The following is a 140106-nucleotide window of genomic DNA, read 5'->3' as shown; positions in this document are numbered from 1 at the left end:
TTCTTTCGCAGTAAATCCTTTTTTAAATCTGACAACGCAGTTGGATTAGCAAGATTTTATGCTTTCGAAACATGTGAGACACTTGTATTTTCATGAATGTTTAATATGACTATTTATTTAGCGATCACCGTATGTTGTCGAATTTAATCCCGCTAACGGGTTCGGTGCAAGGTTAACTAGGAAGTCGGGGTACCAAGGAAAATATTCAGATTACAAAGTTATAATATCCCAATATAACCTTTCAGATATTCATATCTGATCCATAGTCTTCTGATTAATGAATAATTTACTTTACCTCATGTTAGTCTCATTCTAAACGTTGTAAATTGTTGGTTATCTGCACGAACCCAGTCTTCACTATGAGTCATCCATACATCAATTGTCTTAAATAATTTATTTATAACTAACTAAGTAATTCACAGAACTGCATAAACAAACAGTAAATATGGTTACAAGAAATGATAGGAGAATGTGCCCTAGTGGGCTAAGGGCTTGTTAGACAAAAAGGGAAGTGGGGGTCGACTGAGAAGTCACTACAGATTTGATAATTATAACAATTGAAATGCTAATCCTTAACATATGAACGCTCACTCATTCGGGAACAATTGCAATCAATATATATATTTACGCTCAGTGTGTCGTCTTGATCGCTGTTGAAAAGTTGTTTCTTTTGTAGAATTGTCCGTCTCTCTCCCACTCTCTGTTGTGGTTAGACCCTAACTGGGCTCAGGGGCGGTTCTCGAATTTAGTTCAACTCAAAAGGGAATTGGAGTTCCCTTCATTAAACAGTCTAAAATCACATTGTAAAATTGTGTAAACAGTATCATATTAATTCATTCATCTTATACAACAATTAGATGTAAATGGCTATTATATAAACAGCGTTATGGTAATGTGGCCACACCATCTCCCATGAGCTTCCCCAAGTTGTAACAAACGGACCAGTTAGTAGCTGGATTCTTCACCGATCTTTTATACCTTCTCTGGAACATGATATTTGTTGGGACCTCAAGTTCTGTGAGGTGGAAGAAATTCCTTTGTTCTCTATGAAAATTCACTCTGTCTCTTATACTGTGTGGCCATAAGGCAGGGAATTTACGACCTCTCTCTGACCAGTCTGGTTACAGAGAGAGGGGGATGGTGTTCGCTGTACCCAAAGAGGGCAACGTCATGACACTTGACTGCCCTTGAAGGGAAGTTAGGAACTAATATACACAGGTAGTTAGAAAAGTAAATGCTTGTGTTTTCAAACAGAAATTTGCATCCTGTAACACAAACTCCAAAAGGTTCTGGGACACTGTAAAGTCCATGGAGAATAAGAGCACCTTCTCCAAGCTGCCAACTGCAATGAGGCTAGGAAACACTGTCACCACCGATAAATCTACGATAATCGCTCATTTCAATAAGCATTTTTCTACGGCTGGCCATGCTTTCCACCTGGCTATCCCTACCCCTGTCAACAGCTCTGAACCCCCCACAGCAACTTGCCCAAGCCTCCCCCATTTCTCCTTCACCCAAATCCAGATAGCTGATGTTCTGAAAGAGCTGCAAAATCTGGACACCTACATATCAGCCGGGCTAGACAATCTGGACCCTCTCTTTCTAAAATTATCCACCGCAATTGTTGCAACCCCAATTACTAGCCTGTTCAACCTCGCTTTCATATTGTCTGAGATCCCCAAAGATTGGAAAGCTGCCACAGTCATCCCCCTCTTCAAATGGGGAGACACTCTAGACCCAAACTGTTACAGGCCTATATCCATCCTGCCCTGCCTTTCTAAAGTCTTTGAAAGCCAAGTTAACAAACAGATCACCAACCATTTAGAATCCTACCGTACCTTCTCCGCTATGCAATCCGGTTTCAGAGCTGGTCATGGGTGCACCTCAGCCATGCTCAAGGTCCAAAACAATATCATAACCTCCATCGATAAAAAACAACACTTTGCAGCCATCGTAATCGCCCTGGCCAAGGCTTTCAACTCAATCACTGCATTCTTATTGGCAGACTCAACAGCTCAACAGGTTCACCAACTACTCTCCGATAGAGTTCAGTGTGTCAAATCGGAGGGGCTTTTGTTCGAACCTTTGGCAGTCTCTAGTCTCTATGGGGGTGCCACAGTGTTCAGTTTTCGGGCTGACTCTTTTCTCTGTATACATCAATTCTGTTGCTCTTGCTGCTGGTGATCTGCTGACATCTGCTACACAGATGACACCATTCTATATACTTCCGGCCCTTCTTTGGACACTGTGTTAACAAACCTCCAGACAAGCTTCAATGCCATAGAACACTCCTTCCGTGGCCTCCAACTGCTCTTAAATGCAAGTAAAACTAAATGCATGCTCTTCAACCGATCGCTGCCCGCACCCGCCTGCCCGCCCATCTAGCATCACTACTCTGGACGGTTCTGACTTGGAATATGTGGACAACCTAGGTGTCTGGTTAGACGGTAAACTCTCTTTCTAGACTCACATTAAGCATCTCCAATCCAAAATTAAATCTAGAATCGGCTTCCTATTTCGCAACAAAACATCCTTCACTCATGCTGCCAAACATATCCTCGTAAAACTGACTATCCTACCGATCCTTGACTTCAGCGATGTCATTTATAAAATAGCCTCCAATATTCTACTCAGCAAAATTGGATGTAGTCTATCACAGTGCCATCAGTTTTGGCCCCATATACTACCCACCGCTGTGACCTGTATGCTCTCGTTGGCTGGCCCTCGCTTCATATTCATTGCAAAACCCACTGGCTCCAGGTCATATATAAATCTTTGCTAGGTAAAGCTCCGCCTTATCTCAGCTCACTGGTCACCATAGCAGCACACACCCGCAAGCACATGCTCCAGCAGGTATATTTAACTGGTCATCCCCAAAGCCAATTCTTCTTTTGACCACCTTTCCGTCCAATTCTCTGCTGCCAGTGACTGGAACAAATTGCAAAAATCACTGAAGCTGGAGTCTTATATCTCCCTCACTAACTTTAAGCACCAGCTGTCAGAGTAGCTTACCGATCATTGCACCTGTACACAGCCCATCTGTAAATAGCCCATCCAACTACCTCATCCCCATATTGTTATTTATTTTTTTGCTCCTTTGCACCAGTATCTCTACTTAACTTACACATTCATCTTCTGCACATCTATCACTCCAGTGTTTAATTGCTAAATTGTAATTATTTCACCACTATGACCTATTTATTGCCTTACCTCCCTAATCTTACTACTTTTACACACACTGTATATACATTTTTATTCTGTGTTATTGACTGTAAGTTTGTTTACTCCATGTGTAACTCTGTGTTGTTTGTGTCGCACTGCTTTGCTTTATCTTGGCCAGGTCGCAGTTGTAAATGAGAACTTGTTCTCATCTGGCCTACCTGGTTAAATAAAGGTGACTTTTTATATATATATGGGTTGTATTTACAATGGTGTTTGTTCTTCACTGGTTGCCCTTTTCTTGTGGCTACAGGTCACAAATATTGCTGCTGTGATGGCATACATATTTTATGTGGTATGTCACCCAGCAGATATGGGAATTTATCAAAATTGGGTTTATTTTCAAATTCTTTGTGGATCTGTGTAATCTGAGGGAAATATATGTCTCTAATATGGTCATACATTTGGCAGGAGGTTAGGAAGTGCAGCTCAGTTTCCATCTCATTTTGTGGGCAGTGTGCACATAGCCTGTCTTCTCTTGAGAGCCAGGTTTGCCTACGTCGGCCTTTCTCAATAGCAAGGCTATGCTCACTGAGTCTGTACATAGTGAAAGTTTTCGGGTCAGTATTCGGGTCAGTTTTTGGGTCAGTCACAGTGGTCAGGTATTCTGCGACTGTGTACTCTCTGTTCAGGGCCAAATAGCATTCTAGTTTGCTCTGTTTTTTTGTTAATTCTTTCCAATGTGTCAAGTATTTATCTTTTTGTTTTCTCATGATTTGGTTGGGTCTAATTGTGTTGCTGTCCTGGGGCTCTGTGGGGTCTGTTTGTGTTTGCAAACAGAGCCCCAGGACCAGCTTGCTTAGGGTACTCTCCTCCAGGTTCATCTCTCTGTAGGTGATGGCTTTGTTATGGAAAATGTGGGAATCGCTTCCTATTAGGTGGTTGTAGAATTTAACGTCTCTTTTCTGGATTTTGATCGTTAGAGCGGTCGGCCTAATTCTGCTCTGCATGCATTATTTTTTATTTTTTACGTTGCACACAGAGGATATTTTTGCAGAAGTCTGCATGCAGAGGGGCCCAGGTCTGGCAGAATCTGTGCAGAAGATCTAAATAATGTTGTAGGCCCTCCTTGGTTGGTGACAGAAACACCAGATCATCAGAAAACAGTAGACATTTGACTTCAGATTCTAGTAGGGTGAGGCCGGGTGCTGCAGTCTGTTCTAGTGCCCTCGCCAATTTGTTGATATATACAGTGCCTTGCGAAAGTATTTGAACCCTTGAACTTTGCGACCTTTTGCCACATTTCAGGCTTCAAACATAAAGATATAAAACTGTTTTTTTGTGAAGAATCAACAACAAGTGGGACACAATCATGAAGTGGAACGACTTTTATTGGATATTTCAAACTTTTTTAACAAATCGAAAACTGAAAAATTGGGCGTGCAAAATTATTCAGCCCCTTTACTTTTTTTACTTTACCTTTTCTCTTTCCAGACCAGTTGCTTCAGTCTGAATAAGTACCTACAGGGTCCGCTGGGCCGGTACCTGCTCAATGTCTCCACGGCAGCAGAGCTGTGCAGCCAGAGGCTGTGCGGTTCCCAAGGACGCTGCCTGCGCAGACACCCTGACACTAACGCCTACCTGCACCTCAGCCCCCTCACCCACAACATAGTCAGCCTGGAAAATGGCAAATTCAAGGTTCAAACTCTAGGTCAGCTTGGGGAAGAGGAGATAATGGGCTTTCAGAGAGAGTTTCAGTGCCAGTGCTATAGTGGCTACCAGGGAGAGGGTTGTGGCCAGAGAGACCCCCTACAACAGAGAGGTATCGCACCTTCAGTCATGGGGACATGGGTTCACTGTCTGCTCCTGCTACTCCTCACACTCCTGCTCTGACTGATTGCATACATACATAGTTCATACAGCTACATTTAAAATGATTTAATGTGTATTGGTATACACATGACATTATCTACACACTTCCACAAAATGCACAAACATTATATACATACACTGGGACAAATGCAAATGTATTCACTGGGGCCCAGGATGCTGTAAAGTTGGTGAATCTATGATTAGATGGTGGAACACTGTGGAACACGTACGTAGAGTTATGGTTGTTTGTGTGTTTTGATTTTCTTGATACATTGGAGGGCTCGCTGGAAATAACTTTGTTTACATTGCTCTCTCGCTCTTTCTCAGTCCCAACAATATATACAGTGCCTTGCGAAAGTATTCGGCCCCCTTGAACTTTGCGACCTTTTGCCACATTTCAGGCTGCAAACATAAAGATATAAAACTGTATTTTTTTGTGAAGAATCAACAACAAGTGGGACACAATCATGAAGTGGAACGACATTTATTGGATATTTCAAACTTTTTTAACAAATCAAAAACTGAAAAATTGGGCGTGCAAAATTATTCAGCCCCTTTACTTTCAGTGCAGCAAACTCTCTCCAGAAGTTCAGTGAGGATCTCTGAATGATCCAATGTTGACCTAAATGACTAATGATGATAAATACAATCCACCTGTGTGTAATCAAGTCTCCGTATAAATGCACCTGCACTGTGATAGTCTCAGAGGTCCGTTAAAAGCGCAGAGAGCATCATGAAGAACAAGGAACACACCAGGCAGGTCCGAGATACTGTTGTGAAGAAGTTTAAAGCCGGATTTGGATACAAAAAGATTTCCCAAGCTTTAAACATCCCAAGGAGCACTGTGCAAGCGATAATATTGAAATGGAAGGAGTATCAGACCACTGCAAATCTACCAAGACCTGGCCGTCCCTCTAAACTTTCAGCTCATACAAGGAGAAGACTGATCAGAGATGCAGCCAAGAGGCCCATGATCACTCTGGATGAACTGCAGAGATCTACAGCTGAGGTGGGAGACTCTGTCCATAGGACAACAATCAGTTGTATATTGCACAAATCTGGCCTTTATGGAAGAGTGGCAAGAAGAAAGCCATTTCTTAAAGATATCCATAAAAAGTGTCGTTTAAAGTTTGCCACAAGCCACCTGGGAGACACACCAAACATGTGGAAGAAGGTGCTCTGGTCAGATGAAACCAAAATCGAACTTTTTGGCAACAATGCAAGACGTTATGTTTGGCGTAAAAGCAACACAGCTCATCACCCTGAACACACCATCCCCACTGTCAAACATGGTGGTGGCAGCATCATGGTTTGGGCCTGCTTTTCTTCAGCAGGGACAGGGAAGATGGTTAAAATTGATGGGAAGATGGATGGAGCCAAATACAGGACCATTCTGGAAGAAAACCTGATGGAGTCTGCAAAAGACCTGAGACTGGGACGGAGATTTGTCTTCCAACAAGACAATGATCCAAAACATAAAGCAAAATCTACAATGGAATGGTTCAAAAATAAACATATCCAGGTGTTAGAATGGCCAAGTCAAAGTCCAGACCTGAATCCAATCGAGAATCTGTGGAAAGAACTGAAAACTGCTGTTCACAAATGCTCTCCATCCAACCTCACTGAGCTCGAGCTGTTTTGCAAGGAGGAATGGGAAAAAATTTCAGTCTCTCGATGTGCAAAACTGATAGAGACATACCCCAAGCGACTTACAGCTGTAATCGCAGCAAAAGGTGGCGCTACAAAGTATTAACTTAAGGGGGCTGAATAATTTTGCACGCCCAATTTTTAATTTTTTGATTTGTTAAAAAAGTTTGAAATATCCAATAAATGTCGTTCCACTTCATGATTGTGTCCCACTTGTTGTTGATTCTTCACAAAAAAATACAGTTTTATATCTTTATGTTTGAAGCCTGAAATGTGGCAAAAGGTCGCAAAGTTCAAGGGGGCCGAATACTTTCGCAAGGTACTGTATGTTAAAGAGGGGGGGGCTTAAGCTGCATCCCTGTCTCACCCCACGGCCCTGTGTGAAGAAATGTGTGTGTTTTTTGCCAATTTTAACTGCACACTTGTTTCTGTACATGTTTTTCCCCCAACACCACTTTCCATCAATTTGAATAGCAGACCCTCACGCCACATTGAGTCAAAGGCTTTTTTGAAATCAACAAAGCATGAGAAGACTTTGCCTTTGTTTTGGTTTGTTTGTTTGTCAATTAGGGTGTGCAGAGTGCTGTAATTTGGTAAAAGGCCAATTTGACATTTGCTCAGTACACTGTTTTCACTGAGTAAATGTACGAGTCTCTCTCTCTCTGTATCTCTCTCTCAGAGGATAAAAGATAGAAAAACATTGGATATTAATGGTGATAGAAACAGGGTGAGTCTGGAGAGCAGAAGGTTGAAAGGAGGTGAACAACTAATAATGAGGAGAGCAGAGCGAAAGAAAGTGGAGCATCAAGGCAAGAGAGAAGGGGAGAATAAAGAAAGTGGAGCATCAAGGGGAGAGAGAAGGGGAGAATAAAGAAAGTGGAGAATCAAGGGGAGAGAGAAGGGGAGAATAAAGAAAGTGGAGAATCGAGGCGAGAGAGAAGGGGAGAATAAAGAAAGTGGAGCATCGAGGCGAGAGAGAAGGGGAGAATAAAGAAAGTGGAGAATCGAGGCGAGAGAGAAGGGGAGAATAAAGAAAGTGGAGCATCGAGGCGAGAGAGAAGGGGAGAATAAAGAAAGTGGAGCATCGAGGCGAGAGAGAAGGGGAGAATAAAGAAAGTGGATCATCGAGGCGAGAGAGAAGGGGAGGATAAAGAGATGTTGAGAGAGATTTTGCGGGGTGATAGAGTTAGGGAGTTTCAAAATGAGAGGGGAAAAAGGAGAAGGGAGGTGCAGAAAAAGAGAGGGGAAAGAGCGGGTTGAAGGGTTAGGTGTGAAGTTGGGAGTCTATGTGACAGTATTAAAGCCACAGGAGCAGCAGAGGAAAGCTGTTAGTGGGAGCGCACCGTCTCTTAATCGATTGTGAACAGTGCTACAGAGCAGAACCAATCGCAAGGGCTCCCAGAGACTTCTCTGGGTTAGAGTACTTACACGCTGTCTGCTGCCCGATCAGAGAAAGTAGAGAAGGAGAAGAGAGTGAAAGAAACAGAGGCAGAAAAAACAAAGAGATGAAGAGAAAGTGAGAGAGGAGAGATAGAGGGAGAGGAGAGAAAGAGGGAGTTGGAGAAGATTCAGGTTCAGCTATTCTAATTGAGTGACCTTGACTTGAGATAGCTGGTTGGGCTTCTTAGCTCAGACTGTGTGTGTGTATGTGTGCGTGTGTGCGTGCATTCAGTCTGTTTGTGTGTGGTTTTTTGTTTAGTCGGCATTAGATTAGTCCAACTCAGAGATGTTGACCTCTAAGAAAGATCACGTCACACTGTCTAAAACAGAAATGGTCTATGTCCTTCAGAAAGTTCATGAAACTGAGTTTTAAACAAAAAAATAATAAGTTAAAGGAACGATCTGAAACCTATTGAGGCTATAATTGGTTTGACAACCAATATGCTACTCGTGACAAGCGGCCTGGCTAGCAGCCAGACAGACAGCTATCCAACAGACAGCTGCAGAGCAGCGCCATCAAAACAAAAGCCCAATCTCATCCTGACACATATCATTTGCATTCCTCCATCTGTCTCTTCTCTCTTTCATGCTACTTTCTGCACTGAATAACAATATAAACGTAACATGTAAAGCGTTGGTCCCATGTTTCATGAGCTGAAATAAAAGATCCCTAAAATGTTCCATACGCACAAAAAAAAACATATTTCTCTCAAATTTTCTGCACAAATTTGTTTAGTGAGCGCTTCGCAGTAAGATCTTTGAAATTGTTGCATGATACATTTTGATTTTTGTTCAGTATAGTTAAACCCAACATGGAGGTGGTTGTTCCTGACCGTGTAAAGTTGTGCTGCCTGCGACACTGGGGGGAGAAATCCCATTAGTCTTGCTTGACTGGGTTTACCTGTTAGAACCATCGCATAGTAATTAAGAGCGGGAAATAAATTATGGAGTGCCAGATTAAGACATCAGACTCTTGGTTGATATAAGGAGAGAAAGCAAAGCTAGAGAGAGAGACAGAGAGACAGAGAGAGAGAGATCTCCACAGGAGGATAGAAGAGGGGCTGAATATCCCCCACTGGCAATGTGATATTGTCGTCATTTTAGACAGGGTGTAGATGTCATCAAGTAATACCATGTGTTGGTATACTGTCACACACACTTAAATGAACATGATAGTGAATGTAGAAAGCAATAGAACCGCAGTAAGCCTACAGTACCATAATAAGCTCGCTCAGACAACTTGAGATGACACAGGATAAACCCTACCTCTTTGTATTAGTGTGCAGGGTGTTTTGCATGGAATGCCACGCTATGCCGATCCTTCCACAAGGATCTGAAGTGCCATAAAAAAGGGTCTAATCACAGCTTCAAGTGTGAGTGCGGTTCTGGTCAAGGGCATGCGGTCAATAAGCAGAACTGCCCCTTTAAACGGCAGTCGGTTGTCTAGGAAACAGGTACAGAAATCAGGGATTTGGAAGATGGCTGAGTAGAGCAGCCTGGGAGGCAGCATTATGCAGGGTTAGTGCTATCCGGGGTCCTCGAGACGTCCCTACCCGAAACTCTAGCCTTAACCTCTACCTTAATCATCTTACATGTCAACTTTAATGGGTGACGTTAGAGCTCCCGGATAGCAAGGACCCATTTAACAGCAGCCTCTTGAAACAACAGCAAGGAGACATAATGTCACACAGTCACACACAGGAGCCACAACATAACACTCTCTAGCAGAAACACTGCAGCAGTCATAACCAAATTAGACCGTTTTAGAGATGTTCATGGTCCACATGAGGATACTTCAGTGAATCAGCTGAGTTCTGTGAATTTCAAATGTTCAGTGGTATCTGTTGTTTTCAAGTTGTTGTGTAATATTGCATACTAGTGTGTTTAAAAATGTTTGATCTCTAAACATACATTGAAAGTCAAATCTCCACTGGAATTATGAGGATAACAGCTAAAACATATTTCTAGCACTTGATCAGGTACACTACCGTTCAGAAGTTTGGGGTCACTTAGAAATGTCCTTGTTTTTGAAAGAAAAGCAAATGCTTTGTCCATTAAAATAACATCAAATTGATCAGAAATACAGTGTGGACACTGTTAATGTTGTAAATGACTATTGTAGCTGGAAACGACTGATCTTTTATGGAATATCTAAATAGGCGTACAGAGGCCCAATCACTCCTGTGTTCCAATGGCATGTTTTGTTAGCTAATACAAGTTTATAATTTTAAAAGCGTTGGGGTGGGGTCGATGCCAGCTGCCCAGCATAGGGCAACCAGTCATCAGCCTCTATATTCTGTCTCTGTTCTCATTCAGTTAAGCATGTACTAACGCTTAGAAGAAGAGAAAGAATAGCCGACTGTGACCTGAAGCCCCATAGGACAGTGCTGTCCGTAGTAGGGTAGTGTTTGGCCCGGGGGCTTTCCTTGGCTCATCGAGCTCTAGCGACTCCTTGTGGCAGGGTACGGCGAAGAGCCAATGTTGTAATTCGGTGAGATAATGGGTCAATTTGGTGAGAACATGCCTGATCTTGGTAGCTAAGCAGGGTCAGGGCTGGTTGGTACTTGGATGGGAGACTGCCTGGAATACCAGGTGCTGTAATTTGTAAAAAAGAGGAAGATTATTTCATTGTTCAGTGCATAGAGGTTTTCGGAAGTGCTTAGAGGTTTTCGGAAGTGCTTAGAGGTTTTCGGAAGTGCTTTCATCGGTCTATGGTTGCAAATTTCTGTTAACTTTCCTAAAATTCCCAGATTTTCCAGAAATCCTGGTTAAAAGATTCCGGATTCAAGAGGTAAAAAGCAGAAAGACCTGATTCCTACCAGGATTTCTGGAAAACCAGGGTTTTTGGGAAAGTTACCGACATTTTACCGACACAGGAATCCTTTCCTGGAGGCCTTTATTTTGGCTGGCATCCATTCTGACCTTTCAACATGCTGACAAAGACAACATTTCAAAGTATTTACTGCATTGTCCACAATAAAAAAGAGACTCAATAACCATATATGAGCTCTAAACGTGTGAACTCTCAATGTTTACATTTTAGCAGGCGCTTTTATCCAGAGAGACTTAGAGTAGATTGTGGATATATTTTTCATACAGTTCTTCCATACTGGTCCCCCATGGGAATTGAACCCACAACGCTTACGTTGCAAATGCCATGCCCTTACCAACTGAGCCACACAAATGCCATGCCCTACCAACTGAGCCACACAAATGCCATGCCCTTACCAACTGAGCCACACAAATGCCATGCCCTACCAACTGAGCCACACAAATGCCATGCCCTACCAACTGAGCCACACAAATGCCATGCCCCTACCAACTGAGCCACACAAATGCCATGCCCTACCAACTGAGCCACACAAATGCCATGCCCTACCAACTGAGCCACACAAATGCCATGCCCTACCAACTGAGCCACACAAATGCCATGCCCTACCAACTGAGCCACACAAATGCCATGCCCTTACCAACTGAGCCACACAAATGCCATGCCCTACCAACTGAGCCACACAAATGCCATGCCCTTACCAACTGAGCCACACAAATGCCATGCCCTTACCAACTGAGCCACACAAATGCCATGCCCTACCAACTGAGCCACACAAATGCCATGCCCTTACCAACTGAGCCACACAAATGCCATGCCCTACCAACTGAGCCACACAAATGCCATGCCCTTACCAACTGAGCCACACAAATGCCATGCCCTTACCAACTGAGCCACACAAATGCCATGCCCTACCAACTGAGCCACACAAATGCCATGCCCTACCAACTGAGCCACACAAATGCCATGCCCTACCAACTGAGCCACACAAATGCCATGCCCTACCAACTGAGCCACACAAATGCCATGCCCTACCAACTGAGCCACACAAATGCCATGCCCTACCAACTGAGCCACACAAATGCCATGCCCTACCAACTGAGCCACACAAATGCCATGCCCTACCAACTGAGCCACACAAATGCCATGCCCTTACCAACTGAGCCACACAAATGCCATGCCCTACCAACTGAGCCACACAAATGCCATGCCCTTACCAACTGAGCCACACAAATGCCATGCCCTTACCAACTGAGCCACACAAATGCCATGCCCTTACCAACTGAGCCACACAAATGCCATGCCCTACCAACTGAGCCACACAAATGCCATGCCCTACCAACTGAGCCACACAAATGCCATGCCCTTACCAACTGAGCCACACAAATGCCATGCCCTACCAACTGAGCCACACAAATGCCATGCCCTACCAACTGAGCCACACAAATGCCATGCCCTTACCAACTGAGCCACACAAATGCCATGCCCTACCAACTGAGCCACACAAATGCCATGCACTACCAACTGAGCCACACAAATGCCATGCCCTACCAACTGAGCCACACAAATGCCATGCCCTACCAACTGAGCCACACAAATGCCATGCCCTACCAACTGAGCCACACAAATGCCATGCCCTACCAACTGAGCCACACAAATGCCATGCCCTACCAACTGAGCTACACAAATGCCATGCCCTACCAACTGAGCCACACAAATGCCATGCCCTACCAACTGAGCCACACAAATGCCATGCCCTACCAACTGAGCCACACAAATGCCATGCCCTACCAACTGAGCCACACAAATGCCATGCCCTACCAACTGAGCCACACAAATGCCATGCCCTACCAACTGAGCCACACAAATGCCATGCCCTACCAACTGAGCCACACAAATGCCATGCCCTACCAACTGAGCCACACAAATGCCATGCCCTACCAACTGAGCCACACAAATGCCATGCCCTACCAACTGAGCCACACAAATGCCATGCCCTACCAACTGAGCCACACAAATGCCATGCCCTACCAACTGAGCCACACAAATGCCATGCCCTACCAACTGAGCCACACAAATGCCATGCCCTACCAACTGAGCTACACAAATGCCATGCCCTACCAACTGAGCCACACAAATGCCATGCCCTTACCAACTGAGCTACACAAATGCCATGCCCTACCAACTGAGCCACACAAATGCCATGCCCTACAAACTGAGCCACACAAATGCCATGCCCTACCAACTGAGCTACACAAATGCCATGCCCTACCAACTGAGCCACACAAATGCCATGCCCTACCAACTGAGCTACACAAATGCCATGCCCTACCAACTGAGCTACACAAATGCCATGCCCTTACCAACTGAGCCACACAAATGCCATGCCCTACAAACTGAGCCACACAAATGCCATGCCCTACCAACTGAGCTACACAAATGCCATGCCCTACCAACTGAGCCACACAAATGCCATGCCCTACAAACTGAGCCACACAAATGCCATGCCTTACCAACTGAGCCACACAAATGCCCTGCCCTACAAACTGAGCCACACAAATGCCATGCCCTACCAACTGAGCTACACAAATGCCATGCCCTACAAACTGAGCCACACAAATGCCATGCCCTACCAACTGAGCTACACAAATGCCATGCCCTACCAACTGAGCCACACAAATGCCATGCCCTACCAACTGAGCCACACAAATGCCATGCCCTACCAACTGAGCCACACAAATGCCATGCCCTACCAACTGAGCCACACAAATGTGTAAGGTCACCATAAGATAACATGTTGAAGTATTGTAGGGTTTATTGGTATATGAAATATGAAGTGGTGAATACATCACACAGACATGACAAGCAACCAAAATGGCTGGGAAAATGCAAGTAGGGACCTCGCCCAGGCAGCACGACTGAGAGAGACTATCCACATGCAGTAAAATATTGAGAATATCAGCGCCCAGTTTCACCTGTTGAGTTACATTAACTACTACTGCCCCCTAGTGTGTAAAAGGGAGTGGACTGAGACGTATACCTGCATGAATGGTGTACCTCAAGGAAGAATATGGACAGAGAATCCCCCATCCTCCCCTTCCCTCCTCTATTCTCTCCATCCTCCATCCCTACTCCCCATCCTCCTCTAACCCTCCTCTATTCTCTCCATCCACCATCCCTACTCCATCCTCCATCCCTACTCCCCATCCTCCTCTAACCCTCCTCTATTCTCTCCATCCACCCTCCCTACTCCATCCTCCATCCCTACTCCCCATCCTCCTCTAACCCTCCTCTATTCTCTCCATCCACCATCCCTACTCCATCCTCCATCCCTACTCCCCATCCTCCTCTAACACTCATCTATTCTCTCCATCCACCAACCCTACTCCCATCCCTCCTCTATCCTCTCCATCCTCCATCCCTACTCCATCCACCATCCCTACTCCCCATCCTCCTCTATCCCCCTCTAACCCTCTTCTATTCTCTGCATCCACCATCCCTACTCCCCATCCTACTCTATCCTCCTCTAACCATCCTCTATTCTCTCCATCCACCATCCCTACTCCCCATCCTCCTCTATCCTCCTCTATTCTCTCCATCCACCTTCCCTCCTCCCCATCCTCCTCCATCATCCTCTATTCTCTCCATCCTCCATACCTATTTCCCATCCTCCTCCATCCCTCCTCTATTCTCTCCATCCTCCATCCCTACTCCCCACCCTCCTCCATCCTCCTCTAACCCTCCTATTCTCTCCATCCTCCATCCCTACTCCCATCCTCCTCTAACCCTCCTATTCTCTCCATCCTCCATCCCTACTCCCATCCTCCTCTAACCCTCCTATTCTCTCCATCCTCCATCCCTACTCCCATCCTCCTCTAACCCTCCTATTCTCTCCATCCTCCATCCCTACTCCCATCCCCCTCTATTCTCTCCATCCTCCATCCCTACTCCCATCCTCCTCCAACCCTCTATTCTCTCCATCCTCCATCCCTACTCCCCACCCTCCTACTCCAACCCTCTATTCTCTCCATCCTCCATCCCTACTCCCATCCTCCTCCATCCTCCTCTAACCCTCCTCTATTCTCTCCATCCTCCATCCCTACTCCATCCTCCATCCCTACTCTGTCCTCCTCCAACCCGCTATTCTCTACATCCTCTCCATCCTCCTCCAACCATCCTCTATTCTCTCCATCCTCCATCCCTACTCCATCCTCCATCCTTACTCCCATCCTCCTCCATCCTCCTCTAAACCTCCTCTATTCTCTCCATCCTCCATCCCTACTCCATTCTCCATCCCTACTCCGTCCTCCTCCAACCCTCCTCTATTCTCTCCATCCTCTCCATCCCTCTCCATCCTCCTCCAACCCTCCTCTATTCTCTCCATCCTCCATCCCTCGTCCTCTATCCCCACCATCTTCCCCCAGCCTGATGCTGTGTGTGGAGAGACGCAGATACACTGGGACAGATTAGATCCTTGTAACTTTACAGAGTGGTGTGTGGTGTGGACGGCCTGCCGTAGCGCTGGTGTTGCTGAACTGTGAAGGGGAGATAGCCCGCGGGCATGACTCCGACGGGGACCTTTCAAATCCAATCGCATCGCCGTGGTCCCCGTCCCAGCTCTGCCTCACTATCAGAGCAGATAACGTTCTCTAGTAAAGGTTACAAAATGTAACCGTGACATTTCTGTTGAGGCCGAACAACAGGCATTCCTGGGATTCCTGTACAAAGACTGAATTTATATAAGGATGTGTATTCATGTCTATAGTGTGTGGGTGAGTGGGAGGGGAGAGGTGGTGTGTGTGTGTTTAATTAAAGTGAATTACTGAGAAAAGTTTATTCTATGCTCAAAAAATGAATTTTTCTCTAAGAGTCATGTTTAGTGGGGCTTTGAGTTAATTAAAAGCACAAGGCAAGCTACATCTCCAAGAATTAAATAAAAAATATGATAAGAAGATGGACACAATTTGACTGAATTGTGGATTTAAAAAAATATGGGTATAGAAATATGCAAATTACATTATTCTAATCTCTCTCTCTCTCCCTGTCTCTCCCTGTCTCTCTCTCTCTCTCTCTTCCTCTCGTTGTCTCTCTGTCACTTCTTTAAAAGACATAGCAAAAGACACAGTTCTTTAAAAGACATAGCATACGTATTATAGGAGAGAGTAGAGATGTTACAGAACTGTTTGCTGTCTGTTGTAAACTTTGGTCAAATTTTTCTTAGACTAGGTTCTCAGGTCCCCAGGGCCTAGGCAAGGCCACTAAGTGTCAGGATGTAGTTCATTTGAAATCAGCTCCAAGCACGGTATGTGCTAAGGCCCTCCAACACATGGGATCGCTATTGCTCTATCTTCTGCTAACGCAACATTTGTCAGGTTGATATTAATGTTCAGAGACTGTTTGAAAAAGGAACACAAAACACTTGGCAATGGCAGCCATCGTGATTGGAAAGCGAGGTAGCTGCAGTGATCCCTTCCCTTTTACAATGGCAGCCATCGTGGTTGGAAAGCGAGGTAGCTGCAGTGATCCTTTCAACTTTTACAATGGCAGCCATCGTGGTTGGAAAGCGAGGTAGCTGCAGTGATCCCTTCCCTTTTACAATGGCAGCCATCGTGGTTGGAAAGCGAGGTAGCTGCAGTGATCCCTTCCCTTTTGCACTGGCAGTCATCGTGGTTGGAAAGCGAGGTAGCTGCAGTGATCCCTTCCCTTTTGCACTGGCAGTCATTGTGGTTGGAAAGCGAGGTAGCTGCAGTGATCCCTTCCCTTTTGCACTGGCAGCCATCGTGGTTGGAAAGCGAGGTAGCTGCAGTGATCCCTTCCCTTTTACAATGGCAGCCATCGTGGTTGGAAAGCGAGGTAGCTGCAGTGATCCCTTCCCTTTTACAATGGCAGCCATCGTGGTTGGAAAGCGAGGTAGCTGCAGTGATCCCTTCCCTTTTACAATGGCAGTCATCGTGGTTGGAAAGCGAGGTAGCTGCAGTGATCCCTTCCCTTTTACACTGGCAGTCATCGTGGTTGGAAAGCGAGGTAGCTGCAGTGATCCCTTCCCTTTTACACTGGCAGTCATCGTGGTTGGAAAGCGAGGTAGCTGCAGTGATCCCTTCCCTTTTACACTGGCAGCCATCGTGGTTGGAAAGCGAGGTAGCTGCAGTGATCCCTTCCCTTTTGCACTGGCAGCCATCGTGGTTGGAAAGCGAGGTAGCTGCAGTGATCCCTTCCCTTTTACAATGGCAATCATCGTGGTTGGAAAGCGAGGTAGCTGCAGTGATCCCTTCCCTTTTACACTGGCAGCCATCGTGGTTGGAAAGCGAGGTAGCTGCAGTGATCCCTTCCCTTTTACAATGGCAGTCATCGTGGTTGGAAAGCGAGGTAGCTGCAGTGATCCCTTCCCTTTTGCACTGGCAGTCATCGTGGTTGGAAAGCGAGGTAGCTGCAGTGATCCCTTCCCTTTTACAATGGCAGTCATCGTTGTTCGAAAGCGAGGTAGCTGCAGTGATCCCTTCCCTTTTACAATGGCAGCCATCGTGGTTGGAAAGCGAGGTAGCTGCAGTGATCCCTTCCCTTTTACACTGGCAGCCATCGTGGTTGGAAAGCGAGGTAGCTGCAGTGATCCCTTCCCTTTTACAATGGCAGCCATCGTGGTTGGAAAGCGAGGTAGCTGCAGTGATCCCTTCCCTTTTACACTGGCAGCCATCGTGGTTGGAAAGCGAGGTAGCTGCAGTGATCCCTTCCCTTTTACACTGGCAGCCATCGTGGTTGGAAAGCGAGGTAGCTGCAGTGATCCCTTCCCTTTTACACTGGCAGCCATCGTGGTTGGAAAGCGAGGTAGCTGCAGTGATCCCTTCCCTTTTGCACTGGCAGCCATCGTGGTTGGAAAGCGAGGTAGCTGCAGTGATCCCTTCAACTTTTGCAATGGCAGCCATCTTACAGTCGTTTACATATGATTGTGTGCATACAATTGTATGAGATGAGTGGTATTTTAAGGTGTCACTAGAGACTGATGATAAGATATTTTCTTCCTATTTTGTAGCAAATTACATGTAGTTATTCTTATTCTTCACTGGTTCCCATCTACAATCCAATCAGCATTTCCCCACTGTGAGGTGACCAGCATGTCAGTTTTCTCCTTCATTGTGCCACTACCGAGAGCCTCCTCTCATAACAAAAGCATCTCTCTTCGGAGATCCACTTCATTACCCAGACTAATATGGAGAAAACATTTTATTCAAATGAGTTTAGATCAAAATTCAGTAAAATGAAAATTCTGAAATGGATTATCTGCTTACAAAAATAAATCACATTTAAATGAATTACATAATAAATTACTTATCTGAAAAGTGCAAGTTTCCCTCATTGGCTGAAGGTCCATGGGGTTAACCTTGGTGTGTGTGTGTTTGTGTGTGGTGGTGTTCACCGAGCTCTAATGGGGTCTGGCAGGGGTGGAGGGGTTGAGAACAGAGCTGCTCATCGGTGGAGAAGTCACATGTGACAGTCTGTCAGGTCACCTCTCATCAGGACACATACTGCAGAGACAGCAAATCTTCAACTCACACGCACACACACACACACACTCACATACACAGGTAGGCGCACAAACCCATGTGCACACACCTGCACGCGCAGAGATACACACTCCTCTCATGTCATACCCCTGAGAGAGAGTTTATACAAGGTTATTCATTTATCTTCCATGAATAAAGAAAGTGAATATCTTGAAACAGTCTGCATTCAGGCATTGCGTTGATATGACATGCACAACAGCCAGATAGAGTCTGTCTGCCACTCAGAGGGAGAAATGGCCATTCAGTGAAGTGAGTGCAATCAGAGCCCCATCTCAGAGAAATAGGACATTGTGACCTCTATCACCACGCCCCCCCCCCCCCCCCCTCTCTCTCTCTCTATGTCCTGATGTCATTTTCTTACATTTGATGGATATATTATTATTGAAGTGTCAGAGAACATTTTGTGTGACAGTCTGCACAAACACCTCAGCCTCCATCAAGCATCTGTTGTGTCCGTGTACCTAGAAACAGGAGAGCTCATGAGTTTTATTTCTGTGAAACGGTCACAAAGAGTGCATTGGCCTTCTGTGCTACTGTGTAAATATACAGTACCAGTCAAAAGTTTGGACACATCTACTCATTCAAGGGTTTTTCTTTATTTTTAATATTTTTCTACATTGTAGAATAATAGTGAAGACATCAAAACTATGAAATAACACATATGGAATCATGTAGTAACAACAAAAGTGTAATTACATGTAGGTGTGATGGTACGGGGGTACTTTGCTGGTGACACTGTCAGTGATTTATTTAGAATGCAAGGCACACTTACCCACCATGTCTACCACAGCATTCTGCAGCGATATGCCATCCCATCTGGTTTGTGCTTAGTGGGACTATCGTTTGTTTTTCAACAGGACAATGACCCAACACACCTCCAGGCTGTGTAAGGGCTATTTGACCAATAAGGAGAGTGATGGAGTGCTGCATCAGATGACCTGGCCTCCACAATCACCCATCCTCAACCCAAATGAGATAGTTTGGGATGAGTTGGACCGCAGAGTGAAGGAAAAGCAGCCAACAAGTGCTCAGCATAGGTGGGAACTCCTTCAAGACTGTTGGAAAAGCATTCCAGGTGAAGCTGGTTGAGAGAAGGCAAATGTCATCAAGGCAAAGGGTGGCTACTTTGAATAATCTCAAATATAAAATATATTTTGATTTGTTTAACACTTTTTTGGTTACTACATCATTCCATATGTGTTATTTTCTAGTTTTCTTCACAATGTAGAAAATAGTAAAAATAAAGAAAAACCCTGAAATGAGTAGGTGTGTCAACTTTTGACTGGTACTGTAATTTTGGAAGACATTAGTCAAATATATTCAGAGCCAGTGTGGTCACAGTTGGTATACAACCACATCAAACAGGTTCTGATTTCATTGTACTGTGTACCATGTGTATCCTGTGCATATGACAAATAAACTTGACTTGATTCCCACTCCCCTACCACAGTGAAAAATCAATGAACAAAAACATAGACTTGCTCACACATATAAGGGACAACACATCCTTACACAGATACAGAAGAACATCAGACCTCTATGAAGCCTGATCAGTCTTGACTCTTTTGAAGGACACTGACAGAGAGTGTGACGAACCACTTATTATACCAAGAGCCACCGAGACAATCTCTAGACCGAGCGGCAGGGGAGGGGAGGGGGAGGCGTGACCACAGAGGGGTGACAGAGCGAGACACCAAAATGAACAAATGTGGAGATTAGAGGATAGAGAGATGGAGAGTGAGGGCCCAGCTCACTGGAACTGACAGACAGGGGTTAGTTAGTGGGAGAGAGGGCCAATTGTTTGGAGAGTTGTGTTTCTAGCAGGAGCCAGATAACGCTCACAGTGGCCTCTCATTATAGCTGATCTACCTGAAGGCTACAGGTCAGCTCTATTCAGTATTGGAGTATGGGAAAAGGAGAAAATATAACAGCTACAGTTGCATTCAAATTGTTATTATGACTGTTGTAACATTAAGATGTTCTCATCTTTTTACTTATCATTGCGTAATTACACAATGTCATGTGTAATTCAAGTCAATGCAGGCCAAAACCACAGTTTTGATGATTCTAAAAGGCTCCTATATATTCCTAGTTTCCATATATGGGAATAATAGTGTGTGGAAACAGCAGCCTTTGATTATCTTTCTCATTTCCCCCCCAATCCAATCTGCTGTGATAAAGAGGGAAGTGGGAAAGAGCAAGCCCATCCTCCAGGGAGAAAGCCAAATTACAGCCAACCACACCACATTGAAACAGCAGCTATCAGAAGAGAAAGGGTCTTACATGCTGCGTGAAAATCAATCAAGGGCATCAGGGTCACCACATGTTCCTAAGAAGACACCGAGACAGTGTCTGTCAGTGTCTGTTAGTTCAATAATGTGGATAAGCACTCATATTTTGAGCTCTTCAAAACTGAGGCATGAAATTATCCATACATTTTTGTGGGCCAATTATCTTTTGCAAAGAGCCACTTAATCCACTCTGAGCTGTGGTGACCAGTAGTAGCTACATATAAAGCCTTGGGTAAGCTCTTGTTTCAGTTTAATTATTACATACCACCACCTGGTGGTCACAGACCTGCAGTAGGAAACCCAGGGAATCCTGTCAGAGCTCAGCATGCTGCTCCTCTGCTAACAGCTCACACACAAGTATAGAAATAACCATGTTCTTTCTAAATGAGAGTGTGGGTACAAGGCATCCATAATAAGTCCACTGTGGTGTGAGGTTGGGATATCACATGCAGCTGTGCTAAAATGGTTGAAGCCCACTTCCTATTGTGATTTTTTTAGTACAGATATGCCAGTGAAATCATTTATTGAATGTAAAATTCAAAAACATTTCAGTTGAAGTATCTGGTAGACAATACATTCACCCATACAGTATCAATCATGAGTACATTACATCACATTTCTAATGAGTCACATATGCGCCCACGGGGTTCTAGTCCATTTCTGAGTACATTTGTGGTGCTCAAGAATCACTTTGCCATTAGCTAACAGCTGAAACTGTCAAGCACCACTCCAGTTGGTGTGGATCTCCTTAGCTCTAATAGCTTTAAAAACTTAAAAGTCCCGAAATGAAGCATTATTTTAAAGCTAGAATCCTTAGTTGCTACATCCATTGTTGGACTAATGAATGATATATACCCATTGATTCTTGAAGAATATAACGTGTAAATGCATCGTGAGCTTAGCTCAACTCGCATACCCCATCAGAACTCAAAATATGTTGTTTTACTCCAATGTTGGTAAACAGTGTAAACACTGTATAGCATCAAAAACATGGTTAAAACTATCATTTTGATTTTATGGATGGTCAGTCCGTGCATCCATAGCTCTGTCTATAAATTTGAGAATGGTTACACTTCTAAAAGGCCCATCCCTCAGCTTAATACCGAAACAGAGGCGGAATGACCCCTTTGTTATTGTTTCAACTAAGGATTCAAGCTTAACCACTGATTTTCTGTGACGTGTTTGAAACCAATAGGAATAATCCCAGGTCATAAACTGTAATTTAACAAGATTACATTTCTACTTTTGTAAAATGTCTGGAAACTATTTTCTAAAGAGACATGTGCTTAAATGTCAATGTCAACTATGGTTTATTCCTAGCTTTCTCAGTGATCTACAAATAAACTATTCATAATATCATATCACTTCATCCCTCACTAGTAAACTCATCCAACTGGTAACATGTAACCCACCTATTTGGAGTGGTCAGAGGCAGATTGGTGTTGAGCAGGGGGAGTCTGAATGAGGGTCACGAATGCAACAACGCTGGGTATAATTGTTATACTTCTATACTCTATTGGCTCAGGACTGGGTATAATGTGTCCCATAAGAGTGAGTACAGTAATCAGAGTGGGCTAACGTAATGTAATGTAGAGTAACGTAATGTAACCGATGCTCCTTTAAACACAAGGGGATTGTCTCGATCAGAATTACAGGGGCTTGGAGCAGTGTTTACCTCCCCAGCCAGGATAGCATTGGCACTGGAAGTGGGTCTGTATGTACACAGCCTCACGTGGCTTCAGTTGGCCCAGCACCCTGTAGCGTTGCCCTCCCTCTGGCCTCTTCTCAGGCACCACAGTCCAGGCACTGGGGTCCAGGTGGAGGTAGGCACGGGAGACTTTGTCTTTCCTCTGGCATCGGCCCTGAGAGGAGCACACCGTCCTGCTACACAGAGTAGCTGCTGTGGTCACATTCACCAAGTAACGGCCCAGGGTTTCATCCAGGTAGTCTTTGATTGCCTCACAATTCGCCTGGAAAACAGGAAATGACAAATAATCATTATTTGTGTGTGTTTGCATATGCAGGTAATGGACCAAATTGGAAGTTGTAATGTACCTTAGATTTGGAGTAGGCATTGTCTCCCCACAGTACGATCCCTGCAGATCCTAAAGCAGCACTCTCTCCAATCGTGTGGACAAGGACCTCCTAACAAAGTAGCAATCAGGGGTCAGTATGTATCACGTACCATAACAGTCTTAGACTCATACTATTGCACTGATAGACAATAGGGATTGGCAGTACAGAACAGCATACTGAACAAGGGGGTACCTGCCTGAGAGAGGAACTCCAGAGAGTAAGTGTAGACAATGCGGGCGTACGGAAACACAGGGGGGACCATGGGGGTTACCTGCGCGCCCACTCTCATGGCTTCCATGACACGGTGGTGTGTGTAGAGGAGGATGCCGTTGCCAAGACCACGCATCCCAAGATCCAGGTAGATATCTGGGTAGAGGGCAGAGGAGACGTTCCACAGCCAGAACAGATCATCATTCCTCTTCAACTCTATCTGAGGACACTCCCCTGTGTAGTTATATGTTGTGTTTTTGTAGTAGTTATAGCAGGAGGGGAAGCCATAAAAGCCCCACATCCCCTTGGGTCTCTCCTGCTCCCCCAACCTTAGGGTGCCCTCCATGAACGCCCGTGCTGCATCCTCAAACTCCTTGCGGGCCACCACCTCCACCTGAGCAGGGCTCCAGTCTGGGTGCTTGGACCTCACTAGGGCCCTGGACCCCTCCCAGTAAACCTTCATGCCTTCCCAGTTGCGCTCCCAGAGTGGTCTCCAGCTCTCCCAGTCCACCACAGCCAGCCCTTGGAAGTCTCTGTCAGGCATGTAGGTCCGGAGGTCCTCAGAGGTAGCCCTCAGGTGCTCCAGCAGGCTGGAATTCTGTGGCACCCCGCCGTTAACTGCCTCTCCTTGGTTGTATCTTGGGTACAGACCCAGTTTAGTATTGTAGAAGATGGTGATGTTGTCACCCATGAAGCTCTGGTTCTGATTGCTCACTATGTTGAACACTCCCAGGTCCAGATCCACCCCATAGCGGCTCTTACACTGGGCTGTAGGGGCATTCCACACAGTGAGGAAGGGCAGCTGGGACAGTGTGGGGAGTGCTCCTGCTTCATGCTCACTGCTAAGAACAATACTGGCCACATTCACACAAAGAATCAGCGCCCCAGGGAAAATACACTTTATACCTGCAGAGAGAAAACACAACTTTTATACCATATTTTGCCAAATTGAAATAAAAGCAGTGTGCCTGAGTGACACAGTCAGTACATACTGATTCAAGTTCTACAGTCTGCTATTTTACTGTGAGGAAGTAAGTCACATGACTTGGAGTGTGCTAAGGGAATCTAATGAGGGAATCTAATGAAAATATGCGCTGCATACACATTACTTAGCTAAGTCAAAATCACACAATAACAGCTCCTTATTAGTCTACTTACCCATATCATCGGTTTCGTGGGCAAATAGTTGGTTTATACAAGTCAACTGACTATAGAGAAAAGTGTATGCTATCGCATGATCTGCTGATAGCCAACTTCTCTTTTCAAAGTAAGAAAGAGGAAGGAAAACGGTCTGGAGAAACAAGTAGGTGCGCTGGATTTAGGTCGTCCGCTATGCCTGGGGTTCGGACTTTGTTCTTTTTATTGCACAAAGTGCAAATTCGGATCACCATTTGTGCCACGCGAACTAAATGCAGTGCATCTTGAAAAACCAGAGATTTTCCAAGCACCAATCAAAAGAGGACGAGGCAGAACGTTTTCTCATACAGTCGACATTCGTTAAAGATACATGAACAAATGTATTTCGCTCTGAATCACCTTTGTGAATCGAATTGCGAGTTTGAAATATCAAGCCAATGTATGCTTAGTTTACTGTAGCCCAGTGGTTTTCAACCTGTGGTCCGCGGGGGTGCTGCAGGTGGTTTGCGAAATTGTTTAGATTAATTTTTTAATATATATTTTTTCTTCCAGACATAATAACAGTTGGGAGTATTAATGGTATTATAAGCAATTTCACGATGCAAATGGTTTATAATAATAATAATTACTATTATTATTATAAACAATTATTATTATTATTATAAACAATTATAATTATTATAGTTTATAATAGTTTATAATATTATAATAATTATTATTATATTATTATGTGCTACATTTACTGCTAAAAATTGATAACATTTGACCACCAAAATATTTTTTGTTTAGCAAATTCTGCGACTCCACCAATGGTGGTCCTCGAGAGCTTTTTACAGTGATTTGGTGGTCCCCGGAACAGGACAGGTTGGGAACCACTATAGCCCATTCATCTCGTGAAAATAGTGTATTATATAAATGAGTATTACTCTCAGAATGGGCCTACAGAATGCACTGTCTTTACTATTTTTATTTAACCTTTATTTAACTAAGCAAGTCAGTTAAGAACAAATTCTTATTTACAATGATGGCCTATCCCGGCCAAACCCGGACGATGCTAGACCAATTGTGTGCCGCCCTATGGGACTCCAAATCACAGCCGGATGTGATGCAGGCTGGATTCGAACCAGTGCCTTAGACCGCTGCACCACTCTGGATAATTAATTAATGAATTAGATAATTAAAATAAACAGGCTCTGTGCATTAACATTTTAACAGACCTGGCTATCTGCAATGTGTCTAAACACACAGGCCTATAAAACTTCAGGATCTGTTGCTGAAGACTTCAAAGGAACCAAAATAATTTTGGCTAGAGGAAACCTATAATTATGGTAGAGGAGGGCTGTTAAATCAAATATGGTGTTGTGGCCTAGGCTACAGTAAGGCAATGCTTCAGACAAAGTTTTATTTGACCCCAAAATCGGGAGGGTAGCCTATTACCCACTAATTTGGATGTAAAAAAAAAAAACTTTTTTAAAAGATATATAGATCAGTGGAGAATTGCCCTCAGAATTCTATAAACATGCAGGGTCTTTCCATAATGTTAGGTCATGTGTCAGCTTCCTGGAAACGTGTATTGCTGAAAAGAACATTTGGCTGGCAGCACCAGACAATTATAGGGGGGAAGGGGTTGTGCCAGACAAATCCAATCTCAAAAGTAGCCTGTATTTAAGGTCTAGGCCAGGGGTATCCAACTCTTACCCTACGAGGTCCGGAGCCTGCTGGTTTTCTGTTCTGCCTGATAATTAATTGCACACACCTGGTGTCCCAGGTCTAAATCAGTCCCTGATTAGAGAGTAACAATGAAAAAAATGCAGTGGAACTGGTATCGAGGTCCAGAGTTGAGTTTGAAGGGTCTAGGCCTATAGCCCATATGTGTACATTGTGATTTTTGGATCCACCAGAAACAAAGCAGAGAGAGTGACCAGAGAGACCAGAGAGAGTGACCAGAGAGACCAGAGAGACCAGAGAGACCAGAGAGAGTGACCAGAGAGACCAGAGAGACCAGAGAGACCAGAGAGAGAGACCAGAGAGAGTGACCAGAGAGACCAGAGAGACCAGAGAGACCAGAGAGAGTGACCAGAGAGAGTGACCAGAGAGAGTGACCAGAGAGAGTGACCAGAGAGAGTGACCAGAGAGACCAGAGAGAGTGACCAGAGAGAGTGACCAGAGAGACCAGAGAGAGTGACCAGAGAGACCAGAGAGACCAGAGAGAGTGACCAGAGAGACCAGAGAGACCAGAGAGACCAGAGAGAGTGACCAGAGAGACCAGAGAGACCAGAGAGACCAGAGAGAGTGACCAGAGAGAGTGACCAGAGAGACCAGAGAGACCAGAGAGACCAGAGAGAGTGACCAGAGAGACCAGAGAGACCAGAGAGACCAGAGAGAGTGACCAGAGAGACCAGAGAGACCAGAGAGAGTGACCAGAGAGACCAGAGAGAGTGACCAGAGAGACCAGAGAGAGTGACCAGAGAGAGTGACCAGAGAGAGTGACCAGAGAGACCAGAGAGAGTGACCAGAGAGACCAGAGAGACCAGAGAGAGTGACCAGAGAGACCAGAGAGACCAGAGAGAGTGACCAGAGAGACCAGAGAGACCAGAGAGAGTGACCAGAGAGACCAGAGAGAGTGACCAGAGAGACCAGAGAGACCAGAGAGACCAGAGAGAGTGACCAGAGAGACCAGAGAGACCAGGGAGACCAGAGAGAGTGACCAGAGAGACCAGAGAGAGTGACCAGAGAGAGTGACCAGAGAGACCAGAGAGACCAGAGAGACCAGAGAGAGTGACCAGAGAGACCAGAGAGAGTGACCAGAGAGACCAGAGAGACCAGAGAGACCAGAGAGAGTGACCAGAGAGACCAGAGAGACCAGAGAGAGTGACCAGAGAGACCAGAGAGAGTGACCAGAGAGACCAGAGAGACCAGAGAGAGTGACCAGAGAGACCAGAGAGACCAGAGAGACCAGAGAGACCAGAGAGAGTGACCAGAGAGACCAGAGAGACCAGAGAGACCAGAGAGAGTGACCAGAGAGACCAGAGAGAGAGACCAGAGAGAGTGACCAGAGAGACCAGAGAGACCAGAGAGAGTGACCAGAGAGACCAGAGAGAGTGACCAGAGAGACCAGAGAGACCAGAGAGACCAGAGAGAGTGACCAGAGAGACCAGAGAGACCAGAGAGACCAGAGAGAGTGACCAGAGAGAGTGACCAGAGAGACCAGAGAGAGTGACCAGAGAGAGTGACCAGAGAGACCAGAGAGAGTGACCAGAGAGAGTGACCAGAGAGAGTGACCAGAGAGAGTGACCAGAGAGACCAGAGAGAGTGACCAGAGAGAGTGACCAGAGAGACCAGAGAGACCAGAGAGAGTGACCAGAGAGACCAGAGAGACCAGAGAGAGTGACCAGAGAGACCAGAGAGAGTGACCAGAGAGAGTGACCAGAGAGACCAGAGAGAGTGACCAGAGAGACCAGAGAGAGTGACCAGAGAGAGTGACCAGAGAGACCAGAGAGAGTGACCAGAGAGAGTGACCAGAGAGACCAGAGAGAGTGACCAGAGAGACCAGAGAGAGTGACCAGAGAGACCAGAGAGAGTGACCAGAGAGAGTGACCAGAGAGACCAGAGAGAGTGACCAGAGAGACCAGAGAGACCAGAGAGACCAGAGAGTGACCAGAGAGACCAGAGAGAGTGACCAGAGAGAGTGACCAGAGAGAGTGACCAGAGAGAGTGACCAGAGAGAGTGACCAGAGAGACCAGAGAGACCAGAGAGAGTGACCAGAGAGACCAGAGAGAGTGACCAGAGAGACCAGAGAGAGTGACCAGAGAGACCAGAGAGAGTGACCAGAGAGACCAGAGAGAGTGACCAGAGAGAGTGACCAGAGAGAGTGACCAGAGAGTGACCAGCAAGAGTGATGCATCTGCAAGATTTGTATTGGATGTTGTTAAGGCTTTGATTTATTTTGAAAGATTGAAACACATTACACAGTAAAATAGATGCACAATTCTGGAGAGAAAATAGTAGTCTTGTTTTTGTCATAACATTTGTCATAAAATAACAAAAGCTTTTTTCTTGTGTGAAAATACATTCATATAAATATGAACTTTTAACTAAAGATAAAAATGTCAAAGGTCAGGCACTAAGTACAATTTTGTGCTATTAAAAAAATCAAGTGCATCTGTCCCATTTTGGCACACACACATAACACAAACCTGCACATACATCATAAACTGAAAACTACCACACAAACTGGGATCATGAGAAAATTACAACTTAAAAGGGGAGGGGTTGTAGAAAGGAAAGGGGAGGGGGGTGGGAAGAATAGGCAGGCATGAGAGAGATACAGGGCCTTGCGAAAGTATTCGGCCCCCTTGAACTTTGCGACCTTTTGCCACATTTCAGGCTTCAAACAAAGATATGAAACTGTATTTTTTTTGTGAAGAATCAACAACAAGTGGGACACAATCATGAAGTGGAACGACATTTATTGGATATTTCAAACTTTTTTAACAAATCAAAAACTGAAAAATTGGGCGTGCAAAATTATTCAGCCCCCTTAAGTTAATACTTAATAGCACCACCTTTTGCTGCGATTACAGCTGTAAGTCGCTTGGGGTATGTCTCTATCAGTTTTGCACATCGAGAGACTGAAATTTTTTCCCATTCCTCCTTGCAAAACAGCTCGAGCTCAGTGAGGTTGGATGGAGAGCATTTGTGAACAGCAGTTTTCAGTTCTTTCCACAGATTCTTGATTGGATTCAGGTCTGGACTTTGACTTGGCCATTCTAACACCTGGATGTGTTTATTTTTGAACCATTCCATTGTAGATTTTGCTTTATGTTTTGGATCATTGTCTTGTTGGAAGACAAATCTCCATCCCAGTCTCAGGTCTTTTGCAGACTCCATCAGGTCTTCCAGAATGGTCCTGTATTTGGCTCCATCCATCTTCCCATCAATTTTAACCATCTTCCCTGTCCCTGCTGAAGAAAAGCAGGCCCAAACCATGATGCTGCCACCACCATGTTTGACAGTGGGGATGGTGTGTTCAGCTGTGTTGCTTTTACGCCAAACATAACGTTTTGCATTGTTGCCAAAAAGTTCGATTTTGGTTTCATCTGACCAGAGCACCTTCTTCCACATGTTTGGTGTGTCTCCCAGGTGGCTTGTGGCAAACTTTAAACAACACTTTTTTATGGATATCTTTAAGAAATGGCTTTCTTCTTGCCACTCTTCCATAAAGGCCAGATTTGTGCAATATACGACTTTTGTTGTCCTATGGACAGAGTCTCCCACCTCAGCTGTAGATCTCTGCAGTTCATCCAGAGTGATCATGGGCCTCTTGGCTGCATCTCTGATCAGTCTTCTCCTTGTATGAGCTGAAAGTTTAGAGGGACGGCCAGGTCTTGGTAGATTTGCAGTGGTCTGATACTCCTTCCATTTCAATATTATCGCTTGCACAGTGCTCCTTGGGATGTTTAAAGCTTGGGAAATCTTTTTGTATCCAAATCCGGCTTTAAACTTCTTCACAACAGTATCTCGGACCTGCCTGGTGTGTTCCTTGTTCTTCATGATGCTCTCTGCGCTTTTAACGGACCTCTGACACTATCACAGTGCAGGTGCATTTATACGGAGATTTGATTACACACAGGTGGATTGTATTTATCATCATTAGTCATTTAGGTCAACATTGGATCATTCAGAGATCCTCACTGAACTTCTGGAGAGAGTTTGCTGCACTGAAAGTAAAGGGGCTGAATAATTTTGCACGCCCAATTTTTCAGTTTTTGATTTGTTAAAAAAGTTTGAAATATCCAATAAATGTCGTTCCACTTCATGATTGTGTCCCACTTGTTGTTGATTCTTCACAAAAAAATACAGTTTTATATCTTTATGTTTGAAGCCTGAAATGTGGCAAAAGGTCGCAAAGTTCAAGGGGGCCGAATACTTTCGCAAGGCACTGTATATATTGTTGGGACTGAGAAAGAGCGAGAGAGCAATGTAAACAAAGTTATTTCCAGCGAGCCCTCCAATGTATCAAAAAAATCAAAACACACAAACAACCATAACTCTACGTACGTGTTCCACAGTGTTCCACCATCTAATCATAGATTCACCAACTTTACAGCATCCTGGGCCCCAGTGAATACATTTGCATTTGTCCCAGTGTATGTATATAATGTTTGTGCATTTTGTGGAAGTGTGTAGATAATGTCATGTGTATACCAATACACATTAAATCATTTTAAATGTAGCTGTATGAACTATGTATGTATGCAATCAGTCAGAGCAGGAGTGTGAGGAGTAGCAGGAGCAGACAGTGAACCCATGTCCCCATGACTGAAGGTGCGATACCTCTCTGTTGTAGGGGGTCTCTCTGGCCACAACCCTCTCCCTGGTAGCCACTATAGCACTGGCACTGAAACTCTCTCTGAAAGCCCATTATCTCCTCTTCCCCAAGCTGACCTAGAGTTTGAACCTTGAATTTGCCATTTTCCAGGCTGACTATGTTGTGGGTGAGGGGGCTGAGGTGCAGGTAGGCGTTAGTGTCAGGGTGTCTGCGCAGGCAGCGTCCTTGGGAACCGCACAGCCTCTGGCTGCACAGCTCTGCTGCCGTGGAGACATTGAGCAGGTACCGGCCCAGCGGACCCTGTAGGTACTCATTCAGACTGAAGCAACTGGTCTGGAAAGAGAAAAACACACACAGAGTTGAAAGATTGATGTTGTTCCTGCGTCTCTCCAATTTAAATGAAGCTTACAGTCCACTACAAACCATTTCACATCATAATAACAAAAAGCATAGGAAGAGGGGCTGCTACAAAAACACAACTCATAATCAGCTGATCATCAAGTGTGTGACATGATTGACTATGATATTGTGACAAGCAGTCAGAGGTCCTGTGATTTGGTCATTCAATGATTCGTAGCGATGTCATTGTGTGGACACTTGCCTTGCTGCCTGCATAAGCATGGTCTCCCCAGAGGATGATGCCTGCGGCCCCAAGAGCCACACTCTCCCCGATGGTGGAGACCAGGTCCGTCTGCAGAGAGATGAAATCATTACAAATCTTGACTATAGGAGTACAGATTTGTCACAAAAAGCACACCGTGCACAGTCATCACAAATCAGCCAGTGGAAATAGAACCAGAATTAACCACATGCACTTAGTATTGTTGAGCGTGAGAGGGGGCGAGAGGTAACTGGACCCTATAGACCTTGTGTATGACCACCTCTTATCTGCTCATGCCCCCTAAGGAAATGGACTATGGAGTGTTAGCGAGTAACATGTCCAACACCCATCCTGCTCACACACATACAAAAGAGTGGTAGTATTGGAGTGACTGCTGATAGCGCAGGAAAGGGTTGCAGGCACAGATAAGGACAGAGAGAAATCTGTCTGTGAATCAGGGTCAATCAAACCAGCACACACAGACACACCACACAAAAGAGCAGTTAGAAATCACACCCATTGATTAAATAGATTTTAAAGAGGGAGTATTCAGAAAAAATATGAAACGGTTTCAAACTAAAACTCATTGAATCCTCAAAATATTAACTGAATCGGAATCATCATTCAAATCCCGATGAAGATTCTATTAGGGTAGGATTAGGGTAGGTTTATAGGCTGTAGATATTGGTTAACAGAAACTATTCTTCCAACTCCTTGACTACTTTCTCACTGAATTGAGCTGGAATATGATATGCAGGATGGATTTCCTGTCCAATGGTAAACAGTCTGATCAAAAGGTCTAGGTAGGTGGCCTGGGGTGGCCTATCTGTCTAAGCCACTGCCTCTGGAGGACATGTATGATGTTCTGCAGCCAGCATGGATTTGAATCTGTTCCAGTGCTCTTTCAGCAACCTCTCTCTCATACCTTTCACCTCCATCTGTCTCAACCCAATAAACATACAAAGACTTTTAAAAAAAACTATATTATTTAAAGGTCTAGGTAGGATAAGTGCTCCTGGTTAGTACTATGTGACTGTCAGTGAAACAGCCCCTCACCTCTGTCAGCAGGTCCAATACGTTGGCGTAGGTGGGCCGGGCATACACAAAGACAGGACGTGCCAGCCCGTCTCCCCCTGATGCCAGACGCATCCCCTCCTTCACCCGGTTCCGGACAAACTGGCGCCCAGAGGGCGAAGAACGTAGCACTGTGCTCATGTAGACGGAAGGGAAGAGGGCTGTACTCTCAGTCCACAGCCATTTGAGCATTTCATTCCGGGCCACCTCCACGTCAGGGCAGCGGCCTGTGTAGTTCTCCAGAGTGATCCTGTAGTCGTGGTTATAGCAGTCTGGGAATAGGTAGAACCCCCACAGCTGGTTGGGCCGCAGGCTCTTGGCCAGCCTCAGGGTCTCCAGCATGAACTTCCGGGCCGACATCTCAAACTCCTGCTGGGCCACCTTAGCCACACGCTCTGCGGGCCAAGCTAGGTTCTTCTCAGCCACCAGCTGGCGTGACTGTCTGCGGTACACATCCTTGAAGTCCCAGTTGCGGATCCACAGTGGTCTCCATTCCTCCCAGTCAATAACTGCCAGTCCCTTGGCCCCTGGTTCACGTATGTAATTCTGAATGCCCTCCGGCATCTTCTCCAGATGCTGAGTGAGACTGGCAATCTGCGGGAGCCCACCGTTCATGGCTGTACCATCAGGCTCATCATAGTAGGGGTACAACCCTAAGCGGTCCTTGTAAAATATGGTGAGGTTCTGGCGGACAAAGCCCTCGTTGGGCGACGCCACAATCTGGAACTGCTCCAGCTGAAAATGGATACCGTGCCGCGGGCCGCAGTCCTCCGTCGGGGCATTCCAGGCCAGGACCAGAGGCTTTTGGGGATACAGTGGCCATCTTGTGGGCTTCAGTTCCTCAGCACAGAAGCAGCAGTCCCATAGAAGAGTCACCAACAACAATACTTTCCAATCAGGCAGTACAGTCCAGTACAACATGACTTTTGTGGGGAATGAATATCTTTTCACTCTGCTCTCCTGTCCTGTAAAGATAAATTACATTAACTTATTTGAAATGTAAATTGAAGTGAACATCACAAATTATATTTGGGATTTCTAATCAATAGATTCAGATTTGCTACCAACTGTAATTACTTGGGTACCTCCATGACCATAAAAGTTGAAATAGAGGGCTGACTTTCCCCACAGGTTCAAGACATACACTGGGTTTATGAATAAAGGGGATAATATGGTGTGAACAGTTCAGCTGGTTTAATTCATTGTATTCCGCGTGAAAGCCTCTATGAATAATGCATGAAGATCAAGCAGCCTACTGTATATGACAAGCCTAGAAACAATACTACTTTTCATGAAGATGATGAATTTAATATTTAGTGAAAGTTTTAGGTTACTGAAAGTAATCCGTTTGTTGGGAAACAGTATTTAGCAGCAGTGGACTTGAAAAAGCAGTAGACGCTTGTCTCGGGAAACACACCCTTACATTTTTGCTGTGGGTGTACAACACCCACCTTTTACCCATGAGGAAGTTTTAATTAGTGGAAAAGAAAATAGAAAAACATACTTTACAGAAACGAGGAAGCATTCCCAAAAGATGGAGTCCTGCTATATTCCAAGCCACGTTTGTCTTTCCTCAAGATAAGTTGGAGAAAAGTGAATGAAACAAACTTTAAGTGATCCCTGCAATAATAGGTAAAAACACTGGTACTTCATTTATGTCACTGGCGTGTATTATTACTGTACTTTACAACTTGAAACGACAGTGAGTGTACCGTAAACCTAGTACTGTTGTCCGTTCAGTTGCACGAAACGCCTACTCTAGACTAGCGGGAGACTGGACCACTTCAGGATGTTCCATTCAGCATGAAAAGGGGGGAGTGGCGAACTAAACCGTACAATTATGATATTTGTACTATAGGCGTGTCAAGTGGTTCTTAATATATTGTATGACACCAACAAAATTGAACTAACCTAGGTTTAATATCTTATATTTATATTTCTTTCCAGTTAATATTTCTTTCCCGTTTTTAATTGAAAATAGTTCCTTTAATTTGTCAATTGAACACTCAGAATGAGTCAGTCCAAAACGTTTCCAATTTGGTCATTGAAAACAGATGCAATACACATGACCAAAAGTACGTGGACACCTGCTTGTCGAACATCTCATTCCAAAATCATGTGCATTAATATGGAGTTGGTCCCCCCTTTGCTGCTATAACAGCCTCCACTCTTCTGGGAAGGTTTTCCACTCGATGTTGCGGGGACTTGCTTCCATTCAGCCACAAGAGCATTAAAGAGGTCTGGCTCGCAGTCTGCGTTACAGTTCATCCCAAAGGTGTTTGATTGGGTTGATGTCAGGGCTCTGTGCAGGCCAGTCAAGTTCTTCCACACCGATCTTGACAATCTATTTCTGTATGGACTTTGTTTGTTTTATGTGCACGGGGCATCGTCATGCTGAAACAGGAAAGGGCCTTTCTCAAACAGTTGCCACAAAGTTGGAAGCACAGAATCGTCTAGAATGTCATTGTATGCTGTGGCATTAAGATTTTCCTTCACTGGAACTTAAAGAGCCTGAACCATGAAAAACACCCCCAGACCATTATTCCTCCTCCACCAAACTTTACAGTTGGCACTATGCATTGGGGCAGGTAGCGTTTTCCTGGCATCCACCAAACCCAGATTCGTCCTTCAGACTGCCGGATGGTGAAGCATGATTTATCACTCCAGAGAATGTGTTTCCACTGCTCCAGAGTCCAATGGAGGCGAGCTTTACACCACTCCAGCCGACACTTGGCATTGTGCATGGTGATCTTAGGCTTGTGTGAGGCTGCTATGCCATGGAAACCCATTTCATGAAGCTCCCAACTAACAGTTAGTGTGCAAACGTTGCTTCCAGAGGCAATTTGGAACTCAGGGGAGAGTGTACTCGGCATCCCCGTTCTGTGAGATTGTGGCCTACGACTTTGCAACTGACCTGTTGTTGCGTCTACGCGTTTCCACATCACAATAACAGCACTTAACAGTTGACCCGGGCAGCTCAAGCAGGGCAGAAATTTGATGAACTGACTTGTTGGAAGGGTGTCATCCTATGACAGTATCATGTTGAAAGTCACTGAGCCATTTTACTGCCAATATTTACCTATGAATATTGCATGGCTGTGTGCTCGATTTTACACACCTGTCAGCAACGGGTGTGGCCGAAATAGCCAAATCAACTAATTTGAAGGGATGTCCACATAATTTTGTATATATAGTGTATATTGTTGCATCATCTAGATTTAATAGCTGTTGACGGCATAGAATAGGGGTCCCAATTACATTCAGTCATGGGCCGGTTTTCCCTTGAAAGGATTGTCGGGGGGTTGAACATTGTTATAAATCATTTGTACTGCAAATTAACCACAAGAATCCCAAACAGATTATTTGACAAAACATAACTTCAAACCTTGTTTACATTGGGATACGATCACATATGCCTCACTTTTTTATGCGTGGGAATACTTCGTAACAGATGTCCTAAATAAAAACCACTGAGCCGATTTCCTCGTGATTTTACAGTATTTAATATCCAACAACAAAAATTACCTGCGGCCCGCCTATTGAGGAAGCCTGGAATAGACCCTCCCAACATACTGAGAATGCCATGCCTATAGTTTGAGTTCTCAGTTTAATACATTTTAGTCATTTAACAGACTCTCTTATCCAGAGTGACTTACAGTAGTGAGTGCATCCATTTTTGTACTGGTCTCCCATGGGAATCGAAGCCACAACCCTGGCGTTGCAAAAGCCACACTCTACCAATTGAGCCACACAGGACCATTTGAGTTCATATACAGTTTTTGGCCAAACAGTTAAATGACAAGCATACAATTGCAACCAATGTTTTAACTTCATGTTCATTACATATTCATAAACTATCTATACACTTATAATTGACAGTTTAAACCCCTTAATAAATAATTGTAAGTAGGCTACACCATAATATAAAGTGTTACAGAATAACCCATAGTTCATGTAAGCAAGCATGGTATATCTCTAGGACTAGTAGCATTTAAACTCTGTCTGGACACAGACATCTGGCATGCAGATGTTCCGCTTGAGGCAGATGAGATGGCCATTGGCAGTGGCTCAAATGAACCAACCAAGTACCACACGCTGTCATGTTGCCAAGATCATGGAAAGATTTAGAGCAGGCTGGGGTTGAAAGCTTTTAAATGAATAGTTAGAAGCAAAGTCCAACAAAACATATGCCTAAAGGGTGCATGTAACGTGGAGGATCTGAGAGCACATGATAGACAAAAAACCCTGGAAGTGAGGTGAGGTCTCATCCTGTGGGGGGTCACTCAGTTGATGCTGTTCCGCTGTTTGTTCTCCAAGCTCTGCTGACTCACCTGCTTGTATGCGTGTGAATGAGACAAAGAGAGAGTGAGGGACGAGAAGGGATGGGCAGTTTCCCTCCATCCTGCGTGCTTCCCTTTGACCCTTGACTCCTGGACATTACATCATCAGCCTTCAGGCACCTCCAGGAAGTGATAACAATGTGGGGAACTGGAAACACACTCTGTCACCTTCATCATACACAAGCACTTTAAAAATCAGAGGGACCATAGGACTGTATAATAGCCTGGAACTCAAACAGGTTACATTTTGAACTTTGTAGATCATGTGGGAAATGGCTTTATAAAATTAATTTTTATCTTTGAGATGTATGAAAATATATTTTGACACCAACAACCCATGAATTCACATACTTTACATAAACTATGGCATTTGAAAGTATGCCAGGTTGAGGTCTCCCTTGGGAAAGTGGTCTTCTGAACTCCATGGGACTTTCTGATTAAATAAATAAAAATGTCATGATGCAACTGAAATGTACATATTTACACCCTCACACACCTTTTTCCATCACACCATGTAAATTGCTTACAGTATGCTATTTGGATGTATTACTCTTCTTGCTAAATCCATCAGTATGACTAAAACACGCTTTAGGAATTTATGATCATAAACAAGCCTCACCCATTCGAGAGTAACCCATCTCAGAGGAAGTTGCTCTACAGAACATCAAAGGAAGGAATGAAGGAGGAATTACATCAGTCTGACCCCTGGCCCTGAAACACACCCAACCACATTCCATACAATTACAGGGGCCAGAGATGGCCATTATGCCCATAGCCAGCCGTATGCTACAAGAGAGCAAACAACACTGAAACAGACAATATGTCATGATCATGAACCATTAGATACTGTACAAATTATCATTAGAATATTTTCCCCCAAACCTTCAATATGTATATAAAGTACTTCACTTTATCATAAACAGCTAGACATATGTCATGATCTTAAATTATTCAAAGTCAATTGGCATAAAAGATGACTGGCCCAAAAACGTTACAGAATCAAACCTATGATGAGACCCACCTGTACAAGAGCACTGCCCCCTGGTGCCAAAACTGAAATACAGCAGAGAGAAAAAAAATATTCACCAACAGCTTCCCAGGATTATGATAACGAGAAAGAGAAGGACTAGTAAATTGAGCCAATCAGTCTTTAAATTGCAGAATACAAAACCATTGATATTGTGACCACATTGTTGTGGAACAAAACTCTGAACCATATGTGGACTTCATAAAAACAGGGGATGCCTCAGTCTTTTAGCCTGGTAAACCATTTATTCAAGTATTTCCAACTCAGACAGATTATTTTTTTATTTACATTAAAAGTTCACTAGCGCAGGTCTTGGCTCCAATCACAGGGGCAGACATAGATATGATCAAATTGAAAATGGTCAACATGTACTGTGGGAATTCATAAACCTTCCCTTATCTTGAGCTACCTTTCTCTCCCACACACACACTTCTCTACATGTCACAAAAGGCAGTACTTTTACTCTATCCTCCATCTTTCACCAAAACATCTATCCGCCTCCCCTTTCTCTCCGCAACATAGCTTCAGTGGTCTGTCCACAGCTGTAGTCAGACATCTCATCCATCTTCTCAGAGGAACACCATCGTTCAAGATGGAGCAGTCGTAGTGCGGGGCAGCCTTTGACTGACATCTTTTCCACATTAGACCAGCCCAATGTGATTCACACCTCACAGAGGATGACAGGAAAATCTACATGGATCCGGGGATGGTTCAGCTTCACAATTCCCTACAAAAAGATAACAATACCCACAAGAGTAATTATAAACAAGAACAAGAACCATGGGTAACTGGGAACCTTTCCAAAACAGAGTCTGGGACTCTCAAGTGATCATCCAATCAGCGTACCTGAGGTATGAGGTTCTTCTGAATCCTCTTCAGCTTGGACCTCTTCCGGCCATTTTTTGTCACCAAAGTCTCTTCATAGAACTCATGAGCCAGGTCCCCATCCTCATCATAGTAAAGAGAGCTATCAACACGCACACACACACACACACACAAAAAAAAACAGGTATTGGAAAGCATTTCACTAAGGATCACATATCATATAGGCTACATATTGCATTTAGCAAACATTACCTCCTCCTTGTGAAAATAAATGGGGTTGCTTTTCTGGTCCCTTTGAGGCGGGTCAAAGACTGGTCTTCTTGCCCCTCACTGCCTGAATCACCTCCAGCTCCTGAACCAGCAAATGGCCAAGCACCTTTCACCTTGGACCCACTGCCTCCCATCTTCAGTGATGGGACATTATCCCCTGTGAAACCCCCTAGGCAACGAGTATATGAGCTGTACAGACAGTCAGTTGTCTCCTGGTTTGGATCTGAAAACAAGAACAGTTATGCCATAGGCACTGCTGATAAAACACACAAGCTGTTGCGATAGCTAGCCTGATGTTACCACATAGGCCAAACAATAGTTAGCTAGCAAGTTAAATACCTAGGTTAGCTTGCTAACTAGTTGGCATTCAAACGGTCAACTTAACATTAGCTAGTTATAGTAGTTAGCGAACGACGTTGACCAGCTTGGCCAAGATGGCTAGCTAACGTAACACTGTTCAAATTACAGTTAATAGCAAACTAAGTTATCTTAATATAGTAAATTAATTAAGCTTTTAAAATGCATCAACCAAAGCTAGATAACTATCTCAGCGGCTGTTTGCTACGCTAGCCTAGTAACTTAACAATTAGCAAGGTAAGCTGACGTTAGCTAGCGGTGTATTATGGTGACAGCACTTACAGTAACATATTCATTATTTTAGCTGTGACTTCTATTCGTCCTTGGAATAAGGTAGTGTTGATCAAATACACTGTTGTTGTTAAATAGCTAAAATGGCTGGCTAGCTAGTACAGATCTCAAAAAACAATCACGCCATACGTCACGTATGGTCTAAACGATCGAAAGAACCGCACCGTTGGTCAGCTGAGCTTGCGCATGAGTGACATAAACAATGTACCTCTAGCCAGTACAGAGAGGATGTAGGTAGATGTTTGCACAATATCCTTTACTAACTCTGTACACCATCACAAGGAAATAATAGTAACATTATCTTTGTCAAAGTTTGCAGTCCAAACACTTAAGACACACCCTATCCCCTCAGTTTTCAAATTAAGTGGACACTTGATGACGTTTCATGACGTTTGACAAGTAGACATTTGCAGGGCAAGGGAGGCAGGAATTGTGTTGCATCTTTTTTGGCATTGTATTCATGTAAGAAAACTGTGGCAAGACATCAGTAGATTTATAATTGAACACATTTATGAAGATCTTACAATATTGTGGAGAGATGTACTGCTTGAATTCTTTACCTACGATAGAAATAAGCTGAAACATTTATGTAATTAATTTCATTATTCTTTTGGCCAAATTTCATATTGACAAATGTACATTTACAAACAAAAAAAACACATTCTAACCTTACAAAAATAAATTGAACTGTATTTTAAGACAATTAAATACTCTACTAACAAAAAGCTGTTAGAATAAGGAGTGTATGTATGTCCCTTAAGATCCTTGTATAATGTGATATTGTACCCCCTAGCCCCATTGTCCATTGTATATTATGTATATATACTTGTGTTCCCACATGTACTTCCTGTATTAATTTGTTGTTAATAAAATAAATACATTAAAAAGGAGGCAGGAATTATTTTTTTAATGGAAATTCGTCATTCGTTCATCCCGCGATGATTGTGTTTTCAGCCACAGGTACTTGTGGGTGCTTTATATGCGCAACAGTCAATTATGATTGCGTGTCTACTTATATTAAATATATCATTATTGATATACGCCTACTGTATGATAGCTAGCTAACTAACTAACGTTAGCCTGCCTAGCTGGAACTTCTGAGGAAGGGAAATGTTTTTATCTACAATTTTCAAAAGATAACCAAACATATTTGCTTTTAACGAGACGTGTTTGTGCCGTCATGTGCATTAGTAGCACAATTTCAAACTTATTTGCATTCGTTTTTACTTACTTATATGTTGCCTTCTCCATTGATGTTGTTTTTAAGTTTTCGCTGACTTTTTTTAGCGGATGTACAATCGTCGCGAATTGAATTATGGGGAGTTTCAGACCCCGGAATTAACATAATTATACACTCGCAAAATTCAATGAAAACGATGCCTGAGGTCCTTACGTTGCAAACTTCCCTTGCTTGGCTAATCATTTGGACCACCCGCCAAGATGGCGACGGAGTATCCCCCAAGGGCATAAGGCGAGGGTAAGTGGAAGAGTGTCTTTTAAGTATTTGGACCGCAAACCATATACTCGCAACTAGCCATAACTGCCAAGTGAGGATAGCATTATTTAGTAAACGAATATCATCCCAATGGAATACCCCCATCACCAAGAGACAGTGAAGGATATCTTATTTAATGTGAACAGTGCTAATTTATTATTGTTTTGTAAAAAATATATTGACACTGGACATGTAAAAACTTTTTTTTTTTGAATAATTGACAGTCAAGGTATTATTTCAAGCAATATAGACATGTACTGATAATATGAATCCAATTCTCAACTCTATTATTCTGTTGTTTTAGGTTTAAAATCTCATAAAGAACATGAAAAGATATACAAACAAACAAACATTCCATAAAAATCATCAGCTTCCAGTTCAAAGTGTTTGGAGGATGAGATTCCCCTATCATTTAAATCAACCTGGGGATTGTTCTCTCAATTGACATTCACAGTGCACCCAACACATGGGGCACTCCCACTCAGTTTCATAAAGGGACAGCAAAAAGAGTAACATCCATCACAGTACGGATGTGCAAGAGGTATGTGGCAGACATTGGGGTCAAATGGAAACCTGGGGTACCTACCTGGCCCATAATGTCCATTGCTTGTTATTCTGACTAGCATTTGGGTCTGGAGATACTGAGGCAGACAGCACCTGAATATGTTCAACATTTGTCTTAGCTAGTAGGTTGGCTACCCTCTTATTGCTTGGCATTAAGGGATTTAAACAGCTTTTTGATATGGCTTACCCCACTCAGGTGTCTCAAAATTATCTTTGATCGTTACCCCAAAGCTATAAATGATATAATCTATGGACCCTACTGCCAGCAAGAATAATGTGATAAACGCTACGAACCAGGTAGCTCACCCAGGATAGTGAAATGGCGCCCCCATAATGAGAGGCAGTACTGGACAAAGCCAGTCTCTCATCAGCCACAGTTTCATATACTGTTTCTCAACTCTCATTATCAACAGACTCTCTCCAGCTGTACGGCACTTCTGATAGCTCTCACATTCACACGCGCTTGCCCTCTTGCTCTCATGCGCCCTCTCGCTCTCATTCGTTCTTTCACTCTCCTCCTTTGAGGGAGGTGTCCACTTGTGTTCTCTGGGATCTTTGGATGCAGTGATGACTGGTCATCTTGTGATGGTTGTCAGTCAGAGGTGCAGGTTGTCCCATAGGCGACATGTTTCTCAGCCAGGGGTAGAACCACTAGCGGAGGAACCACCAGGGATGGAAGCAGCAGCTTGGGCCTCCTGCATTCTGGTGCGGGCCAGAGCGTAGCGCTGCAAAATCTGCTTGACATGCTCCTCCTCCTCACGCTGTAACATGCGGACAAAGTTCTTGAGCTCTGGCATAGAGAAGGCATCCCACTGGACAGAGAAAGGAGGGAGACAGAGCATTAGTGTATGCTGCACAATGTGAAATGGCCATGTTGGTTTGAGAATGAATGCCCAATGCATGCTCAATACTCACGTTGACCTCTCCAGTCTCATTCTCTTTCAATACCAAACTGAGGGCTTTCTCATTGGGTCCAGCACACAGACGCAGTTCGAGTGGACGCTCGTCATCAGGCAGCTTACGTAGGAACACTGAGAGAAATCCAGGAGGACAATATAATTAATCAACTGTATTGCACCTCGTTGTATTTATCTACTGTATGTGATGTCAATGCAGAACAAAGAACAGACCTGTGCTGCCACAAAACCGGTCACAGAGGTAGGCTTACCTTGGTCATGACGCTCGGTGCGCTCAAACAGGGCAAACTTTCCAGGGTTGTCCACCACAGTGAACTTCTTTAGCAAGGCTTCGATGACCTCACGAGCGCATGTCCGGGAGCTGATGTGTAGGTGTTTAGATGTATCCTTGGGCAGGTAGAAAGAGGTGCAACGTTTTACTCCCCCATTCTTCTTGCCCGCACCATCCTGTGTTGCAGTACCCTTTCTTGGTGGGGGAACTGACACAGGTCGTACCAGCTTGAACTGGACCTTTATGAAGCCAGTGAAGGAGCCATCTTTGTTCTGTTGAAGAGAATGAAGAAATGTTGGCATAAAATGTAACATTAACACACATTATCAACATGTTATTGCATAGTAGACATTACATTGTTGGGGTAATTCTGCAGTATTGTAACTGAGCAATTACTGAATTACTAGATTTATTACAATGTTACTACAATGGTATACTAGATTTATTACAATGTTACTACAATGGTATAAGGGCAACTTGTTAGTACTCACCAGGTTCATAAAGAGGTTGCTGTTGATTTGAGCATTGTACTCCTTCACCTTCTGCTGGATCTCTGTGCCTGACAGCTCCTGCTGCTTCCCACATTTGACCTGCTCATCCTGACCAGAGAGATAGAAAAGGGAGTCAATATTTCAATAAGCCATTTATTGGCTACACTTTAATTGTCGAAGCAGCTATAAAAGCCCTCTTTCCATTTTGCTTTCTCTCTCATCTTCCTAAAGACAAAAAGGGTTATCTTGGGAGTCTTTTGTGTTCTACCACTTTAAGCCAAGTTTAAATGTGTTGCATCTAAAATGATGCCTGTAAGAAATGTGTTATGTGGGCCTAATGGGGGCAAACTAACACCCCACAACATTTCATATTGAAAAAAACTCAAATTGATTAGAGGGACAGTTAAGGAGGCACGACATATCGACCAATTGAACTAAACATTTAGTTAAGAAAATCAGCCCAAATGAAAATTCCCAGAGGTGGACAAGCTGGGTTTTTTCCCGCAGTAGCTGAGAGGAAGGAAGCACTAGACTGGTGTAAGTCAAAATGGTATTGAATGAGAAACAGCATTACTGCTTTTTCAGGACTTGTTGCTGCTGTATAATGAAGAGTTGGTAAATGTGCTAAATAGCAACCTATGCTTCACAGTGCTAACTTCCTGTAAGCTCCACTCCTTCCTTCACAAATGACCACCGGTTGCATCAGATTCCAAACTTCCTGTCAAGTGTCAACGTAGCCATAGCTTACAATAGGGAAGTAGTGGAGCACAATGATGTCAGCGCTGACCAATCCTAGTTCCTGAACTCCTATCTCTGAAGAGGGAGGCACCATGGGGGAACGTGCAGCTGTTTGTAATGTCTGCAACGGCTTTGAGCTGCATTCTTTAATGCTGTGTTCATGTAAAAAAAAATATCCCCCGCCCGCTTGAGATGTCTGGTATGGACACACGGTATCCACCACATGTATGCACTTCCGGTGTCTAGTGGTGCGTTCTTGCTTCCTGTGTGAGGATGTTATTCAGGACATATGATGCACAAAACGTAGGCGCATCAATTAGGCCAGTATTTCCCAACCCTAGTCCTCAGGTACCCCAACAGTACACATTTTTACTGTAACTCTGGACAAGCACACCTGATTCAACTTGTCAACTAATCATCAAACCCTCAATTAGCTGAGTGAGGTGTGTTTGTCAAAGGCTACAACAAAACTCTGTATTGTTGGAGGCACTTGGGGACCAGGATTGGGAAACACTGAATTAGGGGACCAACAGTAGCTGTTTTTCGTGGAGGGGGGAGGGATGATCCATAGATCAATAGCCATTAATCTCCATGGCTCGTGCTACCATCAGTACCCAACATGAGTTCTCCTCTGGGGCAAAATCACAAGAAAAATAACTAAATCAGTAGGAAAATCACAGGGACAAATAAATAACTCTTTAGGAATGGTGCCATTCAAAACTATATTGCTCTTGTGTTGTTTATCCCACTAATCATGTTCCTAATGCGGAGAGTTAGCTGATGTTTACACATTGGAGAAATGAATGGCCACAGCTGCCCAGAATTCATGGCACACAAAACTACATAAAGCAATGTCAAGCTGTGAAAAAAAGATCAATAAACCAGATCAATAACCTACATGCTAATGCAGATTGAAAGGCTGCTGAGTTAATGTCCTACAGTTAATTATTAAATAGGCAATCACAAAATGAGAGCCAACTCATTCTACTAAGGAGTCACTAATGTTCACGGTGACGTTATCACTTTGTACTGTACTCTGTATAATAACATTCAAGATGATGTGGAAATATTAGTTAATCAGACATGATTATATTTTGCCATTACTCATTCAAACCCTGCGGATATATGTGTGCAGGCTTGTATGCAGACTTGTGTGTGCAAGCTTTGTAAGTGTAATGTTTGTTCAGATGTGAGAGTAGAACACTGAACAGTAGGATACATGACTAGTGTGTTTGTGTTCCGAAACTTAACTAGAGGTACAGTATCATGGGTACGTCACTTAACATTAATTTGTGAGTGGTTCTCAGCATCAGGGTGTAAGAGTCATCATTGTAATATAGATGTTAAGCAAGCCAAACTGCTTGCTTAACCCGGAAGCCAGCAGCACCAATGTGTCGGAGGAAACACAGTACAGCTGGCGACCGTAGTCAGCGTGCATGTGCCCGGCCCGCCACAAGGAGTCGCTAGAGCGCAATTGGACAAGGACATCCCGGCCAGGCAAACCCTCCCCTAACCCGGACGGCGCTGGGCCAATTGTCCGGCTCATGGTCTCCTGGTCGCGGCCGGCTGTGACACAGCCTGGGATTGAACACGGGTCTGTAGTGAAATGTTTTACACGTGTTTTATATGAGAGATACAGCAGATCCCAATTATTATTATTTTTAAAGGAGCCATGGTAGAGTTACTCGGGGTACTACAGCAATCACGCTATTAGTGAATAATGCAGCGGTCTAAGGCACTGCATCTCAGTGCTAGAGGCATCACTACAGACCCTGGTTCAATTCCAGGCTGTCTCACAACCGGCCGTGATTGGGAGTCCCACAGGGCGGCACACAATTGGCCCAGTGTCGTTTGGGTTTGGCCGGGGTAACCCGTCATTGTAAATAAGAACTTTCCTAGTTAAATAAAGGTGAAAATAAAAAATTAAATTAAACAGAAATATTCTAAATGGAAACAGCTTGGTAGGCAATTGACATAGTCCTGTCTGCCTGATAAAATTATAATTCTTACCTTCTCTTTCTTGGATTTGCAAATGAATGATGTGCGAGCAGTAAAGTACTGCTCGAACTCAGAATCCGAGTCCCCACTGCAGTATCCGCTACTGGTGGAGCTGCCCCACGTCTTCCCGAAGGATGGGCTCTTATCCGAACCACTGACCGCGTCTTGCATGATCAAAATGTTGCAATGTAACGTTAGACTCTGGAACGATATTGCGATTAGACTTCGCTACAATTTCTCAAATTGTATCTAATTCTGCTTTGATTGGAGCACTAATAGGCGTAGTTTCCCGTTTAATAAAACAATTTATATCTTAAAATGTATCCCGCTGTAATAAACATGTAGTAACTACAGCAACTTGAGATTCACAGATAGTGTGTAGCGTATTCAGACTGCTAGTATAGTTAGTATCTCCCTATAAACTTCAACAACGTTCTAAAGCACGTTTTTGTCGGTTTCCTGTTCAATCTGGCCACGTTTCGGTTTCTCAAGACGAGCAGAGAACAGGATGCGGGACCAGCCCCCGCCTTTCCATCTCTCTCCCCGGACCGCGGAGGCCCCACCCAGGCAGTTGAGATTAGAAAATACACAAAACCAGCGCAAACGGCCATGATTGGGCGCTGAGGGAAAATTAGAACTCCCATGACATCATACCCCTCCCCCCTTTTCCTGTCTGCCAATAATAAATGCGACGTGAGACGATGAAAATCATGTGAGGATTCAGATGATAGCAGAGCATAGGGGATTCACATAACATGACAATTGCATGACATATGTAGGCCTAGGATTCTACAGAGAACAGCACCACTTTAGAGAAAAATAAATATATCAGATAAGACTAGCTCCCAAGTGGCGCAGCAATCTAAGGCACTGCAGACCCTGGTTCGATTCCAGGCTGTATCACAATCGGCCGTGATTGGGAGTCCCATAGGGCGGTGCAAAATTGGCCCAGCGTCGTCCGGGTTTGGCCGGGGTAGGCCGTCATTGTAAATAATAATTTGTTCTTAATTAACTGACTTGCCTAGTTAAATAAAGGTTAATTAAAAATACAAATCAAATACATATAAATGATTGATGCCCATAGATAGGGTACTGTAGCCAAAGGGAATTGTGAGAGAGAGGACCTGAACTGAAAGAACCTGACACAGGGGGATCATGGAATAGAAAGAAAAATGAATAGAAAGAAAAGAAGACTAGGGTGATTGATTACAGAGAGTGTGCAGACACCATGTCACCACAAAGAGTATGGCCTGAATAGTGGATAGGTGGTGGTCATGACACACGACATGGCCGGTGAATGAGAGGTTGAGTAGAGAAAACAAATGAAATGACACGCATACATCAGATCATGAGGTTCTTACCACATTTGTATCAGTCTCTACAGCACATGTTTGTTCAACTGTGGAGCCACGATCCAAACTGCAATCTAATTGGATGAGAGGTCGACATCGATAGTGACATGTGAATCCGCAATCTGTGAGAAAAGATAAGTGATTAATCAAAGTTGTGCCTTCTCCACAGATGTAAGGAAATGTCAGCTATGAAAAGAAGTGTTGAGCACTGGCACGGAAACTTCCATTTACTCAATTTAGGACATCAATTCCCTCCAGTTTTGGGACATTTTGAGATTCTAATTTATCTGCTGTCCTCCACTGGCCACATGGAGTCATTACACGTTTGACATAACTAGTCACAGACTAAAAAATATTACTTCAATTTGGTCACTAACTAATCAAACAGGACATGATCAGACAAGTATTGCTAGACAGTAGAGGGATTATTTGACAAATAAACATGTGTTGTCATGAGATTTTACCAGTATATTCCCCATACATAAACAGGTGTATTCATGAGATGTTACCAGTATATTCCCCATACACTTCAGACACAGGCTACACTTCTCAATTCTCTCTCCACACATGTAATGGCCACACATAACATAACCGGTTTCAGCCAGAGGAAAGGAAGTTCATAGTGTAAACTTTGAAGATTATGCATGTACCTACACAGACATAAAAAAACACTAGATCCATCTTAATGCCCTGAGGAATAGACTGCCGCCAACAGCTGACAGAATTTGGGAGTTTTCCAAGTACTCCAGAGCTAAAACAGGGTTTTAGCGAGCGGTTTGGTTCTCAGCTGCTAGGAACGGTAATGTCCCTCTTTGCAGAAACTCCTCATTAAAGCCTGTTCAGGCTTAATGAATACTGAGTCCTGTGAATAGAGCCCATCTTACAAAAAGCCCATTTAGTCCATCTGAGAAACAATGACTTAAAGCTATATGGCCTAGCATATACATAAACAAACACATACAGTATATCCTATGCACACACAAACAGGCTATATAATACTGTAGGACCCTGGTTTGCACGGGCGGAAATCAACTCTGCCTCTTTACCATGCTTTCTATGTCTACGGACTAGAGGGTCGAGGGTTTGCGCCACACTCCTTGCCCGTTTCATTATATTGGTGTCAGAAGTGAGATAACCTTGAAACACATACTCATAGGCTAGCCATAGTTAAACCCTATAACACTCACGCACATAGGCCTACATAACACAGGAGGCTGCTGAGGGGAGGACTGCTCATAATAATGTCTGGATTGGAGTGAATTAAATGGTATCAACCACCATTTCATTCACTCCATGGAAACCATGTGTTTGATACCATTCCATTAATTCCGTTCCAGCCATTACTATGAGCCCGTCCTCCCCAATTAAGGTGCCACCGGTTGCCTGTGACATACATGTATGCAGACATACAATCCTAATCATTATCATGCAAGTCAATCCTGTGCAGCAGCAGAAGGCAGACTCACTGGCACAGCGCAGGCTCTGTTTGTACAGTCCCCAGATGAAGTCTCCACACAGGTCACACCAGGTGGGCTGGGCATGGCTGCAGGGCTGGAAGTCATGTCCCTCTCCCCTCTCATCTGTGAGCCGTGGGTCCAGGCTATCCCCCAGCAGTCGGATGATGCCCACCCGGCTGAGCAGCTCTGGGACCTTCCCTGGGCTGATCCGCAGGGCATTGGCCCGCTCCAGGCGAGGTGGTGAGCGAGGCACCTCGCAGCAGGTCAGCTCTATCCGGTCATTGTCATGCAGCCTCAACTCACGGAGCTCAATGAACTCACCCCAAGACATTCTGTTAGTCACAGCTTCAGTTCCTTCTTCACTCATAGGCAATCATCACACCTGTGACTAAAAACAATAATACACAATCCAGCATCACCAATCATGAAGCACCAACTCATGGACAGGACATTGGCCTACAGTAGTACATTGTTGCTAGCCTTCAAATGTGGGGAGAACTTCCCATACAGCTATGCTTCCCTTACTATAGAAACCACGGCTTGAACTAAATAAAATAGCCTACTGAGTATGAATGAAGTCATTGTTCCTCGACATAAAATGATCTGTGTTAGTACTTTAATATAATTTGCCATTTGCTGCATCAATAAAGTGGTCTAATCGGCAATAATAATAAAAAAATAGCGTTTTAAGGCTATTTTATAATTGTCCTGTTCTTTATTGTTTTAATAACGGAGTACGTTGCCGTCTATTAGTAAATACCAAGATAACTAGTTATATTAATTTGCATACGATCAAATGTCAGATTATATAATCGAATAAATCGCCAACATTCTGCTTCAAACATGTCGTGAATAATAATTGTAAATCAGGCCTACATGCAGCCGTTTAGCATCACAGATGAAGATGTATGAGGGAGGAGGGGGTAGCCTAGAAACACAAGAAGCAAGGGACCGACTCGAGCCTATTTCACATAATTCATAAAATTTGCTATAGACTTGTTTTGAAAGTTTAACAATTTACCAAATCCGGGATCCACCCCGCAGCGGCCGATGCCTCGCCCCTGATGTTCTTCTATCGTACCAAGTTTCCATATAAGTTATTACGAATAACGGAGCAGAGGTGGGCAGTTTCGCGTCTGGTCTGGAAACAATGTATTATTGGCTAACGGAAATACCCCAATTCGGAAAAAAAATCGAGATTATCAGCAGCGCGTTTACTTTATAACGACCCCATCGCCCTATTCGGACACCCCAACATGTGACGCAATAACAAGACAAGAAAATTAGAGAAAGACGAGAAAGTGAAGAGCAGACTACTGTTCTTGACATCCGGAATGTTTTCACATAGGGGGTGCTTCTGAGTCTTGAACAGTAGAGCGGGCGCGGAAGATGTGTGTGTGTGTGTGTGTGTGTAAATCCCCCAGCCCTCCATCGCCATTGAACACTGTGTATCTGTATGCTATTTTATTAGTGACATTCAAATAAAAACTACATTAAGGATAATAATTTACTAATCATCCATTGACAGTATATGTTATATGTTTGTTTGTCAGTTAACTTGTGAACTTCACAGGCACACCCTTTTTTACTGTTCAAGACGTGCAGAGTCTAAACAATCAAGTGGGTAAAGTTACTTTGAAATACTACCCAGTGAAATGGATACCGTGCAGTTACCTGAACAATGGGCAGATTCTGATCCCAGGATGACTGACCATGATGATGAGTCAAAACATGAGGCCACAAACTTTGGAGTTTCTTGTAAAACGTTTTTCTATTTCACATCTATGACAGACGCATAGGCTTATTTCATTGTTAGAATTGTCAAAAAAATGTGCTAAACAACTTGTAAGATGACAAGCTAATGAGGAGCCCATTATTACAATTTAATTAGCAAGTCTTGAGTTGTGCTCCTTCCCAGGTTCAACCTGTGAGTTCCACTCAGTCTGAGATCAAAGGGATATATCACGTCTGAGATCAAAGGGATATAAACTCTGCTTGATATATATATATATATATATATTTAATTAATGTTTTACCTTTATTTAACTAGGCAAGTCAATTAAAAACAAATTCTTATATACAAAGATGGCCCACACCGGCCAAACCTGGATGACGCTGAGCCAATTGTGTGCCGCCCTATGGGACTCCCAATCACGGCCGGTTGTGAAACAGCCTGGATTCGAACCAGGGTGTCTGTGGTGACTCCTCAAGCACTGAGAAGCAGTGCATTAGATCGTTGCGCCACCTGGGAGCCGTCAACGTTTGCATTAATACAATCTAGAAGTCGGAATTTAATTGAGACAGACAAACCTCAAAAGATTAACATTAACAGTTCAAAACCATAACAATTGCATTCAAATCCCATCCCAAATTGCATATAGGCGAATATCTTTCCATTGACTTGTCACCACATAAGACCTCTCTTCTCTCTCCCATCACACTTTTTTTGCCTTTACCTCCCTTATCTCCCTTATCTCACCTAATTTGCTCACATCGTATATAGACTTGTTTATACTGTATTATTGACTGTATGTTTGTTTTACTCCATGTGTAACTCTGTGTCGTTGTATGTGTCAAACTGCTTTGCTTTATCTTGGCCAGGTCGCAATTGTAAATGAGAACTTGTTCTCAACTTGCCTACCTGGTTAAATAAAGATGAAATAAAAAAATTCAGTCCAATATATTGCTGATGTCCACCTTTCTCTCTTCGGGAGTTATGGTCAAGTCCTTCTGGAGCTTTTCTGTGGCTTCAGTAATCAGTTGGCAGGCCGCCTTGTGTTTGGCCCAGTGCTTCACCTGGCATTCCCTACAAACACAGAGCAGCAACACTTAGAACACGGGTGTCAAACTTATGGCCCGCAGGTGGTCTGAGTAAAACATAAAACTCAATATAAACTCAATATACTTTCAAATGACTAAAACCAAATCAAAACTGTGTAAAAATGTAATGGACTTACATTTATACAGTCATGAACGTGTCCAGCTAACAATAATCAAAATGAAAGCTAGACAGTCAGAGAGTATAAAAAAAACACTGGATAGAGGGTCTATCTTTTGCTAATTTTGACGGCAAGGAAATACAACCAATTTTCAGTGTGGCCCTCCAGACCTTGTTGAAGATGAGTTTGACACCCCTGACATATAATCTCATTCAGCTGCTTTGGGCTACACAGTAGAACCTCTTGAACACATGGGGTGTAATGTTTTTTCATGGTCTTTTGAGTACAATCTCTTGTAATATATCAACACATTCTTTGCAAGTCTAGTAACATATTTAGAGAAAAGTATCAGCACCATTCGTTTGATATTTATTCAAGTAGAAACATTTCCCTGTAGTGCTACAGTGTGAACAGTCCTACCTCTGGCAGTACCATTCTCCCTGGTAACGGAGTGTCTCTTGGAAGCCTCCTCCCCACACATAGGCTTCTCAGGGATCAAACTTTCCATCACATCCAGGTTATAGGTCTGGGCCAACCTAGCAGAGATGATTCCTATGCAAGCAGAGAATAGATTGTAACATATATGCACAATGGCAGGTCTTGAATCCCCTCCAAGGTTTCATTCTCCCTTGTGGATTTTGGTCTCATTCCGTCCCTTTACTAATGTCACCAGACTCACTATTACCTGAGTGCTTGTTGTCTCAGGTCCTTCTCAGAGGAGTTGAATGTTTCCTTCACTTGATACTTGCAATGGCCTTCCACACATATTGTCCCACATAATTTTGTTCCATATCTCTAGGATCGACAAGTAAGAGTAAGATGTTTAATTGTAAGACAAATAAAGTAAAATCACATTTTATTGGTCACATACACATGGTTAGTAGATGTTATTGTGAGTGTAGCGAAATGCTTTTAGATCCGACGGTGCAGCAGTATCTAACAATTTCACAACAAACCTAATATCTAACAAATTCCACAACAAAACCTAATACACACAATCTAGTAAAGGAATGGGATGAGAATATAAAGTATACAATTTATGGATGAGCAGTGACAGAGCGGCTAAGATGCAATAGATAGTAAAGAATACAGTGAGGCAAAAAAGTATTTAGTCAGACACCAATTGTGCAAGTTCTCCTACTTAAAAAATGAGAGAGGCCTGTAATTTTCATCATAGGTACACTTCAACTATGACAGACAAAATGAGAAAAAAAATCCAGAAAATCACATTGTAGGATTTTTTATGAATTTATTTGCAAATTATGGTGGAAAATAAGTATTTGGTCAATAACAAAAGTTTATCTCAATACTTTGTTATATACCCTTTGTTGGCAATGACAGAGGTCAAACATTTCTGTAAGTCTTCACAAGGTTTTCACACACTGTTGCTGGTATTTTGGCCCATTCCTCCATGCAGATCTCCTCTAGAGCAGTGATGTTTTGGGGCTGTTGCTGGGCAACACGGACTTTCAACTCCCTCCAATGATTTTCTATGGGGTTGAGATCTGGAGGCTGGCTAGGCCACTCCAGGACCTTGAAATGCTTCTTACGAAGCCACTCCTTCGTTGACTGGGCGGTGTGTTTGGGATCATTGTCATGCTGAAAGACCCAGCCACGTTTCATCTTCAATGCCCTTGCTGATGGAAGGAGGTTTTCACTCAAAATCTCACGATACATGGCCCCATTCATTCTTTCCTTTACACGGATCAGTCGTCCTGGTCCCTTTGCAGAAAAACAGCCCCAAAGCATGATGTTTCCACCCCCATGCTTCACAGTAGGTATGGTGTTCTTTGGATGCAACTCAGCATTCTTTGTCCTCCAAACACGACGAGTTGAATGTGATGAAAGAAATAAAAGCTGAAATAAATCACTTTCTACTATTATTCTGACATTTCACATTCTTAAAATTAAAGTGGTGATCCTAACGTACCTAAGACAGGGGATTTTTACTTGAATTAAATGTTAGGAATTGTGAAAAACTGAGTTTAAATGTTTTTGGATAAGGTGTATGTAAACTTCCTAGAAGAAAAAGAAACGAACACCTATTTAGGCGAGGTGCTGGCTAGCGGAGTAGATAACTTGAAAATAAAAGAGAGCCGCACACTCTAGGAGCTCAGATGCAAAAATTGAATTACCAACGTTTCGACAGCCAAGCTGTCTTCATCAGGGTATAAACACAAACACTGCGGGATGACTCGTTTATATAGTGTCAAAAGACACAGGTGTCTGTAATCATGGCCAAAAGTGGCCTAATATCATTGGTTAATTATCAAATATTAAAATGTCATACAAAGAACAGTATACGAACAACAAACACGCCCAATTTTTCAGTTTGTGATTTGTTAAAAAAGTTTGAAATATCCAATAAATGTCGTTCCACTTCATGATTGTGTCCCACTTGTTGTTGATTCTTCACAAAAAAAATACAGTTTTATATCTTTATGTTTGAAGCCTGAAATGTGGCAAAAGGTCGCAAAGTTCAAGGGGGCCGAATACTTTCGCAAGGCACTGTATATGAATTTTTTTCAAAATTGCATCCTACCTGAATAGCGAGTTGCACAGTAGCCTGCATTTGGTCATACCTACTTTCTTCTCATCTTTGTCCACTACAATATTAAAAGTTCTCCATTCAAAGGACATTCCTCTGGTAGGCCTTTCACTGTAGGCATACTCTCTAACTTTCCTTTAACTTTCTCTCCTCTCTCTCTGCTCAGCAGCAGATGCATGCTGATACTAGATATTAGATACTACTGCACTGTTGGAGCTAGGAACAAGCATTTCGCAACATCCTCAATAACATCTGCTAAATATGTGTATGTGACCAATAAAATGTGATTTGATGCACATAAGGCAGCGTGCAAGGAGTGAGAGACTGGTGCTGAAGTGTGAAATCGGGATGTATAATATGCAGCCCCTCAGCTACAACTTCACTTAAACGGCTTTTAATTTATTTTATAGGCAAAAGGCGTCTAACGGAAACCCTGGCGTGTGTGTGTGTGTGTGTGTGTGTGAGTGTGTGTGTGTGTGTGTGTTCCAAGATTAGGTCTTTCTTTGGAGGGGCAGGGTCTGTGACAGTGAGGTGACTGAGGAAGCGCTGGAGCTCCACCAGGTTGGCCAGCTGGTCTCTTAACACCTCTGTCAGGAAACCACAGCTACACAGAAAATAATTTTCAGTTTGAGTTAGACTTTTATTGTCTGCATTGTGGTCTGTCTGATAGACCACCTATGCTATCCTGCACAGTTCTCAGAGCTCATAATTATATCCTCACGTATGTTCAGGAAGGAGACACAATCATGTAAATAATAGTAAGAGAAAACACCAGTCAAAACAAAGCCTGGATACCTCATCTGTCTTCTAATCGGAGGGGAGATAAGAAAAGATTTTGAAGGACAATGATCTGAACAGACATTCTTCCTGAGCTATAGTTTTGATAGTTAGGATTCAGAGGCCACTCTTGTCAGAAGCGCCAGTACTGGCTGAGACTACTGTACCTTTAAGCCCTGGTTCTTGTTAAAGTTGTTGAAGTCATATTTCCTTTGGCAGTCTTCCTTCAGCACCTGGCCGTCCAATTTAGTCACCTTCAGACAGAACCTTCTGCCATTTTCCATTAATGTACTTCTCTATCTCTCCTGTAGAAGGAGACAAAGGACATGTGGGTCTACTACACTGTAACAACTAGGCCAGGGTTCCCCAACTGGTGGCCCGCAGGCCAAATAGTTTTATACCCCCCCACACCCCACCCCACACCCCAAGTAAAAAAAACATATTTCTTTCGAATTTTCATTGTTGGACCTAAAAAACTGTAAAAACACCAGGAAATCAGCTACAAGTCATTTTCATTTAGGAAATCTGTTCCCAAGTCTTCCCATGCATGTTTTGTCAAATATTATATCTGTTTGGGCTTCTTGCGGTCAATTTGCAGTCTACAAGTTATTTGTAATCATGTTCTGGCCCCCCAACCATGCGCTAGTTGATGATCCCATTACAATATTCACACACCTCGACTTTTTTGCACATTTTGTTGTTTTACAGCCTGAATTTGAAATGGAATATATTGAGTTTTGTGTCACTGGCCTACACACAATGCCCCATTATGTCAACGTGGAAATATGTTTTTAAACATTTTTACAAATTAATACAAAATGAAAAGCTGAAATGTCTTGAGTCAACAACTATTCAAACCCTTTGTTATGGCTAGCCTAAATAAGTTCAGGACTAAACATTTGCTTAACAAGTCACATGGACTGATTAATAGTGTTCAACATGATTTTTGAATGACTACCTCATCTCTGTACCCCACATGTACAATTCTGTCGAGCAGTGAACAGATTCAACCACAAAGACCAGGGAGGTTTTCCAATGCCTCGCAAAAAAGGGCACCTATTGATAAATGGGTCATATGAAAAAAGCAGACATTGAATATTCCTTTGAGCATGATGAAGTTATTCATTACTCTTTGGATGGTGTATCAATGAACGCAGTCACTACAAAGATACAGGCGTCCTTCCTAACTCCGGAGAGGAGGGAAACCACTCAGGGATTTCACCATGAAGCCAATGGTGACTTTTAAACCGTTACAAAGTTTAATGGCTGTGATAGGAGAAAACTGAGGATGCATCAACGGCATTGTAGTTATTCAAAAATAGTAAACTAATTGACAGAGTAAAAAGGAAGCCTGTACAGAATAAACATATTCCAAAACATGCATCCTGTTTTCAACAAGGCACAAAAGTAGAACTGCAAAAAATGTGCCAAAGAAATTAACTTTGTCTTGAATACAAAGTGTTATGTTTGGGGCAAATCCATCACAACACATTACTGAGTATCCACTTCATATTTTCAAACATGGTGGTGGCTGCATCATGTTATGAGTATACTCTTTTTTAGGATAAAAAAAAAAAAAAAATCCTAGAGGAATACTTGGTTCAGTCTGCTTTCCAACAGACACTGGGAGACAAATTCACCTTTCCGCAGAAAAATAACACAAAACACAAGGCCAAATATACACTGGAGTTGCTTACCAAGACGACGTTGAATGTTCCTGAGTGGCCTAGTTACAGTTTTGACTTAAATTGGCTTGAAAACCTATGGCAATACTTGAAAATGGCTGTCTAGCAATGATCAACAACCAACTTGACAGAGCTTGAAGAATTATTTTAAGCATGTGCAAATATTCTACAATCCAGGTGTGCAAAGCTCATAGAGACTTAACCAGAAAGACACAGCTGTGATCACTGCCAAAGGTGATTCTAACATGTATTGAGATCAGGCGTGTGAATACTTCTGTAAATTAGAGACTGTATTTCTGCATTTAATTTTCAATAAGTTAGCTAACATTTCTAAAAACATGTTTTCACTCACATTATGGGGTTAAGAGTATCATAACGTGAGTGAAACATGCTTTTGGAAATGTTATCAAATTTATTGAAAAAACAGCATGTATATGGGTGAGAAACAAAACCAATTGAATCCATTTTGAATTCAGGCTGTAATACAATGTGGAATAAGTTGAGGGGTATAAATACTTTCTGAAGGCTCTGTAGGTGAAGTGAGCAAGATAAACACAGTCAGACAATGGGTCATTCAAATCAACAACGCATCTTTATTATTGCAAGGAGTTGGTATTATCATTTTTTGGTACATTAATAAGCACATTTTACATTTGAGTCATTTAGCTGATGTTCTTATTCAGAGCGACTTATAGGATCAATTAGGATTAAGTGCCTTGCTCAAGGGAACATCAACAGATTTTTAACCTAGTCGGCGCAAGAGTTTGAACTAGCGAATGTTCTCTGAACTGGCACAACGCTCTTAACCGCTAGGCTACCTGCCACATTCCTCATTTTTGTGGTCTTTTTAAATTATTCCATTCATTGTTCTGAATGAAACTATCCCACAATGATTGATTCAAAGTCTGGATGGAAAAACCTGAGGATGATAACAGGTGACATTGGTGACATACTAGTAGTATATAAATTCCTACATGTCTCAGCCTTTGAATGCACAGATAATTTCCAGAACATTTCGGATGAAGTCCACAGACAACAACAGTGAAACTGACTTTTCTAAGGCATCTTTGGCCGAGGTTGATCCACATTGTGTCTCCTGGACAGCAGGCAGTTGTGTGGGTCAGATGAGAGACGAGCAGGAGGCCTCTGTTTCAGTACAATCGGACCTCGTGTCTGTCTGTCTTTGTTAGAGAGATGGCTTTCTCTATCAAAGTGAGTGTGGTTGCTGATTAAGCCAGGGTATCACTTCCAGCACACAATTATGTTGGGGTCATTCTCCAAGCGCTCGTCCAGCTCTTTGTAGCTCATTCCTGCAAATACAGGGAAAGGCGCTGCCATGAGAGATTACAGAGTATAGAACGATTTCTCAAAATACTTATCCAGCCCTCTGTAATGATTAATCTTCCTAAACACGTCATCACTATAAAACCAGTAATGTGTCATCATAAATGCCTTAACCTACCCGTCTTGCAGCAGATTTCGTCGTAACTATGGCAACCAGTGTAAAGGCGTGGTGGGCGGCTCCTCTCGTCTCGTGTCACCTTAACAGGATACTTCTGCAGACGGCGAATGAGAGCCTTCATCAGTCCATACTGGATCAGCCTCCTGTTGAGCATCACATGATATCAACAACACTATTCTCTACACTTCTCCACGTAGATGAAGATTAGCTATCTAGCTAAATCTGGTGCAATGGCATGTTGTACATGGTCCCTGACAAATAAATAAATCAATATGGACATTGAGGTCCATGTCAACCACATAAACATCATGAGTCAACATGGATGCTTAATAACTCACCTCTCATCTACCCTCTGCAGCTGCTGTGAGTAGCGGGAGCAAAGATCACGAACTGTGGTGCCTGGAGTCAGACCACAGTACAGCTGGAACACATCCCTTAAACAGGCTCTCTTCTGTCCTGAAGCACACAGACAGCAGAACTTATCATACACTCACTGTAACAAATTCTAACTTGTTCTGACTACAACTTCCAAACTGGCTGTTACCTTTCTTGGTGACATAGTTGAGACACTCCTCCTGAATGGACCTGTCATCTATCAGGCTCTGGACTGTAGGGGTTGTGCAGTACACATTGGAGTACTGGAGAGACACAACATACAGTGTGTTAGCAGGACTGTACACACACACACACACACCACATTTCAGAAGAAGGTATTGTTACTGAGGGTTTCATTACCTGAAATATTGATACCAAGGTTACAACACCATAATACCTGTGAAAAAGAATGTTCTCTTAGAATCCATTCCATGGTTTCATAGGGAAATGTTGTTTCATCATAAAGAATGTTCTCTTAGAATCTATTCCAATGGGTTCATTATCTGTTGCATCATATTACCAGTTTTAAAGCACTCACAGTAAATTCTGTACGGCGATCCGGACTAGATTAAGTTCAACATCCGCTTCTGCAGATATCTTCTGGATATGCCTGAACCCATCAATGTAGGCCAGGATCTACAATAGAATTCAACACATTTCTAACATATTTTTCATCAGCGCTTTAATCTGAGACAGGTGCATGATGACATTGCACAGTACTGGTCCAAAATTTGGACACACCTACTAATTCAAGGGTTTTTCTTTATTTGTACTATTTTCTACATTGTAGAATAATAGGGAAGACATCAAAACTATGAAATAGCACATATGGAATCATGTAGTAACCAAAAAAAAAAGTGTTAAACAAATCTAAATCTATTTTCTATTTGAGATTCTTCAAAGTAGCCACCCTTTGCCTTGATGACAGCTTTAATAGTACAAAAGAAAAACCCTTGAATGAGTAGGTGTCCAAACTTTTGACTGGTACTGTATAGACAAATCATTGTTTCTCTGAAACCCTTGATGGGATGTCAGCCACACTGTATGTACGCTTCTGGTAAGGATGAGGTGTGGGTCTATCTGTGTGAGCCACTGTCGGTGTGGCAGAAAGACCTACCTGTTGAGTGGTGAGATCCCACTGGGATTTGATGAAGTGGTCTTTGCACTGAGTGAAGACAGGCACGTCGTACTCCTGCACGATCAGAGGGTCCCTGCGCTGCTCAATCAACTTCAGGTTGATTGTATTGGACTCATCTAAATAAGAGGGAGGAAACGAATGGTGTGTGAGAGAAAGAGAAAAGACTATCTGACACATTGCTGTGTACAAATGCACACATACCGATGGGTAAGGTACAGGCTCCGGTAGCATTTAGCTCCTCTAACAAGGTGGACATAATAGGTAGCAGTTTCTGTTTGCTCTCCTCGTTCGATATGAACCCACTCTCCAGCTGCAAAATAAAGAGAAATATTAACACTTTGACCTATATATCCCATAAGACATTCAGATCTTGTGATGTTTTGAAAAAGAGCACTAGCCTCCAGGGAGATCCTTTTACCTCCAGCGTTGTGAGGTACCCTGACAGCTTCTTGACAATTGGCTCAAGGGCACAGGTCTTGGTCCTTGCATCGCATACAAGGCCCAGGTTAAAGAGCAGAGCATTACGGCTGTACTTCTTGTGCTCGATGCACACCGGACAACCAATTAACTTCTTCCCCATGGCCGTTCTACATCAGTCAAAGACAAGTCCATATTATGGCAAGAACCGCTCAAATAAGCAAAGAGAAATGACAGTCCATCATTACTTTAAGACATGAAGGTCAGTCTATTCGGAAAATGTGCAGTTTCAAAAGCCATCAAGCGCTATGATGAAACTGGTTCTTGTGAGGACCGCCACAGGAAAGGAAAAAATTGCAGCCCAAATAAATTATTCACTTAGTTCAAGTAACAGACACAAGAGGAGAGAAAAATAAGACCTGTTGTTAAATTGGACCATGAATAAGAATATCCTAATGTAAATTCCCAAGTGTACGTACACAGTTATGAGTTTGTTCTGCAGTTCTGGTTTGGTAATGATGTACACCTGTACTGTGTCAAAGAGCTCCCGGGATATGTACTCCTCTGGAACCTGGAGAGGATAGAACACAATAGAAAGATGGGAAAAGATAGAACACAGCCCCAACAGATCCACAGATGACACAATCTTTATTGCCCTCTCCCACCTGGACAAAAGGAACACCTACAGTATGTGAGAATGCTGTTCATTGACTACAGCTCAGTGTTCAACACCATTGTGCCCTCAAAGCTCATCACGAAGCTAAGGACTCTGGGACTGAACACCTCCCTCTGAAACTGGATCCTGGACTTCCTGACAGCCCACCCCCAGGTGGTGAGGATAGGCAATAACACAGCCATGCTGACCCTCAACATAGGGGCCCCCTCAGAGGTGCATGCTTAGTCCCCTCCTGTACACCCACAACTCCAACATCATCACTAAGTTTGCCGACAACACGACGGTGGTAGTCCTGATTACCGACAACAATGAGACAGCTTATAGGGAGGAGGTCAGAGACCTGTCAGTGTGGTTCCAGGAGAACAACCTCTCTCTTAATGTCAGCAAGACAAAGGAGCTGATCATGGACTACAGGAAACGGACGAGCACGCTCCCATCCACATCGGCAGGGCTGTAGTGGAGCGGGTCGAGAGCTTCAAGTTCCTCGGTGTCCACATCACTAAGGATCTATCATGGTCCAGACACACCAACACAATTGTGAAGAGGGCACGACAACGCCACTTCCCCCTCAGGAGACTGAAATTACTTGGCATGGGCCCTCAAATCCTCAAAAAGTTCTACAGCTGCACCATCGAGAGCATCTTGACGAACTGCATCACCAGTATGGCAACTGTTTGGCATCCGACCGCAAGGCACTACAGAGTAGTGAGTACGGCCCAGTACATTACTGGGGCTGAGCTTCGTGCCATCCAGGACCTCTATACCAGGCGATGTCAGAGGAAGGCCCAAAAAAGTGTCAGACTCCAGCCTCCCAAGCCACAGACTGTTCTAGCTGCTACCGCACAGAAAGCGGTACCAATCCACCAAGTCTGGAACCAACTGGACCCTGAACAGCTTCTACCCCCAAGCCATAAGACTTCTGAACAGCTAATCAAAGGGCTACCCGGACTACTTGCATTTATTTACCTGACTATGCACACACTGGACTCTACCCACACACACTTACTGACACCCCCAACACACACACGCAAACTGATGAAACGCACACACTCACACTTACCACATAAGCTGCTGATAGTCACTTTACCCCTACCTATACAGTGCATTCGGAAAGTATTCAGACCCCTTGACTTTTTCCACATTTGTTACGTTAAAGCCTTATTCTAAAATGGATTCAATAAAAACAATTACTCATCCATCTACACACAATACCCCATAACGACAAAGCGAAAACAGGTTTTTCTAAACGTTTTCAAATGTATTAAAAATAAAAAACAGATACCTTATTTACATAAGTATTGAGACCCTTTGGTATGAGACTCGAAATTGAGCTCAAGTGCATCCTGTTTCCATTGATCATCCTTGAGACGATTATACAACATGATTGGAGTCCACCTGTGGTAAATATCGGAGTAAAATCCAAGCCATGAGGTCGAAGTAATTGTACATAGCGCTACGAGACAGGGTCATGTTGAGGTACAGATCTGGGGAAGGGTACCAAAACATTTCTGCAGCATTGAAGGTTCCCAAGAACACAGTGGCCTCCATCATTCTTAAATGGAAGAAGTTTGGAACCACCAAGACTCTCCCTAATGCTGGCCGCCCGGCCAAACTGAGAAATCGGGGGAGAATATATACATGTTTTAATCCCCGTCCCCGCAGGAGGCCTTTTGCTTTTGGTAGGCTGTCATTGTAAATAAGAATTTGTTCTTAACCGACTTGCCTACTTAGATTAGAGCAGTAAAAATAAATGTTGTGTCACACCCGTGGTATACGGTCTGATATACCACAGCTGTCAGCCAATCAGTATTCAGGGCTGGAACCACCCAGTTAATAATCCATTTTAGAATAAGGCTGTAACATAACAAAATGTGTTAAAAGTCAAGTGTTCTGAATACTTTCCGAATGCATTGTATGTACAGTACAGTACATAGGTACCTCAATTACTTTGTGCCTCTGCACATTGACTTAGTACTTGTACTCCCTGTATAGCCATGTTATTTTCTAAACCCTATTTATAGCCAGTTGTGGAAAAAATACCCAATTGTCATACTTGAGTAAAAGTAAAGATACCTTAATAGAAAATGACTCAAGTAAAAGTTTCCCGGTAAAATACTACTTGAGTAAAAGTCTAAAAGATTTTGGTTTTAAATATACTTAAGTATTAAAAGTACAAGCATAAATAATTACTAATTCCTTATATTAAGCAAACCAGAGGACCGTTTCACCGTTTTTATTTTTTAAACGTATTTATCGTTAGCCAGGGGACCCTCCAAGACTCAGACATAATTTACAAACCAAGCATTTGTGTTTAGTGAGTTTACCAGATCAGGGGCAGAAGGGATAACCAGGGTTGTTTTCTTGATACGTGTGTGAATTGGACCATTTTCCTGTCCTGCTAAGCATTCAAAATGTAGAGAGTACTTTTGGGTGTCCGGGAAAATGTCTGGAGTAAAAAGAACACTATTTTGTAGCAAAGTAAAAGTTGAAAAAGAAAATATAAATAGTAAAGTACAGATACCACAAAAAAACTACTTAGGTAGTACATTAAAGTATTTTTACACCACTGTATATAGCCATGTTATATTTACCCGTTATTCACTGCGTCACTATTTCTATTTTTGATCTTATCTTTAGCTCTGCATTGTTGGAAAAGGACCCGTAAGTAAGCAGTTCACTGTTAGTCTACCCGCCAGGTTGTATACGAAGCATGTGACAAATAAAATGCGATTTGATTAGAAAGTTAGCTTGACACTCGTTGCAAAAACTGTCGAAACATATTGTACACCTACCTGGTAAGTAATCTTTGGTCCCAGTGTGGGGTGAAACTCACTAAAAAATATACACTCTATTCGACTCATCCCCATGAAGACGTTGTAAAAAGGACTTTAAACTTCAGGTAGTATAATAAAGAAAGAAAGCAACTCCAACTGCGTCAATCTCTTACTCCGTTCTCAGACAATGTGAATGCTCAATTGAAGATACGTATTTTTTGAAGACCTACAGTAGCTGTGTATCTATCTAGTGGTTGTAAATCACTCTCTTGTTACTGTAGCTAGCTAGTAGCTATGATGACTCCTAATTCCTGACAGAGCAGGGAAGGGTTGTTGTTGACAGTCTACCCTAGCTAGCTAGTCCAGCTATCTCTAGTTAACTTAACTCTCTGGCTAATGTGTAAACATACAACTGGATCCTCTTGTATTTCCTTACAATTGACGACCGATCTGTTTAAATGTCATGCAAAAAATATACCACAGCGTAAATACAATCGAACAAGTGGTATGCTAGCTAGCTATATGGCTAACAACAACCTTGCGCTATCGATGAAACATGGTGGAGTTCCCGAACATAATTTACCCGTACTGCGCATTACTGATGGGTACGTTCCAGGACACGCCAAACAAGTCGATCGATGTCAGATTTGGGAAATTAAATCTTTATAGTACATGTTAAATAAATGTAGATCAGGTATGAATTAATTTGATGCATGTACTGCAATTTTCTTCTTAAAAATATAATTTAATTTAACTTCATCCTAATTGTATGGATCGACATAATACAGTTCACTTTTATTTTGGAAGGATTTATGAATTAATCCAATGCACTATTATTCTGAAAAAAGGAAGGATGCCCGGAAGTGAATACCTCTAATGAATGATTGAAATGGTTGGTTATTTTGTATTTAATAGTTAGTACAGTCAACTTACTTAGACCACATTCAGCTGGTTTTACACAATATTCATTAATATAGTCAAACGATTATTTCTGAGTTTCATATTAGCTACATTTTTTTTTACCTTCTTTATGTCAACTGCTTCACGTGTTGGTCTTCTGTCAAGAGAAAGTGGAATACCATGTGGATACGATTACGAAGACCATTGAAGGAGGTTTATAACTGCTTTAAACCACTTAAATACGGATTTATTGGACACAAGGTAAATTAAGATGCTTTTCCTGTAAAGTGTTTCACGTGGATTGCAAGGAAAGTGCGTTGTTTACAGTATAAACATAACTGGAATTCATTATTGAATGAAGCCTCGTAATATTCTCTCTATCGCTGTCTCGCTCCCTCCCTTCCTCCAGTGGCTGTGCACGTCTCCGTGTGTGGCTGAATGCGTCCCAGCCTTACCTACAGCTAGCAGGCTCACGGTGGAGCAAGCTGTCAAGTTATGGACAGACCATTTCCAGCAAAGAGGTGTCTCAGAGCCACATCTCTCCAGCCAGTACATCATTGCACATTTGCTTGGTGCTAAAACAGTGAGTTTCTGAACCCAAAATATGATCCTTGCAAATAATTTCCATGTTCACCTTTCCACCTTTTATCCTTCTCGGTCTATCAGTCTCTCACTGAAGGTATCATCTAACCCTCAACCTCTTCCCCTCACAGTTAGAGGGCATTGGACAGGACAGGCTGGCTGAATTCCTGACACAAGAACAGACAGAGCAGACATGGGAGCTCTGTTCCAGACGTCTCACCAGGTACATACAAGCTTAGTCTTAACGTGCTAGTCAGTGACGGTGCACTTGACCTATTCTTCTGTCTCTGAAAGCTAAGAATTTAATTGGAAAGTGTAGCCTACAGTGCGTGAACATGTGAAATGTGCTGTGTGTTCAGAATGCCAGTGCAGTATGTGATTGAAGAGTGGGACTTCAGAGATCTGACACTGAAGATGAGACCTCCCGTGTTTATCCCCCGGCCTGAAACAGAGGTGCGGGAGAGTACACACACACACACACACACACGTACGTACACTTTTTTATTTAACCTTTATTTAACTAGGTAAGTCACTTACACATACTATAAAACAAGTTGTTTGAAACACAAGGGACCATAATCTCTTGTGATAAGAGCGCATTTCAATATTTCATTCTGTGACTGTCGCCAGAATTTCCATTGCAGAGACATGATCTTCTGTCAAGCTATGGTTGCACGTCTGTCTGTCTGTGCAGGAGCTGGTTGGCCTAGTGCTTACAGATCTCCAGATGAAGCAGGGGATTGGATTAAGTGAGGAGACCAGCTTCAGGTGCCTGGAAGTGGGTTGTGGCTCTGGTGCTATCTCCCTCAGTTTACTTAAGAGCCTCCCACAGGTGTGCTCTCCCCCTCTTTTACTTTCTCCCTTTCTTTCATATCATGTTCCTTGATCTCTGAGCCCCTTCACTCAAACAACACTGATATTTGAGTTTCTCTCTCTCAGCTCAGAGCGATTGCTTTTGATAAAAACAAGGATGCTGTGGATCTGACAAGAGAGAACTCACACAGGTAATCATGAAAACACAGGATACCAATTTTACTTTGATTAGCTGATTTTGATTAGCGACATTAATTCATGTTTTGTGAATATGTGCCAACCTGATTGGCTGTATGTTACAGTTTGGGGTTCCAGGACCGACTTGAGGTTCACCATATGGATGTGATGAGAGGTAAGGTCAATAGGAATGCTGGGGGAGGGATATTATAACATCGGTAAAGGAAGATAAGCCATACAGATGTTACATTCATATTGACCAATTTCAAGTGTGTGATTTTATGTTATGTTCTAGATGCAGACATAATTGTGAGCATGTGCAGTCCAGTCTCCGTTTTGGTCAGCAACCCTCCGTACCTGTTCTCAGAGGATATGATATCACTTGAACCTGAAATCCTCAGGTGAGACGAGCAGTCGCACGCACACACAAACGCACGCACACTTCGAGTTCAAATGGAGGTATATGAACTACAGTGTTCTGTGCTGACATCCTCAGGTTTGAGGACCATGCTGCTCTGGATGGGGGGAAAGATGGCATGCAGGTGATGAGACACATTCTGACTCTGGCTCCAAAGCTCTTATCCAACCATGGGTAAGGCACTGGGTGGATTTTCTGCATCTAGAACATAACATATAATCACACGCTTGAAATTGGTCAATATGAATGTATCATTGCTATCTATAACTTCCCTCCCCCCGTTGTTCCTAGTGACCTTACGGCTCATCATATCCATATGGTGAAACTCAAGTCAGTTCTGGAGCTCCAAACTGTATTGGAAGTGTTTATGCAGGCCACAGTGTTTGTTTTTAAGGGAATATCCACAGTAGGCCAATATTATTTTAGATGTACCGTTTGGTGGCACACACTAAGAAGCTTTCTGTCTAGTCACTCTGTTGTATCTATTGTAAAGCAGGTCTCACTACTTCATTCTCTGTTTTTCAATGGTTTGAGAAGTTTCACTTCACTGTGTTTTCATTTCTTCCTGTCTTGCAGTCGTGTATACTTGGAAGTGGACCCACGTCATCCACAGCTCATCCAGCAGTGGGTAGAGGAAAGTGTTGAAGAGTTACACTACTTGCACACGCATCGTGACATTACTGACAGGTCAGGAGTAAATCAGACTGCTATATCTTTGTTAAATAACTACATTTTCAAAACCTTCGATCAAGAAATGTATTCATATTGAACGCCTGATTCATATTCTCTCTGTCGCTTATAGGCCTCGTTTCTGCATCCTTCAAAAAAAGGAGTGCAACACAGATCAGGACCAGGACCAGGACTGAGAGACTGTGTGAGATATGGATCCTGTTTCACTGGCTTCAGACCAGCCTGCTACAGCCTCAACACCCACCATCCATCTGCCACGTACTGTACACACTACTGAGCTCAAATAATGTAGAAATTCACAAACACGCACGTATACATATCGTAGATGGGCTTCATTTATACCTGAGGACGTTGTAGGTGCTAATGTGTGTTTGTGTGGCAATAAAGGAGGGTGATAGTGACCGAGCGAGTAGTAGGCTGAAGGTAATTACTGAGAGGCTTTTCTTAGAACCCTCCCTCTCAGAATTTCACCCTCACAGAAGGCATTCAGTAGTTCTACGAATCAAGGGATTCTCCCTCCCTGCTGACTAGGCTGCTGACTCAGATTCACTCTTACACAAAGGCACATTGAATCCAGCCTATATTGCCTAGTCGATTCTGCTGTGTACACACTTATACCCGAGGGGGTTTAATCTCTTTATGTTATAAAGACCGCTTCAGATAACAACTGAGATTGGGCACACTGCCCACGCAACCCATTTTCTCTTCTGTGGATGTAGGCTATAAAGCTCGTTGTGGCATTTGACCCACCAAAAGACAACGGGACATTGAAGACAGGAGCAGTATAACTAATTTAATATTGTTTTAATAAAAAAAAAGGGACAGTGTCCCTTTACAGTGTCGGGGCGGTAAAAAATGACAATGTTGACTAAACAAAAAATTAAACAATTTACATCTGTGACTGAAAAGCAATTCACTGCTCAGAAACAGAAAGAAAATGTTACCCCTCATAGCACGAGGATACACTACAGTTAGCACCATGTGTTTTCCAGTCAATCACCTCTGTGAATTGGGGTGGTACACAGAACCCCACTTCCCTCTGAGAAATCCAAAACCAGGCACCATTTTCTGGAAGGTTCTTTCCCAAACATGGTCTCATGACCAACCTGTCTGATGTGGCTCCATTAGTTTCCAGTGCAGTGATGTTGTTTCCAGCTGCCAGGGACCTCTTACTGACAGCGCTCCTCAAGGTTTAGTTGAACTGTTTTGTTTAATTCAGCACTTGAGGACCCTCATACATGGAAGGGGTAGTCCTGCAGGTAGCGCACCAGTGGGCGTGGCAGTGGCAGCTGGTCCGGACAGCCTGTGCTGCGGTTGATGGTGAGGCGTGTGAGGTGCTGGAGGGAGGGGAAGGCCTGGGGCTTGTGCAGGGCCCGCTTGAGCTTCAGCACTACTGTGCTCTCCTGAACTGTCCTCTGGGCGGGCTGTGTGCCATGAGTCTCCTCCACCTTGCCCTTCTGTACCTTCCTTGTTGGTCCTACATAGTACTGCACCATGCTAGGCACATCAGGAAAGGACAAAAGGCTGGGTCGGGCTGGCGAGCTGGAGTCAAGCAGAAACCGGGCTCCACTGTACTGGATGCGTATACTGGTGGGGCCACGGGCAGTCCTAACAGACAGGGTCAGCATGTACAGGGGATGGCTGCTGTCTCGAATCAGAAAGGCCCCCTCTGACGCTGCCTGGAGAGCTGCATGGGCCTGACTTGCTGTGATGGCTCCCCAGTACCAGCCTGCAAAGAGTGAGAGGTCAAAGTTTATTAACTTATTCAATGGTTTAGATTTTAGTAATCCTGTAGTAAGCAGTCGACTGGACGAACTGAAATGCAAGTAGTTATTGTTACCAAAAACATTAAAACCATGAAAGGGTTTCAGGGAGCCTGTTGGGAGGAGTTTACAGTTTGGAAATTCGATTTGCATTACCTGAGGTATCAAGGTAGAAGAAGTTTTTGGCGATGGTGCGCAGATCATTCGTGGGGTCCCACTGTGGAGGGGTGCTGTGAAGGCAGTGAGGTGAGGAGATGCTCCCTGTCCGCATGCCCACAGGGCCCTCTGTGGGGCTGCCAGACAGCAGTGGTCTGGGGCTGTAAACAAGAGACTACAACAATGAGCACAGGACAAGTGTAGGAGACAGTAGGGAACAACCAGGTGAATCATTCATTACATTACCCACTATCCTGTTAAAGGACAAGTCCTAATATTGTCATAGGCTAATTAATCAGGGGGCGGACTTGAACAAGAAATCTGCCCTGGCATTGCTAACACACCGGGCAATTTTTCCCCCCCAGGCCCCCACACCGGGCAATTTTTCCCCTCCAGGCCCCCACACCGAGCAATTTTTCCCCTCCAGGCCCCCACACCGGGCAATTTTTCCCCTCCGGGCCCCCACACCGGACAATTTTTCCCCTCCGGGCCCCCACACCGGACAATTTTTTTACAGAGGCCCCCATTATTAGTCAAGTAATTGTAATTCTGCACACAAAAAAAAAACAAGTTAGACAGGCCCGATGGGCTGAAAATGGACCAGCCCATCTGGCATTTGTCTGAAATGCAAGATGGCCTGTCCACCCTTGGCCTTAATGTTATGTTGGGGGGGGGGGGGGGGGGGGGGGCTTTACAAGACCTCAAATGGAAGTATTATAATATATGAATTCACAACAGGGTTGGGTTCGATTCCAATTTAATTTGTAATTCCAATAAAATTCTTGAAATCACGCATGAAGAGGAAAATCTGTTGAATTCAATTCGAATTTAAACAATCTTCATGTTATGGATTTTTAATTGGATTAGAATTTAAACTGTTTGGACTGTTTGAATTGGAATTGTAAAAACATTTCATTTTTGGAATTTATTTGGAATTTAATATTATTAGAATTAATGAACCTAGTATCAAATGTATTCCAGGATTTGTTTTAAATGTCAACTTGTATATTTCTATTTATAGTATAGCTAGGCTATCTGCACAGCAGAATTTGTGCAATTGTTAGTGATAATATTTAATTGGGAATTGAGTTCTTGGAATTTAAATATTGGAATTGACAGTAATTGAATTATTTCTGAATTCTAAGAATGACCTAGAATTTTTATTGAATTAAATGTCTTTGTCATTTGATTTTGAATATCAACATCAAAGCATGAAATGTCACATCAAACAGGGACAAAAGAATGTGAACTTACCCTTGAACACAAAGAATCATGATGGTGAGTCTTCAATATTCCACAATAGTCTAATTCCACAGCGGTTTTTACGAAAATATAGCTGGTCTATACAAAGGAATGTAATTATTTTATTCTAATTAATGTCTCACGCAAATGTTCAGTGAATAGAGACGCATCCGAAAATGAATCAACTCATTCAAAAGCACTAAAATAAATGTGAAATGTAGAAAAATAGGATACAGAGCAGCAGATGAGTGTTGTCTCTAAAATGGGTTCTTAGTATGTGAGGGAGGGTGTGTGGGTTCGGCTTTTAAAATGAACCAATTCCAAGAATTATACTCTGTGATTCTATTCTGAGAACTGTTCAGTACACCGGAGCTTCTGACGTCATGCGCACCGCCACCGAGCCTGTCCACATTTTATTATTTGAAATCTGTTACTGTGAATGCCAGTGTAAAAATAAATACAAATTTAGCTCGTTCCTGGTGAGTCTAAATTCATCATAGTAATTCAGTCTTTCGGTCTTGCTGCCAGGAATCGGACCTCAACACTACCTTCCCCTTAATCACTTTCCAAGAATCGGTGCGATTATCTCCGCCCACTAGACCTGCAGCCAGCCCTTTACACATTCTGGGAATTGAGTCACTAGAATAATGGGTATGCGGAACGAATAGGGTTTTTCCAAATAATATAGACATTCGTCAGCTGAAAATACGTATAAACAGAGGGTGAAAGTAGATTTAATTTCTTACGGGTACGGGATATCCAAGTGCGCGCACTCTTTTTTTATATGATAAAATATACATGGGAGCCTACTCTGCTGACACTGACAAACAGATCAATAAAAACGATGTCTGGTCCATATATAATTAGCCTACGAAAAGGGGAGACAGAAATACAATATGACCTCCATCTAATCTGGAGGACGAAATTATTGTTGGAAAAAAACTTAAGCGACACTGACCCATTGACAAAGTCATTAGGCCTACAATTGTAGCTGAATTGATGCATCCACGGATGTCAACGCGCGCCACGGTCTCGGCCACTCAGCTCCGTCTTGTCCGCGGGCGTTTCGGCCACGCATCTCTGCCTTGGCAACATGTTAGTGTTCTCCTCAAACCACAACTCAATTTGGAGCGTATACCAACCGATTTCCAGTCAATTCGCTAATTATTCATGCGGCTGATATGCAGTAATGTCAAATAATGGTATAATAGCCTGTAGTTTTTTGGGCTTGTTGTTTTCATTGTGATAGACTTACTTTTAACTGGTATGGCGCACCACACTTTATTCTGCCTGGACCATACCGCCTTACTTTCACCCCTGCTTATAAACAAATGTCAAAATCAAATCAAATGTTATTTGTCACATACACATGGTTAGCAGATGTTAATGCAGAGTGTAGCGAAATGCTTGTGCTTCTAGTTCCGACCATGCAGTCATATCTAACAAGTAATCTAACCTAACAATTTCACAACAACTACCTTATACACAAGTGTAAAGGAATGAATAAGAATATGTACATAAAAATATATGAATGAATGATGGCCTAACGGCATAGGCAAGATGCAGTAGATGGTATAGAGGACAGTATCTACATATGAGATGAGTAATGTAGGGTATGTAAACATATAAAGTGGCATTGTTTAAAGTGGCTAGTGATAAATTGATGTAATAAATGTTTCCATTATTAAAGTGGCTGGAGTTGAGTCAGTATGTTGGCAGCAGCCACTCAATGCTGGTGATGGCTGTTTAACAGTCTGATGGCCTTGAGATAGAAGCTGTTTTTCAGCCTCTCGGTCCCCGCTTTGATGCACAAAATGTGATGTTAGGTCTGGTGTGGTGGCCTAACATTAATTTGCCACTCAAATGGCTCGTTGTTTGTGACAGACTTGTTCAGTAGAGTAAGGCAAGCTTTGAAACAAAAAGGTTATTGAATTCGTCTTCCAGCTGGGCTGACCTGGCTGGAAACACACGTACAGGCTTTTGTCTCTGACCAGCAGTAATAAACCTGTTTCAATTAATCAAGGGCTTGATGATTGAATCAGGCCCGTAGCAGTACGAAACTGGAACTATGTGTGGGACCAGTATTAAATGACAGTACACTGTTGAAGAAATGTGTAATATGTCAATAGTTATGGATTTTTGGGGTGCCTTTACCTTATGTTAGTCTACACGTGTAAAAAGTGTCAGATGTTTTAATTAACCTGCTCTCAAAGGCATGTGGGCTATTAGGCTACTCACTATTTAAATTAAGGAATTCCTTGCAGATCTTAATTAACAGGCTCTAAGCTCTGTGGTATTTATGCATGGCTGCCAGCGCATATTGACAATCTGTGCTTATGTTAAAACATGGTCATTTGCTTCCTCAACAGGCCAGTCAGGGGTGCAGCCTATAGTAGTCTAGTCAGAAGTGCCCTCCCTGTCCCCTCTGCGTGTCCTTTAATAGCTGCCACAAGAGGCTCTCTTGTAATGATGCATCATCGGTCCCATGCAGTTGTTTTTTTTTACTTATCATTTCAGTGATAAGAAAAAGACAAAACATACTGAAAAACATCTACATTTTATTTAGAATTCCTCTCATTATCATCTGTTTTTACAAACATGTTTGATGCAAAACATTTAGTGACAACACGCAAGGTAATAACTAGGGTTGCAAAAGTCCAGTAATATTCCACAATTGCCCTGGTTTTCCAGAAAAACTGGTTGGAAGATTCCTGGAGTCACGAGGGAATAAGCAGGAAATCCAGGAAACCTTTAACCAGGATTTCCAGGGGAAAAAAACAGGGAATTTGGGTAAAGTTACCTGAATTGTTTAAACCTATGGACAACACATCAGATGGACAGGCTTCTTCTGTAGATCTATGTGACATTTGCAATAGAGAAATTTGGCTGAGGCCAAGACCATCCATTGGTCTTTCATGTTTGTCAGTCAGTCCGTCTGTCTGTCCGTCTGTGTGTGTGTGTGTGTGTGTCGTATGCCCCTTGGAGGGAACACAACACGCTGCTACATCTCAACTCCCCGTGGAGTGAAAAAAAAGAAGTGCGATAGTAGGTGCGGGGAAAGACAGAGGCAGAGAAAAATACCGTTACAGGGAATTGATTATTCCTTAAAACACGGGAAGGTGGGGGAAAAGGGGCTGGACGGAACCAAAGAAATTAAGTTAAAGAGTCCCCTCTCCTACCTTCCCACTGGCTCGCTAACCGAAATACCAGGGGTATTACCTAGTGTGCATAGACAGATTAAATACTACGGGTTATGTGTGCCCGCAGGCCTCTTGCCTAAACACTCCCAAGGTGCGTTCCCCTTCTGCCCCGGAACAAATGAAACAGAACAGTTACTACTACTTAGTGAACAATTTCAATAACCAAAAACACTAAGTCCTATTGGCATACACATACCTCGGAAGGAGCGCCTACAAAATAATATCCACAAAACTTTTACAGACTGCCACAACAAATCAACACAGGACATAAAAATAAGCTATTTTTCTGACAAAAGAACACTGACTTTTATCAAGCTGGAGAAGGAGTTGGTAATTGAAGAGCCAGCTGTTTCCCCTGATTAGAGGGAGGGGTCAGAGCTCCAATCAGAGATGGGGCCGACCAATCAGCTGCTTGAGGAATCCAGGATTCTATTTCCTGAAATACACACATACACATACAAACCCACAACAACACAGAAACTGGGGAACGTAACAGTATGTGTAAGGTTTTTAAGAGTGACACAGAGAGAGAATGAGAAAAAAATTGATTTCCTTAGTTTTATCCTATTGTTGATGTTCATGAATAGCATGTACAGTAATGACAAGCAAAGGGAGGTAAAAATAAAAATGACAGGAGAAATCTGTCCATGTTCTTCTCCTTTTCTTTCCTCGTGGCCAAACAAGCTGCCAGATGGCGTGGCAACAGGAGGATGAGGATTGAGGGCAGGGCTGGGGATGGCTTGGGCTGGGGTGATGACAAAGCTCTTTCCCTCTCTCTAACTCTCCAGCCTGCCCTCCCCATCCGCTGGACGCTTGATGAGGCGCTTACTGCCTTTCTTCCCTGCTGGGCCACAAGGTTTGGCGAAGGCCTGCTGGAAGGCATGCTGCTTAGGATTAACCTCATCATACAGGAACTCCTCTGTCAACTCATCCCCATTGTCAATTTCCATCTGCACACAGACACAATAACACAGAGTAAATACACAGAGTTGATACAATAACACAGAGTAAATACAATATGCAGATTAATAACACACAGTAAATACAATACACAGAGTAAACACAGTAACACAGAGTAATAATACACAGTAAATACAATAACACAGATTAATAATACAGAGTAAATACAATACGCAGAGTATTAACATACAGTAAAACCGTAATAATACAGAGTAAATACAATAACATAGTAAATACAATAAAATGCAGTAAATACAATAGACAGAATAAATATAACACAGTAAACATGGTAACAACAGAGTAAATACAATAATTCCCAGTAATAACACATAGTAAATATTATAACGGAGTAAATACAATAACATTGAGTAAATACAATAACACTGAGTAAATACAATAACACATAGTAAACACAATAGCACAGAGTAGCAACAGAGTAATAATACACAGTAAATACAATAACACAGATTAATAATACAGAGTAAATACAATACGCAGAGTATTAACATACAGTAAAACCGTAATAATACAGAGTAAATACAATAACATAGTAAATACAATAACATGCAGTAAATACAATAGACAGAATAAATATAACACAGTAAACATGGTAACAACATAGTAAATACAATAATTCCCAGTAATAACACATAGTAAATATTATAACGGAGTAAATACAATAACATTGAGTAAATACAATAACACTGAGTAAATACAATAACACATAGTAAACACAATAGCACAGAGTAGCAACAGAGTAAATACAATAACACAGTGTGAATACAATTAAAGAGTAAATACAATAACACAAAGTAACTACAACAACAAAGTAATAACACAGAGTAAATATAATACCACGGAGTAAATGTGCACTTCTACTCAGGCACAGAGCAATATTGTAAAAACACAAAGACCACATTGTGTATGCGATATCTGAATTTCGGCTGATTACCTTCTTGGCAACCTCCAAATGGTAATCTTTCTCCACCTCATCCAGCAGTCGACCCTTACAACTGGAGTACAGCATCCGCTCTTTAATGCTACAGCTGTAACCTGGCATGGAGTAGATGAACACTGAGAGGAAGTGAAAGAGGTTGGTTGGACCTGCTAATCTTTGTTCAGTATTTATGATATTATAATAGTGCACCATTGTATTTTTATTTCATTGAATGAAGGGAGAGAGAGAGAGTAGAACGATCAGGGCAGAAAATCAATGACTGAGACTGACCCACAGATTCCAAGTAATCCCCTTCATGGGAGTGTTTATAGAGGGTAGAAGAGGTGTCAGGGCGTATCCGTGGAACCCTACAAGGCAGCTCATGGGCCTCTGTCGGGTCGAAATTAACCAGCTCTATAATTTCTTTCTCTGTGTCCAACTTCTGCAACACACACATATTACACAGCTACCACTGAGATGACTGTGTATGGCTCAGGCAGTGTGCCTTGGGTCAGAATACATGGCTATTATCGCTGAGATTGTGGCCGCCAGAGATATCAATCGTTTGTATTTGGTTGGCTAATGGCATTTCTATATGGCTCACCAGCTGAATGTAGTTGAGGTGTTTCTGTGCAAGTTGTTGTAGAACCCGTTTGGCATCCTCCTGCAGTGGGTAAGCAAGGCCCTGCAGTGTTTGGCTCTTACTCTCTACACTGGTCTTTGTTTTCACCTGATGGGGGCAGCATATACACAGACACAATACATTATTACTTAACGTGATACTACAGGTTTTTGGAAATGAATCTACTTCCCCAGAGTCAGATGAACTCGTGGATACCATTTTAATGCCTCTGTGTCCAGTATGAAGGATGTTAGAGGTAGTTTCATTAGCCAATGCTAACTAGCAATTGTGCTAGCTCTAGTTAGCAACTTCCTTCAAACTGTACTCAGAGACATAAAAATGGTTTCCACGAGTTCATCTGACTCTGGGGAAGTAGATAAAGGACTTCATTGTGAACATGAGAGTATGTGTGTGTTGCACACAAGGTTATTATAGTTTTGTGATTTAATATTAATTTTTTATTTCTATTCATTTGAGATTTAACTTGATATTCTGTTTAGTTTCAGTTCGTTTTCAGACTTGATTTGCTAGTTTTCATTTCATTTCAGTTTGATAAAAACATTTCTATTTTGTTTTTGTATTATTTAGTTTTAGTGTTAGTGTTAGGGACAGGAAGTAGCCTATTATGCATTGTAGGCCTATATAGTTATTTTGGGGGGGCTGTCCCTTCTTGCTACTTGAGAGTAGTAATACAATCGGCCAGGACCAGAGACTTGAAAATAAATAACACATCTCTATCTGTGTCATGATGGCGTCTTTGAAAGCATGGGCAGCTCCATTGAGGCCATCTCTATCTTGAAATGGTCAATTTTCTTCTTCACGAGTAAAATACATTGTTTGATCCCTCCTGCTGACCCAGCTACACTATCATGACTCCAACCGGGTCATCAGGTCATGCCAACTGGATTATCAGGAGGGATCAGCCAATGAAGGTGGAAGTCGACTAAATCAAAATGGTGAATCCTCAATGGAGCTGCCCATGCTAACACAGGCTTTTGGCAACTAGAGGAAGTCAATCAACTCCATGGCCATTACATAGGTTTGGTTAGGTTTAAATTATAAATAAATCCTAATTTGACTTGGATTTAAAGGATAAGCGCCAAGACTGGTGCAAGAAATATGGTGGAAGGAAACTCTCTTGCCCATGTTTACACCAATCAAATGCTTTTTTACCTTTAGTGAAAGTACCTTTATCTGACAGAAAGAGAGAGGAAAAAACAACAAATGAGGTCATGGCACATTTGACATGTTATGTTTATGTAGCAGGCCCCCATCCAGCAGGCCCCCATCCAGCAGGCCCCCATCCACATCGATGCTGTCGGGCTGTGCACGACTCCAACACCATCATTAAGTTTGCCGATGACACGACAGTAGACCTGATCACTGACGACAATGAGACAGCCTATAGGGAGGAAGAGGTCAGAGAGCTGGTAGTGTGGTGCCAGAATAACAACCTCTTCCTCAACGTCAGTAAGACAATGGACCTGATTGGGGACTACAGGAAATGGAGGGCCGAGCACGCCCCCATTCATATCGACAGGGTTGTAGTGGAGCGGGTTGAGAGCTTCAAGTTCCTCGTTGTCCACATCACTAAGGAATTAACATGGTCCACACACACCAACACAGTAGTGAAGAAGGCACGGCAACGCCTCTTTCCCCTCAGAAGGCTGAAAAGATTTGGCCCTCAGATCCTCAAAAAGTTCAAAAGCTGCACCATTGAGAGCATCTTGACTGGCTGTATCAACTGCTTGGCATCCGACCGCAAGGCACTACAGAGGGTAGTGCGTACAGGACATCACCTTGGCCGAGCTCCCTGCCATCTAGGACCTCTACCAGGCGGTATAGCATTTTTCAAATACTGCAGCCACCTAAGTCATAGAGTGTTCACTCTGCCACCGCATGGCAAGCGGTACCGATGCACCAAGTCTAGAACCAACAGGACCCTGAACAGCTTCTACCCCCAAGCCATAAGACTGCTAAATAGTTAACCAATAGAGCCCCACAGTGGAGGTGTCATAATACCAATAAAAACTAGCGGTCAAACAGGGAAATGGTTCCAATCGTTTTTCCACCATTCATTTTCATTTATTTTTTTAGAACACTTAAAATAAGGGCTGTTTAGACTTACCCTGGCGTAACGTTCTGATAACCTTGTAAAACTTGCACAAGACAGTTCACAGAATTGTCCATTTAAAGACATTTTGTCAATTTATTTATTACTACATTTAGCGAACATTAGATGGTTAATCCAGAGGTTCTTACCTTTGCCTCGATTTGGCAGACTCATCTAGATCATCATGACATTTGTAGTTCTTTAGGATAGCCACATTAGCAGCTAAGTAGAATTTCCATTTTTGGGGGTAAATACAGGTGAATATATTGATAAAAGTCTCCTTGTGTTAGAGAGATTTACATGGTTATAATAACTTCAAGCCAGGCTAAATCTACACAAAACACATACCTTATTTTAAGTCATTTTAAAATCTTCTATGGAAAAAATGAATGGTGGAAAAACGATTGGAACCATTTCCATGTTTGACCGCTAGGTTTTATGGGTATTATGACTCATACTGTGCTAGTCTGTTGCTACCCGGACTATCTGCATTGACCCCTTTTGCACTAACTCTTTTGACTCATCACATACCCTGCTGCTACTTTTTATTATCTATCCTGCTGCCTAGTCACTTTATCCCTACCTATATGTACACATCTACCTCAATTAACTCGTACCCCTGCACATCGACTCTGTACTGGTACCCTGTGTATATAGTCAAGTTATCGTTACTCAATGTGTATTTAGTCCTTGTGTTATTATTTTTCTCTCTGCATTGTTGGGAAGGGCCCATAAGTATTAATTTCACTATTAGTCTACACCTGTTGTTTACAAGCATGTGACAAATAAAATGTGATTTGTTTTGACATATGTCACTGAATAACCCCTTCAAATAGGGTTAATGAAAACAGCAGCAAAAACATAAGCAATACAACATTGCTTCACAAATCTATCAGTTCACAGCTAGCCAGCGTGTGTGTGTTTCCGTTCAACCAAACAGGATTTTCTGGTTTATCTTCTGCATTCCAGAGAGGTGGTCATTTGGTTTCTCAATCCTGAGAAACCAGTTGTCCACGGAAAGAGAATATTGTCTCTATGAACGCTTTGGATGCAGGGGCGTAAACCAGATCCAGTGCCACAGGGCACAGCTTTGGATAAACAGCCATCCTTGTCTGACAGAACTAGAGAGGTGACTCTGTAAACATGTCACCCTTTACTTTTTCCAGGCATTTCCCCAGCTCACACGGGCCACATTAGCAGCTAAGTTGAATTTCCATTTTTGGGGGTAAATACAGGTGAATATATTGATAAAAGTCTCCTTGTGTTAGAGAGATTTACATGATTATAATAACGTCAAGCCAGGCTAAATCTACACAAAACATGGAAAAAATGAATTGTGGAAAAATGGTTGGAACCATTTCCATGTTTGACCACTAGGTTTTATGGATATTATGACTCATACTGTGCTAGTCTGTTGCTACCCGGACAGTGACCTCAGACACCATCTTTGATGTGAGGAAGATATTGTTCTGAAGCACTGCGGTCAAGATGCTTACACGAGTCATCGTGCTTGCATCTTCCTGGGACCCTGCTGCTTCACGGCTGTACTATCCGATTTGCTGATGTACAAAAGACTCTGCTTCCCTCATCAGTGGCTACATCTCTGTTGAGCGAAGTGCCAGAGACACACTTTGGTCCATCAGGCAAGCTGATGCAGGGGTTGGATAAAAGTTGGCTGCCAGAGAATTCAGTATACATGCGAAGTGCTCATGCAGTGACTTCAGGAGGACCTGTGCCAACTGTTTTGCAACATAAGTTGAATGCAAGTGTGCCTCAAGGTTGGGAAGACACAGCACCACATCAGACAGCGACTGGCTGTCAGATTGAAGTTGGTCGGTGAGGATTACGAACGGCTCCAACAACTTCAGAAGCTGTTCTATCTTGGCCCAGTCATGCTTCGTGCTCAACCTAAGATTTCTTCCCTGTTAGCTAGTGATAGCTAGGGATAGTGATGCACAAGCAGGGCTCATTTGAAACATCGACATCCACTGGCAACATTTACCCACTAGATTCAGAAGCTCGAAAACTCCATTCGATTTTTAACCAAAGTTTAGAAGAAACTAAAACTAAACATAATTTATGATGGTTTTTATTTTATTTAATTTAGTTTTGCATTCAAAGATAATAGTTTCAGTATAGTCTTCGTTTTTTTTATGTTTTTAGTTTAAATTCTTTATTTCAGTTTACTAAATTGTTTTTCAATTGTTGTACCTTTTTTAGTGTCAGTTTTCATGTACTATAATAACCTTGGTTGCACAGTTACACATACTGGAGATTGGTCAGGAGACCAGGAGATGAATATCCATTCGTATCCCTGTGCGTTCTGGGAGTTGAGGCGGTATAGTATGTAGCAGGGCTCCTTGTCGTCCAGCAGAGGAAGTAGGAAGTGGTCATAGTCATGGTCTCAGCTCTGTCCCTGCTCTCTGAATGTCCCCAGCAACAGCTACTCTGAAAAACAGAGTACAACTCCTTACACACCTTGACCCATGCTTTAAACATTATTACTCAGCTACACATACACGCAGGTGGGGATGTGTGAAACTTACTCCTTAGCCTGAAGTGTCCCCACTTGTGACACTGAATAGCTAGCTTTTCTTGTGGCGCTGACTGGTAAAGATGCTTTGGGAGGGTGGTCACATGTACTAGCAAAGCAGAGGTTTTGGGTTCGAGCCTCGGTGTGAGCCTAATCAGGAGGAAGTTGTGCTAAGCAAGCAGCGTGACATCCTTTACAGTGGTGCCAATTGTCTCAGATCTACAGTAGCACTAAGGTCGTTGTTGAGTAAGTTTGAGGGGTAAACGTAGCACATGGTGATGTGTGAAACTTACTCCTCAGCCTGAAGGGTCGCCACTGAATAGCTAACTTTTTATATGGCACAGACTGATGAGATGCTTAAGGAAGACAGTCATGTGTGCTAGAGAGTCTTGGTGTGAGCCGAATCAGAAGGAAGTGGTACTGGCTAAGCAAGTAGCGTGACGTCCTTTACACACACGCAAAAACACCTTCTCTGTCCCCCGAAGCCACTGTAGTCCAGCCAATGCTCTTCTTTTTGCAGTGATATCATTTTTCATCACTTTTACTCCATGCACTGAAGCCTCTTCTGTGGCTTATCTTTCCCCTACTCTTGTGCTTGGCTTAAATGAGTCTCAACACATCAATGAACTATTCATCAAGTCTCAGGACCTATTCATCTCACTGGTGTATAGGGACCATTTAATGAGTTGAGCCTGTCAATGATTGACAGTAACCTACATGGCAGTCCTCGATTGTGCACTCAGCTAATTCTCTCTCAATAATATTGACAAGATCGGAAAAGAACGTTGTCAAATTATCCAGGGTCACTAACTTTGGCATGCATGACGACAGCGGAGACGCTGTGTTTAAAATGACACATTGGTGTTATTTACTAGAAATAGATCACTAATTAACCAGGTCTATAAAATGAGGTCACAGATGAGATGCACACACACACTCGCATAGAATTCCGCAACAACATGAAGTCCAATCACAGACAGACGATCAACAACATGAAGTCCAATCACAGACAGACGATCAACAACATAAAGTCCAATCACAGACAGACGATCAACAACATGAAGTCCAATCACAGACAGACGATCAACAACATGAAGTCCAATCACAGACAGACGATCAACAACATGAAGTCCAATCACAGACAGACGATCAACAACATGAAGTCCAATCACAGACAGACGACCAACACATGAAGACCAATCACAGACAGACGATCAACAACATGAAGTCCAATCACAGACGAGACGATCAACAACATGAAGTCCAATCACAGACAGACGATCAACACATGAAGTCCAATCACAGACAGACGATCAACACATAAAGTCCAATCACAGACAGACGATCAACACATGAAGTCCAATCACAGACAGACGATCAACACATAAAGTCCAATCACAGACAGACGATCAACACATGAAGACAAGTGCCCACACACACAGCTCAGAGACAGCTCCAAATAGCTCAATAGCGCAGTGACAGGCCCAAAAAGCAAGAGACAGACAGGAGACCTCAAACATACTTTAAAAAACAGTCCAGAGAAACTTTAGACAGTACCACTGTACCCCATCTGCATACTTGCCCAACTGTTGGCCTATACACCACCTGGAGATAGGCCCAGACATCAGACTAGACACAACCCGGTAAACTACCCAGAGACAGTCCAACTAGAGCCCGACTCCACACCCATGTCAGTCACAGTCTCAGATATCTACAGTTTGACTGATGGACCAGACAGTGCATCAGTAGGCCCACAAGATGTCCTAAAAAATATGTAAACATCCCAGATGTACTTCATTAAATATCTGTATAACCTCACAGGCCAACCTGTTGTCTCGTGGTATGTTTCACACATGCATAGTCTGGCACATAGAGGAAAATAAATCTTCATGTCTAATGAATGTTAGACTTATTTTGTGTGACAGCTCATGGATGGACCTATGAACATCTCAGTGTGTGAGAGATCTGGCCATTTGAGTGTTATGCCTGACACCTGGATCAACATCTCCACAGTGGTTTCATGCATGTAACTGGCTGCTTATTGTTGTGTTTTTTATACTGAAAAGCTACCCTGAAAAGATTATCAGAAAATAAGAAGCCCCCTTGCACCTAATCATGTTATGTTACCTGACTAAAGTGAGTTTCTGCTACAGGTGCTGTTAGCGACTCATAAGGTGCAATCAACAGTCAGGTTTTGTCATGATGAGTATCATTAGACAGTGAGCCCAGTGAGGGCTCAGATTATATTTTCCACTAACCCTTCTGAATGGGAATTTAACGTAACTTGATATCTCAACTGGATCATATACAGGGCCTTGCAAAAGTATTCAGACCCCTTGGATTTCTTCACATTATTGGGTTACAAAGTGTTATTAAAATGGATTGAATTTACTTTTTTTGTCAACAATCTACACAAAATACTCTGTAATGTCAAAGTGAAAGATAAATCCAAGTTGTATTTTTGATAAAAACTATTCTGAACTAAAATAAAGTATTTGCGTAAGTATTTAGACCCTTTGTTGACGCAAGCCTAAATTAGATCAGGAGTAAAATGTAGTTTAAAAAATATCACACAATTTACATGGACTTACTCTTTGTGAAGAGTGATTTTTGAATGACTAACCCTTCCTCTGTCCCACACACATACAACAACTGTAAGTTCCCCCAGTCAAGTATTGAATTTCAAGCACAGATTCAACTACAAAGACCAGGGAGCTTTTCGAAAGCCTCATAAAGTAGGGCAGTGATTGGTAGATGGGTAACAATAACAAATCAGACATTGAATATCTCTTTAAGCATGGTCAAATTAATAATCTTGCCGTAGATTATGTATTAAACCACCCAGACACATCAAAGATACAGTCGTCCTTCTGAACTGAGCTGCAGGACAGGAATGAAACTGCTCAGGGATGTTACCATGAGGCCATTAGTGATTTTAAATCAGCTATAGAGTTCATTGCCTGTAATGGTAGAAAACTGAGGATGGATCAACAACATTGTAGTGACTCCACAATAATGACTTAAATGACAGAGTGAAAAGAAGAATACAAATATACAGAATACAAATATTACAACAACATATTTGTTTTGAAAATTGCTGTCTAGCCATGATCCCCAACATCTTGACAGAGCTTGAAGAATTTTGAAAAGAATAATGGGCAAATATTCCACAATCCAGGTGTGCAAAGCTCTTAGAGATTTGCCCAAGAAGACTCACAGTTGTAATCGATGCCAAAGGTGTTTGTAAGTAAGTAAGCATTTCACTGTAATGTCTACACATGTTGTATTTGGCAGATGTGACCAATACAATTTGATTCGATTTGTTTCTAACGTATTGACTCAAGGAGCTGAATACTTAAGCAACGACTATATTTTAGTTATTACATTTTAATTAATCTTTTAAAAATATTGCAAGTTTTCTTCCACTTTGACATTACAGAGTATTGTGTGTCGATTGTTGACAAAAAATGACAATTCAATCCATTTTAATCCCACTTTGTAACACAATAAAATGTCTGAATACTTTTGCAAGGCACTGTAAACCTTGACAACTTGCCCACCATCACAAAGTTGAGGAAAGCAGTCAGTCTCTCTTGCAATCCCTTTCAGACTGAATGCATCATCTGACCAAACACATTGTGAAATGTTTGTTTTTATTCAACTCAATGACATCTCCACCAGCATCATACACACAATCAAGTGACTGAACAGCAGAACAGTGAACAACATGGATAACTCACACACACTTTCACAAATACACACATCATCATACAAAACACACAGTTAGATCAGTTTAATCACATAACACTGGCAATTCAGGATAAATCATTCAAGACATCAAATTCATTTAAATGTTGTTGCGCTGCCTTACCAAGACCCTCCCGTCCTAGATCCCTCCTGCCCCTGCAACCTGACTACACCGCTGTCCCCTGGGTCACTCACCGTCCTGGATGAGGCGGATAGCTCCACCCCTTGCCCTGGCCAAGGACTCCCCTAGTTCTGGCATCACAACGAGAACCAGAAACATGGCAGTTCAGCACAAAGTATGTCCCACCCGTCGTGTGCTGTAGGGGGGAAGGGGGTTGAGAGACAGAGATGGTAGAGCCAAGCCAAGTACCAGAGCAGATGATGGAGATTTAGCCCAGCCAAAAAAAGACACACAATGGGGTAACCTAAAGCAATAACTGCACTGATAAAGCCGGTATGACTAAGCACTGGTCTGAGTGAGTGTGACAGTATGACTAGGACACAGCTAGCGTAACTACAGCAGGATCATGTGTGTTCAGAGAGGCAACCTAATCCCCTCTCTCCCAAATGTAGCTGATACTGACTGTCCAGCCTGTCCATCTTCCTCCCCACCCCCAGCCCACCAGGGTCAGCTTCAGAGACAAACTAGTGACCGGAAAACCTTAAAACCACACTCACCTGAGCCCCTGACCAAGTGACATTTCTGTTAAACTGTTTTCAACAATATTTGATTGTAATTTGGTGCACTGTTCAGTGGTGGAGATAAGTAAATGGAGGACTGAAGACTATTGACAAAGACTGCAGAGATATGTGTTTAATGGACGTGGATAGAGGAGTGTCTATAAGTATAGGCCTATCATTTACTTCTTGAGCAACTTGCTCTTGTTGTGAAATGTATGTCAGTTCAAGAGTCTTTGCATTAAGTATCTAACAGCGTCGTCTAGGTTTTAAGTGTCCGCATGAATGCGTATTATCTCTCACCCCAAAGGAATGCATCACAGCGCCCTTGAAGGCATCGAGGAGGCGGAGAGCACCCCCATTGGTTGAGACAAGGATGAGCTTCCCATCATTGCTGAACTTGAGTCCTGTCCACTCACATGTACGGTCGTACTGTAGCTTGAAGGTAGCAAAAGGACCCTATAGAGAAGCCAACAAGAACAGTTACTCTGAAGACAACCATCTACCACTGACCTGCATTCACAGCTCTCAATACACATACAACTATAAAACAGAAAGCCCTGAAAACTACTGTTACCTTGTCAAAGGATCGCAGGTCGTACAATTTGACCATCTCAGAGTTCACACCAGCAGCAACAATCAGACCCCCAGGGTCAAAGGAGCAAACTGGCTTCCCCTGGAGGTGCATCAGGCCCTGGTAGTGACAGAGACAGTCACAGGAAATACATTTCATCCAACGCAACACTACATCTAGAACAGGGATGCAAACTGGCAAGGCTCCAAAAATGACTTATTTTGTGCATATCATTTGAATATTTTCAGGGAATGACAAGTACATATTTGAACAATCTCAATACTCTGGAAACATGTTTATGGTGGGCTGGCTTTACTTAAATGATTACAGGGTTCGAATGTAATCCACAGAAGTGTATTGTGCCATATCACAACGTGTTGCTGTACTCATGAGCGGCATGATTTTCAAAGGCCTTTAGGCCTATTTGAGCATGGCTGCAGCTCACTGCGTTCTGGTTATCTGGATCTCCAACGGTAACGCAACTAGCCTAAATATAGATTGTGTCATTCCTTTATCGATCAAATATTTTGTTTACTAGGTCTACTTGGTAACGCTGCTTTGTTCTGTTTGCATTCGACTGCTATATAGTATTTGTTTGTATGCATGAATAACAAGGCTACTACTTTCAGCATTTAGTTTGCATTATTTTGGTAAGACAGCGGTGTGTACGGCTGTATTCATATAGGGTAATTCACCTATTACAAACAGCCCATCTATCTTGTAAGGAGAGGGGGGTATCTAGTAGAGGTTCTCCGATTTTCAAGTTTTCATAACAATCGGTAGTCGCCATTTTTGGACGCCGATTACATTGCACTCCACAAGGAAACTGCGTGGCAGGCTGACCACCTGTTATACGAGTGCAGCAAGGAGCCAAGGTAAGTTGCTAGCTAACATTAAACTTACCTAATAAAAAACAAGCAATCTTAACATAATCACTAGTTAACTACACATGGTTGAAGATATTACTAGGTTAACTAGTATGTTGCATATAATCAAAAATCATAATCGATCGACCTCTAGTACCTAGTCAGTTGTCCAACTGAACTTATTCAACTGAAGTGTGTCTTCCGCATTTAACCCAACCTCTCACCTCTCTGAATCAGAGGTGCGGGGGGGGCGCCCGGGGAACAGTGGGTTAACTGCCTTGTTCAGGGGCAGAACAACAGATTTTTACCTTGTCAGCTCAGGAATTCAACCCTAAAACCTTCCGGTTACTGGCCCAACCACTAGGCTACCTGCCGCCCCATTAGCCTATATTATTACCAAAACGGCCTCGCTTTAGTGTGTAGGAAGCCGTCTGATGTGCTGATACATAGATGGACTACAGATTTCACACCGACCTGTCACTTGAAAAGCACTCAATGGTCAGAGTCTCGTCATTTGAACTGTGTTTATTGTGGTATAGCGTGATATAAGCAGAATTCAATACATTTCCAATGCAAGAAGCACCAAAAATTGTGCCTCTCACTCATTTCAACCGCCCCCTTTGTCACTATATCCTCCCACCAGGGCTGGAGAGAAGCAGCTGAGTAGACTAATGTCTGGTTAGGGGGATGCAGCTGGCTGCTCACCGCTGTCACACGTGATATTATTGGATGCAGCACTCATTCTGATATATATCTGACATCACGCTCTGATATTCTATTTGTAAGATGCGTAAGGATTCATTCTGTCTTCAGCATTCATTTCAATATGAGAAACATACCCCATTATTATCTGTAAATAGCCCACCCAACTACCTCATCCCCATGTTATTATAATTGTTTTGCTCCTTTGCACCCCAAAATCTCTACTTGCACATTTGTCTTCTGCACATCTATCACTCCAGTGTTTAATTGCTAAATTGTAATTATTTCACCACTATGGGTTATTTATTGCCTAACCTCCCTAATCTTACTACATTTGCACACAGTGTATATAGACTTTTATATTGTGTTATTGACTGTATGTTTGTTTATTCCATGTGTAACTCTGTCGTTTGTGTTGCACTGCTTTGCTCTAGCTTGTCGCAATTGTAACTCTCAACTGGCCTACCTGGTTAAATAAAGGTGAAATAATACATTTTTAAAATTGGCGGGTGGTAATGTTCAGTTGCCAGCTTAAATACTAACGTATCTAGCTAACGTTAATAACTGTGTGTGTAATAATTTGCGCTATTGAAACATACGTGCAACTATAATTTGCTTCTTATCAACTATAACCTCAGCATCATTTCGAACACAGGTTGCATTCCAAATTTTCCAGCCGGGAACAAAGTTTGTTGCGTGGAGTGCGTGATGACATAGCCGCCAGAGAAGGTAACGTTAATGAATCTCAATTGTATACTCCGTGCGTTCTCTCTCCTCAAAGTCCATTGGATGAGATATCCAGAGGTCCCACCCCTCTAACCTTCTCCAATGGTTTTGAGAAGGAGGCAAGGAGAGGACGCAAGGAGTATGCAATTGAGATTCTCCCAGGGAGAAGATTTGTTTGTGCCTCTTTTATAGCTCAATGGTGATATATGCACTTTATAGCTCAATGGAGATATATGCACTTTATAGCTCAATGGTGATATATGCACTTTATAGCTCAATGGTGATATATGCACTTTATAGCTCAATGGTGATATATGCACTTTATAGCTCAATGGTGATATATGCACTTTATAGCTCAATGGAGATATATGCACTTTATAGCTCAATGGTGATATATGCACTTTATAGCTCAATGGTGATATATGCACTTTATAGCTCAATGGAGATATATGCACTTTATAGCTCAATGGTGATATATGCACTTTATAGCTCAATGGTGATATATGCACTTTATAGCTCAATGGTGATATATGCACTTTCTTTAACGGATCTACAATATTCCCATGGATGACCTATTGAGATCAAAAAGGTGACTATCACATAAAGTGGCAAGTTTACATCCCTGATCTAGAGTCAATTGATCTGCAATGTCAAGGAGTGGTCAAGGTAGACTCTGCGATATGACGTAGAAAGCAAACAGCTTTGAAGCGCAAGGCTCAACTTCTCTGCTGTTTTGGTCCCGTGGCTACCACATTGTAAAAAGTGTGAAGTGAACTCATGCACATGTGCAGATACGGTGTGTGACTGTGAAAGCAAAGTTGTGCATCTCGTCCATCGCAATATCTGCAGTCCTGCTTCATGACAACGTCATTTTGCTGTGTCAACCTCTAAGACCTAGTGAGTAAGGGAACACACCTGGCAGAGACCGCAGGTCCCATAGTCTTGTCTAAAGATCCTGAGATAAACGTGTCATCCACAGGGGACATGGAGAGAGCCGTCACTCTGAAACATTCATGTTAAAGGTACAGAAACATTTACCTTGAGAGAAACACCTGATGTCTTGTGATCATAATCCCTAGTGGTGTATTGCCGATTTCCATGTTGTCTGTAGCTTGTGAGGTGTGGAAACACTCTGTTGCTTTTATGAATTTTGTCTTGCTGCTTTTTGTTCTATGTTGCTCTGTCTGTATGCTACGTCTTGCTTGTCCTATGTTGCTCTGCATGTGCTCACTGCTCAATGATTGTCTATATTGTAATTGTTTTTAATAACCTGCCCAGGGACTGCGGTTGAAAATTAGCCGGCTGGCTAAAACTGGCACTTTTACTGAAACGTTGATTAATGTACACTGTCCCTGTAAAAATAAAATAAACCCAAACTCTGTTAAAAAAAACAATACTCAAGTAATAGTACAGTAATGTAGCCTAAACTACCCCTCAGATAATTGGGTTTCTCGGTCTCAATCCTCACCTTTTGTTGTGTCCGGGGAAGTACCAAATGTACTTGTTGTCATGGAGGGAGAGGTACCGGATAGTGTCTGCAATTATCATAAAGGCATGGGGTTATGGGCCGAAGACAGCATAGCATTCCATTTCATCACCATAGACAACTAGAGAGCAAGTAGAGCTTCCGATCCTGGAGGCGATGGGCACTGGGCAGGTCGGATGAGTAGACACCACCCTAGGCAAGGCAGTGGCTTGTACAGTTAGCTCCTTTATCGGGCAGAATCACGGACCCTCAAACTGTACAAACAACTACCTCAGACCAGGGTGAGCATGGCCGCCCCAGGCTGAGAATAACGAGGTCAGGCCCTGTCAGGAAATCCCCATGATCAATCTTCTATATACATACAATATTACACTCCTGAAATGTGCCAGGCCAGAGTTACATGGACAACTGCTTATCGACAGATATAGGCCAACTGATCACAAATCGCCTCACTAACATACCATCAATTTTGTTGAAGCTGTAGACCACGGTGTTGGCTGCATGTGTGTACCTGATCAGATCCACTCCATACTTCTTACTGTACAGGGTCCGCTTGGGTCTGGACCAGCACAGGATGGAGAGGAAAAACATTTAAGGAACCATGTTAGATTGCTGGCACAGAAACTTCTAGCAAAGCCAACTGCCTCTGAAATCCCAATAACAATCATAATACGGGCGGTTAAAACAGCAACGTATAGTGCTAACCTCGACTAGCACATACAATTGTTAAATATTGTTATGTATTCTACCTCCACAATGTACAAACTACACGCTTGTGGGAAATAAGATTAAATACAATTGATAGTTTGGTTACCAAGCTAACAACCCAGACCTGCATCCGCTCAAACTCTCGATCGTGTCTTAACTCGAGCCCGAGGAATTTGCATACCGCAGTAGGCCTCACTAGTACTAACGGAGCAGATCTTAGTTACAGCACAGGGGTCGGCCTACAGGCAGCTCGGGGAAAAAAACTGTCGATTAATATGAATTCAATGCATGTCTTACTTTCCCTCCTGGCAATCGTATAAAACCAGGGAGTCATCGTCGCTGCTAGAAATAATGGTTTCGCCGTTTGAGCTGAAATCAAAACAGTTGATTGTCTGAATTTTCTCGGAAAACCTTTGCAACCCTGAAGCTCCGCAGCACATTGTCCGTCAGCTTCATGATGGGCTCTTTGAGGGGGCGCAGACCCTCGTTTTCTACTTGAATCTATTATCTGATCATCTATTTATGTGGTTTTAAAATAGGAGCTTTACTATTTGAAGAAAAAAATATATAGAACTGTGTGTTTCAAAAACTGTAAAGAAAGACCTCCTGGTACACTTGTTACACGAGTCATGTAAAAGCACCGCCTTTCCATACGTCGGCTACCCGCAAGTTCCACAGACACGCGTATTAACTCTCGCGATATACAACAGCTATCGCGGTACAGTCAGTTCATGTTTCGCACACAACCATAAGAGCACAGACTATAAACAAGGAAGACGCAATCGTAACGCTTTTGGATACAGACAAAAAGGGAGCAGAGAAATTCTCACATCTACAGTAATTGTAACTACTTATCAGTCATACAATAATACGTGCTCTGACTGTCAAGACAGAGTAACCGAAGTAGCAATGCAGGTGGGTTTGAAGTCATTGGGTTATGTAAATCGACCCCTAGCCCTGGGATGTATTCATTACGCCGATTGCAAAACGATTTGCAACAGAAACCGCTGACACTAAACTCGTTATGTTTTGTTAAACACAAGTTGTAGTTCCGCAGTCTTCCTCTTAAAACAAATATGTCTAAAATAAGTTTGAAGGAAACCCGGGGACTTCACCCCACTTTAGAGCAATGGAAGCATTTAAGACAAAACGCTCTGCAACTGAATACACTCCAGGGCAAAATCCACATATCAAATCAGAGGGTGGGGTGGGGTATTCCCATAATACCTATCCAATCATTTTCAGATACACTGAAAACGTTTAGCTCCGAGAACATGGTTTAAATGGCTACCTAGAAATGTCTTGTTTTTTAGTGGTGGTAGTTGTCATTGAGAGACATTTGCCTCCCCATCACATTACCAGTTTGCAGGTGATAGCCTAGCCAACGACAGGTGATAGCCTAGCCAACGACAGGTGATAGCCTAGCCAACGACAGGTGATAGCCTAGCCAACGACAGGTGATAGCCTAGCCAACGACAGGTGATAAGCACATGGAAGCAAATTGTGTACTGTGCTTCCCATCTTGACGTTAGTGACGTACAAGTAATAGCCAAAATAAATGAAAGACTTGAGTTAATGAGGGATACAAAGTATATTGAAAGCAGGTGCTTCCACACAGGTGTGGTTTCCATTAGTTAATTAAGCAATTAACATCCCATGCTATGCTTTTAGTCTGCCATCACTGGCTAATGTTACAGAATTCCCAAGCGTGAAATAAACATGCCGAGATGTGTGTATCTTCAATCTCTGGGTTGACCAATCCTCTAAATAGCATGGTCACCTACAGAAATTGAGATTGAAAAAATTCAGTATAACTATTTCCGTTCCCCATCATTTACTTTAAGGGTGGTCTCAAAATAAACAATCAGGTTTAAAGGATGTATGTGTGTCAAGTCACCAGATCTCAACCCAATTATGAGCGGCGCTAAGACAGCGGTTTCCACCGTCAACAAAACACCAAATTATGGAATTTCTCATGGAAGAATGGTGCCGCATCCCTCCAAAGAGTTCCAGACATTTGTAGAATCTGCCAAGGCGCATTGAAGCTGTTCTGGCGGCTTGTGGTGGCCCAACGCCCTATTAAGAAATGTTTTGTTGGTGTTTCCTTTATTTTGGCAGTTAGCTGTATGTGAGTGAGGTTTGAATATTCAGCACTCATCCACCCTGCCACAAGGTGGATCTATCCTCATTCCAGTCAATATTTTTAATACCTAGTTGCTCAAATTGAATACTGCTGTGTGTTTTGACCCTGGGTAGTAGCTGATTTGTTCATCTAAAAAGACAAACACGCAGACTGCTCACTTTTCCTGCCCTATGGTCAGGCTTGAGTCAATCATTACACATAGGGTACACATTCAACTTGAGTTGAGCTCTGTCCAGATTTTGCCACACTGCCTTAGTGTGCCATACTGCCTTAGCAATACACAGCTCGCACACGGAGCACAAAGGAAATCCAGAGGTTCACCATACCCGGTGTACAGGTAGGCAACCTCTGTACGATTCAGTCAATGACTTGTCAACTAAATGCAGAGACTATGGGGTTATCCGACATGTTTGGTGGGCATCTCAAGGCAAGTGACAAAGTTGACCTATCTGGATTCTCTTGGGTGTCCTCCTTTTGGTAAATGACCAGTAAAATCATAACAGCAGAAACAGCAAAGGGGGTGGTCATAATTTACAGTACATCCTGTGATCGAGAAACATGGTTTTTGCCCTTTCTCTCCTGTCCGCTAGGTGCTCCCTGCAAGGACAGCCTGATGGCTTGTGTTGTGTCCCTGTATCGGCCTTTATCTTTACTGGCCCCTGTGGGGGTGAGGCGAGCCATAGTTTGCAGAATGTCACTGGACATGCGAGCACGGGAGGTGTTTGCTACAGCTATCGAAGCTGTGCAACCAGACATTGTGATGCAGCGGGGTCTGGAGCGTACAGGAGACACCCTCCTAGTGAATGGACGCAGCTTCACGCTAAAGAACAACCTTCACCTGGTAGGCTTTGGCAAAGCTGTGCTGGGCATGGCTGCTGAGGCAGAGAGGATAGTGGGGGACCACTTGGTGAGAGGAGTGATCAGTGTGCCACACGGCATTCAGGAGACAATACGGCAGCATGGGAAAGAGTAAGCAACTCACACTAGAACCAGATTGTTTGTGGGTGGGATGGGTTTGGTTGGTCAATTAATTCTTAATCTGTTTTACTTCCACCTCAGCCAGATGTTGTTGAAGGATGGAAGTCGCATCACAGTGATGGAGGGAGCTAAACACAACCTGCCAGATGCTGATGCCCAGAGGGCAGCCGAATGTATCAAGGAGCTGGTCAGCACACTAACAGAGAATGACATGTTGCTTGTACTCATTTCAGGTAAACTGATACCAAACTATTAAATCATGTAACTATGTCACACAAACTAGTCATTACTCAATTTGAATCACTGAAGCTACAGGTTGCCCATAAATATGTACATACCTTGTGTGTGTGTGTAGGAGGAGGGTCTGCACTCTTGCCTGCACCAGTCCCACCAATCTCTCTTCAAGACAAACAGGATGTTACACGTAGACTGGCTGGTGCTGGTGCCACCATTCAGGAGCTTAACTCTGTACGCCGTGCCCTGTCAATTTTGAAAGGAGGAGGACTTGCACACTGCGCTCACCCTGCTCAGGTAAGAGTACAACTGTACTAGCTCATTATAGAACTTTTACCCAAAGACCTGAACTTCTTGCACATTAGCTTTACATTCTGGTTGTATTTGGTCAAATAAAATGTTCCTGTTAACATTTTATAACAGGTGGTGGCCCTGGTTCTGTCTGACGTAATTGGAGATCCCCTGGACTTGATAGCCAGTGGTCCCACAGTGTGGACTGAGGTGTGGCCTGAGGAGATTTGGTCGATCCTTGAACGTTACGGGCTGTCCTCCTCTCTCCCTGTCTCGGTGAAAGAGGTGCTTGGACGCTCAGCTCCCCGATGGGAGGAGTCTGGAGAGCAGTCAGACAGGGCGGCACATGTTCTCAATGCTGTGATTGGCTCCAATAGCATTGCTCTGGAATGCGCAGGGAGACGTGCGCGGGAGCTCGGATTCCGTCCAGTTGTGCTGTCGCCAGGGGTGTGCGGGAACGTACAGTCTGTCTCTCGCCTTTATGGTCTACTGGCTCGCTTTGCCTGCTCCCGTGACGAGCCTCCTCCTGAGTTGCCTGCTGAGATTCTGAAGCTGGGGCCAGAGACAGGCGTGGAAAGCTGGGACTTGTGCCGTGCTATGCAGGTGCTTGGTGAGGGCCGGGTGGAGGGCTGGGGAGCCACCTGTCTGCTGGCTGGGGGAGAGCCCACTGTGCAGTTGACAGGCAAGGGGCGTGGTGGGCGGAACCAGGAGCTGGCCCTGAGAGTAGGGCTTGAGCTGGCAGGCATGGAGCTCCCTCCGAAGGGTCCCCTGTTCCTGAGTGGTGGGACCGATGGTCAGGACGGGCCAACTGAGGCAGCAGGGGCAGTCACAGACGCGGGGCTTGGCAAAGAAGCACGAGCACAGGGGCTCGACCCTGATGGCTTCCTCGTCAACAATGATTCCTTCACCTTCTTTTCACGCCTGTCTGGTGGGCAGCGGCTGCTCCTACCAGGGTTAACAGGTACCAATGTGATGGATGTGCACATGCTGCTCATCCCACCAATCCCCATAGTTGTGTCTGGTCGTTGATGAAGACAAGGGTATGAAAGCTGTCAATTACACATTTCAGTATGAATCCATACAGAGCAGACTGAGTATATTCAGAGAGCAGCTTTTCAAAGCTGACCATGCCCATGATATTCTTTCCAGCAAGCCCTTTTGGAGATCCATGTTTAATTTAAAAAGCAGCAATCAGTTATGTCTATGATAAGAATAAATACAGTAAATAGTGTACTTTTGTGTTATTTGTGAAGAGATTGTTTCTGTACAGAGCAGTTAGTCAGACGGATAACCAAATATACCCAAGAATGTTCCAATTTATGATACAAGTATCAGACATAGTACACTAATACTAGATACCTTAAGGAACATTTTTGAAGATTGGATGCAGTCTAATAAAATGGCTGCCATTCTGATTTCCTATTAGATGAAAATAGGGTAAAGTCATTCCAAATCATATGTAAATTACTTTGTAATGTTATCTACCCACTAAATAAACCCCACAAATAACATAGACAATAACATACTATTAAGACCTTCAAGGGGGTCATATTGAGGTCATTTTGACCCTAGTCCAATGACTACAGGAAAACATTTTGAACTTGTTGATAGAGCCAAGAAATTTCACAGCTGGGGCATGTCTACGTTATTCTTGGCTATAGTGCCATTAGATTTGGTCCATTACCCCCCTGGCTGCCATTTCCCATATGACCAATAACCAGCTGCATGGGGCCATATTGGACAGGATTCACTTGGACATGTCGCCATAAAATTAAAATGGTACTTACAGCCCAATGATGGTTTCAAATGTTTGAGAGGGTCTGGAAAACACAAAATGGCTCACAAACGCCTTATATACTTATCCTTTAAACTTGTGGTGAAAACATGTCAAATGAATTTTTCCATGACTAGTTCCAATAGTTTTACATGTAAACACTCTAGAAAGTCATTTGAGTGTTCCCTGAAGTCTACTGATTGCAATGATTTGTTTTGTCAATTAAAAAAGACAGGAAACCTGCCCTGTACACATCACTTTAGGTAAAACTACATAGGAATGCATTATGTCCAGCAGAGAGAGACAGGTAACCCATTAGGAGACCTTTCAGTTTTTACACGTAGTAAAAGTCTAAACAAAGATGTCTAGCTATAGTGCCATTGCAGATTTAACCTATTATACTCAGTGGTGAATTTTGTTCACCAAATTCGACACTCATTGATCTCCATACAAAAATGCCTTGCTTGGCCAGAGAGAAAAAAATGAAAAACACCTGCTGGAGAAGACAGATTTTGGGTCCAGTTATCCCTCTCACTTTGGATGTTCCTCTCTAATACTACAGAGATGACTTTAATCAACCAAGTTGATTTTCACCTGTTGACTCTTTCTCAATGCCACACACTTGTCACTAATTATCAGGACTGCCCTGATAGGATTTAAATAGAAACTCAAGGTGTGAATGAGCCTGTCAAGCCGGTACTCAAGTTTCTTTCCAGTTGTGTTAAAAGTACATTTCCTATTTCCTTGTATATTTTAGTTACGTAATACTTTTCCTTGTTTAATATAATCATCCTTATCACCTTTTTACATTATGCAACTTGCTTATGTCTCTCCTTTGTTTCAGAACCACACACAAATCCAACTTTACCATGTCCAACCACAAGTCCATAATAAATATGTGAACTTTGGCTCTGTCTCCCAGAGCAGAGTAAATCTAGATGGTTGTACAGTCATCGCAAATAAAAACTGAAGGACCTTGGCGTTACTCTGGACCCTGATATTGCCTTCGATGAACGTGTCAAAAATATTTCAAGAGCAGCCTATTTTCATCTTCGTAACATTGAAAAAAATCAGAAACTTCTTGTCTAAATGAATTGAATTATACCCCTGGTGACATCTATCCAACTAATTCCCTATCTTGGATTTCTTAGCCTATTTTTCAGTGGCCATATTGGAAATGACGCCAGGGTGGTGTAATTGACCAAATCTGCGACGGCACTACAAAAATAGTTATTTAGACATGCCGTAGCAATGTGTGAAATTTGGTGGCTCTATCATTTTCTCACAAAGCTGCTGGACTATGGTCAAAGTGACCTCAATATGACCCCTATTAAGGTCTTAAGAGTACTTTATGATCAGATTTGTCTATATCTGGGGTAATATAGTGGGTAGATAAATGAGTTATTTTGATATTGTTTGGAATGATTTTACTCTATTTTCTTCTAACAGGTTTATTAACATTAACATTTTATTAAAAATAGCCACCATGGTTGACTGACAAGCTTCCCAGGCTGCAAAAAAATATTAAAATGTTCCTTAAAGTATCTAGTATTAGTGTACCAAGTTTGATACTTGTATCATAAAATGGAAGAATTATGTCACCTATCTGCTGGACTAAGTTGTGTGCTAGACATCGTTTTAGACAATGAAAAAAACAAAACATTAGGAAATTAGAATTTTAAACAAAATTATTTATGTACCAATCAACTGCACAAGACCATAACATAAAATGTACAATCAATGTGCCTACTCCATTGGACTGCTACAGGTACCAACCTGTACCTGAGACAATAAAAATCATTATTGGCCTTCACTGTTTAATATTTTCACAGCAATCAGAAGACAGGGCTGCGTTCAGTACAAAAAAAACATACTCCAACATTCAATCAAATGGAAACGGTGCTGTTCTAAATGGCCAGTTAAAAACGGGGAGGGGTTGGGTTGTGGAAGGCTGTCAGCATGGCGGCTTACCTTTAAATACGTCACTCACTTTCTTCAAGCATCAACCTGTCAGACCCACGAAACAGAGCAAACCTACCGCAACATCTGTTCAATAACGTTTTGGGGAAACGTGTCATTTAGTACAAACAGATAAACAATGTAGCAAATGTTCAATCAAACTGAACGCACCCCAGTCTTCACTGTTTTATATTTTCATAACAATCAAAAGACAGTCATTGAGGGCTCAGGCTGTCAATAATAAGAAATATGAATTTGAGGAAAGCTGCTGTTTGATGTAAGACCTCTATCTCTGACCACGCTCTCCACAGTAGCCTTGCTCCAGCGCAATCTTCATGGATTACTATGTAGCCTTGCTCCAGCAAAAATAAAAACAGAAACCATCTCTCTGAACAGCTCCTTACTCATACAATATGTTATGAACATAACTGCAGTCAAACCAACCCACAACTCTCACAGCATTTGTTGTTGAGTCTCTCCAGATTCTGTCTAGATTAGAATAACATTTCATGTAAATCTATATCAATCAGTGGATATGTAGCCAGATGGATATTTGAATGTCTCTCCAATAAAAGGAGGTAAAATTGTACATGAGCCAGAGGAGCTAAATTTAAAAAGATATGAGATTAAAAAAGATATGGCATATGAGAGAATATCTTAGCATATTACATGGTGTTTATATCGTTATATCGTCATGACAACCAACAAGGAGAAACTTCTTCAGCTCAAAGGAAGCTTCCACAGGCCCACCTCATCAATGAACTCCAGTCCATTTGAAAAGGCACAACATTAGCAAGTCTGTGTCTACTCAGAAACCCTGTCTGATAAGACAAGAGAGCAAATTGTATGTAGTCCAACTTATGTCCTGTCTGTCACTCACGATGTGTCTTGAGGTTGTCTCCTGCCGCACTCTCCCTGACAGATAGAAAACATTATCACAACCATTCACTGATATGAGACAAGGAAAGGTTCACACCTATAAACGACACTGTATAGTGACTGGGGAGAATAACAGTCAGTATTTGGGGGTACCTGGAGGGAGACATGGATGCTTGGACACCTACCATCCGCTCCTGTGAGGTGCAGTGTCAGGTGTGCCTCCATTCTTTCCACCAGTACCTAAACGTTAGAAAGCAATACAAGTTAGCTAGCTAGCACTTCATGGCAGCATGCCTTTCAGACATAGCTAACTAACGTTATAGAACTAAACGTGATGACGGTGGCAAATATTCGAATATGAATAACTATCTAGTTTAGCACTTACCTTGTCGGTAATACATATCGTTCACAGTGTTTCCGTAAAATTTCCAAGCGAAATGGATGGCAATGAGACTGACAACGAGCCAACTAAACAATATCTTGAATATTGACACTCTCATATCATTAGCAAGCCAGTCGTCAACAAATTCGGAAAGAAACGAAACAAACCCGTCCACAATGCGGGATAAAAACTCGAAATCCCAGGGCTCTTCCATTTTATAAAACAACACCCAAAATGTATGCTTTGTCAAAAAACATATTTTATCTAAACCAGCTAGCTAACGTTAGCTAATATGACCAAGGCCGAGTAACTGTCTAAACCACTGAGGTTTACTATAGTTAGCTATATGAACAGGGGCTAAACGCGTAACAGCTAGCCAACGGGTGATGCGCTGACTGTTTCAAATTACCCCATTCGTCAAACAGATTGAGGAGGAAATGTTCAGTCACAGATGCAATAATATTTGCTTTACTGTTATATCACGAAACACTTTTCAATTCAAATAACCGTACTATTATAATGAGATAACCAGTATCTCATATAGCTAGCTCTTGGTACAGTTAGCTACATTTAGGGGGGGAATAGAATCCTCTGTGTCAAATCTGAAAGTATATTTTTTGGTCTGGATTTAGGGAATCGTGTCTGTACATGGCTGCGCATTGACGGCAACCAGCGCGAATCGTAAACAAACAACAAACAAAACGAAAAAGCGCACTGGAACGTACCCTGTCTGTGGGAGAGGGAGTTTCTCCCCTCATTGGTTTAATACTTGCTCCATCTAAATTATCATTGGACAATGAATCCCGTCACCATTGGGATTATGGATGTGCTGTTGTGAGTGGAAAAACAACTTGTTTACCAGTTAGTTATACCTTTCCCCCGATGATTTAACAACGGAATAGCCAAACGTAAAATGTGTTTGTTACATTATTTCAAGTTGTGTTAGTATTGTAGCTACATTGATAACGTTAGGTATTTGCTAAAGCTACTATAGTTAACTAGCTGGCTGCTTTATTGTGTTCGGCAAACTGGGGGGTTGGGAAGTACAGTACTGGAATGTATTTAGCTGAATGTTACGTAGTGAGGGTAGCTTTAGCCTGCAATAACATCTAAATCATCTAGCTAGTTATGTACTTAATTTAGTTTTAGTTAGATAGCTAGATAGGTAACGTTAACTCATTAGCCCAAAATTGTTTTGCCTGCTAATCGTATTAATCCAGTTAGCTAGACAAAGGCATTTTAATTTAGAGCTAATGTTAACTGTGATGTTTTCTGGTCTGTATAGCGATGCACATTGGCTTCATCTGTTTTTAGGAAATTCATTTAGTTAGTTAAATTAAGTTGAAGTTCAAAGCCTAGTAAAAAAAGCTATTGTTGCCAGTAACAAACGGCTAACGTTACTTAAATATGTTCCTACTGCAGGGGCTTTAATCTGATCAAGATTCCAGTCAGTGAGTGTTTGTTACCAAAACTAAACACACACTGCGTGTACAACAAATTAGGAACACCTGCACTTACCATGACATAGACTGACCAACGCTGTGTCAATGCACTTCCATCAGTGTACATGAAGGGAAGGAGACAGGTTAAGGCTTGAGACATTTCGATTGTGTATATGTGCCATTCAGAGGGTGAATTGGCAAGACAAAATATTTAAGTGCATTTGAACCAGGTATGTTAGTAGGTGCCAGGCGCACTGTTTGAGTGTGTCAAGAACTGCAACGCTGCTGGGGTTTTCACACAACAGTTTCCTGTGTGTATCAAGAATGGTCCACCACCTGAAGGACATCCAGCCAACTTCACACAACGGTGGGAAGCATTGGAGTCAACATGTGCCAGCATCCCTATGGAACGCTTTTGACACCTTGTAGAGTCCATGCCCTGACTAATTTAGGCTGTTCTGAGGGCAAATGGGGTGCGCAACTTAATATTAGGAAGGTATTCCTAATTTTTTGTTTACTCTATGTCCTTTGACACTCCATAATGACCCATTTTAGGCATGTCCGTCTATCTAGGGCATTAGTTACTTGCATTACCAGTTTGTGGCTAGCTGCGTAGCTCGAACACTAGTGGTGTGCTTTTGTAGTATGTCTGTTACTGTTAACTGAATATCAAATGAATGACTATGCCAATGAATGCTTCCTTTTCTGTAATTTACAGTGTTTGTGATGTCAACATGGAGAGAGATGACAATCAAGAAAAGGGAGAGATGGAGGAGATAAAGAGTGAGAATCCATCCTCTGACTGCACACTGTCAACTGGTAATGAAATGCCTTTCTAATAGCATGTTATATCTAATCTATAATGAAAGTTAGCTACTCTTTAATGACATCCAGCTGATCTTGACATGCCTCCACTCAGTAAGTAGGGGGATCAGCAGTGTTTGTAATTATTTTACTGAGTTCATTTGTGTGATTTTCAGGTTCTGCTGATCTCACTCCTGCTCTGCCCTCTGAAAATCACACAGTTCCTGAGCCTGCTGGGCCAGTGGGAGGAGACGAAGGCACCAATGTGACTTTAGAGGAGCCTAAGAATCCACCTCCATCAGATACTATGGGTGAGGAGGGGACCCAGGAACTAGAACCAGCCCCTGATCAGGAACTAGAACCGGCCCCTGTCCAGGAACTAGAACCAGCCCCTGACCAGGAACTAGAACCGGCTCCTGACCAGGTAAAAGATGAAGAGACCAATGAGTGCAATAAGACAGAATATCATAACAGTTCAGGTGGTCAACCAGAGACTGTGCCAGAAGAGGCTTCATCTTCAGCTGAGAATGTGCAGGACGACTCAGGGGAGTTTGTGGTCACTATGTTGGCCAGAGGTAAACTGGAGGAACAAGATATGGGAGTGAAGGGGATGTCCTCTACACTTTCAGAGACTGGCGCCCCAGAGGCCCACCCATCCTACCGTGATGAAGACGTGATGGCTGAGAGCTGGAGGCAGCACAGGAAGCATGTGTTTGTCCTGAGTGAGGCAGGGAAACCAATCTACTCCCGCTACGGCAGTGAAGAGGCCCTGTCGTCCACCATGGGAGTCATGATGGCACTGGTGTCCTTTGTCCAGAGTAGTGACAACATGATCCGCTCTGTCTACTCAGGTGAGCATTTCTAGAATTTCCTTACATTCTTGACTATGACAATAAGTTACTATAGGTGTTTTTGTATCATACTTGGCTCTTTCTGTACAGCTTTACATCATGATGTTTCCCTGTGTCTCTACCTCTACTCTTCCCTCAGACGGGCACACGGTGGTGTTCATGCAGAAGGGTCCTCTGGTGCTGGTGTCTGTGTCAAGCAGCCGTCAGTCAGAGCAGCAGCTGCGTGCTGAGCTGCTGTACGTCTACTACCAGATCATCAGCATGCTCACCCAGGCCAGCATCACACGCATCTTCGAACACAAGAAGAACTATGACCTGCGGCGACTACTGGCCGGCTCCGAGAAGATCCTGGATGGCCTCCTCAACCTGGTGGACTCAGACCCCAGCTTCCTGCTGGCAGCGGTGCACTGCTTGCCCCTGACTTCCTCTCTCAGGGACTCCCTCAGCCAGATCCTACAGAAGGCCATCACCCCAAACCTGGTCTTCTCCATCCTCATTGCCAAGAACCAGCTGCTCACCATTGTCCAGGAGAAGACGGTGATTGAGGACACCAGGCTGGAGCCTGCTGATGTCCACCTACTGCTCAACCTCATTGGGGCCTCCTCTGCCTTCCAGGCTGGAGAGATCTGGACTCCCATCTGCCTGCCTCTCTTTAACCCTGACTGTTACTTCTATGCCTACATCTCCTACCTGGACCCCCCAGAATGCACTGTGTGTCTGCTGCTGCTCTCCACGGATAAGGAGGCCTTTTATGCAGTGGCAGAGTGCAAGAGGAGGATAGAGTTGGCCATGCTGGCTCAGAGCTCTCTGAGGCTCATTGCCAATGCCCACTCCTACAGCGTGAGCCAGGTGGGTGTCTCAGACCTCAGGCACTTCATGTACAAGCCCTTTGATGTCCCAGACAACCACAAGCAGCTCACCCAGTTCACCAGGTAGGTGGTATGTTTTGATTGTGCCTGTGTAACCTTCACCCAGTGAATGATTATGAATTATTCACGTCTTTGTCCTTTTACTACTTTCTTACATGTTTTAACTAAATAGTGGTTCTGTGTTAATGCGCAGAAAGATTAGCCTACAAACATAATTACTCAAAAAGTAATGTCAAAGGGGAGTTGTGGGGCGGCAGGGTGGCCTAGTGGTTAGAGCGTTGGACTAGGTTGCAAGTTCGAATCCCCGAGCTGACAAGGTACAAATCTGTCGTTCTGCCCCTGAACAGGCAGTTAACCCACTGTTCCTAGGCCGTCATTGAAAATAAGAATTTGTTCTTATTGCCTAGTTAAATAAAGGTTAAATTAAATAAAAAATGTGTAGCACAGGAGGCTGCTGAGGGGAGGAGGGCTCATAATAATGTCTGGAACAAAGCGAATGGAATGGCATCAAACCCATGGAAACCATATTAACATTACAGAATCATATGCATTGAAAGTACATGATATCCACGATGACACTGATAAGATTGTATCACTCTCACTGTAAGCGAAGCATGACTTCAATTATTTCTTAATTATCTTGATTACCATCTTTGGGTTTCTTATTAGACCAGCTGTACCAGTGAGAACCAACTTCCAAAATCTAATAAAACAGGGAAAATAAATACTCACCATGCAATGCTGTGTCTTGCACACTGAGTTATTGAAACGCTAACAGTCTGACTTACGTTAGAGCAGCATGATCAAAGTGGGAGAAGCAAACATGTTTTATTTTTCGAAACACACTGTTCTATGGCAATTTCTTTCTGATGTATACAATTGGCCGATATTTACACTGCATAATGTCTCAGGTCTTGCCCTGTCCTTGTTTAAGACGTTTGATGTGCTGTTGATTTCAGCCCAGAGATGGAGGCTCCCTACAGCACGGAGGAGGAGAGGATGCGGCTGCTGGACCTGTACCGTTACATGCACAGTCGCATCCACAGCTCCTCCCGGCCCCTCAAGCTCATCTACCACGTGGCAGAGAGGGAAACCCTGCTGGCCTGGGTATGTCACGCCCACATGGAATATACACGTAGTGTTACTATGGGCAGGTCTATTGACTGAAGCTTGTTTTAGTCTGGAGACTAGGGTCTCACAAACTTGCATTCTGTTCCTGAGTTTACATTGCAGTATTTGAGCTATGATGGATTGTTGCTAGCGTTCATGTTGCATACCTTTCAGCTCAATGGAACACAACAGTAATTTCAAGGAATTTGAAACTTATATATTTAAGGTTTAGTTTATTGTCATGATGTAGAACATTGGTAACTAAGAGCTGAATTGCAGTATACAGTCCATACCTAAATGAATAGACCATTAATAATAGTTGAAATGGACCTGCTAAGTCAACTAATTGCATGCTCTGTCCATTTCTCTGTAGGTCACAAGTAAATTTGAGTTGTACACTTGCTTCAGCCCCTTGGTGACTAAGGCCCGTGCCATTAACGCAATAACCAAGCTTCTACGTTGGATCAAGAAGGAGGAGGACCGTCTCTTTATCCGATACCCACCCAAGTATTCAACCACACCCAACCCCAGCAAAAGCTCCCGCAAGTCTGACCAGCAGGACTCCACAGATAATGGCTTTGCGTCTCTACTATAGAGCTGTTCTAGCCCTGGCTCTGTCAACAGTTTATACACCGGTTCTACTAGAAGAGGTGTTTGGGACTGACCACATCCTACATCCTACATCGACTTCATTGAACTTTTACCACTGGACTATTGAAGGATGACTTGCCTTCTTGAAACTGACTCTATTATTATTTCTGTACCTTTATAAGAAAGCATGTTTAGTAACTGTGTTAGTGCTTTTAGGTTCCAACTTAGTCAGGAAAACTGTAAGGAGAAAGCAAACATTTTAAAATTGGCTAGTGGTGGAACTTTCAATAATATCTAATTGTTTTTATATTGTTTTATTCTATTGTGACAAAGGTGAGAACTCTTCTCGAAGGCATAATATCTGACTCATTACATACAACTATTGCAATTCAAGCTTTTGTGGTCATTGACACTGTAGCACATTACAAAAATGAAAGGAAGGCCTACCTAGAACTACTCCTAAATTTCTTTTCAACTGCCTTGCCATCATACTTATTGCTAGAAACCTTAATGTTGACCGGATGACAAATAGGAAATTAATTTTTAAAAGTTTGGTTATTGGTGGGATGAACAGAATTTAAATGTATCAATGTCTTATTTTGAAATCGCATCCTCTAGACAACTGGAATTGGAAGGATTACCACTCTTGTATGTGTCTGGATGACTGGATAGTCCATGTAGAGAGTCCATCACCTCTCTACATGTTCATTGTTCTCAGTTGATACAATTGTTTGACTGGCATGTTGTCTTTGTTTAGATTGTAAATAATGCTCTGGTAATAAACATTCAGTTACATTTTTCTATCCTTAATATTTTTACGTCTGTGAGCCACATTTTCTCCCCACACTGTAATAGTCGTTATTTGAGGATTACCAGAGTAAAGTACTTGAAGGCTAAATGCTTTGTCCGGCCGACAGATCCTAGATTAGAGTTCCAATTTGTGGGGTTCTTTATTTAAAGACACAAATTCTCCCGGCGGATACCGGGATCAACTATGATGTGTTATTTCATGAGTGGTGGAGGTTCAGTCTTACCCGATTTGACTTATGTTCAGTTCCTAAATAAATCCCAGGTTGCACAAACCACCTTTTCATTTTATAACTGCATGTTAGATTAAGACTGAAAACAAACAACCGTTTTAAACAATATTTATTTGAGAAAATATTGTTTGACAGATTTTAGATCTTGCGGTATAATTCAAATTGCAAGATCCAGAACTCCTTTGAGCCACCTAATAAACAGGCTAGTAGGCTAGTGCACTTATGCCTAGACAACTACAGGGTTTTGTGCCAACTGACCACTAGGAAACATTGATACAAAGAGCTACAAAGCTTCCTACATCTTTTTCAATATTTATTTTTTTAAATAACAGACTCAATTGTCACAATATAAATTAAAATCTAATATTTAGATTTTTTTTTTGCATTCCTTAAATTACTTTGTGTATTATAAACACAGACATTTACATATATACAAATATGCATATGCACATAACCAAGTTTTTTTCTTTTTTTTTTTCTTCATACCTATGGCTTCAGAGCTCAATCTACAAACCATTTCAAACTAACATTGTGCTTTTCAAGTCATTGGAGGGTTTGCAAATCCCATCTTGCCACTGACTGGAATCCCAAGTTATTGACCTTATTGAAGTGGTTGCAGTGACCCATTTCCTAAGTCATGACGAGACATTCAAAAGTCCTGTTCCATCAAATAGCTGCAACAAGCACACCACCACCATTTCATATAAAAAAAAAAGAAATAAACCCAGAAATAGCATCAATGTGTAAAAATGTATAAGAAGCATGGCATTTCAATGACAAATCTGAATATGCTTTGAATCAAGCAAATCCCCTTTGAGGATAAAATATATACAATGACTTTCTTTGTCTTGATTGACTTCTGGCTAAAACAAAATGTATATTATTACTAGACTCATTGCAACAGAGTGGTTGTGTAAAGTACTAAAAAGTAATCAATGAGTAATCAGATTTTATCTTAAAAAATATATATCCTAAAATCCATGTCTTTTAGGAACTCCTCCTTTCACATTTCCCCCCAATTTCCAAAATTATAACATTCCCCCTAAAAAAAGGTCAGAGTCAATCAGATCATCACTCATTTTAGGTAGTTGCAGCCAGATATATTGGCACCCTTGCAATTTTCTTAAAGAATTCTCAGTCTTCTAAAATAAGTTGAAATTACCAAAGAAAATGTTGATCTCCAAATGTTATTGGATTGTCAACATTGCAGAACCATTTTTTTTTTTGGGGGGGGGGGGGGGCTTCAGTTTACAATTTTTTTTTCTGAAAATAAAAGCAAAATACCATGAACAACATTATTGGCATCTACAAGCTAATACTTGGTCGCACAGCCTTTGGCCAAGTTGACTGCAAAATAACACCAAAGGATCTTGCTGCATCTACTGGCAATTTGGCCCACTGTTCAGCTGCAGACTGTTCCAATTCTGTAATGTTTGAGTGGTGCCGATCTCTCCATAGGGTTTTGATGGGATTCAGCTCTGGACTCCAGTACATTTCTCGGTGCTTTTTGATGTGTGTTTGGGTTGTTGTCCTGCTGGAAGACCCGCACCCTTCAAAAGAGACCCAGTTTTTGGACACCGAGTTGAACATTGTACTCCAAAACACCTTGTAAACATTCAAGGCCCTACATACCAGAGGCATCAAAGCAACCCCACACCTTCCCCATGTTTGAGTCTAGGGAGGGTGTTATTTTATTTGAATGCATAATTTGGTCATTGGTAAACATAGGAAGACCCCACTCCTGAAAGAGACCAGAAAGCCCCATTGAACTTTAAAAAAAAAAAATGTTTAAAGCCTGGGGTCACATTGCTGCCTCTGGGGTCCTCGAATGTGTACAAGACATCATCAAATCATGAGATTATCAGGTGTTTGAGTACGATGTTCAACCCAGTGTCCAAAAACTGAGTCTCTGTTGAAGGTTGTGGGTCTTCCAACAGAGCAACTCAAATACACATCAAAAAGCAGCCAGGAATGTTTCAATAATAAAACAGTGAACTGTTCTGCAGTGGCCAGTGATACGTCCAGAACTGAATCGCTTTAAAAACCTATGGAGAGAGCGGCACCACTCAAGCATTGAAGAATTGAAGCAGTCTGCAGCTGAAGCGTAGGACAAATTGCCAGTAGAACGGTGCAGCAAGCTAATTCTTTTTCAGTTAACTTAGCCAAAGGCTGGGCAACAAAGTAATAGCTCCTGCCAATAATGTTGTCCATTCCATTTGCTTTTATTTTTCTAAATTCGAATTGTTAACTTAAGTTTCCCCATTGCAAAATGGTGTACAGCAATGGTGACAATCCAATAGGAACATTATTTGAGAAGAAAGTTCATTATTTAAGAAAACTGTATATTGAACCACTCAAATTCCATGTCCACCTTCTAGTAAATGAATGAAGAAAATGTTATTTTCTCACTGAAGATTGGTGTTATTGGTGAGGGTTTGAGCAGTCCTAGCCAGACAGTTTGCTGTGGATTTGCAGACTGACACTAAAATCCTTCATATAAAATTGGAGGGGTTGAAAGTGAGGTTCCCCTTGACGTGGTTGATAACGTGGTTCAGGTGTATCATGGCACGGTCGTATGCCGTGTGTACAGACTTGCGGACACTGGGCTTCTTGCCCTCCATCAGGCGCAGTTTGTCCACCGTGTCATCCATCCCCATTTGCAGCAACTTGTCCCGTGGCAGCCATTGCCTAAAAGTAAGAAAGAGGGTTCAAAAGAACACAAAAACATAGAATAGAAGCAATCAATAGACACACACATCAACTACCCCAAAAAACTGCCTTAGCTAATTAATGTGAGACTAAACTTTAGGCAGAACACTCGTCTTGAATTTCTTACCAGGTCCTTTTGGTGTCGAAGAACAGCACAAGGTAGTGCCTCTCCCCGGTCTCCTTCTGCCTCCGCTCCCCCAGTTTTAACACGTCCCCAGGAGGCACGGGGATGGGGATGCCATTGTGAAGAAGCCCTTCCTGAGGCATGTCTGGGTCAACAACCTGGGGAAACACATGGGCAGTTTATGTACCCTGTTAGTCTCTGTGGTACAACAATGGGCGAGTTGGTTTTGCATTGGCCGATGCCACGGTTGGGCAGGGTTTGCACATTTTAGACCATTCCATTGCTCATAAAATGAAAACTACACCCACCTCGGGAAACGAGTCATGCAAAACCAACTCGCTGAACTACATCGGGGCGGCTGGTAGCCTAGTGGTTAAAGCGTTGGGCCAGTAACCGACAGGTTGCTGGATTGAATCCCCGAGCTGACAAGGTAAAAATCTGTCGTTCTGCCCTTGAACAAGGCAGTTAACCCACTGTTCTTAGGCTGTCATTGTAAATAAGAATTTGTTCTTAACGGACTTGCCTAGTTAAATAAAAGGTTAAACTTATCAACCATTGCTTGTGCCAACCCCCCAAAAATATTGAAAATCAGGCCAACCCTCTTATTGCAATGAATAAGTGACTGAAGTCATGTTCTCACCATTGCTGGGTATGATGGATATCCACGACACTTAGCCCAGACCAGGTCAAGTGGTGTGAGCTCTGTGTCACTATCAAAGGGCAAATGCATACTTCCCCCTGAGCACAAACACAAAGATGTGGGATGTTGAACTGGAAAAATGGAAATGGTTGAGATGGAAAAATTATTTTCTGTAAATGATTTTTAGAATTTTACAGGATTTACTATAATGTATAAATCTATATTTGCCAATACACGATTTACTGGAAGTTGAAATTGGAGCTATTTTGTCTGACCCTAAGGTCTGTGGTGCCTGAACACACTCACCTGAGCCTCCATTCTGGCTCTCTGGGACTTTAGCCAGAGCTGGTTTACCACGGCTGCGTTTGGGTGGCGGGGGGACACTTCATCCATAGACAGAACAAAGGAAACAGGTATGTTATTTCTGAACATATCCATCTTGGAAATCAATCTCCATTTCAGAAGTATCATGTGTTTAGTGGGATCCTCACCTATGTTTTTGGTCATTGGATGCTATGTCTGAGGAGTCATCTTTGTGCTTTCCTAGACCATTTGTAAAGCCTAGTAGAATACAAATTCTGTACGTCATCATTATGATCTACCCCTCTCTTCCCTTATGCAACTCACAAATAAAGGGTAAAGACATGGTTTCCTTAATAACAAGTAATAACTTATTACTCATCGCCTACAGCTTTAATGAAATGACAGAGCAAATGTAAATAACATTTTTTTGTATCTACCTTCTACTTTGACAAGGGGGAGGGGCTTGTCTCCCTCGCTGTCAGAGCTGGGCCCTCTGGACCTCAGGCGGTGGGATGACGGTGAGGAGGGAGTGGGGGGAGGGGCAGTCTCACTGGGAGGTTTTATAATGGTGGGGGAACTGTCCAATCCATTGGTTTTACCCTCAGTGGTCCCTACATACTGTAACTGAGCTGCTCTGATCTTTGCCAGTCTCGCTCCATTTTTAGCTTTCTTGAACAGAACAGATGTCCGCCGGCCAACTCCAATCAAAGGACATGCGTTAGTGGGGGGACTGGGAGTCTGTGAAGGAGAGAACTTTTCAGAATCCTCCTTCTGTTTGCACGGTGTCGCTGTCTCCTCAACTTCAGCATCATCATCACTCTGCCTTTTTCCCCCACTCGGCGAGGATCTCTGGCGTTTGTAAGAGCGCCCTGGTGACCTTCGCCCTGCGGTCACAAGGCCCAGTACGGGTGGCTCAGGTGGGGCATCGCCTGGCAGGGGTGACGACGCTGGGCATGAAGACTCTAGTGTTGGTGGAGAGGCATCTGCAAGAAGGAAACATGCATTCACTTTGTTAGAATAATAAAATCAGAAATGCACAACAGCAAAATCATTAGCTAATTAAACTAACACATCCATACCAGAAAGACTAGTAGAGTTGGACAGCAACAAGCCCATGAACAATCAAAGTACATCCCTTTTACCTTTCCCCGGAGTAGAGGCTGATGTTAAAGGACTGTTCTCCACATTGTCCTTCTTTCCATTTTCTTCCTCCTCTTCTTCTTCTTCTTTCCCGTTGTGCGATTGTGAGCGCTGTTGTTTGTGCGTGACCGTGTTGATCTCTCTACGTAGCAGCCGGATGCGTTTGGTTCGTCCTCCACTGGAGCGCATGGATGCCACCATGTCCAGCTTCTCCAGCAGGGCCTTCAGCTGCTCCTCTGTGGACAGGTGGAGCCTGTTGTCTGGATCCAGGAGAGAGTCCACTGTACAGAACACAAAGGCCGTAAAAGAGAGAACAGGTAGATGAGATGAAGGATGAGAAAAATTCATTTCTGCAATGAAAAGCGCGATTGAATTTCTATAAATAATTATTTCTTATGTGTTTTACGATTGTGAAAAGGCATATTTTTCACAGGAAGCCATTCCAAGGCCAACCCAGTTGGTGTGCTCTGCTCACCGTCCTCCCAGGTGCATTGGTAGAAGCCATGCTTGTTAGGAGAGTCTGGGAGGTGCATGCCAGTGCTGGGGTCCAACCCGATGCTCTGCGCCTGTCTGTGGGCGTGGCGGAGGACGGCTCCTCCCACCTCCCGTAGGTGCAAGGCGGCTCGGTGGAACGCGGTCTCCTTGGAGTTGTACCTCAGGCAGTTGGACACCATGAGGTTAAAGTCCCCCTCCAAGTCGGTTGTGGAGCAGTAGGCATGGGCCTCCAGTTTGGCACGCATGCTGGATAAATCCATGGGCTTGGAGATGAACTCCAGATAGTCTGGCACCTTCAATTAAAAACATACAAATGAACAGACTATTCAAGAAAAGAAGGAGACAACTGCAGTACTACTTGCTGAATTTTAAATCAATGCAAAAAGTGACCCATTTATCTAACCTTACTAACCTCTGCTAGATTGACAGGCTGAGAGAAAATCTGTGCTGCGTCCTTCTCCTGAAGCTGGTCCAGGGTGGAACGCAGCAGTATTAACGCTGGGGTCAACTTCAGCTCCAGAGCAGCCTGTTGAAGTTTCATCTGGAGGGAGAGAGAGAAAGAGAGAGGGGGAGAGAAAGAGGGAATATAAAAAGGGTGCAGAGTCATTTAAGGAAAGACATAAGAACGATACAGTGATTGTAAAAGTTAATTATTTTCATACGGTATATGCAGATGGTAACTCAGGATTATATAATATGTTGACATTTTGTCCTCTGACTGAAACAGTACCTGCTCTCTCTTTAGTCTCTCTCTCTTGCGGACGAGTTCCACCAGGAGCCGGGCTCTCTCCAGGTCCTGCCGCAACTTCTGCCAGTACCGTAGCTCCTCCCTCGCCGCACAAAGCTTCTCATCTGGTTCCCTCTGAACACATGCACACACACATTCAGCTTCACAATTTCTATTTTACCATCAACATGAGATCTATAATTGACTTTAGGTCTCTCTCTCCCTGTATCTTCCTGACCTGCTCAGCAGTCTTGTGAGCCTGCAGATGCGAGTGCAGGCGCCGGATGAGAGGCATGCCGTTTCGGGACTGACGTTTCAGCAGCCAGTAGTTGTGAAGCCTCTGAATGAACTGGTTCTTCCTCTGGACAGCAACCCCAATGCAAATCTTGTTCAGCCTGTTTACGACATAGCAATAACTGTTAATCATACATTGGCATCCTTCCACTGTATAGGTGGTGTATTAATAGTTAGTATAAGGCAGCTGTACTGTTAACATTAAACAAGCTAAATAAATACACAAACATGTGCTTTCTACAAGCAAATATAGTTTATAAGGAAAACTACTGCTACTGGAAGTGGTGTGTTAGCAGAAGGGGTGTCTGAGGTCAGACCTGTGAGAGGGGATTTGAGGCACCAGCAGCACAGGCACAGCAGAGCGACGGGTCGTCTGACCAGCTAGGCTCTTCTTTCCTTTCTTCTTCTTCTTCTTCTGGCCTTTGGGAGTCTTTTTACTGGGCGGTGCCGGGGGGCTCTGAGTGTATGACCTTTGACCCCTATTCCCCCTGCCTCCCACCAGCCTTCCCTCCACCGCCTCATCACCTGACCCATCTCGCCGTGACCCGACTGGGGAGTGATTCTCACAGAAGGCAGTCTTCTTCACAGAGAAGGTGGTTCCGTTAACCCCAGTCTCCCGGACCGGGTCGATCTTCATGAAGAGGCCAGCCTTCTGGGCACAGCTGACATGGAAGGCCCGGTAACAGTTGGCCTTGTGGCACTGGATGGACGCGCCCCGGCCTTTCTGCTTGCACAGGTAGCAGGTGAGCTTCCAGCGGGCTGAGGGGATGTTCTTCACCCCCTCCACCGGCTCCAGGAATACCATGTTGGCAAAGCACACCTCTGGGATCCATATGGCACAGACAACGTGGGCCCAGCGTCCATCACTAGTCTGTTTGAAGGCACCTCCCCGGTTGGGGCAGAGCACACAGTCCACAGGGCGCGAGGGGGACTGCAGACAGCAGCGGCACAGCCACTGGCCCTCAGGAATGTAGGGCACACCGTAACACTCCTGGTGGACGGCCAGGTTGCAGATGTCACAGAACAGGATGACGTTGCTGTTGAGACACTCGTCGTCCAGGCAGACGCAGCAGAAGGCATCCTCGTCTATGGCACTCTGGGACAGGGCCTGGTTCCGTGACTCCAGGATGGACTCCCTCTCCAGACGGTCGATCAGCAGTTCAAAGGTGTCCGGGGAGACGGACGCGTGGCCATCAGATACCCTCTTCTGGTTGACCATCTCCAGCCAGGCCAGGTCCTCCTCGTCCATGTCGTACTCTGCCTCACAGTCCTGCTCCTCCCCTGACTTCTCTACGAAACGGTAGTAGGCCACAGGTAGGGGAGGTGTGTCTAAAGGACACGGACAGTCAAGCACGCGGAAGGTTGGCTCGGGGAGAGGGCTTTGGTGAGAAGGGTGTTGGGAGGAATTGGTGTGGCTTTGAGTGTACTGCTGACTGCCAGAACGTCGGCTCTGGTGAGATGAGGTTTTGCTTTCCCTCCTGCGGCCCTTTGGGTTGGGAGGTTTGCGCCCTGGTCTGGCTCTGCTCTGGGTTTGTTCGCTGTTCTCTTTGTTACTGTTGCACTCAACAATGTCCTGAGCCATCATCTCATCCTCTGTGATGACTGGCAGAGGGTCGGTGATGCTGATCCGGTGAAGCCTTCCATCCAGGTCCACCTCCACCATCTTCTGGGCCTGAGCATAGGTCAAAGTTTCTCTAGATGGAGATAGCTGCAGTCTATAGGGGGAAGGTGGCCGCAGCTGAACACTGGAGTCCCTGCCCCTCCCCCTCCCTCTACCCCTGCCCATCTCAAGGCCAACTACTCCTGGCCTGCATCCCCTCCTCCGCAGCCTCCTCATGGGGGTTTGCACTAGCTTTCTAGATTGGAGAGGGCGAGGAGGACGGAGTTCTGCAAAAGAAGGAAAGAAAAAACCTAATCTGCTAAATTCAGAATTTCACAATAAGTCAATAGAGGAACTAATTAGAAGATATCATTCATGACATTTCAAATGTAGGCTGATTACATATCACATTAGGAGTTGACAGATAAGAAAAACCCACCAGAGTAAATTTGAAACAGTCAAACACCAACTCATCAACATACTGTAGCTAATCCACTCTCCAGTGCCAGCCAATGAGATATATTTATTTTCAAACTATCTTTAGAGCATTTGGAAAGCATTCAGACCCCTTGACTTTTTCCACGTTACAGCCTTATTCTAAAATGTATTAAATTAATTGTTGTCCTCATCAAATCTACACACAAAAACCGGTTTAGACATTTTTGAAAATCTATTAAAAAAACAGTACTACCTTATTTACACAAGCATTCAGACCCTTTTCTATGAGAGTCGAAATTGAGCTCAGGTACATCCTGTTTCCATTGATCATCCTTCAGTCCACCTGTGGTAAATTAAATTGATTGAACATTTGGAAAGGCACACACCTGTGTATATAAAAAGTCCCACAGTTGACAGTGCATGTCAGAGCAAAAACCAAGCCATGAGGTCGAAGGAATTGTCTGTAGAGCTTCAAAACAGGATTGTCGAGGCACAGATCTGGGGAAGGGTACCAAAGCATTTCTGCAGCATTGAAGGTCCCCAAGAACACAGTGGCCTCCATCATTCTTGGAGGTTCCTAGAGCTGACCGCCTGGCCAAACTGAGCAATTGGGGGAGAAGGGCCTTGGGCAGGGAGGAGAGCAAGAACCCAATGGTCACTAACAGAGCTCCTCTGTGGAGATGGGATAACCTTCCAGAAGGACAACCATCTCTGCAGCACTCCAGCCTTTATGGTAGAGTGGCCAGGCAGAAACCACTCCTCAGTAAAAAGCAAGACAGCCCGCTTGGAGTTTGCCAAACGGCACCTAAAGGACTCTCAACAAGACTCTGGTCTAATGAAACCGGAATGCCAAGTGCCATGTCTTGAGGAAATCACTACGGAAATCCCTACGGTGAAGCATAGTGGTGGCAGCATTATGTCTGCAGACTTTTTTCAGGGACTGTGAGACTAGTCAAGATCAAGGGAAAGATGAACGGAGTAAAACACAGAGCGATCCTTGATGAAGAGCGCTCTGGAGCAGGTTATGACCTCAAACTGGGGTGAAGGTTCACCTTCCAACAGGACAACGACCCTAGGCACACAGCCAAGACGACGCAGGAGTGGCTTCGGGACAAGTCTTGGAATGTCCTTGAGTGGCCCAGCCAGAGCCTGGAACTGAAAATAGCTGTGCAGAAACACTCCCCCATCCACCCACAGAGCTTTAGAGGATTGGGTGAAACTCCCCAAATACAGGTGTGCCAAGCTTGTAGCATCATACCCAAGCAGACTTGAGGCTGTAATCACTGCCAAAGGTGCTTCAACAAAGTACTGAGTAAAGGGTCTGAATACTTATGTAAATGTGACAGGTTTTTAGAAATTTGGCAAATGTATTAAAAATAAAAAACTGTTTTTGCTTTGTCATTATTGGGTATTGTGTGTAGATTGATGGTTTTTTCACACCATTATCGGTAAACCCTAGACACTGTCGTGCGTAAAAAGCCCAGGAGGCCGGCCATTTCTGAGATACTGGAACCGGCAAGCCTGGCACCGACGCTCAAAGTCGCTTAGGAGTGGGTCTAGGGTTTCCGGGATGGTGGTATTGATGTGAGCCGTGAAGTGCTTTGAAAGGCTGGTCATGGCTAAAACTGAAGAACATACACACATCCAGCTACTTTCCGCAGGTGCTGGAGTTGTAGGCAAACTCATGGAAAACAGAATGGAAAACGCTGCACACTGCTGCTCACATCAACACCATGATCCCGGACACCCTAGACCCACTCCAATTTGCATACAGCTCAAACACTGCCCTTTCCCACCTGGACAAAAGGAACACCTATGTGAGAATGCTGTTCATTAATTCCTGCTCAGCATTCAACACCATAGCACATTTAAAGCTCACCACTAAGCTAAGGACCCTGGGACTAAACAGCTCCCTCTGCAACTGGATCCTGGTCTTCCTGACAGGCCAACCCCAAGGGTGAGTGCAAGGTCCCCTCCTGTATCCCGTTCACGCACGACTGGGTGGTCAAGCACGACTCCAACACCATCATTAAGTTTGCCGATGATCACCGACAACGACGAGACAGCTTATAGGGAGGAGGTGAGAGACAACAACCTCTGAGCAAGATAAAGGAGCTGATCATAGACTACAGGAAAAGGAGGGCTAAGCACGCTCCCATTCACATCGACTGGGCTATAGTGGAATGGATCCTTTGTGTCCACTAACAAACTACCATGGTCCAAACACACAAAGACAGTCGTGAAGAGGGCACAACAACGCCTTTTCTCCCGCAAGAGTTTGAAAATATATGGCATGGGTCCTCTGATCCTCAAAAAGTTCTACAGCTGCACCACCGAGTGCATCGCCGCCTTGTATGGCAACTGCTCAGCATCTGACCGTAAGCTACAGAGGGTAGTGTATATGGCCCATCACTGGGGCCAAGTGTCCTGCCATCCAGGACCTTTATACCAGGCAGTGTCAGAGGATGGCCCTAAAAATTGTCAAAGACTCCAGCCACCCAAGTCAGACTACCACATGGAAAGTGGAATCGGAGCACCAAGTCTACAGTAGGTCCAAAAGGCTCATTAACAGCTTCTAACCCCAAGTCATAAGACAAGACTGCTCAACAATGAAATAAATGGCTCCCCAGACAATTTGCATTGACTATTTGCATATTTTTTTTTTTTAAATGTTACACTGTTGCCACTTGCTGTTTATCATCTATGCATAGTCACTTTACCCCTACCTACATGTACAGTAAAAGTCAAAACTTTAGACACACCTCCTCATTCAAGGGTTTTTCTTTATTTTTTACATTGTAGAATAATAGTGAAGAAATCAAAACTATGAAATAACACATATGGAATCATGTAGTAAGCAAAAATGTTAAACAAATCGAAATATATTTTAGATACTTCAAAGTAGCCACCCTTTGCCTTGATGACAGCATTACACACTCTTGGCATTCTCTCAACCAGCTGTGAGTATGGTTGAGAGAATCACCTGGAATTATTTTCCAACAGTCTTGACCGAGTTCCCACATATGCTGAGCACTTGCTGGCTGCATTTCCTTCATTCTGCAGTCAAACTCACCCCAAACCATCTCAATTGGGTTGAGGTCGGTTGATTGTGGAGGCCAGGTTATCTGATGGAGCACTCCATCACTCTCCTTCTTGGTCAAATAGCCCTTACACAGCCTGGAGCATGTGGGGTCATTGTTCTGTTGAAAAACAAATGATAGTCCCACTAAGCGCAAACCAGATGGGATGGCATATCGCTGCAGAATGCTGTGGTAGCCATGCTGCTTAAGTGTGCCTTGAATTCTAAATAAAAATCACTGACAGTGTCAACAGCAAAGTACCACCACACCTCTTCCTCCATGCTTCACGGTGGGAACCACACGGATATAATCCATTCACTTACTCTGCGTCTCAAAGACAGAGTTGAACCAAAAATCTCAAATTTGGACTGGTCTAGTGTCCATTGAGCGTGTTTCTTGGCCCAAGCAAGTCTTTTATTGGTGTCTTAAAGTAATGACGGACTGTCATTTCTATTTTCTTATTTGAGCTGTTTGTTCTTGCCATAATATGGACTTGGTCTTGTACCAAATCTTCTGTATTTAAACAACAACAATATATATATATATATATACTTTATTTAAACAGGTAGGCAAGTTGAGAACAAGTTCTCATTTACAACTGCGACCTGGCCAAGATAAAGCAAAGCAGTGCAACAAAAACAACAGAGTTACACATGGGATAAACAAATGTAGTCAATAACACAATAGAACAATCTGTATACAGTGTGTGCAAATGAAGTAAGGAGGTAAGGCAATCAATAGGCCAATACTGGTGAAGTAATTACAATTTAGCAATTTACACTGGAGTGATATACAGTTGAAGTTGGAAGTTCACATACAACTTAGCCAAATACATTTCAACTCAGTTTTTCACAATTTCTGGCATTTAATCCAAGGAAAAAGTCCCTGTCTTAGGTCAGTTTGGATCACCACCTCATTTTAAGAATGTGAAATGTCAGAATAATAGTAGAGAGAATTATTTTTTTCAGCTTTTATTTATTTCATTACATTCCCAGTGGGTCAGAAGTTTACATACACTCCATTAGCATTTGGTAGCATTGCCTTTAAATTGTTTAACTTGGGTCAAATGTTTCAGGTAGCCATCCACAAGCTTCCCAAAATAAGTTGGGTGAATTTTGGCCCATTCCTCCTGGCGTAACTCAGTTAGCATACCTCAGTCAGGTTTGTAGGCCCCCTTACTCGCACAAGCTTTTTCAGTTCTGCCCACAAATTCTCTATAGGATTGAGGTCATGGCTTTGTGAGGGCCACTCCAATACCTTGACTTTGTTGTCCTTAAGCCATTTTGCAACAACTTTGGAAGTATGCTTGGGGTCAATGTCCATTTGGAAGAACCATTTGCGACCAAGCTTAAACTTCCTGACTGATGTCTTGAGATGTTGCTTCAATAAATCCACATAATTTTCCTGTCTCATGAAGCCATCTATTTTGTGAAGTGCACCAGTCCCTCCTGCAACAAAGCACCCCCACAACATGATGCTGCCACCCCCGTGTTTCACGGTTGGGATGGTGATCTTTGGCTTGCAAGCCTCCCCCTTTTACCTCCAAACATAAATGGTCATTATGGCCAAACAGTTCTATTTTTGTTTCATCAGACCAGAGGACATTTCTCCAAAAAGTACGATCTTTGTCCCCATGTGCAGTTGCAAACCGTAGTCTGGCTTTTTTATGGCGGTTTTGGAGCAGTGGCTTCTTCCTTGCTGAGCGGCCATTCAGGTTATGTCAATATAGGATTCATTTCCCTGTGGATATAGATACTTTTGTACCGGTTTCCTCAAGCATCTTCACAAGGTCCTTTGCTGTTGTTCTGGGATTGACTTGCACTTTTCGCACCAAAGTACGTTCATCTCTAGGAGACAGAACGCGTCTCCTTCCTGAGCGGTATGACGGCTGCGTGGTCCCATGGTGTTTATACGTGCGTACTATTGTTTGTACAGATGAACGTGGTACCTTCAAGCATTTGGAAATTGCTACCAAGGATGAACCAGACTTGTGGAGGTCTACATTTTTTTCCTGAGGTCTTGGCTGATTTATTTCGATTTTCCCATGGTGTGAAGCAAAGAGGCACTGAGTTTGAAGGTAGGCCTTGAAATACATCCACAGGTATGCTATGTACTATGGGTGGGTGTTGCTATGGTGACAAGTAAGCTGAGATAAGGCGGAGCTTTACCTAGCAAAGACTTATGGATGACCTGTAGGCAGTGGGTTTGGTGATGAATGTGTAGCGAGGACCAGCCAACGAGAGCATATAGGTCGCATCAGTGGGTAGTATATGGGGCTTTGGTGACAAAACAGATGGCACTGTGATAGACTGCATCCAATTTGCTGAGTAGAGTGTTGGAGGCTATTTTGTAAATGACATCGCTGAAGTCAAGGATAGGTAGGATAGTCAGTTTTACGAGGGAATGTTTGGCAGCATGAGTGAAGGAGGCTTTGTTGCAGAATAGGAAGCCGATTCTAGATTTAACTTTGGATTGGAGATGCTTAATGTGAGTCTGGAAGGAGAGTTTACAGTCTAGCGAGACACCTAGGTATTTATAGTTGTCCACATATTCTAAGTTAGAACGGTCCAGAGTAGTGATGCTAGTCAGGCGGGTGCGGGCAGCGATCGGTTGAAGAGCATGCATTTCATTTGACTAGCATTTAAGAGCAGTTGGAGGCCACAGAAGGAGTGTTGTATGGCGTTGAAGCTCGTTTGGAGGCTAGGCAGTCATTAGAGAAACTAAGGCTGTTGAGTCTGCCGATAAGAATACGGTGATTGACAGAGTCAAAAGCCTTGGCCAGGTCGATGAAGACGGCTGCAAAGTACTGTCTTTTTATCGATGGCGGTTATGATATCGTTTTGGACCTTGAGCATGGCTGAGGTGCACCTGTGACCAGCTCTGAAACCAGATTGCATAGCAGAGAAGGTACAGAGGGATTCAAAATAGTTGGTGTCTGTTTGTTCACGTGGCTTTCAAAATACTTTAGAAAGGCAGGGTAGGATAGATATAGGTCTGTAACAGCATGGGTCTAGAGTGTCTCCCCCTTTGAAGAGGTTAGGTTAGGTTCCTTGATAATTTGTGTGAGATTGAGGGCATCTAGCTTAGATTGTAGGACGGCCGGGGCATATCCCAATTTAGGTCACCTAGTAGTATGAACTCTTGACGATAGATGGGGTGCAATCAATTCACATCCCTACCTTGTCACAACACAACTGATTGGCTCAAACACATTGAGGAAAGAAATTCCACAAATTAACTTAACAAGGCACACCTGTTAATTGAAATGCATTTCAGATGACTAACTCATGAAGCTGGTTGAGAGTATGCCAAGAGTGTGTAAAGCTGTCATCAAGGCAAAGGCGGCTACTTTGAAGAATCTCAAACACTTTTTTGGTTACAACATGATTCCATGTGTAAAAATAATAGTAAAAATAAAGAAAAACCCTTGAATGAGTAAGCGTCCAAACTTTTGACTGGTACTGCACATATTACCTCAATTACATTGACTTTCCTGTACCGGCACATATGACTCGGTACCGGTAACCCCTGTAACCAGCCTCGTTATTGTTATTTTATTCAGTTACTTTTTAATACTTGTTTATTTAGTAAATATTTCTTAAAAACAGAATTTTTGGTTAAGGGCTTTTAAGTACACCAGTAGGTCTACACGATTTGATTTGGAGGTCACTCATTTAGGCTGTTCTAAAGTTTAATTAACAGTAACTGAATACCCTGATGCCCGTCTGCATGCTTTATATAGCATGTCACGAACACGTGACTCACCGTCTGTAGGACCGAACCATTTTCGTGAATGTGGTGGTTGTACCTAATAAACTGGCCACTGAGTGTATAAATACACATCATTGGTGCCAGTCTGCAAGAGAGACTCACATGAACATTACATTCTATTTCTGGACAAAATAGCCACACAGCAAAAAATATTTGGCCTACTGATTTTACTAGTCATCTGCAATCTAAAACAAATTAGTGTTTTTCTGATATGCTATTAATTAATCTAAAAGTAATTTGGTATTACACAAGAGTTTAGAACCTGCGAACATGACACTCGAGAGTACATCTCGACATCCAATCACGTCTCGAGACCATTGCACACGTATTTTTCTTGCCAATCAACTGCTCGTATTATTTTCTGCTTACAGCTGAACATAAGATATAGTTGGGTTGCGGGGCGCTAAATACCAAACCGAGTATCCCGACTGTCAGCCATTTTATCCGTTCAACAACATTTGCAGTCAACACTATTATTGTGAACTGATACGCAACCGATAAAAACAATGGCAACAGCACAACCGGGGCACTATAGCCAGGTTAACACTGTGCACAACTGTACAATTGCCATGTCGGCTAGATTGCCGTAATATATGAGTCCTCGTATGTGTACGCAGGCTACAGACCCTTCAGTATAACTAGGTTAGCGCAAACTAGCTTGTACATAACTAGCTCGACATGACGAACGCCACATCTTATGAAGCAAAAACAAACAAGTCAGCCAAAATGTCGGAAGTGTTTACCTTGTTTAACGTGATCCTATGGTATGCGCAAGCCAGAGAAAGGTAATATTAGATAGCTAATGTTGAAATACGACCGAAAAGGATCTAATAACAAGCTAGGGCATTGCTAGCCGGTAATTTCAGGGGCGACAGCGTCATCTTCAGCACTTCAGTCCTCCATGGTGACTTCAGACAAATGCTCAAACTCGACCTGGTTACATATCTGTGATTTAGACGTTTTCAACTGGAAATATATACACTAATTGTTACATAAAATTATGTAAGATATGTCAGGTTGATGTAGCTAGCTAGATATTCAGTCAAGATGGCTTGAAAAATACGCCCCTTTGGGGGAAAAAAAACTAGCACAGCCAATTGTGCGTCCTATTTTTGCCGCGTACACAGGGCGCATTCGATTATGATTGGCCAACACAGAAACTCCATTGCATCGAGTTGCAACGGGAGCACATATTAGCGCAAATCGTTGAGAAAAACTCATCGACATTTCTTGCGCGCCTTAACTTCATTATCGACGCACAACAGTATTTCACACCTGTTACGTCCAGTACAGTGTTGCTTAGAAGTTGTATTCCTTTTGATACGTTGGTTACGGTTAAAAAAATAGGTGAACCAGGTGCATAATGTAGGCTGTGCCTGTATGCATAGCCTTTTTCTGCATGGTTACTTAACTTGTCACAATTTATTGCATATACAAAAAAAATAGATTTTGATTAATGAAGGGGCCACATATATGCAGCCAAGAGTTAGACATGTAAGAGGAATAGCCGGGTCTGGGGCGGCAGGGTATCCTAGTGGTTAGAGCGTTGGACTAGTAACTGGAAGGTTGCAAGTTCAAACCCCTGAGCTGACAATGTACAAATCTGTCGTTCTGCCCCTGAACAGGCAGTTAACCCACTGTAACTGGCTTGCCTAGTTAAATAAAGGTAAAAAAAACCCCACCAAACTAACCAGCTCCCCTTTCTTTGTCAATGTTTTTTTTTTTTTTTTCTTTATTATTTGTTCAGGAGCCTTGCTCTGTAAACAGGTGACAGGTGACTGACTTCAAACCCTTCACAATTAATTTGGCAGATTATAAGATTTTTTCTCAATTATAACAGTGTGATACAGGCTTGGATATGGGTGATTCTGTGTTTGAATCTTCCAAACATATTATTAAGTGACACATTCACAGGGGACAAACTCTTTGTCTGTCCCCCACCCCCCTTTAAAATCTCATTCTCCACCCACAAAAAAAGTCCATTGGCTGTTTTAGCAACTATGTTGTGTTGGGATGAATATTTCTGATCATCATTTGCCCTAGTTCATCAGGATCAGTTTATAGTTGGAAGGTTCAACACAGCAGACTGAATTTACAGCTAACAATCCTGTCAGGTATGGAGATATTTTTCATTTGTTTATTGTCATAGATTTAATATGCCATGCTTCATACCTAGGGCATTTTTTGTCAGCTGTTTAATTGTATTCCTTAATTTATTCCCTGAGTTTTTTTATTCTCTGAATTTAATAGTTTGTAATATCAATCACATTGATTGTTTTACATCATTAGGATCAAAGGTGAAACCATGAGGGTGCTTGAGGGTGTTGTAGTGTGCACCGTGGTGCTTCTACTGTCCCTAGGGAGCTGTGCTGCAGGTAATGCAACGTTTAACATACATCCTACTGTGCTTAGAAACCCAGTGAGTGGTTTGCCTGTTTGTCTTTCACTTAAGCAAACAAAATTGTGTAAAACAGGAATCTTGACATGCATGGGATTCACCGTAACCTTGTCCCAGATGTGTTTGTGCTCTTCCCAATGCTGTTATTGTCTGGCGTTACAGGAAAAACATTCTATTGTTAATAACCTCTAAAGAGCTGGAGCAGAACATTGCAGATTTGTTTGGTATGACAATGAGTGACAAGGAGTTGGCATCAGGGGCAGACAGCGATTTGGGGGCCCATTTCAAAATTCTGTTGATGGGCCCCCTAACACCCAAAGGAGACATTTCCCCCATAAATGTACTGCTAGATTATTATTATCCCACAATTAAAAATGAAATGTATAGGGCCTATAAAGATGTTGAGTGAGTGGCTCACTGACATTTGTGTGAAAAATATATAACTAAAATAGTCCAAAATCAGTCAGTGTGGGCACCTTGGGCAGCTGGGGTCCATTTAATTTGAAACCTATGAAACATAGCTAAGTCCACCTATTGTTAGCATGATGACACAAACAAACTGGGACTCAGGCTAAATTCATGTGAAAATTACATACTGTATCTGTACTTTAGATGTTTTTCTTTAGCCGTTGGACCAGTCGTTGCACTTGTATCCCTGTCTGGTGGCAGTGTGACAGTGGATATGCTCATTTTGGTGCCAGACTCCTCATGTCCTCTCTGCTTGACGTGGTATAGTTTCTCAGGCCTTGACGAGTCATAAATGGGGTGACTGTCAGCTGGGCATGGCATCAAAGTGAGGGGCCGCATCCTGTCTGGCACACACACATCATACCCCACTCTGATAGAAAAAGAAGAGAGCCAGCTGACATGATCACAAAAATCCTTGTGTTTAAGTGTAGCCAAATAGTGACAGGGCCATTGAGAGCTTGTATGTGTGTCATATTTTGAATAGGAGGAGCTGATGTGTGTGTCAGGATCGCCCTATGGTATTGATGGAGCCCTGAGGCCTTAGCCTGAATCAAGGCTTTTGATACTCTTAGACTGCCCTCCCACCCCATAGTGCCACGGCTTTGTGATGGCTTGAATTAACTCACTAACTGGTTTTTGGCTGTAAATAGATCTTGGGGGTTTTCAACATTTTCAAGAGGGAAAATAGATTGACCAGATCTCTGGGATGCCGGAAACCAGTGGTGATGAGTAAGAAGGCATCAATGCACCCCCACATTCACCCTCACTATCTGCAAAGGGGTCACTGACTTAGGGTATAAGGCCTAAAGAAGGCCACAACACAAAGAGCTCTTTGATTCTGCCTGCTAAATTTGGAAGGTGCTCCCATTGCACACAGACTGAAAGAAAAACTCAGTGGGACTGGAAAGACGCTTTGGCAATATCTCAATGCCGATGGAGAAGTTCTGCTCAAGCCTGCTGCCGGTTCCCTCTCCTCTGTCTCTTCAATGTGTCAGCATGTACATTGTTGTCCTCATGTGTATATTCCTTTATTAAATTGAAATTATGTATTGATGCATTGATGCTCTTAGAAAGCACTAAAAATGTTCCACTGTTTGAGATGCTGCGAATCCTAATTGATTTAACTAAGGATGTAATTGGACATGTTCAAATACAACTTCATTTGGATGTGGGTGCTCTGACTCAAGATAACCTCTATATTTTACTATCTTTTTTCCCTTATCAGTGCGACCAGACTTGACAATCACTACAATAAAGGTAGTAAGATACGTGTTTCTGACACTATACTTTATTGCCTGAAAGCATTTTATTTTCAAATTCAAGACATTTGCTGCTGTATAAATATGATTACATCAGAATGGTTCCTTTGTGTCCCATCTTTCAGCAAGATCCATACACCATGTCCAAAGGCTCTCAGCTGGAAGGGTACTGCATGGACCTGCTGTCTGAACTGGCCAAGAAACTGAGCTTCAAATACAACGTGCACCTGGTGAAAGATGGGTCCTATGGCAGGCAGGATGAGAGTGGGGCCTGGAACGGGATGATCGGTGAGGTGGTGAGAGGGGTGAGTAAAGCTAGCATTTTCATACATAGGTGATTATAATACAAAAACAATTTACTCACACATCTGCTTATGATAGATACTGTACAGATGTGACTATAACCATGTGTGATGTTATTAATGCAGATAAAAAACAAATGTATAATGTGCTAGTCCATAAAATATTAATATATATTCTTGTCCCTGTAGGAGGCAGACCTGGCGATTGCTCCTCTTACCCTTACTGCTGCCCGGGAGAAGGCTGTGGGGATGACCAAACCCTTCATGCAGACAGGCATCAGTATTCTCCTGAGGAAAGACATCTCAGAAGAGGCTGGCTTCTTTGACTTCCTTACCCCCTTCTCAGTAGATACCTGGGTGGGGATCCTCGCTGCGTACCTGGGGACTGCTGTCTGCTTCTGTGTAGTAGCCAGGTGAGTGGTTATTGTGATGAACTTTCGTCAGAAAATACATTTATCGTGTGCCTGACAGGAGCCTTTTACAAGTAGCATTTAAAGACGGTTACACAAAACTCTTTCAACACAGACTCAGCCCATGTGAGTGGAGTCAACCCCAGACTGAGAAAAACAGCTTCACTCTCAGCCACAGTCTGTGGTACACCGCTGGAGCCCTCACTTTACAGGGTAACTAACAGGGATGTAACCAGGCATTTCAACCAATAGCTTACCCACAGCAGTACAACATAAGAGCTTAGGAGGAGCTTGGTGGTTTGGTCTTCTGATTTAGTATTCCTTTATCTTATTCTCAGGTACCGGTCCACACCCCAAAGCATTATCAGGACGCATTATCTGCTGCACCTGGTGGTTGTTTGGTCTGGTCCTCTTGGCCTGCTATTTCTCCAACCTCAGCACCTCTCAGGGCTCAGACTCCAATTCACTGATGGTGAAAGGGTTTGAGGACCTGGCCAACCAGCAAGGGATTGAGTATGGGACCCTGTCTGGCTCCTCTACACTTGCCTACTTCAAGGTGAGGCCAGTGTACCCCGCCACACCTGGCCCTCCTATATCCCTCTTTTTCCCATCAAAGGATTAGGCTCACGTGTCAGGGTCTCAGTTCTGTCAGTTCTCTCAGCAGCATACTGACTTTCTCTTCCTCTCTGTCCGTGGTTTTTCTTTTCCTTGGTGTAGAACTCTAATAACCCAACCTACCGCAAGATCTATGAGCACATGGAAAGAACCAAGAGTTTTGTGTCGTCAATGGATGAGGGTGTTCGCCGGGCAAAGGAGGGCAACTTTGCCTTCATTGGAGAGTCTGTGTCACTGGACTTGGCGGTGGCACGTCACTGTGAGCTGATCCGTGTCCATGAGGTCATCGGCATGAGAGGGTACAGCATTGCAGGCACCCTGGGTGAGCCATGTAGTCTAGGCCGATAGTGAGATCTCATGCAACACATATTGACTAAAACTTTTAAAAACTGTTCCTGTAAATCAAAATAGCAAGGCACCAAGATATTCATGCGATCCACATATTGGCTTATGGCTGATTTTATGACAACAAGCCAGCTGACATGCAAATGGTACTGTTTGTGTCATTCAGGTTCTCCCATGCTGAAGAACCTGAGCGTGGCCATCCTGCAGCTGAGTGAGGCAGGGGAGTTGTCCTACCTGCGCAGTAAGTGGTGGGCCAGCAGCTGCATGGCAGACCCAGCCAAGGCCTCCTCCCTGCAGCCCCACAGCCTGAAGGGCATGTTTCTGGTGCTGGCCCTGGGCCTGGGACTGGGGGTGCTGCTGGCTGTCCTGGAGCTCACCGCCAAGTCCCGGAACGGTGCTGGTGAGCAGAGGGTGAGTTAGTCACTGCTGGTTTAACACTGGAGCATTGTGTGAATATTTCATATGAATGGATTAGCAGATTTCCTGGTCAAGATCTCTCTAAACATCCATACAATTTGCTCCCCACAGAAATCATGTTGCACAGTGTTGTCTGAAGAACTGAGTCAGCGTTTCAGGGGCACCACCACCAATGAGAAGAGAAGTGAGGAAACAGACAAAGAAAAAGCATGAGGAGACACGATAGTATACGATAATATATACAGCCTGACAAAGCAAATGTCTCCATGCAGGTCTTGACATGAGTCATGGCTTGTACACTTATTTTCAATACTATCTACCACAGTGAGACAGAGTGTATCAGAAAGACTTCCAGACTGTTATATGATATGTTTATTAACAGAGTGATACATAAACAGTGAAGGAAATTAACAATACTACTGAAGTACTATGTTTAAAAATAATTATATGATAGCAGAGCATTTTACTGAGAAAATCAACATGTATATTTACTGTTACAAAACATGTAATGTGTACTGATTTATACATATTTAAGGGGAGTGCAAAAATAGAAATTAAACATGAAGATCCAAGTCAAGTCATCTGTAAATTATGAAAAATGATCAGTTTCAAAGAGTTTACATTTCAGTACTTTTGTTCGGAACAAATACTGAGAACAGATTACTGCTATTAATTGTATGATGCAATACATTTGTTTCAAAGTAGATTATTCATTTACATATTGTAGATACTAAGTAAACCTAACTGTTTTTGTACAATTGGCAGCACACATTATGCGCATTCCTTTTGAAACTATAAAACCGTTGGTTAAATGTTTTGGTTATTATAGAACTCAACAAAAAGCATTGTCATAGAATGATGTTGATGTAAAAGTTACGGCACACCTTTCAATAAAACCAGTCTAATAATGAATATATGTTCCATTCTGTTTCAATCAGAACTATTTACCACTTGGTAATACATTATGTTTACAATACATACATCTTGATGCAAAAATCAAAATACACACGTCAAAAAGTAGGTGATTACATTATACTAATAAACTTGTTTGGGCTCCTGTAATGATCCTGCGTGTGTACCTGACAGCACAGATCACGGTGGTACATTTTGTACAAGCATCTAGAATCTAGATATAAGCAAGGTAATGCTATATGTTTAGAGTGTATTTCATCCAATGCTGCTCACTGCTGTGATTCTTGTAATGGCTGACTACTATCACTATCACTACTATCACATGGAGTAACTAAAACACATCAAATAACATTATCATTCCAGGTCATCAACATCGATGTTGTACTGTCGAATGATCTGAGCATACAGGTTTCTAGTAAACACATTGTGACTCATTCAAAACAATACATCTTTTTTTTTTTTTTTTTTAATTTTACCCATTTTTCTCCCCAATTTCGTGGTATCCAATTGTTGTAGTAGCTACTATCTTGTCTCATTGCTACAACTCCCGTACGGGCTCGGGAGAGACGAAGGCTGAATGTCATGCGTCCTCCGATACACAACCCAACCAGCCGTACTGCTTCTTAACACAGCGCGCATCCAACCCAGCCGCATAGGCATTGGGTACAGGCTTCACCTGGTGGCCATAACTGCCATGGTTCTGGGAGGAGGGGGGGGGGGGGGGGGGATTCGGAGGCTGCCAGTGCACAGCAGTCTCCTACAATGTGATTTTCTGGATTTTTTTCCTCATTTTGTCTGTCGTAGTTGAAGTGTACCTATGATGAAAATTACAGGCCTCTCTCATCTTTTTAAGTGGGAGAACTTGCACAATTGGTGGCTGACTAAATACTTTTTTTGCCCCACTGTATGTAAGAGTGCTGTTCATTGACTACAGCTCAGAATTCAACTCAGAATTCAACACCATAGTACACTCCAAGCTCATCATCAAGCTGGAGGCCCTGTGTCTCAACCCCACCCTGTGCAACTGGGTCCTGGACATTCTGACAGGCCGCCCCCAGGTGGTGAAGGTAGGAAACAACATCTCCACTTCGCTGACCCTCAACACTGGGGCCCCACAAGGGTGCATGCTCAGCCCCCTCCTGTACTCCCTGTTCACCCATAACTGCGTGGCCATGCATGCCTCCAACTCAATCATCAAGTTTGCAAACGACACAACAGTAATGAGCTTGATTACCAACGACGACAAGACAGCCTACCGGGAGGAGGTGAGGGCCCTCGGAGTGTGGTGTCAGGAAAACAACCTCTCACTCAACGTCAACAAAACAAAGGAGATGATCCTGGACTTCAGGAAACAGCAGAGGGAGCACCCCCCTATCCACATTGAAGTGACAGCAGTGAAGAAGGTGGAAAGTTAAGTTCCTCGGCGTACCCATCACAGACAAACTGAATTGGTCCACTCACACAGACAGTGTGGTGAAGGAGCAACAGCGCCTCTTCAACCTCAGGAGGCTGAAGAAATTTGGCTTGTTACCCAAAACCCTGACAAACTTTTACAGATGCACAATTGAGAGCATCCTGTCGGGCTGTATCACAGCCTGGTACGGCAACTGCACCGCCCTCAAATGCAAGGCTCTCCAGAGGGTGGTGTGGTCTGCACAACGCATCACCGGGGGCAAACTACCTGCCCTCCATGACACCTACAGCACCTGATGTCACAAGACGGCCAAAAAGATCATCAAGGATATGAACCACCCGAGCTACTGTCTGTTCACACTGCTACTATCCAGAAGGCAATGTCAGTACAGGTGCATCAAAGCTGGGACCGGGAGACTGAAAAACAGCTTCTATCTCAAGGCCATCAAACTCAGAAAGGCTGCTGCCTACATTGAGACCCAATCAATGGCATCAAGAACCCTGCAATGGCACAGGGAAAGAACAAGACGATTAACTTCAATTGCATTTCCACAACATTTTACGTGCTTTTCATTCAACAGAAATGTAATAGAACATCAAAATGCTTACTTGAATGAGCATCTTGTTAAAATAAAAAAACAGAAAATAAATTGTTGAAATAGATCCCTTTCCTGCAGTCAAATTATCTAATTGCCTCATGAGTGGAATGTTATTAATATTTGTTATAATTTCATAATTAATAAACATAATTTGTCTAAATGCCAAAAATCCAGTGTCTATCAAACAATTTTGTTATACAGTATTTCAGTCTTCTGTTATGGACTGTATATAAAGTGTAATATTGGGATGCAAACTTAAAATGGAATACATTTCAACTCTTTATCTGACATGGTAGAGGTGTCTATATTTTTTAAGCCCATAACCATGTGTGTGTGATATATACTTTTGTTTCAAAGTCAATTTGTTTAAGACTATCACACACCGTGTGACCCTGATTTAGCCCTCTGCATTGAAAGGTTGGTCCGGTCAATGCTCATCATTATCCTCCAACACCCTTGTCTGCTGCTTACAGCAATCAATAGGCAGACCAATAATCTCCACCTCTACAAAAGGATAAATAATCTACAAAAAAAACGAAGAACCATCTTCACATACAATACACGAGTGACAAGACTAAATGCCTTGTAGTATCCTTGGGCTCCAGTGTGGCACAGTGGTCTAAGGCACTGCATTTCAGCACTAGAGGTGTCACTACATATACCTGTGGGGGTTAATTTCTGTATTACCAAATGAGGAGAGTTAAGTTTAACACACGAGTGAGAGTTATACTTACACTACATCTTTAATAATAAGAGCTTTGCAATAGCAATGACTTTCAATGATGCACCATTTCTAATGAACCATTGAAAGTGACAACACAATGGCTACTGAGATCTTTTATATTGAAGATATCTCCCCCCCCCCCCCCCCCAGTCAACATAACAGACCACAGATAATAGGAACAGTTCACAAAGGAAGACTTTATAAATGGAAAGGAGTATCCCGTAGCCAGATAACATTCGCTATAAATGATCATTCAGTTTGGTCCCTACAATGAGGTTCTAATCTTGTTCCTGGTACTTCATAGCACAAAAACACCAACTCATCCAATGGCATAACTCAATTTTCAACTCTAGATACTCCCTTCTCAAGTAAAACCCCTTCTTGACCCCACTCCTGGACAAGCTCACTGAGGGGAGTGAGCCTCTAGGTAATACACTATCCCAGGATAAGTGCAACATCAGAGAGGACATACAATGGTTCCAGACACTGCCATACACACCTCCCCCCAATGGGAAAGGAGGGACATTTTGGAGACAATTAATTGGTTCCCCATTAATCACGCCATCCCTTCACATGGTTTAAGAATAGGTAAAGACACATTCACATATGAAAACAATGTTCCATCCTGTCCTCTTCCCTTTCTGATGTTCAGCATAGCACCAGAGACATGTAAAAGACAAGCCTGACCTCTCCCCTCTCTGGGCCCCAAGTGACTGAGCCCCAGCTGAGGGAAGAAGTGCAACTGCCAACACCAGAGTCCAAAGGGATATATTCTACTAACAAGTATATCACAAAAGCATATTATGCAGATGAGAGATCTTAATTATCTATGTTACCCAACTAATTCTGATTCATCCACCACAGCCCTTGTTTAAATCCAGGCTGTATCACAACTGGCTGTGACTGGGAGTCCCATAGGGTGGTGCACAATTGGCCCAGCATTGTCTGGGTTTGACTGGTGTAGGCCGTCATTTTAAATAAGAATGTTCTTAACTGATTTGCCCAGTTAAATAAAGGTTCAATAAAATAAAAAAAACAAAAAAAGAGGTCAATTGAGGTTGTCAGATATGTCTCACCTCCCCTCAATCCACCAGCAGCTGCTGCCCACTGATGATCTTCAGCACCAGCTGAGTCTTCTTTTGTCCTGGCAGAGGGTCCTCCACTGTAGGGTTAAAGAAACCTGGGCAACACAGAAGGTAACATTCAGCCAGCAAACCCTTAGCTCAAGAAACAACTGCTGTATATTTCTAGTGTTAAACTTTATAATCAGTTTGGTCATATGCTTTAATTAAGCGATAAGGCACGAGGTGTGGTGTATGGCCAATATACCACGGCTAAGGACTGTTCTTTGCAACACGGAGTGCCTGGATACAGCCCTTAGCTGTGGTACATTGGCCATATGTCACAAACCCCGGAGGTTGCTTATTGCTATTCTAAACTGGTTACCAACGTAATTAGAGCAGTAAAAAGAAAAGTTGTCATACCCGTGGTATATGGCCTGATACACCACGGCTGTCAGCCAATCAAAATTCAGGGCTCGAACCACCCAGTTTATAAGTACAATTATAAACTGGGTGGTTCGAGCCCTGAATGTTGATTGGCTGAAAGCCGTGGTGTATCAGGCCATATACCATGTGTATGACAACAAAAAAAGTTACTGTTTTAATTACGTTGGTAAACAGTTTATAATAGCAATAAGGCTCCTCAGGGGTTTGTGGTATTTAAGTGATAATGCCCCCGAAGCCAGTGTTTGGAGGATAAATTGGCAAATCATGCCAATATATTCTCCAAACAGCAGCTTCGAGGGCATTATCACTATTATACAACAGGTTAAGAACATATTCAAATAATGATGGACAGATTTGAATTAAAAACATTATTCTGATGAATTTATTCATACTATTTCATCCTTCCACAAGACATAGTCCCGAAACAAATCTTGGGTTGCTACCCAAGCCGGCTGGTCTTTGTTCTATTGGTTCGATTGCCAGAGATGCGACCCAGATGTTCAGTCTTTTTGTTCTGTATCTATGGACGTGTCCCAGTCGTTTGTTCTAAATGTTCCATTGCCGTACTGGCTGGCAACGTTCTTATTCCTTGCTTGCCAGCTAGCCAACCACGGCTAACTTACAGTCACGTCAAACAGTGCAGCCAAAATAACAGTAGCTGCATTTGAGTTTGTTTAAGCTGTTTTCTAGTGACATTTATTTGGATACATCCATAACAATGAGCTAATAAGGCAGAGCCCCATCTGTTTTGAGCCCCACATAAAAATAAATAAAAAATAAACATTTTTGGGGGGTGACTTGCCTGTTTTGCATGTTATTTTGGCATTAATAAAACGTGTCACATATCAGTTCGCAAACAATGTATAAAAAAAATATAGCATTGACTTAATAAAGCCGCATACAAACAGGGTCTCTGACTGAGCAATCTTGGTGTCAGCTATATAAAAACTGCATCATCTGAAAAGGCTAGACTCAGCCTAACAGTCAGTCAAGACTGGTGGGCTGACGGTCTCATTATTGCAATAATTAATTGATATTAAATAAAGATGATTGTTTGAAGAAATGACCAAGACCAAGTCTCTCTCAGTACTGAATTTCCACGACACGTTGCACCGTGATTAGCTCAGTGTTCTGTCACTCATGGGGACACTACGTCACCGCCAAGTCTAAGGGTAGAGATAGAACATTCTAGCCCCTTGGGTGCTGCCATAGAGTTGCATTAGAAGTGCCCATCCAAGAAGGCTCAAGGTCATTGGCCACAGATACAATGACGTCAAATCACATTATATATACAGTAGCTTTGATTGAACTGATCATGTCAACATTATACTTTTAAAATCTTAGCTAGCAGTCATCATCATGAATCAAGTTGACAATCTACTGGCAAATCCTTTTTAATCCTTGTCATATGTAGAGAAATAATGAGAAATTATAGATAAAACGTATCGGTGCTCTTTGCCATTGGACATAAACATTACACAAGTTGGAAATCGCAAATTCAACAATAAGTTATTTGGAAGGAATCAGTGACATTGGCTAACTGCAAGCATTGCAAAGCAATCACTAGCCTGCTATTCAGTAGAGTGGCTGTGTGGTCCCAAATCTGGGATTAAGGGGCTCTTTTACAAGTTTAGAATTATAAACATTCAACATTGGAAAAACTATCAATGAAAAATTATTTGTGCCGCGCTCAAAACAACTATTAACTCGGAACTGCAAAAACTTGAATTCAGTGAGTTCAAGACAACTGGGAAGTCGGGAATAAATGAGCTCTGACTGGGAAAATACGTTTTTTAACAGTCATCCAACTCGGAATGGTAAATCTGTCCTCTTTCTAGAGCTACGACCTGAAAATCAATAACGTCATCATAATTCAAACTTTTTTCCCCCCCAGAGTTTCCAGTTGTTTTGAAAATACCATAAATGCAGAGACTGCAAGACTTTGATGACAAAATTTACCCACGAAGGACCACCTTCCTTTTCAAATGAGCACAGCACAACAAGGCGAGTCCAAAAATGGATTGTATGCTTCTGCATAAATTATGTAATATGCCAGAGAGATATGTATACTGTAGCTAAGAAAGTAATACTAAGTATATGTTGTGTAGTAATATGTTTGTTGCCCATGTGCCTCACCCTAATAATTTTGTCTATTTAACCCTCTTAATTTCGCCTACTGTTCTGACTTGGTGGTGCACATGTAGCCTATAACCTGTTTTAGAGAAAAGTAATCAAATATTGTAAGAGCTTTCATTGTATGCCCCCTTTATTTATCCTACGGTTCTGACTTGGTGTACAGGGAGAACACTGTAAGAATGGCCCATGTTCTGATTTCTATCGCTGTATATTTCAAAAGTGCTAAACAAATAGTTATATAGACTACTTCCGTCCTAGCTCGCTCATTAATGTTTTAATCGAAATTACAGATTGCCTCTCATCTGCTTGTCACCTCCTTATGCCGTAGTTTGTACATCTCATCTCAAGCAAGTCAGCCATAGTGTTTTTTTAATGCAGTAAATGAGGCTGAATGAACTGTTTCACTGCCAGCCAAGGCTCCGCTGATATCCAGGTGTAGCAGTGGTAAGATGTTGGGACTGTTGTTGGGACAGCTTTATCTAGGCCCTAACATTTTGTGGGTACCGTTTGTCACAGTTATAGTGCAATTAATGTATTGTTTAGTGTTCTCTTGTGTAGTGGCTTTGCTGGAATGCATCCCACTTTTTTTTTTGCTCCACCAAGATTTACATGCTAAAAATCGCCACTGGTCAGGATACTGTTGTTCAGAGGAGCTAGCCAACAACAGCGCTAACACAATAACTTCAAACTGAAGCTGACAAGACTGCAAATTAGCTGCACTTCGTTTCGTTTTACCTTTTTTCAATTGACATTTCTTTGTTTATATCCATAAAAATGATGCCAGTTGATTCATGATTTCGACTGTCTGAGAAATGCTGCCTGCCTCTCTCTCTCTCTCTCGTTGTCACATCCTGATCTGTTTCACCTGTCTTTGTGAGTGTCTCCACCACCCTCCAGGTGTTGCCCATCTTCCCCATTATCCCCTGTGTATTCATACCCGTGTTCTGTTTGTCTGTTGCCAGTTTGTTTTGTTTCATCAAGCCTACCAGCGTTTTCTCCTCTGTTCCTGCCTCTTGATTGTTCCCGTTTTCCCGGTGTTGACCTTTTCTGCCTGCCCTGACCCTGATCATGTGTTCCAGGAAGGCTGTGGGTTGAAGTTGCTGGAGTCCCCACGGTAAGAGCTGTCTCTGGTTGATGCACACCAAATGAGCTGGCTTCAGAGCCATGATCTGGTTCACAATGCTCTCATTGAGGGAAGACACTTGCCAACTGGTCATATACTGTACACTGCCAACCAGAAAACACATACGTGTAGGTTCACACACACACTGCCAACCAGGAGGTAGAAAGACTCCCATGCTGAAAGAACTTGTGATATCGCTGTGCATGTTGAATGACGAAGAAATTATTTTGTCTGAAAATGGATACTCCTCCCCCCTTGTGTTTCAATGTCATGGACCCCGGACAGCCTTGGGGTACTTAGAGGTCAAATAGGGCTCGGAATAACCTCATTGGCTTCCCTTTCCTGAGGGCGAATAGGGGATGGGCAGACATAGCTGGATACAGGGGTCAATCTAACACACCAGTTTCAAAGTTAAAGTAAATGGTTTGATAATAGTATGTCACGTTTGATTGGATTTACTTGTTGTTGTACACATTACCTTTGTTTTCCCCCTAAATACAAGATATGAACAGTCAGCGTTTAGTGCAACAAGGGTCTTCCAGAAGGGGACATTTGTATTCTAACCAGAGCATGGAAAGATGTTAGAGCAGTAGAACACTGCCAGGGAATCACACAGGAAAGCAGATGTAGGCTGTAGAGGTTTTGTACCTGTGGACAATATGTAAGTAAGGTACTCTCTTGTCCCTTAAGGTACACTATTTGCTATTTTAAGGTACAAACTGCAACGGTACAATTATGTACCTATAACTAATGGTACAATGGACACACCTTACAGGGCACCACTATAGTGACAAGTGTTTGTACCCCTTTAAGTACAATTCTGTACCTTTTTTTTCTGAGAGTGTATGATCATGACTACATTTACACACTAGTAAAGGTGCTGAAGGGAGTTTGTGATTTGCATTTGCGCTGGTGAGGAAAGACTAATTTGCATGCTGGAGGGAATGGTGAAGAGGAGAGATGTTAATTTACATAAACATGATTGGAAAGCATGGTGTGGTGAAGCGAAGACTGGGTGGGGAGGGGGGAGTTGTATGAGAGAATCAGCTGACCTTGCATTTGAAGCTGCCTTTCTTGGGTTTGGGATCATCTGCAGTACCAGCTGCGTTGCCCTGAAATAGTAGAACCTATTCCAGATTCTAGACGGCCTGACAGAGCAATAATTCAGTCTATGTTCGCTGCGTACTTCAGTCTGAGACTGCCATCATTGATGTCGTTTGTGATGACATCAAAATGGGCTGTTGTACAAAACAAAGTCATCAGCAATTGGACTATCTCTAACCATTCAAAGTATCAAAGCCAATGACACATTTTCAAAATTTACCCAAGCATGTTCTGGCTCTGGCCCAACCCATCGGTTTCTGGGACCAATCAGAACAGTTAGAATGTGTCTGAATTCTAGAAATCGTCTGGAAGGTAATCAGATCCAGACTCATTGTGGAGAAGAAACTAATGTCTGTGGGCATGGTGGAGCGTTTGGCTGGAGCAAGGACTTTGGGTAGCAAAGCAAGACTCCCTGCAGAAACACAGCCACCAGCTATCAGCCATCCACTATCTCACTGTCTGATGGAATACCCAATGGCTTCATCATCATCTTATGACAGAGCACCTGATAGTATCATGTGGTATAAGACATAGCTACTTTATATACCCCCCCCCCCCCCCCTGAAAAGTTCCAGACATTGGGCTATTATGCCACCTAGGGGAACTTAAGGAACACAACAAATGTCCTGGGATATTTCTACTCAAAACGTATATTTTGCTCTCAGTCTATTTTAGCCTAAACAGTAGTAACAGTCTTACATCTGTGTTCATCTGGATGTCATCTTCATCTTCCCCACGGTCTTCATCCGACACATTCCCCATCTCTGCATCATCGTCAATGTTAGCTGGGAGCTTCTTTCCCTAACTTATTATTTCAACAGAAGATGTTCAGTAATGTTATATTTATTGGGGTAACATTTCATGATTTGGAAATTGTCGCTATAAAAATGACTCAGTGCTTCCATTGGTTGAACAACAAAGTGACAAAAAAAAGACGGCTCTACCTTGACTAGAACTTCCCTTTTCAGGAGCTCTGGGGAGGGCAGCTTTCTGAATTCATTCATATTGACTGTAGACAGGTCCACCTTGCCCTGGAGCACCTCCATCAGAGACTCAGCCATCTTCTTCTGCTGGGGCACTGTGCAATGGTTCTCTATGGATAGGATAACTGGGTACCTGGGGATGTATGACACAGCCATAGAGATAGATACTCTAGTGTTTTAGCATGAGGACATTGAGGACTTTCACAATTTAAGTAGTCAACTGGGTTGGACTTCCTATGGGTTAAGGAAGGATCACAATTCCACCCAGGTCATCAGGAGTGATCAGCCAATGAATTATACTTTTTGAGCAAACATTCCACAACTGGAGGTGGCAGTAAATCGCCAACCTTTGCTTTATACCTGTTATAACACACTCTACGTGGCAGTGTACAGTTTGTTTACCAACTCATAAAAGTAGTAGAAGACGAAAATGGACTACTTCAAAATGGAGATGGCCGCAATGGTGCTGCACATGCTCTCACATACGCCAGAATGGGACAGATACAATGTTGCATCCTCTAACCATCTCTATGGGCTCAACATATTGGAATATAAAGTGAATTGCCCATGAATGGTTTGGTATTGCTATCTATACCTGGGCTGGATATGGTGACAAAATGAAGGTACTTACTGATTCTTTGCAAAGGCATATTTGTTAATGGTTTCAATGAAGTCTTTGACGAGGATCTTGGATCTTGTCAGTGTGTAGCCATGATGAATAATAGATTCCCTGTCTGGTCCATCCAAGCAGTCCACTGAGAGACACGGTGAGTGATCGGGTGATCGAGTGAGAGATCAAGTGAGTGATGAGGATGGTATATACTAGTAAGAGAACAGAGCTGCAATGTTTTCAGTAGGGAGGCAGTTAAAGGGTCAGGATAGTGCCTAAGCTTACCTTCCACACAGCGACAGCCAGCCTGGAGCACGTTGGCATACATGTCTACCCTGGACTCAGACAGAAGCTGGTCCCCTGTCATGTAGGTGTTGTTGGACGAGGCTATGAAGTAGTTACACATGGGCTGGGTCATGTCCTGGTGCACATGATGGTGGTCTGGGTTTAAGATATCCCCTGCAGGTTGGTGAAACCTGATGCAAGACTTGGGGATGCGTGACCTTTCTGTCATTGACATTCTGTTTTGTATTTTGATATTTCTGTGGGCTGTGATACTTAAGATACAAGTGCTTGTGTCATGAAAATCACCATCGATGCCCAGAACTATGTTCTGTAGGTTTTGAGCACATGGCTCAAACTGACCCATTATCTCCAGACAATAATCTCTGGTGACACCCGCCATCTACCAAACAGAAACAGAAGAAAAGAGAGCAATAATGACTGAAGAACGTAAAAAATATCTTACGTATTCTGCTTTAATTAAGTTTGACCTTCTGTTCAATTTCCATGAACCAGACAAGGTCATCTGCACGTCTTATAGAAGGTGCAGAATTCTTCAAACGCTAACAAACCCTGGATATCATCTGTGTCTGCTCCATGAAAATGGAAAGAAAATGTTCATGTTTAGGGTTAGGGTTTAGGGTTAGGTTTAGGGTGAGAAGAGTTGGGTTTAGGGTTAGGATGAGAAGTGTTGGGTTTAGGGTTAGACTGGGATGGTGATTTTGCTGCTGGTTAGATTTATGTCACTGTTTGTCTAAGATAAACACAGAAAACAAATCCTCTAAAGAACACAACTACTAATATACATTCTACTTGCACAGCCACAGACTGGCACAAAACAAAACTGTGTTTGACACGAGGAGTTAAGATGGACAGAAGACAGGTAATGTAATGGAACAAACCGCACTCAAAGTGCCTCAGCATGGATTACTGGAGCATAATGCTGAACACATACAGTTTTACAATGAAAGCCATCTGTTCTGTTCAGCGGTGGCCATATGCCCTGGGCTTCCTCTAGCATGCTCCTCCTGTACACCTCCTGTACAGCGACCAACCTGCGCTCTCTCAATGTACGGCTAGGAAACTCTGACACACGACATCACATCCTTCATACTAGCTTCACAGATGAAAGCAGGTTCACACTGAGCACATGTGACAGACGTGACAGAGTCTGGAGACGCCGTGGAGAACGCTCTGCTGCCTGCAACATCCTCCAGCATGACCCGTTTGGCGGTGGGTCAGTCATGGTGTGGGGTGGCATTTCTTTGGGGGGCCGCACAGCCCTCCATGTGCTCGCCATAGGTAGCCTGACTGCCATTAGGTACCGAGATGAGATCCTCAGACCCCTTGTGAGACCATATGCTGGTGCGGTTGGCCCTGGGTTCCTCCTACTGCAAGACAATGCTAGACCTTATGTGGCTGGAGTGTGTCAGCAGTTCCTGCAAGAGGAAGGCATTGATGCTATGGACTGGCCCGCCCGTTCCCCAGACCTGAATCCAATTGAGCACATCTGGGACATCATGTCTCGCTCCATCCACCAACGCCACGTTGCACCACAGACTGTCCAGGAGTTGGCGGATGCTTTAGTCCAGGTCTGGGAGGAGATCCCTCAGGAGACCATCCGCCACCTCATCAGGAGCATGCCCAGGCGTTGTAGGGAGGTCATACAGGCACGCGGAGGCCACACACACACTACTGAGCCTCATTTTGACTTGTTTTAAGGACATTACATCAAAGTTGGATCAGCCTGTAGTGTGGTTTTCCACTTTAATTTTGAGTGTGACTCCAAATCCAGACCTCCATGGGTTGATAAATTTGATTTCCA

General features: G+C 43.1%; 12 protein-coding genes and 1 pseudogene across 51 annotated transcripts; 4 read left to right on the top strand and 9 right to left on the bottom strand.

Annotated features, from left to right (window-relative positions):
* Positions 1–21304: 21304 nt before the first annotated feature.
* On the bottom strand, positions 21305–24693 carry hyal1 (hyaluronidase 1). 2 transcript variants are annotated; one of them, XM_021569915.3, is made up of 4 exons: positions 24243–24693; positions 23071–23990; positions 22854–22943; positions 21305–22768 (listed from the first exon to the last, which is right to left on the bottom strand). In XM_021569915.3, exons 1-4 carry the CDS (start codon positions 24244–24246, stop codon positions 22448–22450), a joined length of 1335 nt encoding a protein of 444 aa, XP_021425590.1. In that variant the 5' UTR covers positions 24247–24693; the 3' UTR covers positions 21305–22447. The 2 variants fall into 2 exon arrangements, with proteins under 2 accessions (XP_021425590.1, XP_021425591.1); XM_021569916.3 differs by having other exon boundaries at positions 23146–23990; positions 24243–24530.
* A 3447-nt stretch (positions 24694–28140) lies between these two features.
* Positions 28141–34079, bottom strand: LOC110494654 (hyaluronidase-2). Its single transcript, XM_021569914.3, has 4 exons — positions 33733–34079; positions 32211–33193; positions 31155–31244; positions 28141–30886 (listed from the first exon to the last, which is right to left on the bottom strand). Exons 2-4 carry the CDS (start codon positions 33147–33149, stop codon positions 30488–30490), a joined length of 1428 nt encoding a protein of 475 aa, XP_021425589.2. The 5' UTR covers positions 33150–33193; positions 33733–34079; the 3' UTR covers positions 28141–30487.
* Positions 34080–35707: 1628 nt separating this feature from the next.
* Positions 35708–40811, bottom strand: tusc2 (Tumor suppressor candidate 2). Of its 10 annotated transcripts, none has more exons than XM_090204172.1 (7): positions 40570–40797; positions 38673–38913; positions 38442–38562; positions 38263–38322; positions 37590–37621; positions 37188–37279; positions 35708–36559 (listed from the first exon to the last, which is right to left on the bottom strand). In XM_090204172.1, exons 2-7 carry the CDS (start codon positions 38822–38824, stop codon positions 36420–36422), a joined length of 597 nt encoding a protein of 198 aa, XP_090060298.1. In that variant the 5' UTR covers positions 38825–38913; positions 40570–40797; the 3' UTR covers positions 35708–36419.
* A 154-nt stretch (positions 40812–40965) lies between these two features.
* On the bottom strand, positions 40966–52355 carry LOC110494653 (ras association domain-containing protein 1). Of its 4 annotated transcripts, XM_021569911.3 has the most exons (9): positions 52246–52355; positions 51981–52112; positions 51319–51427; positions 48631–49009; positions 47174–47286; positions 43077–43184; positions 42566–42857; positions 42313–42428; positions 40966–42209 (listed from the first exon to the last, which is right to left on the bottom strand). In XM_021569911.3, exons 4-9 carry the CDS (start codon positions 48986–48988, stop codon positions 42030–42032), a joined length of 1167 nt encoding a protein of 388 aa, XP_021425586.1. In that variant the 5' UTR covers positions 48989–49009; positions 51319–51427; positions 51981–52112; positions 52246–52355; the 3' UTR covers positions 40966–42029. The 4 variants fall into 4 exon arrangements, with proteins under 4 accessions (XP_021425586.1, XP_021425585.1, XP_090062402.1 ...); XM_021569910.3 differs by lacking the exons at positions 51319–51427; positions 51981–52112; positions 52246–52355 and adding an exon at positions 49643–50003; XM_090206276.1 differs by lacking the exons at positions 51319–51427; positions 51981–52112; positions 52246–52355 and adding an exon at positions 49498–49965.
* Positions 52356–57143: 4788 nt separating this feature from the next.
* Positions 57144–64012, bottom strand: nprl2 (NPR2 like, GATOR1 complex subunit). 2 transcript variants are annotated; one of them, XM_090206271.1, is made up of 12 exons: positions 63431–64004; positions 62963–63084; positions 60442–60533; positions 59964–60132; positions 59747–59855; positions 59525–59661; positions 58946–59043; positions 58768–58804; positions 58577–58670; positions 58371–58488; positions 58033–58175; positions 57144–57880 (listed from the first exon to the last, which is right to left on the bottom strand). In XM_090206271.1, exons 4-12 carry the CDS (start codon positions 60123–60125, stop codon positions 57813–57815), a joined length of 966 nt encoding a protein of 321 aa, XP_090062397.1. In that variant the 5' UTR covers positions 60126–60132; positions 60442–60533; positions 62963–63084; positions 63431–64004; the 3' UTR covers positions 57144–57812. The 2 variants fall into 2 exon arrangements, with proteins under 2 accessions (XP_090062397.1, XP_021425580.1); XM_021569905.3 differs by lacking the exon at positions 62963–63084 and having other exon boundaries at positions 63431–64012.
* A 222-nt stretch (positions 64013–64234) lies between these two features.
* Positions 64235–67397, top strand: hemk1 (HemK methyltransferase 1, mitochondrial release factors N(5)-glutamine). Its single transcript, XM_021569906.3, has 12 exons — positions 64235–64304; positions 64478–64573; positions 64722–64895; positions 65026–65117; positions 65254–65347; positions 65589–65726; positions 65834–65898; positions 66010–66059; positions 66180–66285; positions 66381–66476; positions 66879–66989; positions 67105–67397. Exons 1-12 carry the CDS (start codon positions 64293–64295, stop codon positions 67166–67168), a joined length of 1098 nt encoding a protein of 365 aa, XP_021425581.3. The 5' UTR covers positions 64235–64292; the 3' UTR covers positions 67169–67397.
* A 384-nt stretch (positions 67398–67781) lies between these two features.
* On the bottom strand, positions 67782–70708 carry LOC110494652 (cytokine-inducible SH2-containing protein). Of its 2 annotated transcripts, XM_021569908.3 has the most exons (3): positions 70166–70708; positions 68912–69072; positions 67782–68721 (listed from the first exon to the last, which is right to left on the bottom strand). In XM_021569908.3, the coding sequence occupies exons 1-3, from the start codon at positions 70183–70185 to the stop codon at positions 68225–68227; spliced, it is 678 nt and encodes a 225-aa protein (XP_021425583.1). In that variant the 5' UTR covers positions 70186–70708; the 3' UTR covers positions 67782–68224. The 2 variants fall into 2 exon arrangements, with proteins under 2 accessions (XP_021425583.1, XP_090062398.1); XM_090206272.1 differs by having other exon boundaries at positions 67782–69072; positions 70166–70430.
* Positions 70709–72693: 1985 nt separating this feature from the next.
* LOC118936427 (uncharacterized) lies at positions 72694–90600 on the bottom strand (annotated as a pseudogene). The gene is made up of 13 exons (XR_016487634.1): positions 90303–90600; positions 89759–89856; positions 89280–89346; positions 88732–88813; positions 85521–85637; positions 85247–85402; positions 84850–84910; positions 84461–84517; positions 80255–80388; positions 75855–75980; positions 75542–75692; positions 75266–75387; positions 72694–74303 (listed from the first exon to the last, which is right to left on the bottom strand). The product of XR_016487634.1 is annotated as an uncharacterized LOC118936427 (transcript).
* Positions 90601–90701: 101 nt separating this feature from the next.
* glyctk (glycerate kinase) lies at positions 90702–97234 on the top strand. 2 transcript variants are annotated; one of them, XM_021569902.3, is made up of 5 exons: positions 90702–90920; positions 92739–93117; positions 93208–93359; positions 93482–93657; positions 93784–97234. In XM_021569902.3, the coding sequence occupies exons 2-5, from the start codon at positions 92762–92764 to the stop codon at positions 94678–94680; spliced, it is 1581 nt and encodes a 526-aa protein (XP_021425577.1). In that variant the 5' UTR covers positions 90702–90920; positions 92739–92761; the 3' UTR covers positions 94681–97234. The 2 variants fall into 2 exon arrangements, with proteins under 2 accessions (XP_021425577.1, XP_021425576.1); XM_021569901.3 differs by having other exon boundaries at positions 90727–92485.
* LOC110493267 (T-cell leukemia translocation-altered gene protein homolog) lies at positions 97096–99262 on the bottom strand. 2 transcript variants are annotated; one of them, XM_090206275.1, is made up of 3 exons: positions 98649–99262; positions 98417–98503; positions 97096–98299 (listed from the first exon to the last, which is right to left on the bottom strand). In XM_090206275.1, the coding sequence occupies exons 1-2, from the start codon at positions 98857–98859 to the stop codon at positions 98445–98447; spliced, it is 270 nt and encodes an 89-aa protein (XP_090062401.1). In that variant the 5' UTR covers positions 98860–99262; the 3' UTR covers positions 97096–98299; positions 98417–98444. The 2 variants fall into 2 exon arrangements, with proteins under 2 accessions (XP_090062401.1, XP_090062400.1); XM_090206274.1 differs by having other exon boundaries at positions 98449–98503.
* A 77-nt stretch (positions 99263–99339) lies between these two features.
* Positions 99340–105394, top strand: LOC110494645 (vacuolar fusion protein MON1 homolog B). 20 transcript variants are annotated; one of them, XM_090206269.1, is made up of 7 exons: positions 99359–99479; positions 100806–100906; positions 101113–101315; positions 101521–101742; positions 101882–102674; positions 103571–103718; positions 104095–105107. In XM_090206269.1, the coding sequence occupies exons 4-7, from the start codon at positions 101568–101570 to the stop codon at positions 104314–104316; spliced, it is 1338 nt and encodes a 445-aa protein (XP_090062395.1). In that variant the 5' UTR covers positions 99359–99479; positions 100806–100906; positions 101113–101315; positions 101521–101567; the 3' UTR covers positions 104317–105107. The 20 variants fall into 20 exon arrangements, with proteins under 20 accessions (XP_021425566.1, XP_021425565.1, XP_090062395.1 ...); XM_090206264.1 differs by having other exon boundaries at positions 99417–99479; positions 101068–101315; XM_090206268.1 differs by having other exon boundaries at positions 99441–99553.
* A 49-nt stretch (positions 105395–105443) lies between these two features.
* LOC110494644 (bromodomain and PHD finger-containing protein 3) lies at positions 105444–121768 on the bottom strand. 3 transcript variants are annotated; one of them, XM_021569888.3, is made up of 13 exons: positions 121417–121768; positions 112102–113671; positions 111729–111885; positions 111494–111625; positions 111176–111304; positions 110744–111056; positions 110271–110549; positions 109566–110111; positions 109317–109386; positions 109132–109208; positions 108826–108956; positions 108189–108343; positions 105444–108040 (listed from the first exon to the last, which is right to left on the bottom strand). In XM_021569888.3, exons 2-13 carry the CDS (start codon positions 113619–113621, stop codon positions 107845–107847), a joined length of 3705 nt encoding a protein of 1234 aa, XP_021425563.3. In that variant the 5' UTR covers positions 113622–113671; positions 121417–121768; the 3' UTR covers positions 105444–107844. The 3 variants fall into 3 exon arrangements, with proteins under 3 accessions (XP_021425563.3, XP_021425564.3, XP_090062383.1); XM_021569889.3 differs by having other exon boundaries at positions 108826–108923; XM_090206257.1 differs by lacking the exon at positions 121417–121768 and adding an exon at positions 115702–115888.
* On the top strand, positions 121733–127799 carry LOC110494643 (glutamate receptor U1). Its single transcript, XM_021569887.3, has 10 exons — positions 121733–122787; positions 122963–123048; positions 124765–124796; positions 124924–125103; positions 125290–125513; positions 125626–125723; positions 125849–126066; positions 126228–126447; positions 126637–126881; positions 126999–127799. Exons 2-10 carry the CDS (start codon positions 122979–122981, stop codon positions 127098–127100), a joined length of 1389 nt encoding a protein of 462 aa, XP_021425562.2. The 5' UTR covers positions 121733–122787; positions 122963–122978; the 3' UTR covers positions 127101–127799.
* Positions 127800–140106: the final 12307 nt, after the last annotated feature.

This window comes from Oncorhynchus mykiss, chromosome 17, assembly GCF_057628025.1.
Source record: "Oncorhynchus mykiss isolate SJ-2025 chromosome 17, ASM5762802v1, whole genome shotgun sequence".
In the NCBI taxonomy this organism is placed as follows: Eukaryota; Metazoa; Chordata; class Actinopteri; order Salmoniformes; family Salmonidae; genus Oncorhynchus; species Oncorhynchus mykiss.
The sequence above is the reverse complement of the archived record's forward strand: the minus strand, read 5'-3'. Positions and strand labels throughout refer to the sequence as shown.

Bases quoted from the DNA above. Each gene is read 5' to 3' on its own strand.
- hyal1 (XM_021569915.3), bottom strand. The intron at 22,944-23,070 runs GCAGGTACCCCC...CTACTTTGTTAG, and splicing joins CTCTGGAGTTCCTCTCTCAG to GAGGTCCTTGTCCACACGAT. The intron at 22,769-22,853 runs GTACATTACAAC...CCTGTTTTCCAG, and splicing joins ATGCCTACTCCAAATCTAAG to GCGAATTGTGAGGCAATCAA.
- LOC110494654 (XM_021569914.3), bottom strand. From the start codon at position 33,149: ATGTTGTACTGGACTGTACTGCCTGATTGGAAAGTATTGTTGTTGGTG. The intron at 31,245-32,210 runs GTGAGGGGCTGT...ATCTCTCTGCAG, and splicing joins TATTGGACCTGCTGACAGAG to ACGGACCTGGTCTCCACCAT. The intron at 30,887-31,154 runs GCAAGTGTCCAC...TTCTCTTTCCAG, and splicing joins ATGCTTATGCAGGCAGCAAG to ACCAGTTGCTTCAGTCTGAA.
- tusc2 (XM_090204168.1), bottom strand. From the start codon at position 38,824: ATGGGAGGCAGTGGGTCCAAGGTGAAAGGTGCTTGGCCATTTGCTGGT. The intron at 38,563-38,672 runs GTAATGTTTGCT...GCGTGTTGATAG, and splicing joins TTTATTTTCACAAGGAGGAG to CTCTCTTTACTATGATGAGG. The intron at 38,323-38,441 runs GTACGCTGATTG...ATCTTTTTGTAG, and splicing joins AGAAGAACCTCATACCTCAG to GGAATTGTGAAGCTGAACCA.
- LOC110494653 (XM_021569911.3), bottom strand. From the start codon at position 48,988: ATGAGTGAAGAAGGAACTGAAGCTGTGACTAACAGAATGTCTTGGGGT. The intron at 47,287-48,630 runs GTGAGTCTGCCT...CTTTTCTCACAG, and splicing joins ACAGAGCCTGCGCTGTGCCA to ATTGCGGATTCACATGTCAC. The intron at 43,185-47,173 runs GTAAGAACCTCA...CTCTCTGGTCAG, and splicing joins TAGAGACTGATACAAATGTG to GATGAGCAGGTCAAATGTGG.
- nprl2 (XM_021569905.3), bottom strand. From the start codon at position 63,505: ATGGGGATGAGTCGAATAGAGTGTATATTTTTTAGTGAGTTTCACCCC. The intron at 59,856-59,963 runs GTAAAAGGATCT...TTTATTTTGCAG, and splicing joins GGTACCTCACAACGCTGGAG to CTGGAGAGTGGGTTCATATC. The intron at 58,489-58,576 runs GTAACAGCCAGT...TGTGTGCTTCAG, and splicing joins CAACTATGTCACCAAGAAAG to GACAGAAGAGAGCCTGTTTA.
- hemk1 (XM_021569906.3), top strand. The intron at 65,118-65,253 runs GTACATACAAGC...CTGTGTGTTCAG, and splicing joins TGTTCCAGACGTCTCACCAG to AATGCCAGTGCAGTATGTGA. The intron at 65,727-65,833 runs GTGTGCTCTCCC...TCTCTCTCTCAG, and splicing joins TACTTAAGAGCCTCCCACAG to CTCAGAGCGATTGCTTTTGA.
- LOC110494652 (XM_090206272.1), bottom strand. From the start codon at position 68,959: ATGATCTGCGCACCATCGCCAAAAACTTCTTCTACCTTGATACCTCAG.
- glyctk (XM_021569902.3), top strand. From the start codon at position 92,762: ATGGCTTGTGTTGTGTCCCTGTATCGGCCTTTATCTTTACTGGCCCCT. The intron at 93,118-93,207 runs GTAAGCAACTCA...CTTCCACCTCAG, and splicing joins ATACGGCAGCATGGGAAAGA to CCAGATGTTGTTGAAGGATG. The intron at 93,360-93,481 runs GTAAACTGATAC...GTGTGTGTGTAG, and splicing joins GTTGCTTGTACTCATTTCAG to GAGGAGGGTCTGCACTCTTG.
- LOC110493267 (XM_090206274.1), bottom strand. From the start codon at position 98,859: ATGGAAGAGCCCTGGGATTTCGAGTTTTTATCCCGCATTGTGGACGGG. The intron at 98,504-98,648 runs GTAAGTGCTAAA...TCTAACGTTTAG, and splicing joins CGATATGTATTACCGACAAG to GTACTGGTGGAAAGAATGGA. The intron at 98,300-98,448 runs GTAGGTGTCCAA...TCTATCTGTCAG, and splicing joins GCACCTCACAGGAGCGGATG to GGAGAGTGCGGCAGGAGACA.
- LOC110494645 (XM_021569890.3), top strand. From the start codon at position 99,442: ATGAATCCCGTCACCATTGGGATTATGGATGTGCTGTT. The intron at 100,907-101,067 runs GTAATGAAATGC...TGTGATTTTCAG, and splicing joins TGACTGCACACTGTCAACTG to GTTCTGCTGATCTCACTCCT. The intron at 103,719-104,094 runs GTATGTCACGCC...ATTTCTCTGTAG, and splicing joins GGGAAACCCTGCTGGCCTGG to GTCACAAGTAAATTTGAGTT.
- LOC110494644 (XM_021569888.3), bottom strand. From the start codon at position 113,621: ATGAGGAGGCTGCGGAGGAGGGGATGCAGGCCAGGAGTAGTTGGCCTT. The intron at 111,626-111,728 runs GTCAGGAAGATA...GCATGTGTTCAG, and splicing joins CTCACAAGACTGCTGAGCAG to AGGGAACCAGATGAGAAGCT. The intron at 108,041-108,188 runs GTAAGAAATTCA...TCTTACTTTTAG, and splicing joins TTCGACACCAAAAGGACCTG to GCAATGGCTGCCACGGGACA.
- LOC110494643 (XM_021569887.3), top strand. From the start codon at position 122,979: ATGAGGGTGCTTGAGGGTGTTGTAGTGTGCACCGTGGTGCTTCTACTG. The intron at 125,724-125,848 runs GTAACTAACAGG...TCTTATTCTCAG, and splicing joins TGGAGCCCTCACTTTACAGG to GTACCGGTCCACACCCCAAA. The intron at 126,448-126,636 runs GTGAGCCATGTA...TGTGTCATTCAG, and splicing joins CAGCATTGCAGGCACCCTGG to GTTCTCCCATGCTGAAGAAC.